This window comes from Odontesthes bonariensis, chromosome 15 (genome assembly GCF_027942865.1).
Source record: "Odontesthes bonariensis isolate fOdoBon6 chromosome 15, fOdoBon6.hap1, whole genome shotgun sequence".
In the NCBI taxonomy this organism is placed as follows: domain Eukaryota; kingdom Metazoa; phylum Chordata; class Actinopteri; order Atheriniformes; family Atherinopsidae; genus Odontesthes; species Odontesthes bonariensis.
The window spans coordinates 5,933,693-6,066,036 of NC_134520.1; the positions used below are offsets into that span (position 1 = coordinate 5,933,693).

Genomic DNA, 132,344 nt, shown 5'->3' on the forward strand with positions numbered 1-132,344 from the left:
CTCCCCCTCCTTCCCCCTGTGCGCGTACCCTGCTCCGTGAACGAATTACGCGTCCAGAAGCTTGGCAGGAAGCTAAACTAGAGCTAGCTTGGCTAGCACCTAGCATTATTAAACGTATAGTTAGCATAAACTAAATACTAAATACTAAATACGGCAACGATCGATGCTTGCTGTCAGAACAGCGCTCGTGCACCTCCGTGCTCGTGCACGTTCATGTACTCTAGAGGCGTGCCTTCGGGGGGAAAGTGAAGAAAAGGGTTGGGACTTTTTACCGGTGTATTTTCAAAATGCAGCTTCGCTGGACTCAAAATCCAGGATCTCCTACCCTACCTTTAAACGGCTTGATTTGGGATGTAATCATGTAAAATCTGGCAATACAGCACCTTCTCCCATGATTGTACAGAGCTGTGGGTCTGTTGATTTAATCTATTTAGCCTAATCAACAGTAGATTTGTGTATATATACAAATGTAAACCTCATCTCAGTCTAAATACGGGGCACTTTTAGTGATGATTAGAGCTACAGCTACAGTCATAGCTGTGTAAAAATAGCTGAATGAATGCATTTACCTTCTCTGATGTTATTAGAGACATACTTGAATAGTATAACAAATATAACTCATTTTAAACTGAATAATGATTGCTTTTTTCAAACTGTCTACGCACCTGAACAGAGAGCTTCTTGTCCTCATTTGGCAGGATTCTGTATGTGTAGACACAGTTCTGGTATCTGTGGTTAGGAATAAAATGCAAATGTCTATATCTGGGAAATTACATGTACAGCAGGAGAGGTAGAAATACATGTTAGCAAGGGCTTTCAACATGTTGAATATGCAACCAAAACAGTCTTTGTGGCATTTGAAAAGAAGATTATTTACTTAAAAAGTGTGCAAAGGAGTGGCATAGAGGGCAAAGAGTGGTGCTTTGTGGCAGGACAGAATGGAAATAAAGGGGAACTAGTTTTGGGTTGCAGTGTGCAAAAAAAAAAGTGATATGAAACAGTGAAAGTCAGAAGGGGAGTTTTAACTTTTAATTCATGTTACTTTAATGATGCGCACCAAAAGACATAGGCTCAAACAACCATATATTATTTACTTAGTTAGGATCAACAGTTCATGAACAAGGACAACAAGGTCCCAGAATCATAATCATCTTTATGAAAACGTTAAAATCAACTGCCTGCTACATACACCATATAAATATATATACATATTTGAATATAATTAACTTACAAAACACAGAGTGCATACGCTCCTTGTATGGACTCACTGTCCCGGATAAGGAAGCTTCCATCTCTTGCTGCCTTGGAGAGTAAATTCTCAGCTGTGGATCGAGTTATATTGCCATGGTACCAAGGCTGATAACTTGACATCCTGTTTCTCACCCAAGTGTCCAAATTGAAGTATGTTGCATCTGCCTTAAAAAAAAAACTTACTCCGACACACCAACGTAGACCTGGTTTTTCTATTTTTTGGCTGTTTTCATCTTCTCATGTTGCGTACTTGAAGTTCTTTCTTTCACTTGATCATCCTCTGCCTTCTTAAACTGTAAAAGGAAGCTGCTACTAGCTCTACTCTGAACTTCCTCATTTGAGCAGTTACAGAGAGGAGGGCCCTGGTGCCTCCACTCTGCCTGCTGTATCACAGATCCCCAGAGCTGTAAAATGGAAATGCAGACTTTGGCTTGCACAGGAGCAGTCTTCATCGCATTTTTCTTATGATTAACAAACACATATAGTTCTGTAGATTGTGTACACTTATTTGTTAATGTGCACTGTTCAGAAAGTAGTGTTGTCATGTATAAAAAAATGAACTAAAAGAAGTGTAAATGGGAAGTAAGAGTAAACGAAAAACTGGAAAAAGGTACTTAGTTGTTGCATTGAACGAGTTTAAGCTCACAATACAAGAAGCTTCATTTGGTTTTCAGTTGCATTTTTTAACTCTCAAATTATCTTTGGCCTTTGACTGACAATAAAACAAGCACACATATTTATCCAGAGGCTCTTGCCTGAGTCTAAAAGCCAAGCTTTTAATGATTTGAATCAGGAGAGCTTGCAGGTTCTGTGGAGTACATACATTCAGGAAATACAAGTTTAGAGTGGTTTGCCGTGTTCATGTGATGGACAGGAAGTCTTGCAAATAAGAGGAGGAAAATAAGCCGCTCACAAACCACAATGTTGGTCACATGATATGAAAACAGAACTACATGGTGACGAGTCACTGCACCCTTGGAGGTTTCTTCCCCTGTACTTGAAATAACTTTGACGCTTTCACGGAGAGGACGTCAACACCGACGTCAATCAAACTTTTGCTTTCTGGACCAAATAACTGAAATGCTGAGTTGATGTTTCCCTTTACCAACAGTAAAAAGCAGATGTATTTATATGGAACTTGTATGTAATATACTTTTAAAATTGCTGAAGAACATTCAAGAGACATCTTATTTATCTGTTTCTCCATGACTCAATCTTGCCCATTTTTTTTCAAATTAAACGTCATGAATAAAAAGTTGTAGGTTTGCCATACAGTAGTCCAGAACAAATAACATAGAGGAGTTGTTAGGAAGCTGGATGAAGATGTATACAGGCAAAATTAATGTGATGCTGATGTTTTGCAGCATTTAAAAAAAAATGAAATCCTGGTTTAATGGATCATTCTCTACTTTCTGCATGTAAACACTTGACAGTGAACAATACTCCGAGGTTTTTGACACCTACCTAGCAACCTATCATTTGCAGTCAATACTTGATTAACATATTATTAGCACTTTTTTATGACTAGTCGATGCATTTTTTTGTGATTGTGGACAAAACCGAAAGTCTATAGTTTTAGTTTTTGACCAAAGTACTGGACAAAATGTTTGACTTGACAGTTCAGAATATGTAAAAGCAAGCAAACAAACAAAACAAAAAAAAATCTCCAAAGTTCTTGTAGTTTTCATAAGGATCAAATTTCTCTATTATTTAGTTCCAGATACTTCAGTCTGGATTAAAGAGTCATGTTGCCAGCAATGCTAAATACACCTTAAACCTAAATAAAAGCAACACACATGACAATAACCAATACAGATTTATTTAATTTGGCTTACAATGCAAAACATCAACAGGAAATATAGGCTACATTAAAAGTTCAGTATGTACATATTTGATTGGTAAGTCTGTCACATCGACTCGACCTCCACCTCTCTCCAATCTCCAATCTCCCTATATGCAGTGAATGGAAGGAAGATTATGCATGTATATATAATTCTATTACCAGAAATGGCATTTGGAACTAGTAGACTAGAGCTTGTAGAAAAAAGAAAGAAAAAAAAACTTCCAAGAGATCTATAGCTCAAGGTGAGTGCCATTTAAAAAGCATTTGTTTCTTACATGAAATGACAAGTCATTTCATGCATTTTGACCACAGTTCATGATGGGTTCAAAAGCTAAATTTACTCCTTTTTGATCAGCTTCTGGCTGTCCATTTGAAGAGAAAAAAAAGTAGCATAGTTACCATGAATTAACCGACCAAGCTAGCTAGATAGCACTATCGTTAGCTATTAAATTAGCATTGCCCCAACTTCTCCAACTATGGTCACATTGGGCTCAAAAAACCCATGATAGCCTGGGTCGCATTCCAAATTTCATATTGCTTCATACCAATGGTCCACAAACAAACAGGTGATGACATGATGGCTACATCTATCTCTTTATTAGTCTATGATATAAAGCTTTTGAAAGAGCAACAAGTTATTATGTTTCTAATCTAAATCAAAACAGAAGTTGTTCCACTGGCAGCTGGGATTGGCTTCTGCTCCCCCGTGACCCTGAATATGATAAAAAATAAAAGAGCTGGTATTGGACACTTAAATTAAGCTTTGGTTCCTTGGAACCATATGGAACAACGAATACCTCTGATAGAAACAACCCATGCAAAATGGTGATGACAATGAAACTCCAGTAATAGAAACATGATCAATATATATATTCACAACAGTTAACAGTTGTTTGTTGATTCTACTTTTAAGCATGCTCAAGGAATATGCAATTTAAAAAACACTAAGTGTGGTGTTTTATAGTCCTGACACCCTCTGCCAATCACAGAAATTATATACGTCCATGAGGGTTCATTGAATGGGTTGTACGGTGGATACCAGAATTGGGCTTTGATTTCATTCTTTGATTTTTCATCCTGCATCTTCAGTTGGCAAAGGCAATAGTCCAGGAAAAGTCAAATCAAAGTTGGATTTGCTTCAAAAGTATTTAAATGACTCAAATCTTTTTAACATCCCTTTTCCTCAGAACTCAGACTTAGCACTCAGGGAGCTCTCGTGTGTTCCCTTTAACTCTCCACTGGTGGCTGCAGACATCCCTGCCTTATCTTTACAAAGCAGTCGCCTTAGAGTGCTGCGGAATTTCTCTGCCCCAAATAGGTAGACCAGCGGATCCATGGCACCATTCAGGCATGTGAGGGATGAGGTGAGGCGGTTGGCCATGCTCAGGGCTCTGCGTGTCTGACAGGAAACGTCAGGATGGTTGTAGCCTAGAATGAAGGTGGCCCTGCTCATATGATAAGGAAGAAAACAGACCACGTAAATGAGCATGACCACACCAATGGTGCGCAGAGCCCTCAGCTTAAGGGCTGGCTCTAACCTAGAGCCCCGATGCAGGCTGTGGATGATGAGTAGGTAACAGGACAAGGTGGCAAGGAAAGGTGGTGTGAAGGCCACAGCCAGAGAGATTAATGCATTGCGTGAGGCCTTCTCTCGGTACAGCTGCAAACACACTGTTGTGTTGTCCACTTGCGCAGTCTGATGGGTGACAAGCAGTGGAGCCATGGAGACAGTAACCAGGACCCATAAAGAGAAGCTGATGATGTGAGCATAGCGACCATGACGAACCTTCAGTGACCTCACAGCATGAACCACAGCCAGGTAGCGATCTGCCGCCACACAGGCCAGGAAGTACAGGCTGGCATACATGTTGACATAAAACAAAAAGCCCACCACCCTGCAAGAAACTTCACCCAGGGGCCAGTGGCCTCCTGTGAAGTGGTAGGTAGCTCTGAGTGGGAGGATGATCACGTATGATAGGTCTGCCACAGCCAGATGAATTAGGAAGACATTGGCAGGAGAGGACACTCCACGTTGACGAGAAAAGATCCAGAGAGCCAAACTGTTGCCACTCAGTGCCAGAACAAAAACCACAATGTAGAACCATCCAAATAGCTGGTTCTCAATTGTGGTCTCTACTGCAGCACAGCTCTCTGATGACTGGTTTGACAGCAGAGACAGTTCCACTGTAGTGGACTCCATTTTTGTACCTGAGGAAACAGACAAATTGCATTTATATTAAAAGCGAAACTTAACTTTAGCTAGACATTTTTCTTTCTTATAAATAAGGTATCATTCACACTTTTGCTGTACACATAAGATCAGATATTTACATAAATTGTAGGCTACAGAACAATCAACAGTCAAGAACTTTTGAATGCAAGAAAAGAGAAAAAAAGAATGTTAATTGTTAGTATTCTGAAAGCAAACTACCTCAGTGACAGGAAACCTTGAGAACGAAACCCTGTCAATATACACTGAATAGACAACAGGCAGGAAGAGCTTTTGTCACTGTGCCAGTCTCACAAGGTAACAATGAATGTCAGTGTCTCTGGTTAATGTGCCAATGCCCTCAGAGAACATAAGTGCTTCATTATAGAAGCACAATATTGGAGTGCTTCTATAAAGTCCAGAGAGTCAGAGCAACTCAGGTTTGCAACAACTGACTTATCTGGGATGGCAAACTCATGATTGTACAGTATTACACTCATTTTGAACCACTACAGGTAAACTTGTGTATTTGAAGTAATGCTGTGCCACTATATTCAGTGTAACATTGTAGCGTAAAACTAAACATGAAATGTTGTAGAATTACCTTCTACATAAGCAGAAGTTTAAAAAAATTTCTATCACTTTTATCTCTGTATGTAACTTTAAATCCCTGCCTGTTGGCTTAGCCAGAAAACAAATGCACCTGACAACACCGTTAAAGCTTGCTAATCAGAATTTTATCCAATACAATCCAACTTTATTTGTAAAGCTCTTTAAAAACAACACAGTGTGCCCAAAGTGCTTTACACAGATATAAATACAAAGTGAAACATTAAAACCATAAAACAATATAAAAAAGTCTTGTTGGCCTAATTTATATAGCCTACCCAGACTTGCTGCCCAGAAAGTCAATAAGAAGGTTAGGTAAGTATATCTGAAGTTTTCACTGTATAATGTATTATCAAGGTAGCAATAACTTTAAATGTGTATAATTAAGCCATATAGTTTGTTAACTTATTCGTTTGTTGAACTTCCTGGCATAGAGTGTGAAAAAACTTTCGGAATCAAAATGACAGACTGGGAGTCCTGAAATCCAAAATGCAAAGCAGAACGAATAAGAAGCTAAACTTGATTTGGCATGGGGCAGAAAAGTCCACAAGGAATAACAACAACAACAATATAGCAAAGAACTATAAAGAAATCTAATTGTATATATACTGAAGTAGCTGACAAACCCAATGCAGGTGAATAGCAATGAGTTACAACCCAAGGACAGGAAGTAAAGAAAAAGCAAGAGTTTCTAAGATGCTAACAGTGGTGACGGTGGACACCTCGTGACTGGATTGTAATGGGCAGACTCAGGGACAGTGTTAACAAAGTACATTAACATTGTACATTGTAATAGGTCCTAAATTTAATTGCAAATTTCTGTTTCATCACACTTCTTCAAAGATGGTTAAAGGTTAAGTTGGGGATGAAATGGACATATTTCAATATTCTCTCTAGGATTTTACATTGTTTTCAACTATTCAGCCACACCTATAAAATGACCACCAACTTGGTTGTACAAATTTGGCAAACTCTAACTGTCCACTCCTTTTTGCCTCTATCTGTTTGCTCTTTTTTCTGTTGCTTTCACAAGATATCTAACATGCATCACTGGGGTGTGACGAACAAAGTCTGACTTTTATTAAGCCAAGGCAAAGATTGTGGTGGATCCAGCACCATGTGCAACTAATGAATCTGTAATCCCACAGGTCAGATTTTTCCAGCTGAGGCGATATTCTAAAATGCATCATGTAAATAGCTCAGCAAACAGGGAAATACAATTAAATAACACAGCAAAAACAACGAGGGTTGTCTTTGTCAGACTGGGATTAATCTCTTTTTCACCAGCTTGCTTTTGGTCCACGAGGAGCCAACCAGATGTAGCAGCAAGGCTCTTTTGAGTAAACGATGTGAGACCCACAATCAAAGGTTATTCTCAGTCAAGGTTCAGACTCTAAGCTTTCATTCTCCCAAAAGAAAAGGTCTGCAGCCCCAGCAGGGATAACAAACCAGTAGCGGAACAGCTGAATGGAAAAGCCGTCTTACATCTTTCTGAGGACTAATCCTAAAGAGAGACAATCCTGAAATTTGCCTTCATCACAGTGATCTGGTTATGCAGATCTCTGCAGGCGAAGAGAAGACCGAGCCTTCTGGCGTTGGTCCTTTTCAAAACTGAGACAGCTGCAATGTTTGGAATCCACTATAGCTAACTGGAATAAATTAATGTGAAATTGTGAAACTGGATTAAATGACAATCAACCGCCAAACATTAGAAGCTGATAGACTGCCATTACTTTAAAAAAAATAAGTAAAAATACTCAGCTTTTAAGGGGTTTACCAAAATGGCTAAAAATGTGACATTAAAAAGGAATTTATTTGACAAATACTACAATCGTAAGCCGGATCATTATAAGCGGTCATTTATTCTATCCCGTTCTAGTTTACACACACATTAATCACTTTTTTTGGGTGGTAAAGCTATCACACAATAAATAGATACAAAGAAAACTTACCAGAAATCCTGTGAGGAAAAGTTTTGCTGCTTGCAAGCAAAGTGGATAACAGTCAGTACAGGGGCAGGGAGCTGTGTGTGGACCAAAGTGGAGACAGGGAGTTTATCTGCAGCTCTGTGGAAGAACTGGTGCTCTGACACAAAGAATGCTTTCCTCTAACCCCTCTTCTCTCCGTCAAGATGTCCTCAGGAATGAGACTGAAGCTCTTTTTGTCTCAACAAATTTGATAACAGAAAGGGAGTCCCGATGGGAGCCTTTCGTTTGAACCCTGACCCCACCCTTTCTTTCTCCATCCCCTTTTCCTCAGAGAGCCACTTGTGTGCTCCACAATAGTTTGAGTCAGAATAAGTAGTGCGTATTCGCAGCGGGAAGAAGAATGGAATGCCTCAGTCGCAATGAGTTGTCGGGTATGACTCCATGGAAACCAGGCTTGGTGGTGCACCAAGTGCCTTCAACATGAACACCCACCCTCCCGCTGATAGATAGAAGATGGACTGTGTTGTTAATTGTGAAGTTTATGACTGAAGTCTCAGAGATGATCTTTTTGTAGATGGTCTGTTAAATTCTAAAGAGGGCCCCATGCCCTATAGGACTGTTAGAAAAAACAAGTGCGAAAAGGGGGGATGCTTGGTGAAAACAGAGGCCCTTGTTGCTCTCTTGCCTCCTGGGGGCATCTTGAATTGGAATGCTCAAAATAATCAGTCACATAACCATCAGACAGATGTGGAGAAAGGACCCTCTGGCTGAGGGGGATAATATTTCTTTCATATGTGGTCTCACAGCTGTGTTTCAGACACATAATCCCTTTTTCTTCTATGTACCATCGATATGCTAATGGTATTCTATAGACTTGAATGAAGCCACTATCTGCTTGGGAGTGTGGAGAGGCTTTGACATCACTACCCTGTTAATCTACTGCCAACTACTAATTGGGATGGGTCCCCCACCTTTGTTTGGCCTGTCCACTTTGTCTGCTGCGTGTCTGGTAACCCTGCAGCAAAAACATTTCCTTGTGTACGTGTTGTGTTTATGATTATAAATATTATTCTTGCTGCTGAAAAGATTTTGCTCCATTTGGCTGTTAGATACCAGAAACTCTCACACACAATGACAAACCTGCATGAGTTTACTTTGAGTCCAAGTAGGCAAAGGTTTTTAATTAATCATTTTACTAATGATTCATGTAAAAACAAAAAAACAAAACCAAACAAACAAACAAAAAACAGAGAATGCTAAGTTAGCATGCCTTAATGGCAAATGTTCTATTTTGGAGTAGTACAGAATCTTATAGGCAATCAACCTTACGAACACACTTTCATTGGGAAAATGTTTTTTATTTGACAATTTTTGCAGAGAAAAATACAATTCTCATCAATAAATGTTTCATTAAATATTCTCACATGGGGACAAAAAAAATTACTCTAGCACTAAACAAATTTTTAGTTTTTGAAATCTATTAGTAGTACAGAGCAACGTTTCAATGAGAAGGCTCTAGTTTTGTGTGTGTAGTACATGAGCACAAGGGGTGGTGCAATTCACCCTGTGCAGCTGGTTTCATACCATTCCAGTCATCAATAGTTGGAGGCAGTGGGCCCCAAATAAGCTTAACAAAGTTCCAACAAAGGCAGTGAAAGAGACTGAAAGCTAGCAAACAGACAAGTAAACAATGTTTGGTTTAGAATTTAAAGATAAAAAAGAAAAAGTTATTATGAGTTAGTTATTATGAGAAGGTACATTCAGCATTCATGACTCTTTTGTATTGGTTGATCAAATGATCATTTAGGCTCTCTAAACTATAAACAAATGTAATCCAACCCACATGTGCACAAGCAGTTTTACTAAAGCAAATACTTTAAGATTAATGATCTTTTAAGTCTTACAGTGGGTGCTGCTTAAAGCCCTACAAACTATTTAATGCTCATAACAGTTGCATGTTTAGATATTTTTTTCAACAATGATAATCCCATTGTGACTAAAATGGCCTGTATGTAACTCTAGTATTTGAAACACAAGAACATCGTTCCCTCCCTTCTCTTCTTCTACAGGTGTGAGGAAGCCAGTTCTGCTGCTTCACTGAGTCAGGCAGACCCTCAGTCAACACCACTGAAGTGTATTTTTTCAAGCAGGAAAAGAAAGCCCTAAGCTTTATTTATCAATCAGGAGGTCCCTGTTATTAATGACAGTTCTGTCTCAGTAGATTAAAAACACTCGTTAGGAAACTTGTGCTGCATTTACAGTGTTGCTGTTGTCAGATGGAGAAACTAATCTAAAATCCGCCTGTCCCCTCTAACGTCTTGTTTCGTCCACTGTGCCTGTGTCTGCTGTGCAGTACTCTGCACGTTGTCCATGTGGTAAAAAAGACCCCCGGAATTCCTCCGTAATCAGGATTCCACATGTTGCATAGGAATAGAACACATAACAAAGGTTTGGCAGAGCAGACACAGTGCAGAGTGGAACCCTATAGTCTGAGTACAGCAAAAAACAGAGGGTAGCAAAACAGCAGTAGAGACTCTTAACTGAAGTAAAACAAATTTGCGCAGATATGAGCCTTTGACTTTGCTACCTAAGCACAAAGCTAATAATGTGTTGCTAACTGCTAATGTCAGATGAATCTTGCTCCCCTTCACCATCCTGAAAAGTACGCCTAATTCTGCAAGATGACAAGATTGGTTCTAGGGAATTTTTATCTATGAAACTGCCTGACAGTGTGATTATGGGACGGTCACCGGTACACTGTACTTCCTCTGTGGGTATGCTCACCCATGGGATCGACTTATTAATTAATTTAAAAACAAAACAAAGGGATATGTTTTACATTTTGTCACCTTAGGGAAGTGTTGGTTCTGCAAAGGAAGAAGCACTTGTGAGCAGAAGTAATTGTTCATTTAAAAAAAAAAACCTAACTCCATTAAACATTTTTAGGGTTTAAACAAATTTGCAAATAAACAATTTTTTTCACTTGTGATTACTTGCTACTTGCTTGGTCACTTGGATATGTGCTGATAGAACCTTTTTTTAAATAAAAAAACTGAGAAATCGACCACCGTTTACTTTCATGCAATAAATCAATGTCATTTTTACCACACGGCACAGATAAATTTGACTGTTCCTTCAAAAACAGCAAACTTATCCTGCGTTCATAAGCACAAGCTGCGTTGCTCTTGTACCACTGACTTCACATGTCGAAGCGCTGGTTCCTGGATTGCACTGCCTTCTGCTCTCTCAGGTACATGTTGACATATGAGGTTATAAGATCATCCATCTTGTAACCCTTTTGAAATAATACAAAATGTTCAGAAAAGGAAACTGAAAGATTCCACTACTGTTATCAGAGAGTTTAACACTTGTCTAGTGACAGCTTACCAGTGACGTTTCACACAGGAATTTGTTCCCCTTGACCAAGCTTCCAACAGTCATGTGAAAGTAGGTGCTTCCACTGCACCAATTAGCAATGCGGTTGAATGGGTGATTGGCCAGAACCTCCTTATAAAAGGTAAAAAAAAAAAGAAAAGAAAAGTTAATTCTGTAAGGTTAAGAGTGAGATTTTGATCTAAAGAAATATCAAATATTGCCAATTAACATTTTAAAAGACTGAAACCTTAGTTTTTGGGTGAATGATTGTAAGTCCTTGCTTGCTGACGGCTATTTGCACGATATCTGGAAAGTTTCTCTCTGATGTTTGCTGAAAACAAAATTGGAGAAGCAAATGACAAAACAGTTCTCCGCTGCAGTTGTGACTATTTGCTTTTTCTGCTAAAAGTGCACCATGGTGACAGAGGCTGCGAGAGTCTAAGAGAGGATGAGAGCGTGAAATCAAAAATGCCGGTCATGAAAACTGATCAAAGATGGTGAGATTGATCACCGATGGTGCTGCACTCACTGCAGCGCTTACCTTCACTTCAAAGAAAGCACAGCCAAATGTCGGCCAACGGCAAACCACCTTCAGAAATGCCACCTTTGCTTCATCAACAGTCATACCACCATGTTTGTTGTAAGTGGCGACAATATTCTGAAAATATAAAAACACATATGTGTATATATGTATACATGTGTATATATATATGTTGGAATTTCCCCTCGGGGATTAATAAAGTATAATTGATTGATTGATTGATTGATAAAAACCGTACCATACAACACTTTCATTTTTAAAAAGTCTGCACCGCTTTTAATAAGGTCAATTATTTTTGTCCACCGCCCACCCAAAACCTTCAGGGTATGTTCTCACTGCACTGGGAGGGTCTATAATGGTGCCATTGTTCATACAGTACAGGCAATTCAAAGGATGATTCTATATGATTTTTTTTTTTCAAACCCTAAAGAAATTCATTTGAAATATAAAAATAAATCCAACATTTAATGTGATACATCTTATTCTTCTGTGCCACAGAGCCCCATTGTGGTCCACTGCAATGAATGACAAATTCCTTTACAAAAATAAACACACACAGGGGTTCATTTAAAGTCACTTCACTACTTAATAGTATTAATCTGCAACCAAACAGCAGTAACTACAGTATTTTCAAGCTATTGAATATTATGGTGTACTTGTTTTATTTTCAACATACCCTTTCAGTACTTTGCCTTTGTTTTTTTTCCCATAAATAACGACACAGTGTAGTATGTCATGTGTTGTTCACAGATTGGTTGTATTTATCTCATTTTAACTGCACAGATATTTTCTGCTCTGATATTTTGGTATCGACACGGAAAACCACTAGCAGTTTAAGTGAATTATATTATTGAAAATGGTAGCAGAGAGGTCTGATGCAGGAAAGTTTTGGGCCCTGGATAATTCAGATGTCACCTTTACAGGAATCCAACTGAATATTGTTCTCCACAAAGTACCTCCTTCCCCTTTCTATCTGAACTCTCAGATCCCCTATCTGATCAGGCAAATATGGGATGCAGCGGAACAAGCCGATTCATAGATGCTCCATCCCAAAAAGAATCTAGCGCCAAGTCCAAGGCACATGACACTGCAGGAAACCCCCCACAGATCAGAGCTGTACATCATATGGAAGCATCTTACAATATTAGACTGATGTTTTCTAGATGGGTTGACATACAATTTGTAAAACATTTATGTTCCTTTCACATTCCCTTCGGCCAAAGCTGCACTCTGAGTTTTGTGCTAACTGGCAAACCATATCATGGTAAAATGTTAAACTAAGATGGTGAACTTTGTGCATGATAACCATAAAACATCCCCATTTAAAGATTGCCATTGGTTTAGCATGCAGACATTAGCCCTTTAGTCAAAGAACTATGTAGTTCGAGCCTTACTGAGAGGCTTACAATAAGATTGAATATTAAGAGGGGATGAGGATGGCAAAAAGTATAAATACTTGCATTGTTGATTTGGGTATTTCTGTGAGATTTATTGAAAATAAGAAAAAAGCTCTTGTACCTTTTTCCAGTCATTTTCAGACATGGCTTTCAGTGAGTCAGCAGGCACCAGCTCCTTCAGCGTCTTAGGAATTGTGACAAATTGGGTTTTGTCACTGCCCACCTTTACCCTGAAGAGTAGAGCTGCAATGTTCACCATGTCCTCTTTAGAACAAACGTGATAGCCTCTCAGATACTTGGGCAACTCCTACAAGATATAATTAGGTTTGTTACTTGAAGCATTTTCAACAGATTGAAGTGTCACCATTAAACCAAATGATTGTCTTTGTAAGTTGTTCCCTGGTTGTTAAATAACTTTTTTGTTTGTGTGTCTGTTGTTGTCTGTTGGTAGGTCCTGGTCACCAACTTTTTCATCTGTAGCATTTCCACTGAACACAATGGGTACCATTGATACTATCTCATCTGTGTGCCAGGTAGGATTATGTGAATGGAGATGGAAAAACAAAAACCAGTTAGGCTGGAAAATGTGAGCTGCTTATTTAAATGTACCTGAGGGAAATGGAAGATAAGATCAGCCTCTGTGTCTCTGCCAGGGATCACATTGAACCACAACTTCCTCATGAAGAACACAAGGTAGGCAATGTTGACTGGCCCACCTGCAGGATACGCACAGACAGAGGATGTTACAGGGAAATATAGTAAAACCACCATAAGTCCCACTTTCTCTACAATCAAATGATGTGCCGTTACCATCTTTGATCCGCTTGACTTTCTTCGTCCAGTCAGTGATTTGTCTCAGACTGTCAAAGAAGTAGTCAGTCTCATTTAAACTGAGAACCTGAAATTACATAGGTAAAATTAGACAAAAAAAATTTTTTGGTCATAAAAGGGTGGACGGTATTATTGGAGACAAAATTGAATAAAAATAAATAGATTCAAAATAACTTATTAAAAGATTGGAAAAGCGAACCTTGTCATGTGTTTTGACAAAAAGGCTGAAGCCGTCTGCTGAAAGCAACTGCAGCTTTTTGGAAACGGTCTGGATAAGATCCCTGATCCTGGTGTTGGTTGCCACCTCAAATACCTGGAGAGAGATGAGAGGAATTATTGGTTTAACAAAAAGAATACTGGTCCTATGCAATGCACATAGTCCTACCTGTACCGTGTTTTTTTCACCCCCTGGAACTTTAAAAAATAAAAGAGGCTCATGTTCGTACCTCATCTGAGTCATTGGGGAAGTGAATTTTGTGGAAGATCTTGGTGCTGTTTTGTTGGATGGCGTCTACCTCCACTTGGTGTGGTGGGAGCTTCCTGGGGTCCATCCTAGACCAGACCAGCAAATGCTTAGCAACATGCTATTTACATTATGCCTAATTTTAACTGATGATTTAACTGGCCAGAATTGCAAATGCACACTTCCACAGATGTTGGGTGTCCCATTAAGACACGTATTATGCCTGCCCACAGTCCCTTCTGCATTTCCAACCATGTGAAAAAAGAATGTACATCCTATTTCCATTCTAAGGTTTTACATATCAGGGCATCATGAAAACATTCATCTGCTTTTTTTTATTTAACAAAAACTAAGTCAAAATGCAAAAATTACTGCCAAAGCAGTAAGTAAAAAAACTAATTACAGCCCATGATTCCATAATTTGTAGAACCACTTTCAGTAGCAATAATTTGAAGTAATCATTTTCGATATGAAGTGACAAATGTTTCACATCTTTGTGGAGGAATTTTGTCCCACTCTTCTTTACAATGTTGCCTCAACTTATCCTGTCACAGCACCTAAATCAGGTTGAGGTCTGGACTTTGGCTGGACCATTGCAACACCTTGATTCTTTTCTTTTTCAGACATTCTGTTGTAGATTTGCTGCTGTGTTTGGGATCATTGTCCTGTTGAAGACCCAGTTTCAGCCAAGCTCTGGCTGTCAGACAGATGGCCTCACATTTGACTCTAGAATACTTTGGTATACAGAGGACTTCAAGGTGTCCAGGTCCTGTGGCTCCAAACAAGCCCAAACCATCAGCCCTCCAGCACCGTGCTTGATAGTTGGTATGAGGTATATGTGCTGATGTGCCGTGTTTGTCTTTTTTACCAAATGTGCTGCTGTGCATTATGACGAAACATCTCCACTTTGGTCTCATCTGTCCAAGACACATTGTTCCAGAAGTCTTGTGGTTTTTTTTTCTTGCTATGAACTTTAACATTTAACATGCTAACTTAGGCCTGTAGAGTCTGAGCTGTAACTGTAGGGTTTTTCAGTTTTTTTTTAGCTTTGTACAGTCTGACTTTGGGGGACAACTTGCTGGTACATCCACTCCTGGGAAGATTTGGAACTATTTTCCACTTGTGAATAATCTTTTTATTTTCAGAATGATGAACTCCAAATAATTTAGAAATGGCCTTATAATCCTTCCCAGATTGATGGGCAGCAACAATTGCTTCTCTAAGATCATTGCTGATGTATTTTATCCTTGACATTGTGTAAACACAAACCCTACCGCTCCAAACCATCAAACTGACAAACCTGCCTTTATAGAGGCGCTGACATGTGCTGATGATCACTTAAGTGCATTTAGGTAGCAGCACCTGGCTGCTACTTAGCCTCTCTATTGCATAGAAGCAGTATAAGTGTACATAGTAGTATTATGTCCCGACTAGTTAAATCTTAAAATTGGATGAGTGCTTAGTACTTTATCTCAGTGAAAAGATTCTTCACCTACAGGATGTGGACTTTTCTGAAGATAGTTTATAAAATTAATTGTTAGATGTCTGCTATTTTTGCTTATTACTGAAATACTTCAATAAGAGAAAAGTCTCTTGGAGCCCGTTGTCATTACTTAAGGCAAATCCAATGCATTTATAGAAGTCATGCAAATACTAGGTGTTGTGGTCAGCCCACTGTGAAGCAGATGCAAACTTTTGTATGAAGAGCTCTGCTGTTACTGTGTTCATTGCTGCAAGCAAGTTCAGCCTCACACTGCACAACTGGCCCTCAAAGAGAAATAGAAAAAGAAGTTCTTTATCTTTCAGAGATAAAATATGAGACACTGCAGCATGACATTTCCTCTTCTCACCACAGCATAGTGTCATGTTGTGTGATGGTGTCTGTTAACGAGTGAGGAGTTATGCAACGGTTGCTTGCATTTCTACTGGCCGCATTAGCTGCTCTTTAAATCGTCTGGCCCTCGAAGTTGTCAACACCCACACACACATTTATGTCTTGCATCCAACTTTTTTCTGCGTTGGTGATGTGTAATACAGCACAGCATGGCGGGTGAACCTGAGAGAGCTCTGCAGCCGCTTCAGGCAGTCGGAGGCGAGGGTTTCTCTGCGACGCGACTCCAGAAAGCGCTGAGCGTGCCTCAGAAGAGACTGGCCGGGAGGAAAGAGTCCACAGCAGAGCCACATCAGCTGCCAGCCCTGCTCAATGCTGAACCTGGGACAAAACAATGCACGTTCAAGAATGTGAGATCATTTGTTTTCTAACTACTCTTGAATCAAAACATAGAATAGTTGTTTTTCAGCACTACCCCTGCAAAGAGCTTAAATGTAAAAATTTTGTTCAGGTTAAAGAAATAAAATTTAAATCCATTTTGGTTAAGAGGCTTGAATTACCAATATGTTGACATTTAAAACAGCCAGCACCATACAGATGTTTGGATGCATATACAAAGATAAATAAAGCAGCCTGAGGCAGCAGCTTACAATAAGAAGAATACCAGGTCTACCTGTTGTTGTTGCTGGTCATCTGCTTCATGATCTGGCAATAGATCTCATCCCTGAGTGCCTCATTTTCAGTGGCGGCGCCAAAGATCAGGTCGGTAAGCTCGAGAGCACTCTGCATCTGCCTGGTGGGGTAATCTCCCATATACTTCAGGATAGGTACACAGTGGTCAAAGAGAAATAATGATAAGTGTTCTGCTTTTAAAAACTCTAAAAAAGAAAAGCGGATGTTTCTCAAAGAAAATGTGGCTACAGAGGGCTGAAGTTACTGATGATGTACGTAAATAGGAACTTCTGTCTCACTTTGGAGATGCATCTGTAATGCAACCGTAATCCCAGATTACTGTGTGTGTGTCCAGCCAGAACATCAGAAGCAATCTTCTTTTAAATGAATCGTGAATAAACAGGTTTGTAACACCAGAGGGCTTGTAAAGCCGATGAGAAATCGGACTTCCTGTTGCCATTTTATTTGGATTTTTCAAGTCAGGTGTTGGAATTTAGATTTCCCATTAGTTATCAAATACAATATCAATAGGCACATAAAAGTGCAACAACAGATCCTGTGTTTACCAAAAATAACTGTAAACACCGGTGAAATGTGGTTCATATCAGCATTATTTCTTAATGTAAGCTTCTAAAAACAAAACGGAGGAATTGAGCTTGTATCCATTGGGAGGAATTAGGATGTCACTTGACGATATCGTAACTATTTGCAATATGATGCTTCACCAACTAGGGGCAGTTCAACGCATTACTCATGATGACATTGTGCCTAAAATAGGGAGTACCAACTGTCCATGGCTTAACTGCAGACAAAGGAAATATGAGTATTTGAGAATAAAACTCCCTGCCAAGTATTTTTCTATCAGTTTGGTGTGTGGTAGTGGGAGCTCTCAGGGTAGGTTTTGTATGTTCTCTTAGTCATCAAGTGCTTCGAGAGTTATTGAGTGTAATTTGCATCCAAATTTATGTTTGCATGGTAGGACATATCTGCATCACCCCACAGAATAGAGAGGTGGAATGGAGTCGAGTGGCTCACTCCATGTTTTTTTTCTCAAATATTTCTGTTAGATAAAGACCATCTTACTTTGGGATCACACCAGCCACAACCCAAAAAAACTGCTTTTACAACTGGAACTGATAACTTATATGTGGACTTACAAATACATTACAATAGCGAAAAAAAAGTGTGGTACAGGATCAAAAAGATGAAAGGGGGAATGGCTTCGTAGCTCCCCTACATCTGGAACACTTCACTCAGCATACTTCACTGTAAACCTACCTATATCAAACCACACCTATTTTCTAACACCACCATCTTTGTGATCTCGACTACATCCCGTTCAGTTTCATGACAATATCTTGAATGTTTGTGAGTACTGTACTTTTTCCAGCAGGAGGCTCAAGGAACATATTGGGTCATGATGACACATTCCCCTCCACAAACACACACAAACAAAAGGTACAGAGAGTATTGCAGCAGGTCACCAGAAGAAACCCAAAGATGTGCTGTCAAAAAAACACACATAAACATAAAATTTCTATTTCAAGTGTGCATAGGATATCAGTGAAGGCCTGACAGGCTTTGTGGCTGAGCTCTGGATTGCCCACCAGCTTCTTGAGGAGAGGCTGTCTGATTGGCTCTCTAGTGTGGGCCCACAGCCTCTCAGGAGCAGCATTCCGAGACATCACCTGCTGGTTCACATCCTTAGTCGGCTGCCTGTAGGATCAAGGAATATTGCTGCTGTCAGAAATCCTCCACAGACCACTCCCTGCTGACCAGCTGGTAATAAAAAGCATGCAGGTTGTAGTCAAATGGAACCGATGTCTCACCTGAAATACTCGAGAGAGAACTCTTTGAGCGTGGCAGGAGCCAGCCTCTCCATTGTACCTGTTTCTTTCTGGTTTGCCTGTATGAAGTTCTTCCTCTGGTTTGGCGACAGTTTGAGGAGGCTCTGAAAAGAAGAAAAAATGTTTCATTCTTAACAGAACTAGGAGACAATAACTCATCTGAGAAAGATGTGTGATCAACAACTCCGTACCATGACCTCATTGGTGGGTTTGCTGAGTGTTGGCAGTATTAAGATGGCCTCAGTGGGGACTGCTCCTATTTTTCTGCTGCTGTCATTTTGACCCTTTAACCATCCACGCTGCTGAGAGAACTCATTGTCTTTGATAAGTATAATGAGATCTCCTTTCTTGAAGCTGAGGAGTGTCGGGTCATCTGGAGAGGAGCACAAGACGTATAAATAAAGTCATAAATAATAATAAGTTAGTTTGGAATATGGAATTAATTTCAAATGGATAACTCAGCATGTGAATTGAGGGGTCCGACCTTGACTGCTGACATCCCTCAGTGCCACAGCATACTGAGAACGCTCTGACAGTCCACTGAGGAACATTGTAACCAGCTCGCTCAAGTCCTCAGCTGTCGATCCACTCAGGGTGAAGTCTCCTTTCAGTGTCAGTAGACAAACGGTCTGGCCAGATGCTTTACCATCCCTGAGTGACACAATATGGCTTTTAAAGGTTCAATCATTTTCCAAAAAAACTTTCTTCTTACACTCCAATTCTAGTGGAAGCATCAGAAGTATCTTTACCTGACGAGGTTGACTCCAGTGACTTCTGGAAAGGAGAGTTCCAACAGTCTCTTCTCTCTTTCATCCAGGAATGTGATTCCAGTCCAGTTTACGGCCACTATGAACTTGTTCTTTGGCAGTGAGGGACCTAAAAAACACAGCCATGGAGGAAACAAGCCCAATAAATTCTGGCACATGGCAAACATAATGGGAATAATCAGACATTCTGTAGTCCTGTTCAGCATAGAAAGGTTGCATATCAGCTGCTGTCAATAGTCAGTCAACAAACCAAGAGATTGATAAATTGTGTCAGCATCTTGTTGCGTTATTATTCGTTGACCACAAAGATGCAAAACTGAGCAAGTAAACTGTCTCTGAAGACTGTTACTCCTTGGTCAGGGTGGAGTCCAGTTGCCATGCATTGCACCCTTACAAACCCGCAGCCTAGCTATAATTGGCACAGAGAAAGCCCTTTGCCTTGAAAAAAAACCTTGTACTCTGATGCCAAAATTCTCCTCTATTGTTTTATACTAAAAACCACAGTGATACACAGTCATATTGTTGGGCCTGTCCCAATTTCTCCTCTCGGCCCTACCCCAAATCAGCTTTTGGCCCTTTTTTCCATTTAGGGATCAAGTGTGACGGTCATGTAGCTGTCCAAATGCCCCCCTACTCCTGTTGAGGAGCAATATGACAGCTACAGCTTGATCTGCATAAGAAAAGGGGCACATGCACCCTGCAAAACAGAGGGGTAGAGCCAACAGCCAGGGCCAAGTGAAGGAACTGGGATTGAGCCTCGAGTTCTATTTGATCAAGCCTCTGATCCTCAGCAAATCAATCTGAGTGTTGTTTCAACTGAAATGACAAAACTCAACAAAATGTGACTACTTTAACAAAAAGTACAGTGACACTAATTTCGAACAGTTTATTGATTTTCTTATTCTCAAATGAGAACATTTTCAGATTTAAATTAAATGATTCCAGATTCCCTGCTGTGTAGTCTCAGACCTCACTGTAAACAGAAATCTGTTGGTCAGTTTGTGCTGTCCATTAAAACCCCTTATGTAGGTTTGTTACATGCAACTGTTTTGTTTTATGTTTTATGTAATCATTTTCCCATATGTCCTTTAGGACACCAAATCATCTGGCTATGATATAAATTGACAAGCAACAAAAAAACAAAAGAATTCTGCAACCAGACACCTACCTGACAGTTTGGCAACCTCAAAGAACCGGGAGAAGAACATGGGCCATTTTTCTCTGGCATAGTTGACTAACTCTGTCTTCACTGAGTCAACTTTTTGTCTTGAACTCAGAAAGGGGCCCTTGAGTGGTTTACAGAAAAGACAAAGAGTTAATTTGATTTTCTCAAAGCCTTATTCAAGCTTTTCTTGACGCTTTCCATGATATATGACTGACCTGAGCATGAGCAGTGCTGACCATTTGAACCCATTTGGCTTCTGACTTTGCTTCCAGTAAAGTGTTGGTGATGCATTCCTGCACAGCTTCTCTCACATTTTGTGGACTGGTGTCCGAGCCATGAAGGACGTACAAATGTTTTGCAGCAAGCTGAACGATGTCATCCTCCTTTGAAACGTGGAACATGTGGAAAACAACAGTCAACTATGAGGCTAGAATGTTGTAGTTTGTTGCTTATAATTAACACGAGCCCACCTTCTGAGTCTGGTACTCTCCAAACTTCAGACCATGGATGATTTGTCTGTAGATTAGGTCTGTGCTGATCTGGTCCTCTTTGCAGTCATGCCAGGGGGTGAAGACCTCCTTGCGGAGGAAGAGACGCCACGGAGCGTGCTGCTCCTGGCTTCCCTTCCTCTTCACTTCCTGCTCACACTGGGAGATGGCATCCATCACATGCTCCCGGCCGCTACCCAGAGCCCACACCTTCAACAAAGACCAACAATTTAAGATGTTAGCCTCTTATGTTAGCCTAATATATATATTAACAAGCCCAAAGGCACAAGCTCATCTCAAGCTTAAAAGTGGGGCATACATTTGGAGTCTTTTGGAAAAAGGAATGTTGTTCTCTCTATCAATTTGTCTAATTTAGTTTTTTCTTTTAGAAATTGAATGAGACAGTTTCACAAAGAGTTACAAAGAAACTGCGAGACACATTTATCATATGATTACCACTTTGTACCTTTTCATACATGGCTACATAGAGAGAAAAGCCAAAGGTGTCTTTGAGTTTGACTTTGTTTGAGACGAGTTGGCAGATCTCTTTGGATGTAGATGCAGAGTCGACAGGAAGGTTAATGGAGCGACCATCCATCAGTGCCAGAGACACCATCATAGGCTTTTTGGTCTTGGTTGCCTATCACAATGCAGAGAAATGAGAAAAAAATAAATAAATAAAAAAAGTTTAGGTTAACTTATCCAGATTCTAATGCAGAATAGTGAAATAATTAGTTAATCGTTCATTGAATAATGCTCAAAAAGTCACTCTGAGCTTTGATCACCAAATGCTAATCAGTTCAGCAACAAAAAATTTCCAAAACATTCTTTTTAGGGGCTATTGAGTGCAGATAGTCAAGTGAAAAACTAAGTATCCCCCATGATTCAATAGCTTGGACAACCATCTTAAGCAGCAATAATTTGATCAGTCCCTCAAATTGTTGTGGAGGACTTTTGGTCAATTCTTCTTTACAATGTTGCTTCAGCTCAATGTTGCTTCACCCAGGTTGTCTGGACTTTGACTGGATCATTATCATAGCTTGAATCATTTTTTTCCTTTTTTAAGTAATTCTGATGTAGATGTTCTGCTGTGTTTGGGATCATTGGGCCTCATGCAAGAACATTTTTTGTTTTTGTTTGTAAGTTTGTATTTTTATTCTAAATTTCTCTCACTTTTTTCGTACAAAGGTCTCATATGAACACGCCACGTCAGATTCAACAAACGCTCTTAACTTTGGAAAAAGTGTGTAAACGACCTGCGTAAATGATGAATGCCACCCGTGCGTATTTAAGTGCATGTGCACCAGGATAGTAAATTTGCATACTCCACGCCCAAAATAATACCATATAAGGCTGTGCTTTCTCTCCTGTGCCAGGGAGTGTTGAGTGTTGAGTCATGAGAATGGCATCAAGGTGCAAAAACGGGTTCTGAGATTGAAGTTCTGCTTTCAGGTCCAAAAAGGAAAATCTGTCATTTTTGGCTGTGTCAGCAGTGGAATTACGGGATTTGTTAAAGCGAAGAAATGGGAAGCAATTACGAGTGCTGTTAATTCCTTGTCACCTGTAGTTCGTAATGTCACAGAAATAAAGAAGAAATGGTTTGAATTGAAAATGGCTTAAAAATGCGCTCGATGACTGCAACTAAAGCCATGCAGTCAGTTGTTGCCTCATCATGATGGCACTTTGATGGGACAGTGCATGAGGGGGGTCTTCTGGCACCACACCTTCTGGTCTGCCTGGGCTGGTTCAGTTAGTGGGAGACCCTCGTTCATGGAAATATTGAGCAAAACGCAGCATGCCAGAATAATCTGGCATGCCTTAACTGGGCTATAGAGCAGTTTGTCTCCGCAAGGATATCTACACGGTCTCTTCCAAGAGCCTGAGGCATCCAAAAGTAGCAAGTCAGCTGCTGGTTATACTTCCCATTGACCTTGTTATATACAGTCAAATTAACCTTCAATTAGTGTATAATTTAAGTCCAACAGAATAATGTCAGCATAATTCTGGGGTATATTGTATATACTTATTTATGTTTGCTTCAAAGTAATTTAATATACAATCCATTAGTCAAGCAAACTTGATTCGAATAACAGCGGACTATTTTACGAAACTCCTACGACAGGTCTGGATCACTCGTAAATTCTGTTCGTACCTGAAAGAAAACGTAAAATAGGAAAAAATTGGTGAATGCGCAAATTCTCTTAAATCACTCGTACGCACGACTTAAGAACAAATCTGTTCGTACGAACGGTTGTTGCATGAGGCCCATTGACTCCAGGTCCTGTGGCTGCAGAACAAGCTCAAATCATCTGTGATTGGTCAAGCTGTGTTTGGTTTTATCCAAACGTGCTGCTGTTTATATAACCAAACTTTTTTACTTTGGTGTCTTCTGTCCAAAGGACATTGTTCCAGAAATCTTGTGGTTTCCTTTATATATAAATAATTGCTACACAGTGTAATATGTCATGTACTGTAGTTCATCTGATTCACTTAATTTTGGTAACCAGGTTATCTTTCATAATGTCCTGATACGGAAAACCTTAAAATTAAAAGGTCTACTTTATTTTTCACATGACTGAAGATGAATTCTGAATCGACTGCAGATAATTTCATGTCACTGTCATACTTGTAGCTCCAGCCAGGCGGGAGGCTCCCCCCTTTCTCCGTTTATGACGGTGCGCCGTAGCCTTTCACCACAGTATGATGCGTAGCCTCCCGGAGCCGAACGGATGAAACTTTGGAGGTACTGCAAAGATGAAAAATAATAGGGGATCAATGAAACCTCACAGCACACAGTTTATGACACTGAGGTTGACATTTGACTTACCCTTATAAAGCGCTCACTGGGAGAGAAAATGCCCAAACACAGTGACAGCAGGATCCAACCGCGGAGGCAGCTGTTGTGATTGTTGTTATCCTGAAGCTGCTTGCAGATTTGACAGTAAATCTCATCCCTGTGTAGATAACGCTGTATTAGCCAGGAAACTTACAGCAGAAATACATTATTTCAAAATGAAACATTATCAACCTGAGGTCACGTCTGATAATGCCATATGACACAATGATGTGGAGTTTTTCAAGGGATGTCAGGGGCCTGTCCAAGGTGGGCCCTTCTTCAATCATGACATCACTGTCCTCCCTCAAAGTCTGCAGAGTGGTGGGCTTGGACACTTCAGTTAGATCATCTGACTGTAAGAAAAAATATGAAATGCCCATCAGTGTGTGGACAGCAACATCAAGTTGAAATATTGTTAAGAATTCCACCTCACCTCCTCCATGATGATGGAGGGCTTCCTGAGGCTTGAAGTGGATTTTGGCGGTCCATTTTCTTGAACAGTGGGTGCTTTTTTGTTCCTTGACATCATGTCAGTGAACGTTGATCCCTTCCTTGCTCGAGGGTTAGCTTCTGGTACAGTGTACACCCTCGGGTTCTGAGCTGTCTCGCTGGGCATGGCAGAAGCCTTTCTGTTCTTTGTTAAAAGGTCTGTGAAAACAGAGGTCTTTCGCTTTTGTGTTGAGTCCTCGGGCACGTTGGCAGGCTGGGGTTCTTTTTTATTCCTTAGCATCCTCTTAAACAAGAAGACATTTAAAGATGCAGGATGGATTTATATTAATTTTTAAAAAACGAGTTAAAATTCTAAATTTGTCACCATCCTGTGAGGATACATACCTGATCAAGGCCCACCATGTTGCTTAGACGTCTGTCTTTTCTGGATATCAAGTCCTGTGCCAGAAATCGTTCCTGTCCGCGGTTTCCTGGAACTCTCGTTTGTTTCTTTGGCTCAGGGAGATCTCCCATGAATCTCAGAATGATCCACCACACTGTTAGCGAAGCCTGTTGAAAACACAACAGAAAAGTCCCAGTGATGAAAAGGGGAGAAAAAAACTGTTGGAATAACTGTAGAATCTACGGTGATCTAAGAGAAGCACCAGAGCATCTCCCTCATCTTCACAGAAGAGCAGTGGCTGTCGGAGCCTCTCACGGGTGTGGGAGGGGGTGGCTGCACCTTGGAAGTACATTGAGGCAAATTTGGAGAAGGTGTACTCATCCAGGTCGTCGTAGTCTTCTTCAGGAAGATCTTCCACCATGGGATAGTCATCAATGTCTATCTCCTCAATAATGGTCCGTTTACCCTCAATATTCTACAAACATATACAGATGGTTTTAATTATACTAACACACTTTTATCCAATAATCCTACAAAACATGCCAAACTATTACCAAACCTCAAATCCCACTGGTGCCTGCCCTTCCTGCCCTCCAATAATAGTGGGAAGGAAGCCAAAAACGTCGTCCACCATCTCCACGTCACTTCTGGATTCAAACTGTGCTTTGTCCTCCATCTCTCTCTTTTTCCTCAACACTTCTTCCAGGTGTTTCTGTTTCTCCAAAAGGGCTTGCCGCTCTTCCTCTCTCTCTTTAGCAGAGAGGTATATCTGAAAGAACACAACACACCAAGAAGAAGAATTAATAAGAAGAATCATCAGTATTAACCATGCAATGAATGACTAAAATAATACAAAATGTATATTTTTATAACATTTATAACTGGCATCAGAGCAGTTTAGGGTTCTACGTCCGGCTCACAAGCATCCTGGCAGGGGTTACAAACAGTGGACTACCACTGCAGTGCCTGCTTCTGTTGCAAGGAATTTATTTGAAAAATACCTGATTATCAAAGAAAGAAATTATTTTATTTTATGTAGTCACTTATCAAAACATGTTTTATACTGATATAATGTACATGACTTAGCTTCCGTAGCCCACATCACTGCTTAGTGTAAGTGTGGCCGGCTTCTTTTACCTCAGTCCTTACAAATTTTTCCGACCATCTTTCCTTAACCTCATGTTTTCCAACAAGATCAAGGAAAAGACAATTAGATGTAATTTCTTTTACTATTCGACTGTAAGGATGGCTAAATGCCAAACTCGAGGCTTCAAAGCAGCAGTTCACAAATAAATAGAGGTCATGGAGTCGATGTCAGCTGGTTATGTACAGTCTTAGGTCCACATATCTGTTCTTACAGGGAAAAAAAGACATCCCTTCAAAAAAATAACGTGGTGTAAAACTGATCTAAGTATCTTTATCCATGAACCACAAGCGATTGCTGCGTTCCATTTGCTTTGGAATTTGGAACTTTAACCTGGGAACGATGTCACACCCATGCTGGCCCCGTTCCAGTTGGAAGTTAGAAAACCAGTGGACTTTGCTCGTTGTTGTGCTCACTGACCAGCCACTATTAGCAATGAAAATTGATAACAACCCATTAAACAGCATTTTTGAACATACAAATACTGTATCACCACTTTTTTCATACAGCTATACAGCTACCTTTTTTTATGCAGGGGTGGCCATGTTGGATTTTGAGGTCAGGGTTAGTGAGGATCCTCAAACTTTTTAAGACAGCTGAGTTTTCGTACTGGCAGCGTGGAAATTGTTATTTCAAATGTTCAAATGGAACGTACCATTCAACTGGCTGACTGCAATAGATGAGGCTAACGCAGTGTGTAAGCTCCTGAAAGGTACATGTTTTCACTGAATGTGCATGAAAACTAATTAGCAACCAAGAATAGACATCTGTCCTTTAAAGTAATGGGTAAACAACTTAAATAGTTAGACAAAAGAAAATTTAAACCATTTAGCATAAAGTAATGACTGACAACTGAGATGATAGTGTAAAATTGATACACAAATACATGAAATAAGAGGCTAAACGTAATGGTTAAGCAGTTATAATAGGGTAAACAGTTCAAATACTAAGCTGAAATTAAGTGATCAATGAGTCAAACAGCTATGTTAATGAACTCTGATAAAACAGTAAAATAGTTATATTTTACTGTTTTATATTTATATGTTTGTTTTATATTTGTTTTATATTTTAGTAATAGTTGGCGAAGAGCAATTAAAAAAATAAGATGATTTAAAAGTAACTTGTTGGAAGTTAAACAGTTGATTCGTAAACAGGTGAAGAAGCTAAATTAGCTAAAAAAAAAAAAAAATCAGGCAATTGGAAAATAGCAAAGCTTCCTTCATGTTCTTCAGGCTGAACTTACATCTCTCCTCTTCTTTTTGAGAGCTTTTCTTGCCAGCATGCCTCTGGTTTGTGCCTGCAGCAGGATCACCGCGTCCCTCTTGCGCTTCCATTCCTTCCTGGCCAGGTATCCTCGGATTTGGGTCTGCAGCACGAGAGCGGCCTCCCGCTTCCTCTTATACTGGAGTTGGAGTATACGAGAGCGAGCCTGTGCCTGCAGCCTTGCAAAGCCAAGCTGTACCTGAAAGGAGAACATGACTGAAGGTTTAATGCAAGCCAGGCCTACATTGCCATAAGAGTAAATACTGATGTGTTGAAAAAGTGGCTCACCACTTTGTACAGCTTTCTGCCTTTGTATCCTCTCCAGCATTTCTGAATGACGAGCACGGCTGCCTTTTTTCTCAGGAATTCTCTCCTTTAGAAGGCACGAATCATACAGAGATAAAGCAGCAACTCACATGAAAACACAAAAGCTAAATGTCGGCTGCATTTTGTTTCATACCTGTATTTGTAGCCCCGAAGGACTTTCTGGATCAAAAGGGCTTTTGTGTTTAGCTCCTTCATTCGCTCCAGTTCGAGCATTGTGTCATGGAAGTCCTGTGAGAAGACAGCAGCAATTATCATTTTCTTATTTAGCCTTTCACACATCCCTCACCCACTCTACATAAGAATGAAAGGCAGCACCTTGAGGAATATCTTTGTTTTGCCAGTTTTCCAGTCCCCTTTTCCTGTAAGCACACTTTCACAAATGCTCTCACAGCATTTCTGTTTGCTTTCCTGTTAAAAAAAAAGAAAAAAAGAAAGTACTCATCATATGAGCTCAGAGTTTAGAAGGCTTAGAAAAGCTGAAAATTACTATTTTATCCAACTCACTGCTTTGGGATCACAGACGGAAGTCTTCAGGAGGACGCGATAGCGTTCGAGGAACTCGCTGAAAGTGTAGCGTACGGGATACCCGGCTTTCCGGATCTTGATGGTCTCCATCATGCCAGAGTAACGGAGCTGGCGCATACACAGCTCCCTGTCAAACAGCTGACAAAAAGAGGTGCGAAACATGATTACTACCAGCAAACTGTTTTGTGTTTGGGTGCAGATGTGTTTTTATTCTGGCTGAGTGAGCGGAGCTTCTCTCCTCACCATGGGCTTCTTGAAGTCATTGGGTTTGATGCAGCGAATGAAATAAGGCTGACATGATGTCAGAGTTTTCATCAGGGAATCCAGGGACTGACGGAACTGGCCTGTCAGGGTTGGCACACGCTTCTTGCTGTCAGCTGCTTGCTGTCAGACAAAAACGGAGGTCATATTTGTATTTTATTCTATACTCCAAGAATATGTGCATTTACAACATAATTATAGCTGAAACTCCAGGTCTTTTGAATCGTCACTTACCCGGAGGGAGTTCTTTGGCGTGGTGATGATCATCTTAGGGTTGACACTGTTCCTGATGATAGTGGAGCTGGGGGTCAGGTCGTTGTGAAAGATCTGTCTGAGGAGTTTGTTGCTGGAGGTCTCCACCAGCTGAATCAGGTCCAAGCTGAGGGCGTCTCGATTTTTTTCAAGGAAACCTAAAACAAAGCAGAAACAATAAGAGAACTGCAAACAATGTCCAAAAAAATGATTTGTTGTTTTTCAAATTCTTATCCGTACCTTTTGAGTCATAGTTGACCACTCCAGCAAAATGCCGGATTCCAAATTGCGTCTCATGGCTGTTCTTTGGGGGGATGTAGATGTTTCCTTTGGCATGAACCTGATTCATCTTCTGGAGCATGGTGGCGTCTGTTCCCTGAAAATAAATAGAACTACGTATTTAAAACCTGCTTTCCTTTGTCATAACGAAAAGCTTAAAGCCAGGTATAAAGAGGACAGAGACCTGGGGGAAGCTGCTTTCCTCATCAATAAGTGCCAGCATATTCAGAGGTTTGCTTGCCAAAACATCCAGGGTGCACTGGTTATCTTGGTAATCAATGTGCGTCCAAACAATATTCTCACGGGTGTACTCGTCCTGCTCCAGCTTGAAAACGTGTTTGACGAAAAACTGCTGCAGCTGCTCGTTGGCATAGTTGATGCACAGCTGCTCAAAGCTGTAGAAGGTGAAGGACAGATGGATTTTAGCCTAAAAACAGCAGCAAAAAAGTTCCAAAGTAATGAGAAGTGTTGAAAACGTCAACCTGTTTTTGGTGAAGTTCTCAAAGCCAAAGATGTCAAGAAGGCCTATCGACTGTCGGGGCTCTTTCTCCTCCTCAGGCGACTTGTAAACGGCAGCGTTAATTTTTCCCACCACCCAGATGAAAAGTCTTCCATAGATAGCCTGGACAAATCATACAGAAAACAGTAATGTCATTCTTCTCACCTTAACATATTTCTCAAGATGCCGTATTGCTTTTGAAAATACAGTATTCGTGACAGAAACATACAGTCGTGAAAAATGAATGTATACTCTCATCTTTAAGGTTTTACTTATCAGGACATGATATGAAATCGTCTGTTCTCTACCAGGTATGACAATTTAGTAAATAAAACTTCATAAGAATAACAACACATGACATGTGGCTGCACTTTCGACCAACCACACATTCTTCCACACCTCTCGGGCACATGTCCTACCACATTCAAAGAAGCTCCGGTTATACCGCTGCTCAAGAAACTTTCCCTCCCTCCAACTCATGTGGAAAACTATCGGCCGGTCTCTCTCCTCCCGTTTCTGTCTAAAACCATTGAAAGGGCGATCTTTTAGCAGGTCACTGATTACCTCTCACAAAACAACCTCCTCATCTGTCACACCTTTCCTCACTTTACTCTCTTTATGCATATGTGACATTATTGTGGTCATTAACTCGTGTTTCCCTGTTCCAACAGATATCCTTTGAATGGTGTTACAGTGCCCCCCCCCTTCTGTCTTCTCAAACCCCAGCTGGTCGAGGCGGATGGCCACCCTTCCTGAGTCTGGTTCTGCCAGAGGTTTCTTCCTGTTAAAAGGGAGTCGTTTCTCTTTAAAGTCGCCTCAGGCACGCTCAGGACGGGAGATTGGACCGAAAAAGAAAAAGTTTTCAGTGCAATCTGTTGGTTTCCTTAGCTAGGAAATTGTTTTTGAATTGGCTCTATATGAACGAATTGGATTATTTTATGAATAATTATGATTACAATGAATTGAATTCCAATTGGCTTGAATTGGACTTTATTATCTAAGTGCCTTGAGATGACATTTGTTGTATTTGGCGCTATATAAATAAAAATGAATTGAATTGAATTGAATTGAATTGAATTGATCCAATCCAATCTGGGTTTAAAAGTGGACACTCCACTGAAACGGCTCTGTTGGCTGTGACAGAAGCCTTAAAAGAAGCCAGAGTGACAGCTAAGTCCTCAGTTCTTATCCTGCTCGACTTATTAGCTGCATTTGACACTGTCAACCACGGCATCCTTTTGTCCCTCTCAAGCATGGGCATCACAGGGAAAGCACACTCCTGGTTTGAATCATACCTCACTGGTCAATCATTCAAAGTATCCTGGCTTGGTCACACTTCTGCAGCGCACCACCTCGCCACAGTGGTCCCCAAAGGTTCAGTACTGGGACCTCTTCTCTTTGCCATATACACCACCTCACTGGGCCAGATCATCCGATCACATGGCTTCTCATACCAATGTTATGCTGACGATACCCAGCTCCATCTGTCATTCCCACCTGACGACCACGCGCGGTCTCAGCACAAATCTCAGATTGTCTCTCTGACATATCGAAATGGATGAAAGCCCATCAACTCCAACTAAACCTCTCTAAAACTGAACTGCTTGTCTTCCCAGCCAAACCAACCATACACCACAGCATCTGCATCCAAACTGAATCCCTATCTCTTGCTCCATCAAAGGTAGCTAGAAACTTGGAATGTCATGATTGATGACCAACTAACATTTAAAGATCATGTTCAAGTAAATGCAGAGTTTTTTTGTGAAAAACCAAGTCCACCCTAACTGCCTTCATAGGAATTTAGAGGGTAAGTAGCTAGGTGCCGCTAATCAAATGCCCTTGATGAGTTGATCATCATCATCATCGCCTCTATAAAAGAAGACCTTTTAGGCAATTTGATAGTTTGGAGCATTCAGGTGTGTGTTAACACAATGCCAAGGATGAAAGACATCAGCCATGATTTTAGAAAGGAAATTGTCACTGCCCATCAATCTGGTAAGGGGTTATGAGGCCATTTCCAAACAACTTAGAGTCCATCATCCTACAGTGAGAAAAGTTCAAAACATTAATAACAGCTGCCAATCCCTCCAAGAGTGGACATCCCAGCAAGTTCACCTCAAAGCCATATGAAACTATGAAAAAACCCAAGAGCTGCATCTCAGACTCTACAGGCCTCAGTTAGCATGTTAAACGTTAAAGTTCATGACAGAACAATTAGAAAAAGACTGAACAGGTATGGACTGTTTGGAAGGGTTGCGGGAGAAAGCCTTTTCTCTTTAAAAAGAACATGGAAGCATTTAGGTTTGCAATGTTTCTTCTGAACAAACCACAAGACTTCTTGAACAATATTCTTTGGACAGATTAGACCAAAGTGGAGATGTTTGGTCATAATGCACAGCAGCATGTTTGCAGAAAACCAAACACAGCATATCAGCACAGACATCTCATAACAACTATCAAGCACGGTGGTGGAGGGCTAATGATTTGGGCTGGTTTTTTTTTTTCATCCTCGGGACCTGGACAACTTACAGTTATTGAGTTGACCATGAACTCCATTATATACGGTACTAAAGTACTCGAGAGTCAAATTCAATTCAATTCAATTCAATTCAATTCAATTCATTATTATTTATATAGCGCCAAATACAACAAATGTCATCTCAAGGCACTTAGATAATAAAGTCCAATTCAAGCCAATTGGAATTCAATTCATTGTAATCATAATTATTCATAAAATAATCCAATTCATTCATATAGAGCCAATTCAAAAATAATTTCCTAGCTGAGGAAACCAACAGATTGCACCGAAGACACTGGTGTGTTCGGTGTGAGGTCATCTGTCTGACAGCTAAAGCTTGGCTGAAATGAGGTCACATAACAGGACAATGATTCTAAACTTAGCCACAGATCTAAAACGGAATGATCAAAAAAGAAAAGAATAAAGGTGTCAAAATAATAAATTAATGCCCACACAATGAACTGCAGCAACATTATAAAGAGTAGGTGGAAATTCCTCCACAACAATGTGATAACCTCATACAGCAAACAGTTACTTCAAGTTATTGTTGCAAAAGGTGGTTCTGCAAGCTGTTGAATCATAGGGTGTAGTTAGTTTTTCAAACACTTCTGCTTCTGCATTTTGGCTTAGCGTTTGTTAAATAAATAATGACACAGTGTAATATCTCAGTTTGTTGTTCATCTGAGTTTGTACTTACCCATTACTAAGCCTGGTAAAAATCAATCTTTCTCATATAACTAGCAAAGCAGCACGCCGTGCAGAATATGTGTCCTATCAGCAAATTAACTTAATAATGTCTTACAAAGTTACTTCATGAACTACATACATATGCTGATTTTAAATAATGTTGCAGATAAACAATTTAATTTCACTGTTTAGGTTTCTGATATATACAGAGCACTGCAGCCTCACTGGACATTATGTTGAGGCACTTCTGTTTTAAATCTGTTAAAATGGACAGCAGCTCTGTTTTTTGTATAGTGTGCGCGCCAAGTGAGACCTTACTTTCACAAAGGCATCCCTGCCATCCACGGCTTGAGCAGAGGTCAGATGTTTGGTTACAGTCTCTCTGGTGGTGGTGACAGAGCGCTGACTCAGACTTTTCCCCAGCCCCTTGGGATCCGCCTGAGATAAAAAAAAAAGGAAGAACGCAATCAGACGTGGTCATCTCAGCACATTGTTTCTACTTGCAGAGAACAACCACACCTGCCTCCAAAAGCTGGCTGGCCATGTTGAAATGAGATGATTTGAGGATTTCGCAGCCTTCCAGGTTATTTACTATGATGCCTGAAATAAAGCGGAAAATAACAGCCGGTTGTTAAAAAGACGCAATAGATGTAGCATTTAAGAATGTTCCAAGATAACTGTCCTTACTTTCAAAGTCCACATTGCCCAGGTGAAGCATGGCAGCGAGAAGTTTCGAGATTTCCCAGGAGTCCGTCTCTGTGAACATGAGGATCTTCAGAGCTGAGCGAAAGTGAGCGTACTCCTTCACATCATCACGTCCTTCACAGCTGGTGCAGTTACCCTGGTAACATGGTTAAAAGGTAAATACGAACCTGTAATCTTTCATCTGTGATTCACACTCAAAAAACAAAGACAGATGTATTGAAATATATCAGTACCATGGTCAGATACTTGTACTCAGCAGCCGTCCCAAGGGAAAGAATCTCTTTCTGCTCTGGTGTCATGCCCATCAACATATAATAAAAGATGTGGTAGTTTCTCTCCTCAGGCGCCTGTTTATGGGAGTAAGTATTTTTACTACATGGATATCTGACTTGTACCTCATTCCGATAACTGGAAACAGTTAGCTGACTAATTTCCCCACCTGACGACAAACTCTGGACTTCTCCAGCAGGTACTGCTCAACACGGGCCCCTTCAATGGCCCCGCCCTTCGTGAAGTTGATGTCAATGTACTTTCCAAATCGACTGGAGTTATCATTGCGAATGGTTTTGGCGTTACCAAAGGCTGGGAGAGAAAGTGAAACCCATTTCAGGAAAATGGGGATAGATCTGATAAGGAAAGCTTCGTGTGGCTGGTACATTTTTACCTTCCAAGATGGGGTTTGCTTCAAGAATCTGCTGCTCGATCCAGGAGTGCTGGCCGCTCACCGCAGCCAGAAACTGCAGCATCAGCTTGGTGCTCTCAGTTTTTCCTGCTCCAGACTCTCCGCTGATGGAAACAAACTTTAAGCAAGTGTCCAAGAGATTTATTTATTCATGTCTTTTGTGGCACTGCCATGGTTCACTTAGACACTTTTCAATGAAAGCTTTTTTTAAGAATTCACTTCTGTTCCTGCTTTACGCACCTGTGTACTGACTCAGTATATATACCCACCCCATGGGTTTCAGTTCTTTTACACATTGCCAGTAAGTATTCAGTTCCATGCCTCTCTTTTGGTCTTTTGTTTTTTTTGTATTTTGCCCTCTTTGGCAGTTCCTTGTTGGAGTTTGACCCACTGATCATGTATGATCACTGCTATGATCAACCCTGCCTTTTGGACTTGTAGTCTGAGTGTGTCCTTTTATCTGCATCTGACTCATGCCCTGGTGTTGGCCCATGACAGTCGATGTTGCCACAACATGCTTTTTATTCTTTAAGAAAACTGGTTTGAAACCAAGAAAAAAAAAATCATTTTTCAAAGATGAATGCCCATCTATCTTTGTCTCCAAGTATCTTGACATTGGTTTAGAGGGTAATCGATAATTTCAAATGTTCACACAGCCAGAAGAATAAAATTGTTAATGTTTAAACTGAAAAGTATTTCTTTAATGTTTTTTTTGAGTGAATCACAAGAGCCTGTGATTATTATTGTTGTTATTATTATTATTAGTAGTAGTAGTAGCAGTAGTAGTAGTATTGTCGTCATAATTATGATCATTATTATGATTAATGCTATCATTAGTATTAATATGACCAATACTACCGGTGCTAGTACACTTATTACTAGTATTTCTATTTATTGTTTCTAATTATTAGCATTAATTATGGTAGTATTATTCTAAATGTTGTTTTTTTTTAATATATACCTAGTTGCAGACTCACACAAGACACCATCAACTGAAATCTTTCTTTCCTTGATACCCTTATGTTTACTGACATTGTTTGTTATAGTAACTTGGCTTCCACAGCCTGTCTTAAGGTGTCACATTTTGTATATTTTTATATTATCATGTGATACCTTTTTGGTAAATTTACAAAAAAAAAAGAGATAACAACTGACTATGGTGATTTAGTTTAGTGTAGATTATTTGCCCATATGACACATTGCTATGACAGAAAAGCAAACTAAACCCTGCTACTTGATTATTTGAGCTTGGTTTGTTTTAATCTTGATTCAAACAACATAATATTCTTCTTCTTGCATTTATATATTTATACTTTTCTGTTTCAGTTCCAAAACAAAGGGGCTGATGTTGAGAAATACTCTGACATGACATCACCCTCATGTTTGTAGTGTCGATACAAAGAAAAAGATAGTCTGGCCAGTGTTTCCCACACATAGACTAATTCGTGGCGGTGCGCCACAGATTCAACACCGGCCGCCACATATTGCGTTTCGTTATTATTATTTTTTTTAACGCTATTTAAAAAAATACTCGTATTCGTTAAGCTGCATTTCCTTTCCCTTCTCTCCCTCCGTCTCTCTCTGTCCCTCGCGTCTCTCTCGCATAGCCTACACACACACACACAGCCCCTCCCCTCCGTGCTTCCCTGGAAGCTTCCTAGCTTCATATTAGCTCTATATTAGCTAATCTAGATTAGCTCTATAGCTCTGGCTCAACCGAAAGAAGACTGCTGGCGAAATTCACGAAAGGTTGGTATCACGTGCACCTTTATAAAATCACACATTAAAAAGTCCTATAAAAATATTTTATATTTTGAATACGATATTGTCCCGTCCCGACCCATAGCAAACACGCAATTACGCCTTCTTTATAAAGTTAACTAGTCGCAAGTTTATCGTAAAAAAAAAAATAATAATAATGTAGTTGGGTTGTCGAGGTCAAAACACTAGCAGCTGTGAATCAAATAAAGTAGTTTTTTTAAACTCTTACACTGAATGTTTGCTGCTTCAATCCAGATGAGTATTGAAAAATATTTTCCGCGATTGAAAAAGAGACGTGCGTGTTGAGGATGAAGACCAGCCTGAACCGGAGGTATCAGTCTGAAACAGCTGAACAGTCCGACCAGTGTAATTAGCTATGTTATTCATTTGTTTACAATGAAGATGTGAAAATCTGCAGATAAGCCGCACCTGTGTCACCCACCGTGACACAGGTGTCACACATCCTTACGTCCCCCATAATTTTCCTTGATGGAGAAATTATCCAGGTTCTTAACTCCCAATGTGACATAATGTCACATTACAGATCTCTGACAGTGGGGGGTGGTATTCTGGAAAAAAATTCTGAAATGGGTTCTATGTGGTCTGTTTAGTCTGTGTTATAACCCCCTTAATTTTCATTTAAGTAGAAATGGGTCTGGGTTCTTATGGGTTAATACAATAAAGTTCTGTGTGACCAATTATTAACGAAGGAATTATTTTGAAGAATTTTTATTTTTTACCCCCCCCCCCGGCCCACCACCACACATTGCCTTCACATCTGTGGGAAACACTGCTGGCTTTATCCAACGGAAACCTGATGCACCTATTTTGCTGACTAACTGACATGTTAAAAATTGTTTTTTAACTTTTGGGTAGAGCTGGGATGCCTTCTTTCCTGTTTCTAGTTCCTAAACTAAACTAAATGTAACCAAAAGGCTGTATTTTTATTATCTACAGTGAAGGTTATAACCTTATTATTAGACTCTCCAAATATGTTAAACATAAGAAATGTCAGACCATGTCTTTGACTTTTGGTGGCAATGTTTTTCACCAGGTCATCCTATTGTCACACTTGTCACTTATAACCAGGACATTCCACTAAAGGACTTAAGCTTTCCTTTGTACAGATATAAGTTTGAATTAAGTAATAGATCATTCGACAAAGTGTAATAAAAGCATTCAGAATGAGCCTCAGTCTTCCGTTGTTAGTCAAAAGGCACACCTGATGACACAGCACTGGTTCTTTCTGTTGCGCCGCATGTTGAAAAAGCAGGCATCCGCGATGGCGAAGACATGAGGCGGCAATTCACCCAGCCGGCGATCTGTGTACATGTGCACTTGCTCGGTGGTGTAGATGGGCAGCAGCTGGTAGGGGTTCACTGCGACCAGAATGGAGCCTGTGTATGTCTTTAAACAGAGTGAAATGTTATTCATCACACAGCAGCACACTTGATGAGCCTGTTTGTGTGTTCATGAGCATAAACAAGTTATTAAGGAGGAAGCTCAGCCCAGAGCCAAATAACCCCTTTTAGCCACGGCAGCAGTGCTCTGTGGGTGTAAACATTTTACTGATTAGTCACAGTCAATGAAAAGCTGTGCTAAATACTGACGTTGATCATATGATCGATAAGTGTAAGATAGTGTCTGTAAAGTTAGCCTGCAGCATTTAGCAGTTTCCAAAACAGAGAAATATATTGTTGTTTTTTTTTACTTTGTTATATATTTATTTTGAATTTGAGCCAGCAACAAAAAATAAATCCCAGATGTTAAAGTTAGTTTTCTTTTAAAACTAGAAAATATTTTCCCGTTTCAGCTGCAGTCTCTGATATGCAGAACTTTTAATCCTTTAACCCTTTTTAATCAAATTATGCACCACAGACACCCCGCAAATTCTTTTCAGTTTCATATTCAGCAAAGGTATTCTTTGTTTAAACAGTTATTCAGCTGTCCACAGAGTGGTGAACCTTTCTTTATCTTTACGTCTCACCCTTTCTGGCACGCTCTCCAAAGTGTTTCTCATTAATGTATTTACACACATCCATATGGAGCTTCTTTTTAAATGCAGCATCTTTTTCATCTATCATACACACAACTGCATACTGACAAACTCATCAGGGGCAATTTGACATTCATTGTTTTCCTTAAGGACGCTTTGACAAGTAGAAGTGCCGGTCTTGTGCTGACCCTGTTCCGACATCTTTGAAACAAGTTGCTGACTTCAAATAGACATTGGGCATCTTACTTTAAAAAGAAAACAATAATTTAAGTTTCCACATCTGATGTGATGTTCTCGTACTATTTTCAATCCGACACAGTGTCAAAATGAACCGTAAATCCCTGCTTTCTGTTTTTATTTACCATTGATTTTTCATAAAAATGAGCCTGATTCATAACTGAACACACATTGGGACACTGGGACATTGTCTTTAAATAGAAGCTCATTCGTCTCTATGGAAACAAACAGCTCTGTGATAAACCATGGGGCAAAGTCTAGCGATGAAGGCTGCTCACAGTGAAGAGGCATGGACGAGTAAGCAGTTCTACAGCAGGTTACAGAAATCATAAAAACTAGGTGGTTCCGCAGTGAATCGGTAGAAAAAGAAACTTACATAGATGAGGCCGCCTTTGTGTCGCACCAGAAGGTTCCGGAGCAGCCCAGCCTCATTGAGGTCACCGAGCCTGATCATGTCATCCACACCTTTCACAGAGGTGGGGTGCATGGGCCGAACACTACCCTCCATCTTCTTGCTGATCTTGTGCTCCTGTATGTTATCAAAGAGCGGCCATTATACAGAAGGGCAAAGTTAATTTTCAAGGGTGTTACAGAGGTAAATGGTTTTGGGTGCTGTACCTTTCCTTCATCATCTATCAGCTTTATCTGCCCGGTGTCCGTAACCTTAACTTCTGCCCCAATCGGCACCCCGGCGCCAGCGTCCAGCCATACAATATCCCCCTGGTTAAGGAAGCCAAGTCGTAAATAAAGCCCAATAGTTCTAGAGATGGCTGAACATTATGACTGAAAATGTTTCATAATATAAAAAGATAACCCATTCTTACCTTACTTAAATGCAGCATGGCAAAAATGTGGCGCAAGTCTGAAAAGAAGATATGGGTAAATTATTCTTATTTGGATTAATCAATTAGATTTAACACAAAACTGCTGCCAAACAAATGTAGGCTTGACCAGGCCAGGCCAGTACAGTACAGTACAGTGTCTCTACAGATACATATCTGACATACTGTGTGCAAAGAAAAACTAAAAGCAGTCTTACACTAAAATGGTATTTCTTTGAAAAACACTATATATCAAGGCAGCTTTTAGAAACAAATGCCACTTTAAACATTATTCTTATTTTAGGACTCCTTTGATATACTGCAGCATTACTGTGTCGTTATATGCTAAAATTTCACTTTACTTGAGAAATCTTTGGTATTATCACAAATTTTGAGATACTGCGTCATGTCAGCTCTTACCTGAGAACTCGCGTTTCTTTGTTGGAAGCTCCGGTTACTGTCGATTGAATTTTCCTTGAATGAGTGTGAAGCAGGAAGGTTCCCGAGCATTGTCTCATTTTATGGCACTTTGACTTTGCTCCTACAAAGGTAGATCCACCCAGTGTCCCCAACAACAAGGTTCATATTTACTTATATCGTCACAGAGGATTAAATAAATTGTTTTCAAACACTGTTACCACTGTAGATATCCTACTGAAAATAATATTATGTAATAAATAAAAAGGAGTCGGGTAACTTGAAATGCAGCTTTACATTGGTTGAAACACTAAAACAGTAGGGCTTTTTATTGTTGCCCTAACAATATTAACAACCAAATGTTTTGTAACTTTCCTACTGAATAAAGCTGAACACCAGGTAATTTGTTCTGAAACAGCCTTTTATAAAAAATTGTTAGGTGTCCTTAGAAGGAGAAAGCCAGTTACCCCAACGCTAGGTAACTTACTTTTCCTGATCCATAAACACGGTTGTCATGGGTAAACTACTGCCAACGTGTTGCTCTGCACTTCAAGGCAATTATGTTGTAAACAGTAGATAGTAATAAAGAGGAACTTGGCTCACTGGAGATGGCAGAATATGGATAAAACAGCAGTCATACAAGTCACACTGTATGATTGATGATGGGTCAGACTGAGCCACATCAAGCCAGTGACCTAAAAAAGGCAGAAATCCAATACAGTAAGTAGTTATTTCTGGAGTGTGCCTTCATTTTTCCACATTTAATACAGTGAAAGTCTTGTTTCCAACGATGATCAACAAAAACATTGGTTATCTGATCTATGCCCTCAGGTGTGGCCAGTTTATTCAGTTTGGTCACCACTCAAATGTGGTTTGGTTAAGACCTTTTCACACACACATTTCATGTGATAAAGAGAGGCAGCATGGTGGAGCTGATACGCTGCTGTTGTGCCTCGAGGCGGCAAGGGAGATAATATCAGAGGAGAAAAGGACTGTGTGTAAGAGCAAGTTGGCATTGCAGAACATACCAAACAGTAAAAAGAATTGAAAAAACAATCAGCTGTTTTGAGAAAAAGGGGGAGAAAAAAGGGGGAAAATAACCGCATATTTTGTAGTCTTTAAGCCTCTTTACTATAGTTACACAGACAAAAACAATATACAATGGCTAGATGTTTCAGGCACACTTCATCTTCTGTCATCGTAATTGTTACACTCTGCTGCATGAAGCGGCACATCACACACAGCACAAATCGTTTCATAGAGTACAAAAACTTGGAAAGAACCAGGTCAATGGAAAACCAAAAGCACATTTACAGCAATTTACATTAATCCAATCTGCCACTGTGAACACATGAGAACAGTTGACCCATTTCTTTTGCGGACTGCACCTTCTGTCAAAGCCAAATCACAGCAGTGTCGGAACATCTATCATTTAATGGATTAGAGATGGCATTCAATAAAAAGTTGACTTGGCATTCTCACTTTCAAATCTAAGGATCTTTTAAGAGCAATTTTTTCCCTACATTAAATCAATTCAGCATGCTACATTCAGATTCTCTTGTTTATCTTACCACCACTGAAGCACTTTGATTTTGAGGTTATGCCTAAACTTGTGGCTGATAATAGGCAGCCGTGTACCCAAACCAGATAAAAAGAAAATCAAACTAAAAATTGCTTAAGATAAAAATATAGATTTTTTTTTGTATTTTAACATGTGGACTAGCTTACACATGTCTATCCAATTCATGTACACTTGACAAAACGAAGGCACAGACTGATGAAAAGAGCACAACTGAGATTAGTTTGTACACAGTTTGTGAAAGGACTGATTTCGTCCACACATCACCTCTTGGGTCATTCAGAACTCAAAATTTTCTCTCTTACAGTACATGCCAAGTGTTGAATACACTGTACTTGCATTTAGTGCCAAACCTCACCGATACACAATGTGCCACCTTCTAACTGTCTTAAAAGAAGAGGCAGAAACTAAGTCAGTAAAAATGGCCTCAGGTGACTTTGAAAGAAAGAAAAAACAAAAAAAAAAGCATGGCCATCCAGTTCGCCACACTAATACAACCTAGAACGCCTCACGCTCAATATGTGCACTTTGTCTTTAATGAGAACCTGTTTCTGAAGGAGTTTTCTGCTCATTGACGCCTCCCTGTCTCTTCTCTCTGTCCGCTCTCAGGCAGACAGGGAGGGTGCATGCGATTGTATGCAGCAAATCATAGCACCAATATTCAAAGTAGCTCTTTCACCCCTTCAGAGAGGTTGCCGTGGGTGGTTGTTCGACAGATGGGAAACTCATGCTTATGCCCGTTCTTTACGCTTCAGTTTGGAGGACTTCTTGACGGTGCCGTTCTTGTTGAGCAGCTTCAGCACTTTCTCTTTGTGGTCGAGCACTTTCATCATGGTGTCTCTGGCCTCAGTCACTTGGTCCATCACCAGCTTACAGCGCTGCATGTTACCCTAAGAACAAATGAGCAAATTACTACTGTGGCTGGTAAACATCAACACAGCAAAAATTTATCTGAAAAGGGACAAAACAGATTGACATAAACAGAAACTAAAGGTTATACCAGACGGTATTAGCAAAATCCTAGCAAAACAATCAAGGACAATCAGAATCAGAATCAGAAAAGGTTTTATTGCCAAGTAATTTGTACATCACGAGGAATTTGGCCTGGTCTGTTTGGTGCCATAAGAACAAAACAAAAAATATAATAATAATAATAGAATAAAGTAATAAATGTAAAAAAAATTAAAGTGCCTACAGCTTTCAATAATTTCTGTAGCGATCCAAGCTACACAACAAAGAATAAGCACAAGGGTTAGCATACATATTTTAGTGAAAACAATGACATTTAAGTGTATTTTAATATAGTCAAATTCCTAAAAGCTGCTTTTATTCATATAAAATTCTGTTTCTTTTGTCAGACGCCCCAGACATTGTGATTGAACAGCGACCCAATACGACCAAGTGTAAACTAGCCGCCAATTCCAACATTTCCAGACTGTCGCTTTGCTCTAATAAATTATTTTATAACCACAGTGTCACCCGAGAAATATCTCCATTCAAGTATTTTTCTGATGGCGATGTCTGTGCAGTGAGTTCAACTACATTTACATGTACAATGATCACCCAAAAAGAAAGTTAGAAGCAATTGAACGTCTCAAAGGTTTTTCTCACAGGCTACAACATCAGACATACTTCAGTCAATAACTCAGTGTCCCTCCCCTGTGCATGTATACTGGAGCAAAGGAGAGCATTCCATGTAACTGGTCGAGCTGTGGTTTTAGCTTGTGAATGTAAAGATACTGAGTATTACACTGACGTGGGTATTTATTATTTTAAGGTACAGGTCAACATTCAACACACCTACTATTTCTAAATGAAAGGTTAGGCATGTCCAAACAGTAATTCCTGTTTTATTTCAAAGCTTGATCAGCTACAGTTTTGGGGTGATGTGACGATGTTACAGAACTTCAACTTTAAAGTACAAAGCTGTATTACTTAAATCTTAAGGAAATGCAAACAATACTATATTACAAAACTCAAACAAGCAATGCATGATAAAAAGTGAAAATAAAGTGCTGTAAATGGGCATTTTAAATGGTCAATAAAAGCGTGTTTGGCTGGTCTCATAGTGAAAGGATCATAAACATGCCATCTCTTTAAAATGAACTCAAATAGACACAGTCACCAGATGACCAAGGCCTGAGAGACCTGATAAGAACTACCCATCTGCAGGATGTCAATCATGAAATAACAAATCAACATTCGGCACGAGTTAGAAATACAGATTAGTCATTAGCCAGGTGAAGGGCTGAATTTTAAGTCCGGTCGCCTGAAGATTTCATTTAGAATCTTTTACAAATTCTTTTATGGCTTCAAACAGTAGAAAATAACAGCTGATTGTGTAAGCTGTAAACAGTTATTGAGCTTAGATCACTGCTGTGGTACTTTTATCGCCAAGTGTAAATAAAACCTAGTTATTGCTCCCGTACCGTTTACCAAAAACAGTAACATCATTGTGTAACAAAGTGAAATATCATAGAGATAACACACCTGCCTTAATATTCTGAAGGTTTTTTCAACTATTGTTTGTCACTTCCTCATTCGTTTCTACAGCAAATGTAACAAGGAAGGCAGCAACTGCAACGGGTGACCAAATAACTCCCACTCTAGAGCACATGCTCAGCTCTCTGCTATCACAATTGAGTCGATGATAAAAACAACTTTAGTAGAAAAATGAAGGGGGTTCATTTTACTGCACGACCAGCCTTTTAAATAACAAGGTTTAGTTCAGTTTCAGAGCTGGTTTAGCTGATAATTAACCACATCCAATGGTTAGCTTCTGTTTTAATTAACAAGAGTAGATTTAGAAGAATTTTGACACACATGACATCAGCATCAATTTGTGTATTTCCACAAACGATTGTCCAAATGTCTGAAGCCTGGATCTTAAGCGCCCATCCGCAGTGGTAACAGTACCTGTATGAGCTCGTTGATTCGGTGAAGATCATCGTCTGCGCCTGCTCTCTTCTTTGGAATGAGGCCCTCTTGGAGAGTGGAGAGGCGGCTGTACACATCATGCTCCAAGCTTGACTACGGAACAAGTAACAAACACAAACTAAGCTTATAAAAAAAATAAAAATCAGTCAAGATAGGACATTATTTCATCTCTATGCAGGATCACAAGTGATTAAAAATGGAACACATTGATGATTTAAAAAAATATTTTTTTATAATCAAGTGAGTGAATTGTCAAGACAAAAATCAACCTGCAGCATTTAAATTCGTTTTGACTTATTATATTTCAATTTTTACTCGTCAGCTGCAAGAAAAGTTGATAAACCTTTTAAAATAATCACTCAAAATATGGTTTATCTATGACACAACTATAGACTACAATCACCTCTGGAACTCACTTCCACAACTCATCAGAAACTCAAAGTCATTACAGAATTTTTTTTTTTTTAACGTGTTAAGCGTCTTTGAGTGTCCAAAGAAGCATTTCTCATAACTTTCTTGACCACCTTGAGTAATCACCCACAGTACGAGCTAGGAAAAAAAAACAACACCGTTGAGCCAACATCTCCAAAAGCTAGTTCAATTCAATTCAGTTCACAAGCTGACACAATTTCTTGAGGTCTAAATAAAATGTCAGTAACCACAGCAGCTGCTTTTTCTTCCAATTATTTCCACCCGTATTAAAGTAGACAATTTTTACGGCGTGGAGTGACACACTGGACTCCAATCCACTCATGTCTTCCTCAGGATTTGCATCTTTTAGGATCTCTTATAAAACTTAAAAACCCCTAGAACACTAATTTATTACACGAGAGAGAACGCAGTAAAAACCCAGAGAGCTCAGACAACACTCCAAAATACAACTTTATTCCCAAATACTTACTCACTATAACTTTAACTTACTATATTTCCAATACATTTCCTAGTCTGCAGTTTGACCATGTACAGCTGGCAGGTTACTGGAAGTCCCCCAGTCTGATCGCGAGTCATGTATTAAAAAGCATAAGTTGTTAAACCAGAAATCGTACAACACAACAGCCACTGGCTGGTTAATAACACTCTTGATAGCACGCGCAATTCCTCCATTACACATCGGCTCCATAAGCTGTGAACATTCCTGTCGCTCCCTCCATCTGTGTTTTTTTTTGTAATAACTGCTAACATTAACAACAGTTGCCTATATGGCCTATTGAGAATGAGGAGTTGTCGTCATAGTACAGAGCCCCGCCCCTATCCGCCATGTTGGCAGGATGCTAGCGAGAAAACGCCATTCTCTCCGTTCGTTTACAGTGTACTCGTGTGTTTTTAAACCAGTAAGTTTAAACAGTGCGGAATTACTTTTGATTGCTTTGCGCTTGTAATAAGCTTGTCCCTGTAAGGTCCCTTTTCTTTCGCCTTACCTTTCTGCATTGCTTTGCTTTCTTTCTTTTTTTATTGTATTCGTCTCTGTCCTGCCGAAATGACAAATGCGGGAAGATATCTGGAATATATAGGCGCGCCTCCATTAAGTTCTGATGGCGTTGCCCCTGGCAACCAATAGCGTCTCCTGCCAACATGGCCGACCGGAGTCACGTGACTCCTCATTCTCAATATGGCATATCGTAACATAATTTAAGCCGCTCAAGCACATGATATGTTCCCTTTAAAGAGACAAGACTGTAATTGCTTTTGTCAAGATTAAATAGAAACACAAAACTAACCAAGGCTACAAAAGCATGTCTGAAGACCTGGGTTTCTGATCAGTCTCCAATAAAACTGAAGAGCACTGTTCAATAACGACTTCCAAGAATTACAGATGAACAGAAAGAGCTTTGTTGAGAGGAGTGGCCTAAAAACCCTTTTCAATGAGCAGCTTCATGAAACGCTCGATGGAGGCTGTTGCAGGTTGTAGTATAAACTACCAAACTCAAGAGTTGATTGATGACGAGATGTTTTCCATTCAACCACAAAAGCAACTAATAACAATGTTGTGTTATCAGTCCAGTCAGATTGTCTGTGGATAATTACTACTTTGATAAAGATTCCACACTTTGAGTCATGAGTTCTGAAAAAAAACAGTTCCCATAGAGATGGTGGCCATCTTTGGCATCGACAAAACTAATACCATTTCCATAACAAAAATAAATAATATACACTACCATTCAAAAGTTTTGGGTCACTTACAAATTTCCTTATTTTTCAAAGAAAAGCACCGTTTTTTTTTCTATGAAGATAACATTAAATTAATCAGAAATACACTCTCTACATTGTTAATGTGGTAAATGACTATTCTAGGTGGAAACGTTTGTTTTTTAATGAAATATCTACATAGGTGTATAGAGGCCCATTTACAGCAACTATCACTCCAGGCTTCTAATGGTACATTGTGTTTGCTAATCTCCTTAGAAGACTAATGGATCATTAGAAAATCCTTGAAAACCCTTGTGCAATTATGTTAGCACAGTTGAAAACTGTTTTGCTGGTGAGAGAAGCTATAAAACTGGCCTTCCTTTGAACTAGTTGAGTATCCGGAGCATCACATTTGTGGGTTCGATTATACTCTCAAAATGGCCAGAAAAAGAGAACTTTCATGTGAAACTCGCCAGTCTATTCTTGTTCTTAGAAATGAAGGCTATTCCATACAAGAAATTGCGAAGAAACTGAAAATTTCCTACAACGGTGTGTACTACTCCCTTCAGAGAACAGCACAAACGGGCTCTAACCAGAGTAGAAAGAGAAGTGAGAGGCCCTGGTGCACAACTCAGCAAGAAGACAGGTATATCAGAGTCTTTAGTTTGAGAAACAGACGCCTCACAGGTCCTCAACTGGCAGCATTGGTCCCCGCAAAACGCCAGTGTCAATGTCTACAGTGAAGAGGTGACTACAGGATGCTGGCAGAGTGGCAAAGAAAAAGCCATATCTGAGACTGGCCAATAAAAAGAAAAGATTGATACGGGCAAAAGAACACAGACACTGGACAGGGGAAGATTGGAAAAAAGTGTTATGGACTGACGTATCAAAGTTTGAGGTGTTTGGATCACACAGAAGAACATTTGTGAGACGCAGAACAGGTGAAAAGATGCTGGAATAGTGTCTGACGCCATCTGTAGAGCATGGTGGAGGTAATGTGATGGTCTGGGGCTGCTTTGGTGCTGGTAAAGTGGAAGATTTGTACAAGGCAAAATGGATTTTAATAAGGAAGGCTATCACTCCATTCTGCAACGCCATGCCATACCCTGTGGACAGCGCTTGATTGGAGCCAATTTCTTCTTACAACAGGACAATGACCCAAAGCACATCTCCAAATTATGCAAGTATTTAGGGAAGCAGGCAGCTGGTATGCTGTCTGTAATGGAGTGGCCAGCGCAGTCACCAGATCTCAACCCCATTGAGCAGCTTGACTGTATAGTACGCAAGAAGTAACAATCAAGCCAATCCAACTTGTGGGGGGTGCTTCAGGAAGCATGAGGTGAAACTTCTACAGATTACCTCAACAAATTAACAGCTAGATTGCCAAAGGTCTGCAATGCTGTAATCGCTGCAAATGGAGCATTCTTTGACGAAAGCAAAGTTTGAAGAACAAAATTAATATTTCAAATAAAAATCATTATTTCTAACCTTGTCAATGTCTTGACTATATTTTCTATTCAATAAAAGTGTGAGTTTTCATGGAAAACACAAAATTGTCTGGGTGACCCCAAAATTTTAACGGTAGTGTAAATAAGAAAGATATTTCTTGAACTAATTTGATCAGGTCTGTGACCAGCCAGCACTCACCAACTGTCTGAGTTGTGCAGCGCACAAGTGAATTTTCCAGCCTTGTGCTCTGCACGCCACGCCTCTCTGATTGGCCATATCCTGTAAGGTGCCCTTCTTCTCCTCTGAGAGAGAAACAGAATTTGTATTTGAAAGTGACCCTTGTTTTATAAATTACATGCATTTGCCTGAACAGAATAAGAGTCTCACCTTTTACCCGAATGTCGCTGTACCTCTGGAAGTGGTGATAAGCAGCCTTCCAAGGGTTGCGATAGTGACGCAGGAGGGTAACGGGTGGGCGGGGCCGGACCGGCACATATCGCACTCCTTCTTCATCTTCAAGACAAAAGAAAGTTTTAAAAAAAAAAGTCATACAGCTGACAAAACATGTCACTGTGTGACTGCAGCAATGGATGGAAAAACCTACCAACATATTCCCTTGGTGGAGATTCCCGTCTTTCTGCCCTGCCAGTGATGGGCCTTCCCGGGGTCTTCTCCTCATCTGTGCTGTTGGTTTCAACCATTTCACTCTCCTCATTTGAGATAACATGCTGCTGTTTGCGAGGCTTCTTCCTCGGGGATGCCCCAGGGATCAGATCTCCCGTCGCAGAGGCGTTTAGTGTGGAAGCCTGGGTGGTGAGGGCCGGTGCTGATGACAGACTTGCATTGGAATCTGTGGGAATGCATGCACTGTTTATTCATGATTCATCAATTTGTCCACATCAGGTCACTGAGAACACACTGACAACCATGATCCCCACCTGGCTGGGAGGTGTCCATTGTCTCAATCTCCTGCTTGATTTTCAAATCTGAGCAGGTGGAACTAGCAGCACATGCTGCAGTGCTACTGGCTGCAGGCTGAGTGGGGGAAGCAACAGCGTTGGCCATTGAAGCAGGAACAGGAGGGGTCACAGCCATGGCTGCAGGCAGGGATGAGAGAACAGTGGAGGGCTGGGAGGGAGGCACAGGGCCTGGTGTGGCGAGCATGGTGGGGATGGCTTGGGCCAGGTGTTGATGGTTTGAAGCCACAGCCTGCTGCTCTCCTCCCTGAGCAGGCAATGCTTCTACTGTAGCCATGACTGGAGGGGCCACTGCCATGTGCACTTCAGCCTTGGGTTTTACACTGAGAAAGGAAATAAAAGTTTCAGCTTCCAGATTAAATCAGAACAGGATGCGAGAATGGCTGTGACACAAGCTCACCCTGCTGGCCTGGGAGATCCAGCTCCTCTTACACCACTCTCAATTCTGCCGGTGCTGGATTCACTGGGTTGGGCAGTGATCAGGTTCTTACGAACACACCTGCAATTCAAAGACAATTTGGATAATTTATATAGAAACTCTTAACTGTTTGTTTTCATTAGCATCTGCACTACTGTTGTTGGAAATAGGAACTTGTTCGACCTGAACAGCTGCTGTTAGAATTCAAGCTTGGCAGTTTATGTTGACAAACATTTTCTATTCCTCCTGCGTTTTGGCCATACTGTGCAATTAATTTCCCCAGGTCAGCATAATCATATAGTAATCTTTTAATTACAGCTTACATCTCATTAGCAAGCTGCTTTTCAGCAATTCTGCAAATAGTAGTCATTAAATTAAAATGCATGTGTTGTTAAGAAAATTAGCTAAGTTAGTCTGCTACAGGCAGACCTAATGGGAAGATGACAGAGTTTAACAAGAAGGAAGTGGTACACTGCTTTGTGTGTCAAACTCACGCTTCATTAGCAGGCTTCTTGCGGAGGATGCTGGGTCGAGGCGAGGAAACCAGCGTTGGAGCCCCTCCTACTCCTCCCTGGGTGTGGGCCTGCACCATGGTGGCTACTGGCTGCGTCGTGCTGAATGTGCTGCTAATGGGGCTCGCTACAAATCCATCAGCCAACACAACTCCTGAATTGAACAAAACACGCATTGTCAACCCAAACGCAGATACATATGACCAACAACGTGCTGTCTTCCGTGGTTCTGTAATTACCAGGTTTTGCTTCAGACTGCGTTTGTTGCTGCTGCTGCTGAGTGACTATTGGTGTCTGTTGTATTCCTTGTGTGGCGATTGGCGCAGATGTATGCAGGCCCTGAACTCCTATCTGTGCAGGCTGTATGCCCTGCGCAGCAATCGGGGGCGTCTGGATCCCCTGGGTGCTGATTTGAGCAGAAGGAAGACCAATCCGATCCACAGCCATCAGCTGCATGTGGTTTAGGTGGACGGTAGTAGCCACGCCCACTCCAGCCTGAGCGGGCAGTGCTGAACTCGGAGCTTGAGGGGTCACTTAGAAAAGAAAAGTAAAGTTTAAAATAAAATCTTAATTCTATTAGCTTCAAAAATATTTGCCAAAATGACAATTTGTCACACCATTCACTACAATGATTGGCAGCCATAAATGGCTTGACAGTGCTTACCTGGATACTGACGGATGGTGGAGACAGAGCTGCTGATGGGGGTGTAAGTGTGGGTCAGAGGGTATGATGACGAATATGCCGGCAAAAAATACTGGAACTGAACTGGTACAGAAGGCCTTAAAGGGATTGAAGATTAATACGAGGTCAGCATCTGAATAAAGTAGGATCATTACTATAATTTGTTGTAAATTCTATACTGGAAATTGATGCTTTTCTGAAAAAAATGTTCTCTGAATCATAAGAAACGCATCATAACCCACATACTCTCAGTAGGCCACAACCGCAGGATGGACCACCATTAAATTTTCATGTGGACAATAAATCTGGATTATTTCTAACAAATTTGGCAATTCTCTGATTTTTCAAATAGTCCAATCATGAGGTCACACTTCTAAGTCATCAAATCACCTTAAATTCAGATGGCGAAACCTAAAATAACTGACACAAAGGGTTAACTGAGGCATCTCCAAGTGCAACTTAGCAGGCAACCCGTATTTTACAACTCATATGATTTTCACTAAATATTTTTAAGATAATGAAATAAAAAGTTATAGTGAATTCAAATGTGAAGAAAAGCTCATTTTAAACTGACTTAGATTATAGAATTCTTCAAAAATGAGAAAATATAATCATATGTATTTTATTGAATAACATAAAACCAGCTAAACGAATCAAACTAATTTTTTGGTCTCACCTGTTATCATTTCTGGCTTCCATGGTGACGGGGTTAGGAGAGGACCTGTGGCCTGGGATGGGGATGAGGTTGGCTCTCTCTCCTGGGTATTCAGGCTGAACGCGGGATGAAGAGTGGGCGATAGGCTGAGGGACCACTTTAGCTGCAAATAACAACATGCAATGGTTACAAGAAATGGTGTCCTATGCAGAATGGTAAAGATTAAGGTCTAGCTCCAGTTTTGAGAGTGAGAAAAAACAAAGGGCCAACTTACCAACAGGGATAGCAGAGGTGGTCACTGCCGTGGCATGAGAAGAGTGTGACGCCATTGCCATGGTGACAATAGTGCTACTGGTCATTTGGGTATGTGGCACAGTGCCTAAACATAAGTGGGGAAAACAAACAGAGCTATTACTGCAAAATGCCCAACCTGTGTTGAAGTTTTTGGATGCTGAAATTGTGTGACCTGAGGCAGAATTAATAAACAAAAAGCCAATACCTATTGTGGTGGTTGATGGCACAGTGTTTGTGGCAACAATCGGTGCCACAGTTGCTGCAACTACTGGTGTCACAGTACTAAAGATAGGCTTCTGTTTGGAACAAGAACAGATGGATTGTTTAGTCATCTATCAAACTACTAACTAATATTTTCACATAACAAAGCAGTAACCTGTGCCATGGTGTGCGGAGGCTGTGGCTTTTGAGCTCCAATTGCAGGGTGTGATGGCAGAGTGATCCGTGTGGCAGTGTCACGGGATGCCTGAGGCCTCTGAATGCTGACAGTCGCAGGTGGGGGGTGAATAGTCAGCGCTGGACGCCTAAAAGAGTCAAAACGCAAATGACTGAAGTTGCAGCAAAATGTATACAGAATAAGAGTTCAGAACACAATCTCCTTTTCCTTAGAGAAGTGTTTGGTCCAAAAGTATCTCTTCTCAACTTTTAAAGAAGTCACACAGATAAAATAGCTTGATGCTGACATTGGCCACTTACCCATGCGCAACCTCAGAGTGAGTGACTGTTGGACTGATAACTGGAGACTGAGTTCTACTTGCAGAAATAGGGGCCACCACAGTTGGAAGCACAGCTGTTGAGGTTGTTACAGCAGGGCGGGACTGTGGACAGAAGAGTATAACAATATGAGAAAATAAAAAGCTTCAACATTTACAGTTCTTTAACATTTAAGTACAATGAAGCACCTGAATAGTCTGGTGGATGATGTGCTGCACTGTGGGCTGGCCAGGACCTGCACTTGCTCCGGTGGCTGGCCGCAAGACTGTTTTGGAGCTGGACATAACAGCTGCTGCAGCAGCCCCTGCAACACATAGAATATACTGATCTAGCGAAATGCTCTGCAACGAGCGAGGTGGACACAGAACACTGTTTTAAGGACAAGCAAATCAATAGCGGCACACTCATTTTATAACAGTATTCATACCTCGAGGTAAATGTGATGTGAAGGTCTGGGGAGGTACTGCAGGGGCCCCAAGTTGCCCCCTAATGATCTGAATGTTGGCTGGCATCAGGTGGTGCAAGTTGCTGGAGTGACCCTGAGACAACATGTTAGCAGTAGGTCTTTTATGACCAGTCAAAAGAAGACAACATACATTAAGAGGTGATGTACAGTGCACTCACCTGCTGCCCACTGATGGTTGCTACGGGGATAGAGGGAGTGGTGGCTATACTACTCTCAATCGTGACAGTAATGTGGCTTGGAACCTTGGAAGGTATGGGTATATGAGCCTGGTTGGAAGCTGGTGCTGGAGCAATTAGACGACTTGGCATTGGTGACTTTAGGACAGCCTGAAAAACAGAAAACAAAACAACCACAGATTTTAAAAAAAGAAAGAAAAGAAAAAACGTGAAAAGGCCTCCTCGTGCCTTTAAAGGGATAATCCGGAGTAAAATGCACTTTAGATCAATTTACAGGATGATTGGGAGTACATACGTTGAGTTGACATCAAAATCATGTCATTCGGATGTGTTTTGAGAATTTCGATTTGACCGTTTTTAGCCAAAAGTCGTTAGCCTGGAAGTGAGAGGGGCATATCATTTCGCCGCTACAAAACGCTATTTTTATACCTCTTCTACAGCTCCAAACAGCATAACACTTACGTGGTAGTGAGTAGAGGGTCCCTAAAGCCAAACCGAAGTGTCCCGAGGTCTTCATGTGGTCGGATAGAGAGTCCAGAATGAATTTAATCAAGCCAGTACCTGCTCTTCTCTGCTGCTCAATCAGAGCCTCTTCCGTCAACAGGAGGCTACGTCACGTGAGTCCGTAGGAGTTGATTGCCGAGTGTGGAGTAACACGCTCTGGAAATTCACAATTTCGTTGCCGTTTTTTTTACCAACATAGTCCAGTATTTCTTTCGAAAGTGAAATGAAGTTGTATGCAACAGCAAAGCCTAGCTTACTAACAGGTTGAAATTTTGAAATGTCACGTGACGTGATGTCTCGCGTGAGGTAGCCTCCTGTTGACGGAAGAGGCTCTGATTGAGCAGCAGAGAAGAGCAGGTACTGGCTTAATTAAATTCATTCTGGACTATCCGACCACATGAAGACCTCGGAACACTTCGGTTTGGCTTTTGGGACCCTCTCCTCACTACCACGTAAGTGTTATGTTGTTTGGAGCTGTAGAAGAGGTATAAAAATAGCGTTTTGTAGCGGCGAAATGATATGCCCCTCTCACTTCCAGGCTAACGACTTTTGGCTAAAAACGGTCAAATCGAAATTCTCAAAACACATCAGAATGACATGATTTTGATGTCAACTCAACGTATGTACTCCCAATCATCCCGTAAATTGATCTAAAGTGCATTTTACTCCGGATTATCCCTTTAAGTCATAATAAGCCTGAGGTAGTGCTCACATCACATTAGGCTTGAGGGCTAAAAGCATGCAAACAAAACTTTTTAAAACAATTTTAAAGGTACAGGTTATTAGTGCAAATTATTTGTTCTAGCGCATCACAATAACTGGATCAGCTGGAGATTCTAAAATTACCAAACATATATATATATATATATATATATATATATAAATATAAAATCACACATAGAGCTTCTAGAAAATATGAAAAGAGAAGCATTTAGGGATTTTCACCTTCATCTGCCCCTCGGTGAGGACTGCAGGCTGACCCTGTGGGAGGTGGACAGACGTGGCAGGTACAGTCACCTGTGTGCCAGGCTGTATGGACACAGTTTGGGGAGCAGCTTGTGCCTGCCCATGCGTCTGTACTTGGGGGTAAGGTCTGACTACCATGGTCTCCTGTTTCTCATCCCTGAATGCCAAGGTTCCCCCACCCCCCGTAGGCAGATGATCCTGTTGACCATGGTCAGCTTCACGATTGCTGTCTCCATCTGCACCAGCTGACGGAAAGGAAGTTAGATTACACATGATCTTGTTCCTCTTACATCGAGTATCCTGTGAGCAACTGGAATGACAGAAGGTTACCTGAAGCGTTTGATGGCTGGTTGACAGGTACCAGGTTTGCTGCAGCAGGGATCTGAGGTGCTCCCCCGCTAGAAGCAGCCAAACCGTGACGGGGGAATTGCTGTGAGCTCATTTTTAACTGTTTCGGACCTAAAATTGTGTTAAAACATGTACATTAATTCCAGGGATTGACAAAACAACAAATCTCCAGTGAGGCTAAATTAAACAAAAGATAGTACTTGTATTAAACATGTAAAGCCCACCAAAATGACTCTCAGCTGACTGCATGGGGACACAACATGCTTAACGCAGAGCTGCGGAATAAGATCGTTACCGGCAAAGAAAGAAACAAGGGGCCAGTCGCAAATCAAATTGTGTTGATGAAAATAAATATTTACATATATATAGTTGCACTGACATAGGGGGGAGAGACTACGTTTTATGCACCTCTTTAAGACGTAATACAGTGAATATTTTACAAAACTCCTCGACAGTACTGTATCAAAGCTTGTGAAACATTAAGTTAACTTGCAAGTACAGAAACCGCTTTATGGCTCCCCACATCAAAACTAGCACACCCGATCTCAGTCCTGGCAAATAATGTTCACAGTGGTCACTAGTTTTTGTTCCGTAGCCTCAAATCTAAAAGGCTACCTTGTTGGCTAGCTGTCTTTGCTAGCAGCAAGCTAATGTTACAGTCGCTAACCTGAAGCCGCCTGCTTTTCATTTTGTAGTCTCAACTTTCTAAAGAGCACAACTGCCCAGAATTCGTACGACTAAACAAACATGTTTCTGGATATCTTCAGTTATTACCGTATCTCTAAAAAAAACTAGTCAATGGTCGCTCTGTGGATTACAATTTTTTCCATTCGTCTTTTCTTTTTTCCAACATGTAAGCCGGAAGAAAGCTCAGAAAAAACCGGAGCCATTGCTTATTTCCGCCAATCAGAGAAGGCACAGCCAGACTGATGACCAATCACAGCTTTGGAAATGCTCTGGCCAACCCAGAGTTGTTGCTGAACCAACCCCGAGCCGTTGGCTCTGAACCAGCATAGACCTGCACCAGGGGAGGGGAGAAGCTCGATGGACCGCTGCGAATTGCAAACAGCACGATCACATGGTCAACTGAGAGGCAGTACTCGAAAAAACCACCTACTATTGGCTCATTTATTACCAGCTGACCACTGCGTAGTTTTTACGTTACATTCTTACAAAAATGATCAATAGCGTGGAAGAAGCCAAACTTTATTAGCCTGGCTGACGCGTCCACATCTCAAGAGGCTGCCTTTGCAGTGTTGAATGAAATCGCGCGCAAAGCAGCATGGGAATTCCCAGGCTAAAACTTTATAGCATTTTATAATACATTTAAACAGTACATCCTTTCAATCAAGAACTCAAAGAAACCCAAATCCATAGAACTATCGAAACATGTTCCTCATTGAAGATAATTGATGAACCCTAACCCCCCCTGGCAGCTCAAAGCATACTCTCTCTTCTTCTTCTTTCCTCTCTTTCTACTTTCTTATTGCCTATATATTGATATAAGCACTTGTATATTGAGAATTCACGTTTTGTATTGCAATGTAGATTGTTGTTGTTGTAACGTGGTTTTCAATAAAGAAAAAAAAAGATCAATAGCGTTAGAATACTCTCATTCTTTACAACAAAGTATGAAAAAGCTTTATTTTCAATTGATATAAAAAATATTGTATAAAAATAATAGTTACAGATAAACACTTTCATAACAGTGCTTTCCTATTTAGTGTTATTTTGTTTGAGATGGTTTCCTCTACACTGAAATAGTATTTTATGTTTGTTATCTTTGACTGAATTATAGTGTTGAAGCAACATCATTGCCTTACAGTATGTGTAGACTGGTTAAAGATTCATCTCTGGCCTCTATATAGGGGTTATGTGGTAGTTAAAGGAAGTTCAAGGAAAATTTATTCAAGAGAATACCACGTTTAAGAAAATCTTCACAATGTGTTAAGTTATAAAACCTTCTAAAAGTCCTTTAAAGGTAGGGTAGGAGATCCTGGATTTTGAGTCCAGCGAAGCTGCATTTTGAAAATACACAGGTCAAAAGTCCCAACCCTTTTCTTCAGATTCCCCCCGAAGCCACGCCTCTAGAGTACATGAATGCGCAATGCTTGTTCACGAGCACGAAGGTGCACGAGCGCTGTTCTGACAGCAAGCATCGATCGTTGCCGTATTTAGTATTTAGTATATGCTAACTATATGTTTAATAATGCTAGGTGCTAGCCAAGCTGGCTCTAGTTTAGCTTCCTGCCAAGCTTCTGGGCACGCGTATTTCGTTCACGAAGAAGGGTACGCGCACAGGGGGAAGGAGGGGGAGGGAGGAGCAGATTGCAGTTTGATAGACGCATCAGAATCCAATCATCGTTAACGGTCCGTTCAGTATGATTGGATACTGTTTTTCCTGGATTGTTCATTCTAGAGGCCACTAAAACTTTTCATTTTTGTGTCAAAACTTTTAATTAATTGGTTGCAATGGGGGTGTGAAGAGGATTTCAAGCAATATGTAAAAAAATGCTCCAGAAAAAGAACCCCTACCCCACCTTTAATGCAATTTTAGGCCTTTACTACACCCTGTGTAGTTTACAGAGTCATCCTAATCAACACTGTAGATCTGTCTAAAATAGATTACTGAACTTGTTTAATGGCATTTGTATTTGTATAAATTTAATGACTCCTTTTGCTACTGATCAAAACACTATAGTGAATAGTGAAAATGATCAGGTGACCATTGCCTTGCAGGTCCCTCAAGAGGCTGTGACTTTCCTGAAAATAGAATTACCTTAAATGTTGCAACTGTGTTCCAATCTGAACCTTTAGTGCGTTCTCCTCCAGGAAAATATGATCTGCCCTCCTCTGGTTGACTTGCCCTGATCTCAATCAATCCAAATTTTATTGCCCTAACCCTAACCCTAACCAATCCAACTCCTCTTGCCTAAATCACTGACCAATAGGAAGAATCACCTCTATGAATAATAAGCTTTCCCTGGGCACTCTGGCAAAATGCAGTTTTGCAAAAGGACTTTCTAGTGCACCAGTGACTACGATTCCTACACTAAAACACTAGAGGGCATAAGCCAACCATAAAAATGTCTTGGAACCAAATGATTTTTGTCTACAGGTCAAGTAAGAGCAGAATGATGGCTCATGCTGTGGCCTGTATTCTGTATTCCTCTGTACAAGCAAGCAACAGATCTCTCACTTGTTTGTACAGAAGGATATCTAAGCGGTAGGGCTGAGCAATGTTGAAGAGGATCTCATCAGTGGAGGTTGATGCGCTGATGCAAATGCATCATGTCACTATATAATCAATATCACAAGATCATACTTTGTTATCATGTGAAAATCTGTCATTATGGACGGTATGGTTTAAGATTAATACGCCTCCTAAAGCCACTTAGCTCTTGAATTGTCACCTGTATAACCGGCTTTATGTTCAGAGGTACCATTGTGTGTGCTCAACTTTATAGCTGTAAAAAACACCTCAGAAGTACTTTCCGTAAGTAACATGTAAATCTCAGAGAGGAAATATCCATTGGCTTTTGAAACAATAAGTGGACATGGTGTCTAGTTTCGAGCAGATATGATTTCTGTTAACTTCCCTAAGAGACACTGCCTTTAAGTTACAATCACAATATTAATCTTTGTCATTTTAACTTGTGGCCCAAGTGATGAAAATTCATTCAAGTCCTTCAAGCTAAATGTCACTTAAATATTAAAACAAATCTTTTTTTCAGTCTATTGATAAGTGTATTACATCATTTATATGGGCACGTAAAATTCCCAAAATACAGAAAACATTTCTTCAAAAACATCGCTCTGATGGAGGCTTGGGATTGCCAAATTTGCAAATATATTATTGGGCGGCTAATGGCCAGAAAATACTATACTGGTATCAGTCATCAGATTATGTCTGGTGTGAAGCTGAAAATAATTCATGCCTTTCAACATCGCTCCCAGCATTAATAACCTCCAGAGTACCACTATCCATTTCATCATATTTTTCAAATCCTGTAGTGACTCATACTTTACGTATTTGGCATCAATTTAGAAAATATATGGGTCTATCTCAGTTTTCCATACAGGCGCCCATTTGCCATAATCAGGCATTTATTCCAGCTAACATAGATGCAACCTTCTTGAGATGGAAAAGACAAGGCCTTGTCAGGTTTAAAGATTTTTATAAGGAAGGGGTTTTTGCAAGTTTCAATGACCTTTGTGTAATATTTAATCTTAACAATTCAGACTATTTTAGGTATTTACAAATTCGCCACTTTATTTCTACTGATACACCAAACTTTCCAAATGAACCAGAGTCTACTGTTTTGGATGATATGTTTGCACTTTATCCTGATCTAAAGGGCCTCATTTCTAGAATTCACTCTATAATCACCTCACAAGGGGAGAATATTCATGATAAGTTGAAAGTTAAGTGGGATAATGAAATGGGAGAGGCAATTCCAGATAGTATATGGGAGGAGGCTGTGCGTAGGGTGAATGGGACTACATCCTGTGCACGTTTAGCCTTAATCCAGTTTAAAATCTTACACAGGTTGCATTACTCTAAAGCTAGACTGGCAAAGATATTTGACAACGTGGATGAAAATTGTAGTAGATGCCATAGTGCCCCTGGAACTTTAACACATATGTTTTGGTCATGTCCATCCTTGAACTCATTTTGGTTTGGAGTCTATAAAACAATATCTGAAGTAATAGGAATAGAATGTCAGCCTAATATGTATACCTCAATTTTCGGAACCATGCCACTTGATAGTATAAGTATCTCTAGGTTCTAAGATATAATAGCATTTTCAACGTTGATAGCTAGAAGACAAATTCTTTTACACTGGAAATCTTCCTGCCCACCAAAATTATCTGTATGGATGTCTGATCTAATGTTGTATCTAAAATTAGAAAAGATAAAATACACATTAAGAGGGTCCAATGACCGTTTTTATGATATTTGGAACACATTAATAAAATATTTTGAAAAGCTCAAGACACTTCCTGAGAGCCCCTAAGAGTAAAGCATCTTCTGATGGCCAAGACCTACAGATATCAAACATATAAATCGTGTAAGCCTTTTTTTTTCTTTTTTGTATGGTAGGAATGTGTGTACATATATGCATATACATTGTTATTGTTGTTTTGTTACTCTCTGATGGTTTTCTTTTTATTTGTCATGATAATTATTATTTTTTGTTTCCACTTTTCTGGTGTAAGATGCATATGTGTATATTAATGACTCAGTAACGGGTGTAATTTGAAATGTATAAAAGAACAAAAATCTGTATCTTAAGCCAAGAATGTAACTCTGTTTTGTGTTTAATAAAAAGAGATTTAAAAAAATAAATATTAAAACAATTATTGGATAAATTTTTATGTAAAATTTAGTGCAGATATGTATGTCATGAAAATTAATCCCATTCCATTTTTTGATAACTTGCATTTCTCCAGAGCAAAGGGTTTAATGAAAAAGCTTGAATTTGATTTGCTTTTACCTTCACTGACAAAGAATCGTTTGGTTGAAAGGAAATTTAAAAAAAATAGCCATGGTCAACTGTGAAAAGATGATGAAATGTGTATTCATGGGGTTTTTGAGGATTGTGATTTAGCATTCACAGCTCGGGATTAGCAGGAAAAGAATGAAGAATCCACTGTGGATCAAACCTAGGACTTTCACACAATTAGCTTAACTTGTACCCAAGGCACACAGGCTTTTTTTTTTTATCCATGGGCCTGTCACAGCAATAAATCGTTGTAATGAAGAAAAATAACTGCCCTAAGAGCAGTCGAGGTGAACGTCAAAGTACTTGCACATGCGCATTATGGCAGTAAGCAGTTTCTTAAGTTTATATCACTGCATACCAAGGCTCTCTTTCATGTCTTGCCTTTGATGCACACGACCTGCATATATTTCCATATTCATGTAAATTAGACTATAAACACACCACATGCTTTGGTCTACACATATGAGACAAATTCTGTAACACATGCCTATGAGTGCAATATAACTTCAGAGAAATATTATTTTATATATAAATATAATATTTTTTAGCTGTTAACCAAAAAGTTCATCTCTAAAACAAAATATTTCTAGATTGTACAATGTGCTATTTCATGCTAAAAATGAAAGGACACTGAGTATTAAAGAAAAGTGGGAAAAGGAGGCAGCATTGAGGCTTTCTGAGGAAGTATGGGGTGAAATTTGTAGTTTTTAATATTCCTCAACAAACTGTATGGACTGAAGAGAACACTATTAGAAGAATGTTAGAAGATATTTTAAATCTCCGTATCAAGAAAAAAACAAGAACACAAACTCAAAGACTTGAGAGACAATGTGCCTCTCTGGAGGCAAACCATTTTCCTGTATTTTAGGGCTGCCCCAAATTGAACCAGTACTGAAGTGGCATTCACAACACAATGCTGTGTTGTGTTCAAAACTCAAAAAACCCTGAACTTTGAAAATTTGTATCTGGGTCATGTTGTGCGCTTGAAAGTAAAGGGGGACATAAAGCTGCTTTAGGCCCTTCTTGCCGCAAGTAAAAAAAAAGCCATTACTAGGAAGTGGTTAAATCCAATACCACCTGCAATGGAGGATAGGCAGGGGATCATTCTGGAAATAACAGACCTGCCTTATTCTTTAAGTTTGTAAAAGTAAAATTTTACAAAATTTGGGGAAAATGGATTTGATTTATAAACCCAACCCGAGCAGACTATATGACCCTTCTGAAGCCTAATGCCACCTTCTTCTTCTTCTTGATGGAAATAATGTAAGCTCTGTCGGTTCAAATTTACAAAGTTCGAATTTTAATGTGAGACAAATGAGGGTGTTTGTGTGTAAATGTTCTAAATCTGTATATTCAGCGGAGCATATTAGGACATGTTTACAGAGAAGGGAATATGGAGGATTAGACTCCTATTTGTAGACCCATATCCATAAACATTGGGGGAGGGGACTATGGAAAATACCAATTGTGTATTTCTGTTTTGATGGGTTTTTATGAAAATGCCTTTTCCAAATTTAAAAAAGAGGAAGAAGAAGAGAAAATGTTATCCCAGATGTTTTAGTGCATGTCATTCAGATTTCGACAATAAAATTAAAGCTGAAATCCCAGTTCCAGCTCAGAGGGCTCTTTCAGTTCTCTCTAGATGAACTGGAAAGACTTTCGCAATGCCAGCCTGTGATATCAATTAGCACCAACATAAGGTCAAAATCTTTATTTGTCTAACATAGTTTTGGTATTACAAAAAACCTGAGAAATTATTCAGATTCTCATAAGCTACAGTGGTAGTACTGTGTAGCAAATCTTAGCATGCTAACACACTACACATGACAAACACATAATTGACCTTCGCTTTGACTTCTTTTTTAGCTTGTTAGCATGCTAATTAAAGCCTCACAGAAACGCTAGCATGACTGCTTAGTGTTTATTGTTGAGTCTTCTTTTTTAAGTCTTGTTTTTAAAATAACAGTTGAAAACATTTTCTGTTATTCCATCACAAAAATATTTAAGGTCTAGAATGTGACGGATATTGTCACCTCTTCTGGTTATCCCATTTATGTATGCTGCTTTGTATTCTGCTTTTATCTTAATTAGTAAATTATTAGAAATCATCATCAAGTTAAAATAAAATAAGAAAAAACGAAAAATTCTGCTCTTATATCTGTGAAATAGATATGGTATCTTAATATAATTAATCTTTCTTTTGAATTACTTTTCTGATCTTTTGAATTTCCCTCACTGGGGGATGAATAAAGTATTTTTCTATTTCTATTTTTATTTTTCTATTTCTATTTCAGCAGCTCAATGACCACTGTTCAATCCGCAATCCATCAGTACTCCTTAAGCAACTCACCAGTCACATACACCTGGGCCATAAAGGGTTATAAAAGCCATTCCTGCATGCTAAGGCATGCCTACTAAACTTCCCAGCCTTGCTCACTCACTCACTGACATACACCTGCTGGTATGTTGCTTTAACTTGGGGATTGTGAAAAGCTCATGACAATCATTCTTTAGATATTATTGCTGATTAGTTGAGAAAATAATGTGGGTTGCTTTGAGAAGCAGAAGCCAAGGAATTTGTTTTTCACCGAGAAGTGATGATCGTGGGAAATGCTAATACATTTATCAAGATTGGGTATTAAAAAAAGAGCCGAAATCAAACATTGATCTTTTTAATTTCAATTATTCGCACTTTGCCTAAATGATTTCTTCCCTTTTGCTAATTTGACAATTATTCATAGACACTGTAGATGTCCGTTTTAAGATTCTGACCTTCCCCACTAACTCAGGTGCCGCTGTCTTCATGTAGCTCGGAGATTGTCCTTCTCTGCACGTATTATGGTGTTGCTCCAGACACCCATCATTATTGACTCATCTCTTCTTTCTTCTCAGAAAGTGAATCAGTCTGTCAGGGCTAGTTGATTCACTGGAAACCACAAGAAGACCAGACTGTAACCAGCCAAACAGCCATTCAAGCTTAATGTACAGTATGTTTCATAATAGACACTGTCTTATGCATGGCCTGATTAAAGTCTAGACAAAATATTTGTTATTTGGCCCTTTCTGACCTCCTTCACACATGCCAATTTAATCATCTCCCCACACACCCAGAAAGCAACCAGCGGTGTGGAGATTCAAACATTGATTGACAGTTAAATGCAACAATTTTAATGAAAATGATAAAGAATATGAGTCTAGGTTTACAAGTTTCTTCGTTTATTATGACAAGGAAGTCAACTTCTTCAGACAAGAAATAGCTCTGTGAACTTTGGCTTCACAGAATAATTATGGAGTTATTTTTTCCTGTCATTTTTGTACACAAATAAATCAATATTTAAGAAATCCATTCTTAGATCAACAGTGACAGTTTTTCAGATTTAGTTTGTGTTAAAGACTTTGCAGACAGAGAAGCATGCTGTAACATATTAACTCAAGAAAGCAAATTCCTCTGAAATCCCTCTGAAATCCCTCTGAAACCAAATAATGGAAGGTGGAGACAGTGATTATTGTAACTGAGTGGTGCAACCTTCTAAAGATTCTATGATTAATTATATCAAGACGCCAAATGATGTGAAAAGAGCTTGCGAGAAGAAGATTGTGTGAATGAAAAAGGCATTTGTAGAGAGAAATAAATATCTTCAAGGTTTCACGCAATACAAATAATCATATTTTAAGTAAACCACACTGTAGCAGTTTTGATGTGTTTGATATTTCATATCCTTCTGTGTGAGCTTGTTGTTTTACCATTCTGTTTTCAATAAAGGTTCAAATTAAGTTCTGGATTTATTTTTCAGTTGCAGTTAAGCTTTATTTATTCACCCACTTTTGAATAATATCATCACATAAAAGCTCCATCAAACAAGTAATTCCGGCTGAAATGTAAAACTCAGCTAGCGCCCTCACTGGACACAGGAGTCAGCTCCTGCCTGTCACAGATGTCCTTTTAAAGTCTCAATTTTTTGGCTTGCTTGTGTAAAGAACAAGTTATGATTTCCTTGAATGAAATAGGTCCAAGAATGTGAACACCCAGTTTTAATTTTTTAGCTCACATGTAGTTTGATTCGCTGTGAAGACAACTTATGCAGTCAAAAATTTTGGGCCAGACACAATTTTGTGTTTTGGCCTGTATAGAAGGCAAATGAACATCCATCCATCTACTGTACCCACTTTATCCTGCTTAGTGTTGCATGGGGCCCCAGCTGACAGTGGGTGAGTGGTGGGGTACACCTGAGACAGGTGGACAGTCCATCACTTGACCAACACAGAGACGTCACATATGAGGTCTCAAATTCAAAACTACTGCAAACTTAGAATTACTAATGAACTTAATATGCATTTCTCTTGACTTTGGTAGGAAAATAGATTACATGGAGAGAAAACCATGCACAGGCACAGGAAAACTGTGAAAACTCCACACAGAAAAGCTGAAGCCATCGGAAAGACTTGAACCAGGAAGCATCTTGGTTTGAAACAAATGTGCTGCACCACTTTCCCACAATGTTGAACTATTCTTTTAAATTGTTAATAATAATTTAAATTGTAAACTTAATAATTAACGGTTCTAACTTGATGACATTTACTACCAACCATATTATCTCATAAGAAAAGGGTGAGAGGTGGGTGTGTTAGAGGTGAGGCAGAGAAGCAAAACAGGTGTGGTGCTCTTCCAGCTGCTAAACCACTGTCTACGCCTAAAGCAAAACACCTTCATACCTTTTGCCTTACTAGCCACACAATGTCACAATTGAATCAGATCTGGAGTTTAGTGCAAATAGCCTTTTATGTATGCTTTGAATCTTCTAAGTAACAGCCCTAAAATTAGAAGACTTTGCCCTGATTTATGTGGAAAAGTTAGGGGGTGGGGGAACATTCCATGACTGCTGTAGACAGGAAGTTTTGGGATCTCCATGGAAATTAAGGCAAAACACAGAGCACAGTTATTTTTCCAAGCATTTTACACAGGCTTTTAGTATAAATTATGATTAAAATGAGTCATATGATTTGTTACTGTCTCCTGTATATATGCCAGACACATTGATTGCATCTCACATTATGATCCAAATAGTGCACTACTTTCATTTAATTTCTTACTTAACTGTATGTGTATGGAATATGGAATTGTGGAGAAAATGCAAAAATCAAAACAAAGCAAAATGTTTTATTTCACATCATTAGTTAACTGACCATAAATCCTTGATTCACATGACTGATGTGGTAAAGTCAGAACCCTCACACTTGACAGGGGTCAAAAGTGATCAAAACATAATGATGATAAATGCATTAGAGCTGACAGGAGTCACAGTAATTTAAGCAAATGTCCAGATGTGTGTGGAATGCAAGCACGTTTATTGAATTTTTCTTCAACTTGGCTGGATGACGACGAGTTTCGGACCCTTGAGATTCCTTCAGGAATGAACCCCTTATTGTGCAGCAGTTCAAACTTGGCAGTGTCTGGAGTCACGTAACCTTTTCCCTTCAGGGACCCACACAGTTAGGTGGGGGCTTTTGTCTTACATGTACTGACTTCAGAGGCAGGAGGAAATATCTGAAATGTGATCTGTGTGAACACAGATGGGACCAAAATAATGGTATATCACAGACACCATGGTGTCATATGTGTCCCAGCTGAAAATGGTATTCAACAGATACAGATTTATTACTGCTGCTTTTCTCAGCTTAGAAAAGTGGCACTTGGCTAAAAGAAAAGGCAGCCAAAGGAAAATGTGTGGTATCTGTGGAATGTCATTCCAAGCTCACTAGGGTAACAAGGAAGGGAAAAATATTTACTTAAAAAGCCAAAGATTACATATGGAGTTTTGCATGTCAAAGCAGCTTGGAAATACATAAGAATGCACATACCAAGAAGAAACTCTGACTTCCAAATAGACAATAAGATCATACTGTATTAGTGCAGTCCTCATGGGCTGAAGGTAAACATCATAAAGATACTCAGATTAAGAGAAAACACAAGACTTTTTTGGGGCATGCACTTGATATACACGCCTTAAAGGTATCCACCTCTGGATTCTTCTGAAACAGACACAATACGATCTATTGGACATGAATAGATCACCTGTCAACCAAGCATAGCAAAGAAAGACTGGGCTGGATCAGAACTGAGAACTGGGGCGCATGTAGCTCAGGAGTAAGAGAGGTCATCTGCCAAGTGAAAAGTCAGTGGTTTGATTCCCAGCTTCCCTTGACCACATTCACTGGTGTGTGATTGTATGTGATCGAGAAAAAGCACCGAGTTGCCTGTAACACTGTATAGACAGCTGTAAAAGTGTGTGCGTGAGTGTGTGTGCATGGGTGAATGTGACTTTAGTGTAAAAGCCCTTTGAGTCGTCAACACGACTAGAAAGAGCAAAAAATAACAGAATACCAGCACTCAATGGAGGTGAGGTCCCCCTTTATACTCAAATACTCTGCATCAGTGAGTGCTGGTATTCTTTTTTTGTATATATTATTCCTTCCACAGTGATGTGTGGTGAGAAAACAAAGAGTCAGCATCAGTCACATCAGCTAACAAGATTTGTCTGGGTTGTTTGGAAATAGATGAATCATTTAATAGAAAAAACTGATACAGTTGTGGGCTCTGTAACGTTTAGCAGATCATTTTAAAGTGATATCATACAAAAAATATGCTACTGGTTAGCAAATTGTCTCTTAAATTGTCCTTAGGAGTGAGTGTGAGCGTGTATGGTTGTTTGTCTCGTTTGTCTCTGTGTGGCCCTGTGATGGACAGGCGGCCTGTCCAGGGTGTACCCTGCCTCTGGCCCATTGACCGCTGGGATAGGCTCCAGGCCCCTGCGATCCGACCGACGGATTCAGCGGTATAGAAAATGGATGGATGGATGGTTAGCAAATCCCACATCGGAAATGGTCTGGACAAATTTTTATGGGATGTAATTCTTCGACTGCTAAATTCTTCCCTATGTTTGCTTGCCACTGCAATTTTCCTGGAGGACGTAGTGTGGCAATCCCACATAACCAACACCTGTCTGCAATAAAAATGAAACAAGTTTAAGAGTGAAAGTGAACCAACGATATAAAACCAAACAAGAAGCTGAAGGATTATAAAACAGGGCAAGGAAATAAAACTCATCACTGTAAGAAACTAATTTTGCATTTCCTCACTAAAAGCTATTGACTTCCCTTCAATTTGTAAAATGTCTGTTACAATGGCCATGGTCTATTGTGCATTTTGTAACCCAAATGATAAACACCCATGTCATTGTTGAATTATATTTCAAAAGACTGAATCATCTAGAGTGTGGAGTGTTTGTGTAAATTCAAACCTGGGATTTTACTTAACAATAATGGTTTGTGGAGTGCAAACCAAATTCAATGGGTCATTGATCCTCCACCATGAATTCAAGTACACCACAACATCCTCATTTAGAAATTTCTGACAGAAATCCAAATTTTATAATTACTGATAGATTGTGAATAAACTATACCTTTTAAAATGAAAAATAAAGCATTCCAACATAGGCTATATTTAAACAAAGGCAGAATATTAGCGGACACAGTATTGTAGCTGGTGTTATTAGTAACTTGTAGCAGCTAATTTGAGCTAACGTTAGCAAAGTCTAGGGGGACTGTGTAGCTAATGTTACTCAGTCAGCTAAGTTGTTTGTTTCTTTTGTGGCTTTTTGGTCATTTCTCTTCTCGCTTTAAAATCTCTTTGAGTTCTAACACTCAACATTCACTGAAAAGTGTATTGAATGAATTTATGAGTGTGAAGTTTTGGTCAATTTTTTAACTTTAACTGACAAGTTTCAGTGATCCCTGCAAGTGGTTGTCAAAGTTTACGTCAAAGAATGTAGTTTTTGTATTCCATTTTCAATTAATATATAAACCTACCTCAGTAAGAGTGCAGAAAATTAAAACAGAAAACTTTTTGCCCGACATATATTAAGAATTTTAATGCATTATTGTGACATTACAAGGCATACAATGCTTCCTTTATAAAAGTTCACAGCAACATCAAATTAGGTCAACCAGCTGAAGCAAGGCACCTTAACAGAGCCTCTTGTATTTGTCATCAGTTATAACTTAAACATAGAGTACATCTTTGGCACCAGAAACAAAACAATTACTCATTTATAAAATAAATGAAAAATAAACAAACAAAATATATTAACTTCTCTCACTTCAAATAGCCATTCATTTCAACAACATTCCAAATTAAACGAATGACAGTAACTCAAACTAAAATGTGGCATTGACCAGCAGATGCCCTTTGATAGGAAATATGATGAACAAGCTTGAAGGGGAAAACCAGTTAAATGTGAGCTTTCACATGCTATATCACTTCAGACAAAACTTCTATTGATACATGTTTTTAACATAACAAAACATTAGTGATAAAACTGAATGATAACTGGATGATAGAGCATGAGCTTCCTTGGAAATCCACTCATGTCAAATTGTAGTGGCAAAGCAGAGCAGAGCAAATTCCAGTTAAATACAAAGCACATTCCTTGAAAACAGTAGTCTACATTCAGCAGTGTTCAGTAATCCTACATTAAGCAGGGTGAAATAAATAGAAATTTCCATGTTAAGTATATAGTCTACTCAGCAATGTGAGATGCTTGAGCAATGGAGAAAACACAGCTGAATATAAGAAAACAAATAGTCCAGCAAATGCAGGCCAATTATAGTTTATAATTTCTATGCTTATGGTAGAACCAGCTACCATGGCTCAGAAGAAATAACCAGTCCAAGAAAAGGAATCATGTGGAGAATGCGGGCCATTTTAACAAGGCCGAGGGGTCAGACTTTAGATAGCCTTTTTCTTTAACTGGAGCACTGGAGGAATGTGAAAAGATTAGCTCCAGTGTGTCATCGGAGGGGAGTGAAATGTTGGGCAGTCGCCATTTGGGGCCCCCGAACATTAACCCGGGATCTGGAAAATTGGACCCCAGTGAAACGCTGTCAATCCTCGCAGGCTTTTTTGAGACAGAAATGAGCAGGCGTTCTGCAAGCTCCACATTCAAGGGAAGTTTCCAAATCCTCAACTGAGTCGTGAGCAAGGGGCCTCAAATGTATTTTAAAGAGAGGAACAACTGTTAATCTAAGTTTGAGCTGTCTTGTGAAACAGAACAATCCTCAAATATGGCATTAAAACACAGAGCATGCTTATTCTGACTATCATTATAAATATTCCCATTACTTTTAAAGGGTATGGTTTAGGGATGCTACAGTATATTCAAGATAAACCAAACAAAAAGCAGACTAATCATGTTGGTATACCCAAAAAAAGTGAGTCATTTGTGTATAATTTAAAAAGTGGACCACACTAACATGAGTCACCCCTCAAACAGAAAAAGTCACATCACTACATGAGCAGCTTTTACAAGTCCAAATACAATTCATGACTAATAAGAAATAACATGCACCATCAGCAGCCCAGTTCCTGTCATATTGTAAAATACTGTCCAGGTACCTTGAAGAATTCCCACTGTCCATTTATGAAATGTGCAGAAAAAGTTGAAGGATAGCTCAGATCTTCAAATCAAACCAAGCCACACACTCGACTCTATGCGTTGTTTTAAGCCAGACGTTGTTAGAGGTCTTTAACATCAGCAAAGGTTTCTTTCAGTGGTGGTTGTCCCAAATCAGCCATCTGAGCTACAGTGAGAGCTCAAATGAGGATTTCAAATGCCTCTGAATCTGAACTGTCGATACTCTTGAGCATCTTGAGCGTTGCCTTTGGCTCCTCCGAGGCATCTACAAGTGAAGATTGAATGAGCAAATTAGAAGAATAATGCTTATATGGTAAATCAGATACCACTACAATGCTGACTGTTTAGAGATGACCTTGGTTTAATTTTATCATCAAGACTCAAAATATAAATACCAATCTTCAGTCTGCCCTGGGTCTAGTTACATTTTAAATAGTAATGACAGGATAGTCTTAAAATGAGCAGCACAGTAGGTCGAGTAATAGTGATGTGTAATAACTCAAAAAACCCACCAGTGGAAGCCATGGAGATCACTTCATTTGGCTTAAGTTTGCCAGGCTCTGCCGTGACCCCGCACTCCTGTAGGGCCTCATCACTTTGGGTGCCTGAGGCTCGGTTTGGGCCCTTGGCCACGACAAAGGATGGCTGTTTCAGCACTGCAGCACCTGTCTGGTCATCTGAGAGGCTCTTTCCTACAAATGCAGACAAAGACAGGACACTGTTTAATTACCCGCTTTACATCCACAATTACACACCACAGAACATCTGCTCTGCCTTGTTCTTCCCATGACTATTCTGGATCAGGCTATTCTGGAATGAGAGATTATATGCATTCCAGTTTAAAAACAAGTTGTCTATTTGAGTAACACGAAACGGTTGTCTCCCACTCCCTACTTTTTTTTTTTTTTTTTTTTAGGATGCATACATTCTCTCTGGCATTGAGTGCTATGCCAGTTGTTGCTTGATAGCATGTCATATTGAAGATTCAAGTTTCCTCTGTGAGGTTTGAATAGTAAGAAATTAAAGCTCACCTTTACACTCTGTGCTGTTGGTCACAGTGTTGATGGTGGGGACGGATCTGGCCGGACGAAGCCCCTGTTTCTCCAGCTTGCTTTGTTCCCATTTGGAGCGCTGTTGGAGGACTTTGATCACAGCATCCTTTTCCATAAGGTGAGCATGGAGTACTCGAATTCTGAACAAATGAAGTACGCCATGAATCCAAAATCCTCCAAACAGCAGTCATACATGGGCATCAAAGGGTAACAAAGACATACACGGAGGAGTACCTGTTCTCCATCTCCTGATGTTTCTGACTCGACAAAGGCAGGTCTTCATTGAAACTGCTGTTTGGTGAATGTCGGGGTGAATGGTTGATAATGGTTGTATCTCTGGAAGTAAACCAGACTGCTGTTAATGGACTGAATCCCTAAACTTCACCAGATTAACAATCGGTTGATTTCATCTTTGATACAGTGGCATCATCTCATCATACCTCTCTGTTGCAGCAGTGGCGGCAGCATCCATAGCAAACTGCCTCATGGTGCTCTCTTCCAGGTACTTTTGCTCCCACTTGGTGATGTCTGCCTCGAGGGCCAGAATACGCTCCTCTTTTTCCCTCAGTTGCTGCTGTAATGTGGACGAACTAAGTTCCGAAGCTGTGAGATCAGCTGTCTGGTTCTGAGAGGAAAGACACAACAGAGTAATAAACTACGAGGTAATCAATTGTTTCACATGTTTTTCAAGCATATTCAGTCATGGGTAAAACCTGCAGTGTTCATTTTTCAGATTTCTTTTTCCACTGGCATGGACAGTAATGTATGAACAATGCTTTAACTAGGCCCTTTGACCAGTGCCATATGAGTGGCTCCACTCCAGTTGAATGGATAAATATAAGGTCCTTCTTATTTGCACTTCTGCTGTGTGAAAGTGGCCCTGTTTGCTGTACTATTTTGAATCAATTCGATATAAATCTGCACACAGTAGTCAACTAGTTGAACGTAAGCACCAAAAGTAACTATGTGGTGTTATCTTTTTAGCTTTTCACCTGTAGGACAAAAACTTTAAGACTGTTTGACCTGATTCCAGTTCTTAAGCTAAGCTAAACTACAATTTCTCAATTGCAGATTCAAGTTTAGCATAAAGAAATAAGAGCCACATCTTCAACAGGCATATTCCTCAAACTCTTCCTTCAAGCTGCAGATTTAATAGCCATTTTCTAACCTGTTGCGCCCTGAGGCTTTTCAGTTCCTGCTCAAGCCGAGTACGCAGCCGCAGCTCCAGCACCTCCCTCTTCTCACACGCTGCCTGTAGCTGAGCCAGTGCGCTCTGCAGCCTCTCTACTTTCTTTACGTAGGCTCTTTTTCTCCGCAGCTCTTCCTCCAGCTGCCGGTTGCGGTTCTGCGCTGAGGCCAGGGCCTGCTCCAACAGCTCTCGCCTCCGCTGGCATTCCTCCCCAGACACACGCAGATGCTGAATCTGCCTCTCCTGGCGTTCACGCTCCCACTGCTGCTCTTCATCTGAGAAACGGAAGGGTTAAAAACAAAAACAGCAGGTTATTGGAAGAGTTATGAGTGAAATAATAATGAGTGAAATAATCCTTGAAGGGGGGTGGGGGTTGGTGTTGAAGGGTTGTTGAAGGGGGTTGAAGGAATGTTTTGACAATTCAGTTGTCATTGCTGGGGTCAGTTGAGTGACGAAACAATCACTCATGGAGTTGCATTTTCTTTGGAACGTTACCCAACAAGAAACATTAATACCTGTACCTGTCAAAGCATGTTTCAGCAATAAAAGATATGAAACCACAATTTCAGCTTGTGTTCTAAACCTAAAAGTGACATTACAATAAGACATTTGTCCTTTATTAATGGAACCATGGTCCACACTTTAATGAGCACTTTTTAGACAGGAAAGCCAGTTTATATGGCTCTCCTGTGCCACTTTAAAAAAGGGGGGGGTGATTACACAACACAAGTGCATGCCTGTGGATGGAATGCAGACTTCCTCTTATCCACTTACGCACACAAGCATAGCTTTGTACTGGCAAAAGCTCTGGAATGCTTCTAAGGACGTCAAGTAAACAAGCAGCTCAAAATATAGCTCAAGTGGTTCTCGTCACAAAAAAAAAAAAAAAAGAGAGAAAGAGAAAAGAAAAACTCCACTGTTTATGATATTGGTATTTGTGGGTTTGCCTCTGTTGTGGCAAGATCACTGAAATATATGAATAATTTGATGACTCCAGACAATCACAGGCCTGCTTTAAAGCAATACAATGTAATTTCTCAAAAAGCCCATTATGGAGCTCCCCCTACAGGCTTGGAGGTAATGTACGGTTACACTGTCGTAAATACAACACCCTTTCGCTTTCACGTTTCACGTTTGTTGACGAACCGGCGAGGAGTCAAAAGGTGCAAGCTATGTCAACCGAGAAGGTAAGAGTAATTAAATGTACCTGGGAGCGTGAGAGGGGTCTATTTGTTTTTGCGGTAGGTGTGCCAGAAAGCAAGTCGAAGTACTTCCGCTCAGCTCCCGGGCCGGTCCAGCAAAGTTACATAGCGCAGTTTTTCCAACTCAGACCCCCGAAGGGCATAGGAGATAGGCCAATCGTAATATTAAAACTCATTCTAGCCGCACAATTTTTTTCTACCTTATTTTAAGGTAGAAATGTTACATAGTATTGCTTTAACTGCAATTGTTATTCCACCTGATTCTTAACATCTAATGAAATGAAACATTTAACTCATCAATAATCAATCTGGTAAAGAGCCTAATCCTGCACAGAAATAAAAAGAATGTAATTTTCACAACCAGTCAACTGTAATTAAGCCAAGGTGTAAAGAAATATCCAAACCAGGAGATGGAGCTTGCTGAGTTAGGTCAGGATACCCTGGAGCCCCAGACTTATTAGTTCCCCTTGAGGAGGAAAGTCAGCAGAGATGCAAGATAGAGCTACGGATGGAGGGGCATGAAATAACCCCAAAAAATTCCTGGAATCCAGGTCACATTTACTGCAGCAAGGAAAAACGGCTGGCGTCTACATTAACATTAGAGAGCCCTTTCTGTGCTGACATGTCTCGTATCACATCACTGTAGGAGGAAACCAATCCCTGCTCAACTATGTTCCTGCTATTGTTAAGTACTTCACAGGGAAGTCTGACTTAACAAATCAGCGTTATTCTGTCATGGATTATGGTGTGAGAAATGGTTCTGTTAGAAAAGGTTAATGCAGAAATTTTACTCACTTTGCTCCAGGAGTTTAACAAAGACATGCTGCCTCTGGTCTGTACACTCAGCTTCTTTGGCTGTTCTGTGTTTATTAGCTGTGTCAAGTTGTTCTGTACAGAAGGAAGCAAAAGTAACATATTGGTTATACACACTTATAAAGTTACATTAAAAAGCAGATGGTTTTGCCTTAGCAATTACGTGGACAAATACCTCTCAGGTCTCTGTTAAAGTCAAGCATCCTCTTAATTTCTGCCTCCAGTTTGTTCCTCATTGTTTTCTCCAGAGTTTCCCGCTTGGCAGAGCCTTTCATCAGGATCTCATAAGCCTCAGATATTCTTTGAATCTCAAGCTCCAACTGGGAAGAAAATGTGAGAAGAAGATCAGTCTCTGCGAGAGAATTCCCTATTCGCTGTCTGGATTGTTGTTAATGCAGCAATGCTATTTGGTGAGGTTAATTCTGCAGCTACCATGCAGCTACCATCTACAAAGATCAGATCAGAAATCCTAACTAAACACTTGAGGGTCCCTGGTTTCAAGGCATTTATTTCCTTAAGAATCAATGTGACACAGATTTTGAGATGGGAACCGTAGGCATTCAAGGCTCTGAAATAGTGAGAAAACTCTGAACCCTTCCTCAGTGAAGTGAGCTACCCACACATAAGTGCATATATGAAATTTAGTGCCAGACAACTTATCAACTTGCCATGGCAAGAGACTACTGTCTTTCCATCCACTGAGTCCACCTCTCACCTTCTGTAGCCTGGCGGCCTTCTCAGTGTACACCTCCAACTCCTTCCTGAGACGCTCATTCTCTCGTATCAACATGTCATTGCTGTTAGAGGCTGTGGTGATGCCGTTGTGAGCCGCCTGAGACTGAGCAGACGCATACCTGTTGAGGGCAGACATGAGTAATTCATTACTATGACGGCTGAAAATCACAAGAAAAAAATAATAAAGAAAGCTTTGTATTGGGTCAGAATAAGTCATTCTTCCACAATGGGACGTGGTTATGAACATTACCTGTGATGCTCTGAGTAGAAGGGAGGAGGAGGGTCTCTGTGGTAATGCACATGCTCCTGCGAGTGGCTGAGCATGTATTCAGGAACTCTGGCGTAGAGAGGATAGTCCGGGGGTGGTCCACGCTGGTCTACCCAGTGGTGGGTTCTTTGTCTGTCAGGTGCCACGGCATTTGAAACATTATTATTATACAGCTGTGGATAGCTGTGTGAAGAGCTCATGGCCAGGCTGTTTCTGTGTCCATTTCTCCCCAGAGAGAGCTGCATGAGCCTCTCACTCAGAGAGCGAGCATGCTCTCTCTTCAAATCCCACTGTGCCTCACTTTGGCTTGTCATTATATCCATGCCGAGGCCGTCCTGCTCTGCTTGTTCCTTCTGAGAGATCAGGTACTGTGAGTGGGCTTTGGCCTCCTCGTAAGTTGGCAGCTCCTCCCCGTGGAGCTGGTACAGATGGCACACAGGGCTCTCAGAGTGCAGGCTGTCCCCCTGGTGCTCCTGGCCTTGAGGCTCCTGCCGCGTAGACATCTGCATGTACTGGGTTTCCTCAAGAGTGAGGCTCTCCAGAGAGGAGCGGGGGCTGCCTGTACACCCACCACTGCTCCCTCCACGCAGGGCCTGCTGCTGGATAGCCAGAAGAGTGCGAGTGTCTGTCAGGTTTCCGTAACGCAGCTGCTCTTGGATGAGACGGTGCAGGACCGTTCCAGAGGAGTCTTCGGAGGTTCTCATTTCACTCAGAGGGAATTAAGTGTAAAATAAAAACAAAACAAACCTTGATGTGGTGGTGTGGGAACGTCACAAATTACAAGTCTGCAAAGAAAACAAGATTGTTTATCAATCAAACACATTTGTGTTAAATTTAATCTGATAAAGCTCAGAGCTGCTGACAAATTCCTCACTATTACAGTTTATCACCTCTTACTATTATCACTATTGCACAACACTTTTTGCGGTAAGTGTTTGAGCTGTTGCTGGAAATACCCTTGAAATGATTTCACTACAGATGCAGTTTTATTGCCCACACACTTATGTGTAACCTTTTCCAGTCAGAAAGGTGTAACACTCAACAGACGCGCACGTGCACTTGCTCAACAATAAACACACGTTCCACAAGTTTAACATGAATCACAACATATTGCCCAAAATATGCTGGAAATAAAAATTACAATCTTGAAGCAATCCGAGAATATATTAGTTAAATTTAATCAAAATGGGGATAAAAAAATGTATCAGTGGAAATCAAGATTTATGCCAGTTGAAATACCCATTTACAATAACCAAATACAAGCGTAGCACAAGCGCTCCACCAGGCTTCAACTTTAAAACATAAGTCAATAACTCACACATGCATTTAAACTGCGCCATACGGGAAGCCAATGGCACCTCGGGTCATATGGCATCCACATTACAAACCGTCCGGAATGTTATCTCGTACATATTACAATTAAAAACTTACCACTTTCAAGTGTCATTACACGGCGAGGCGTGTAGCGCGATCTCCTTTAAATATTCCGCGTTTATTAGAAAAATATCAGCTCGTTTCTAGAGCTTGTTTCCTCCATGAACATGTGCGCGCGCGCCGACGGGCAGCAGCAACAAAACTGAGCGGAGCAGAGCAGCGAGCCGCTAATAAATAACTGAGAGGCGATTGTTCGCTGAGGCTGGAATGAGTGGAATGTAAAGGCTCCGAGTCCCTGTGGGATCAAAAGCAGGAGCATAGGGGAGGAGGCGGAGGAGGAGGAAGAGCAGGGGAGAGGGCAAGAGGGGGCGGGGTTAAACCCCTAAAATTGGTTTCACAGCAGCAGCACTACCGCAGCTGGCTGCTTGTGTCATGTAAAAGAGCTGTTTTTGTTATTGTGTCGTTTTAGGAATTTGAAGTCGTCGAAGTTTCTTCGGTTCATACAGTTTTATAGAGAGGCAAAACAGGGTTGTTTTTGTGAGACTGCAGAGGATTAAAAAAAAAAAAGATCATAAAGTGCAGTAAAACTTTACGACCTCAGTGCTATAAAATCTTTACAGAAATATTTCAAGAATGAGGTATGCGTTAGACTTGTAGGGTTTGTGTGTACAACAAAAAAAACCCCCACAGAGTTCACGTTCAAACGTGAGCGTTTGTAAAACAAAATTTAAGTTTGACACGATCTAAAGTTCTTATCATAAAATATGGTAGTTTCTGTTTATTCTCAATCTTAGATGCAGAGTTTTTAGTCAATACAATGTCAATAAATCATGATAAATTCTCATTATCGTTTTCCAGGTTATGTAGCCTGTTTTTTTTTTTTACAAAAATGTTAAAAACTCCTTTATAGAGTTTATGCAGCACATCTTAACGTATGAGAAGTTCTGTGCTATGCCTGCTTGATAAATTGATAACTGATGGTTATATTAGATGGATCAATAAGGAAATACAATTGTCAAAAATGATAAAAATGTAATGTATTGAGAGCTGGATTTTGCGTCATGATAGAAACAATAAACAAACTTAAAAACATATTCCATTATAACCACCACACTAAGGTATTGATGAAAAAAAGCATCATACAGTTGAGAGATGGACCTTTCTTTAACAGTCTTTTGTTTGTCTGGCCATGGTAAATGTTTAAGCTGTGGCCCGTGCCATATAATTGCAGAGTGTGTGTCTGTGTGTGTGGACACGGTGGGAGAGGGGGTGGGTGCGAGGCATGTTGCCTGCCAGCTGTCCGTGGACTCAAATCCCAGTCCCCTCCTTTAATAAGAGCTCTAAGAGATGCATTGTTCTCCCCAAAAAAGCAGACATGACGGGGCAGCCCTGCCATCTGCTGTTCTCCCCTCCACCACTAACATCAGTGCTTCATTCACAACCACAACCATACATGTAGATGTAGACACTGGGATCAGCTGGTGGTGGGGGTTGGGTCTTGGTATTGAGTGAACCCTTTTTCTTTGCATGAAAATCATCATCCCAATGTGGTGGCTTAACGTTGTGGGGGATGAACAAGTCTCCACTTGTTAATGTAGTGCAGTCTGTAAAAACAGTAGGCTACTTTATCTCAAACATTCACAGGTGAATGTGTTGATTTGCATGGCAGTTAAAGTCCAACAGTTGCTTAAGAATGCTGAACAACTGATAACAATCAATTCAGTTTTACCATGTTATCATTAAACTGGGTTGTCAAGATAAGGAAAGGTTTATAACACCACTGTGTTGTTGCTGTTTTATCATATAGTTTCATATCAGCATCACATCAGCGGAATATAATTTTAAACCCCATAACTAGAAAAGTTAACTGTTCCAGAACAGCATGACTTGTATATTCTATTAATCTTTTCTTTGTTTGTTTGCTGCTCTTCCAACTTTTTACTGCTGGCAACAAGATTGGTCAGTGGGGAAAATGAAAACCATTTCCTTTGTACTTGTGTCTGTTAAATAATGTTTCAAACTAATCAACAAATAATTGATTAAAGTTTCTGTTTCTGTTTTCTAGAAATGTGGCTTGTAAGTTAGAGCCCAGAGGTTTGGTTAGCCTAGCTTAACACAAAGCGGAAACATGGAAAAATGGCTAGCATGGCTCTGGGCCGAGGTTAAAAATTTTTTATGGCAGTGCTTTCCTTTTGAACTTGGAAGTTGGAATTTTTGAGCTTCCAGTAGGAACAACCAACTGGAATTACCTCTGAAGTCAAATTTCCGACTTGGAGGAATCTCTCCAGTCCCGACCTTGAAATCGAACATGGCTGTCCCTGTTTATTAGCATTTCTGTCAGTTTGCGTCTCAGTCACACACAGTATCTTGTGTACCTCTTTCAGTAAATATATTGCTATGGTGTTTATAAGTGCAAAATACAGTGTCATGCATTGTTGTCAACTTCTGATCACGACAAGCAGCAAATCACACAACTTTCTGATTTGAACTTGAACTTGAATATGGTCAGCTCTGGTGTGGCATCATTCCATGCTCTAAGTTTCAATTACCAAGGCAGATGGAACGCAAGGACAATTCAAGGTTCCAAAATCCCTTAGTATGGACTTCAGATGAAAACATACAAATGGTTTTATGTATATAACATTAATAGTGTGCTTCAGTTTGCTATATAGACACATCCCACATACCTTAAACAAGGGTAGCCTATGTGTAACAAAACTTTGACAAGCTCCTCACACAAAGGGTGACACTACGACCGCAATAAGAGGAACTTTTTGCTTGTCATTAAAGGCATGCATTCTTTATCTATCAGGAAAAAAAGTAGTTAACTAGAATAGGACTGATGGGGGGATATAGTAATCTACACTGGTGCAAGAGATTTGGCTTTTAACTGTACTTTGTCTATAAAACCTTTTTTTATTACAAAGAGACTGGGCTATAATTACCTGTGTGCTCTCAAACAGCAAGCGTGTTGTAATCACTCAGAGGAGTGATTACAACGTTGATGTCTAGAGTAACGTGTTCCCTTGTGGTCAGTGGCGGTCTGACACTGATTTACGCCCCGGGCGAAACCCGGTGCTGTTGTCCCTGCTAGATTTGATGTAGTCTACAATCAAAATAGTCATTCTCACCGCACTGTGAAACTTCAAAGAGATCAAATCAACAACATTCATCACACACCAGTGCTGCTTTATTATTCAGTATTCTTTGATTAACCTTGTGTAGCAATTCTGTTGAATCACCATCCCAAGCCAGCAGCGCAGTGCAACACTAATTTTGATTACAATGTGGGAAAGTGCTTTAAGACGACATTTTTACATGCCTGAGGAAATCTTCACGGAAAATTAGTTACATCATATCAGATGAATCAAATTAGTTAATCAAATTAGTTTTATTACATTATACACCTGAATTATGTAATCATAATGTTAGGTTAATGGAAAACTCCATTACTGATACCACACAGCACTAGTTTTGTTGCTCTTGTCACTAAAAAGCACACTCATTGTGAACCAGTGCTAAACTTGCTGGCACAAGTCATCATTATTTTTCATGTGTACACCCAACCTCAACATGACCAAGTTTAGAGTCAAACACCTGAATGAGTGACTGTGTTATTCCATTCTCTGGAAATTACATTACTTAAATGTATCCCACAGATAATAAACATTTTGATCATTTACTGCTGTCCTGCTCAAACATATTTTAGTATGCAGACAGTGGTGACTCAGGCCACACCACATGTTTATATGTCATATATAAATACAAATATATTTACACATATTTATAAAGTACATGTATTTTATCTATGGACAGTGTGAAGCTTGCTCATGCTACCTTTTCAGCTCCACAGAAACTTATGTGTATGACTTTATATTTAGCACATGAGAGGGGCAGCAGTATTTTTTTACAGCCATTTACAGAAATGTTTAATTGATTTACCCACAAAATTTTTCTTTTTTTAAAAGAGAAATCAACCTCCTAATCTACTACAGATAATCTAGATACGTTTAGAAACAGACTGTTGTGTTTTACTGTAAGAGAACAACAAATGTTATAGTTTTCACAGCTGTCAACAGGGACAGTGGTGTGTTTTTGACAGTGGGTTGCTACGATGCATTTTTTGTCCCAAAAAAATTCTCTTGATAATAACTGCAGTGTGATCGAAACTTGAAGGAAAATGCTAAAAGACTGACATTTAGGACCCGCCATTTGAACCTGTTAATGGCCCAGCCTGGCCTGACTGGGTTAACACAATAAAGACTGAACAGGGAGCACCATCCTTGTTACGTGAGGTGGGAGAGACTAGGCGCTCCAGCAGCTCCTTTTGTTTTCCTGCAAAGGAGGAAATGGCCGCATTCCTCACATTACCATGTGCATGGGCTCTGGCTGAGCCTCCCGTCTGTTGTTTTACTGAGGATGTCAGGAGGCCAGCCATCACCAACTGACATTTTCTTTTAATGGGGGGGTTTCTCCAATGAATGAACTACTGTAACATAAAACCTCTTCTTTAGTAGACAATAGCTATAAGCGATTTGTGAGTCTAAAAAAAGTTACCTGAATTTTCAGAGGAGCTTTGAATTAACTTCCAATGTGTGGAGACTCAAGACTAAATACGCAGATCAAAATATTCTCTTTAGATGAACTATATCAGTTCTAGGTGATTTCTAAAAATCAGAAATCAGAGACATCTTGTCATCATTTGCTTTCTCACAGTATTAAAGTGCTCAGCAATCACCAGTTTCCATTATTGGGGGCCACGAGACAACGGGAGGTGGAAAAACTTTTTTCGAAAGTCTCACTTGCTGAAGGTCTAGGAAAAAGGGTCCCTTGCACCTGGTGACACAAGAAATTCCTCATATCATCATAAAAGTAAACATGTGACACTAAACAAGTGAGGAACTCTAAACAGGGCTACGCTTGTGGATGATGCTGTTTACAGATAAAGCAAAGACACATTTTCATGATTGCTCCATGGACTCTTTTATGTTCTATTTTTTTTTTCTAACTTCATTAAATTCTAGAATCAGTGAATTGCTCTCAGCACTACAAGTTTGACTCTCATTTCACCTACTACATCAATGAAAAAGAAAGCTCTCTTGAAATATTAGTATATTGCTAAAAAAGTGTTTTATTGCATAAAACAGTTTTTTCGTATTAAAGTGTTTCTTCACTTTCAACCCTCCACTGTAAGCAAATATGACTCCATTCATGTGCTGCACTTCCTGCTGCACTTCCTTACATCTGTCTTTAGGTATACGAGCAGATGAGAGCAGATATAGTGGCATATAAAATGTTGAATCTGTTAGCAGTTAAAACTTCTCTTGTGCCAAATCTGTGACTAATTTGGGTTTTTAGTTTGGCTTAAATTGTAATCAAATCAATTTAATTAAAATCTTTTAATCATAATTTCATGGGTGGTTAGTTCCTTAGCTCTGATTTGACCCTCAGACAGGAGATCTGCCACAAAAAAAGTTAAAAACTGTTAGAAAATAAACTGTTAAGCTTTTCCTGATGTGAGAGCATGTTGAAGGATTGGTTTATTTTAGGTTAGACAACAACTAGTTAGGTTTAGGGCAAGATGAAACTTGTCAGGGGATCTTTATCTATAATTACAGTAATAAACAGTGACAGTTATGGATGGTTGTGGTTAAACATCACATTTATTATTTATTGCAGTTATAAGGTACATAATCACAGAGAAACTAATATAATGAAATTAATGAAATTAATGAATGAAATAATGAAAATAGACAAGAAATTAATTTCCCTTGAATTTGAGAGTTGGTCTCAATTAATTTATCAAACAGGAACAGAGAAAGAATTTCCGAATGAACTAATGGCTGCTCATGAAACTATGCACAATGGTACCTAGGCCTAGCCTAGCAAGCCAGACCCGTACAGCAAAAAGCTGTACAGGGGTCTAGTGACGCTGGATAGCAGTGTGGGCGGGATAAACGGTTGTCTGTTAAAGGTGGGGTATGAGATCTTGGAAAAACGGTTCCTGCAAGCTATATTTTTGAAAATACACAACCTTACCTCTCCCTTCAGCCCACCCCTCGAAACCACGCCTTCAAAACACATGAACGAGTCATGAGTCTGTGAACGCGCAGGGGGGAGGGGGGCTGACGGTTGATTGGCATGTCAGAATCCAATAGAAGTAACTCTCATCATTACTTCTATTGGTCAGACATTTCTTCTTGCTACACCCTCTACAATGGACTAAAATATTATTTTTTTTCCAAACATTCTATTTTAGTGGGTGCAATGGGGTCGTGAGGAGGTTTTCAGACAATATGATAAAAAATGCTCCAGAAAACATCTCATACCCCACCTTTAAGTTGCCTCTGCACTCAACGCCACGCAATAGGATGGCGCAACAACCAATCAGAGCGTCGTCCCACCAACGGAGCAAGCTGGTAAATTAAACTTTTACCGAATCCGGTGAGCAAAACTCCGAAAACGTCCTTTTTTTTCAAGAAAAACTTAAGTGCAGTTATCTGTTCGTCTTGCAAAGAAAAATGTATATTTAAATCTTCTAGAGTCGCTGCCAAAGCCAACTCGAAAGACTGTTCGCTGGGCGCAGCCATTGTTTACCTCTCTCTGGAACTACACACTGAAACGTAGCACCTCTGTCGTCACTAGGTAGCCCGGCCTCCGACCCCGCTCCTCACGATTTGATTGGCCTGATTAAGTTTCGATTTTCAGCCTTGCAAAACGACCACAAGTGACTAGACTAGCCCGGGAGCAAATTCAATTTGCGGTCGCTAGGGGCGTCTAGATTTCTAGGCTAACCTAGGCCCAGATAAGGTGAACATAAGGGCTTAACTTCTTATGCAAGTAGCAATTTTGTTTTACAAACCTGGTAACTGTACAGAATACTGGATCATCTCCAATTGATTTAAAATCCACAACTGAGCAGCGCAAAAAATTGTCAAGATAATCTGCAATCCTCTTTAATGTCTGTTTACCCATTCATGGTCCGTGCATGCACAGAAAGTACATATATACCCCAACCACAGAGAAATCCAATGATATATTATTGTATATTACATATATAACATTCCTGTTGATCAAACCATCATAAGTTTTACACCACACCATATAAATGTTTCTTTTGACAATTTACTTCACTGAAAAAGAAAGTAGAATAAAGCCCAATTTCATCATGAGCTCCTTCATATTCAACTTCGTCAGTGTATAACTACATCACTTTACATCATTCTTTGCTCCCAACACAAATACAACAGCCACTTCATTACACGGGCACTTGAGTGCAACTAAATACTCTTTTAGAGAATTTGATGTTTTTTAAGAACTTTTTATGCCTAAGGTGACTGCTGCAGGTTGCTTAACAATAAAGTCTTCCTACCCAGATAGCATGCGGATGTGGGCCACTTGAGGCAACGATCCGGCACTGTAGGCATTCTTCTGGCCCGGACAAAACAGATGTGAGCCTAAAGTGGCCCATGTAGTAAATGCTATATTTGGGCCAAATATAACAAAACGGATACGGCCCAGCTTTGGCTGATATATGGCAAGTTAGCAACAACTAATCCGGATGTGAGCCTAAAGTGGCCCACAAATGAAGAAACATACTTGGCCCACCTTTGTTGAAACAAATTTGGGCCAGTTTTGGCTGAAATATGGCAAATAAGCAAAGAGTAATCCGGATGTGAGCCAAAAGTGGCCCACATATAATTGGCCCACCTTTGTTGAAACTATGGGTAAAAGTACAAATTGATGTAAAACTGATTGTAAAGACAACCCATGGAGTTGTTTGATATGGGATGGTAATTGTGAGTATTTTCAACACATTTGCATTTGAATTAATTGAAGTCAACCTGCTTGAAACTTTAATGACTCAAAAAAAACTCAACAGAAAATGTCGAGTCACGTTACACATTTCTTTACTTTTGAGAATCATCAAAACCCATCTTCATTAAAGGTACTGGGCTGTCACACTCAAATGTCACATCCTGCTTTATATTTAACATACGAAACAGTAGAATGACAGACACTGTCATGTAACAAGTACTAGAGGTAATTTGCTGACCATCAGCAGCCACTCTCAGCAGGAAGTTAGTTACAAAACCAAATAAAGGCCAAGCTAGTAACAGCTTTATAGCCAAGAGGAAACATCAAGTGAAGAAGGTCAATTTTGAGTTTACCAGAGTCTGTTTTGTTTGAAGAGAACTCTTCCCCCACTCCTTGAGTCCCATCCCAGATAGCAAAACTCTTTTGGCCCGTATCCGGCCCACACCTGACATGTTCATCCGGCCCACATACGGCATGGAATGATGGCACTTGGGCGGTCCGCTCACGTTTGCCAGAAGTGGGCCACAACCAAGCCATCACAATGCCAGATGTCAGCCAAAATAAACCAGCACTCAACCGGATGTGGGCCACTGTACACTTCAATTCTGGCCAGAACTGGTTTACACACTATAACCTTGACTAACCTGCACATTTGGGGAGTCACAACCATAATAAAATGGTATGTCAAATATGAAAACACAGAATGGTCTCAATTTGTGGCTACATGCCATTATGGTAACCCCAGATACCGTTTGAATGGTGGCATGCAGTGGGACTCATCTTGGGGTCCAAGATGAGGAAACTGAAGAAATGACCAAACACGAGAAATGGGTGTGATTTTTATTTTATTTTAAAACATAATGGCAAAAAAAAAAAGGAAAAAGAGTTGGCGACCTACAAAAATCCAAATCCGTCTTCCGTCCCTTTAAGAAATACACAAAAGAACAAATTTAGTATATTCAGTATATGGTGGCAGTGAAGTGCAAAACACAGAACCTCATCAGGATAAACAAAAAAGGCTGAGTGAAATGATATAAAGTTATTATAATATTGTGTTGATGCCTTACAAAACTTCAAAACCTAGTCTGTTTTTAATTACAATTAATCTGAAGCTAAACCCAATATCTGCTTGCTCAACCTCATTCTGTTCAGACAATGAAAGTTGGGTAACAGACAATGTGAACTGGAGTAAAGCGGCTTCAAACACTCAGACAAACTTCACATTTAAGTTACAGTAATAACTCATGTTTATGTTAAAGGTGATTTTTTTGCTTTTGATATTTTGGAAGATATTGAAATTAAACTCAGGAGCTGCACACACCCCGCACACATGCTGGCAGCTTCATCTTGATTTCTGCTGTTGACCAGCATCACATATTGCAAAATAGGTATCGTAGCCGACTTACGTGCGTGCTGTGAGGAACGCCTTCTCTCCTCCCACCATCCCGGTCTCCGGCTAGATGAAGCCACCTTTTTATGTAGGCCTCCACCTCCTGGTCAGTGGCAGTGGCCGTTAGTTGGTTGTTTCTGACCGTTCCTAAAAATTGAGAAAACAGTAAAGTTTTTGATAGATTACACACAATGGTGAGAAATGCATGGCATGCTATATCCTGCCCATAGCTGGGCAGCAATGATGAATGTAGTTTGAAAACAGTTTAGCCATGCCCATGACCAGCCCATTACTAACATTGGAGGAAAACTGCCCTTCACCTGATGAACTGATTGATTAATCAACAATCAATGCCATTATATTGCAACAGAATAGAATATTGTCTGCTACCACACTGATGCATAATCATCCACATATTGATAAAGCGATTATGATTAATTTCAGCACCCCTAGCAACTACTCAGAATCATGAAAGAAAAGGAAAACCCTAACCCAGTCATAAAACGCATCACAATGAAATATAACACAATTAACACTTACCAGTAATGACATCTTTTATTTGGAGGCTGTGGAAAGCCGTTTTTCCATTTACGCCCCGCCAGTTGAGCTGCTTGGCCAGCAGTATCTCATGATTCTCCAGACCGCATCTTTAATGTGAACCCCACCGATGACACTCAAAGTAGTAATCTCAGGGGGGAAAAAAAGAGAAAAAAAGGCAGTATTAGTACCACAGTTTTAGAGAAAATGTTTAGACTAAATAATCAATTTCAGTAAGTGAAATCAGTGTACTGTGGTTTCTTTATTTTTCACCCGAGGTGTCCCAACTGAGCTTCATTTTTGCTGCGCATGAGGAGTTTTGTTACCCACAGATGTACAAACCATACACCCCTTACTTTAGAACAGTCCTCAACATCTCTGTACAGTTACAGTTCAATCGGATTGTTTTTTGATAAGGTTTCGATATTGCTTAATCATAACCGAACAGAAAAAAAGTTCCCGTACACGTCGTGCATCAATAACATAGCATGCTAAGCTAACACAACGAAAGTCCTCGGTCGCAAAAACAAAAGAAAGCAAACCCTCCAGTCCCAGCGGTCTGGGAACAACTTCAGACTCATACTAATGAACATAGAACAAGCAGTGTTTCTTTTTGAAAAATGGCATCAACCTCATTCGTCGTGGCTGTATTTTGGTCGCAGCATCAAGCTTACAGCACTACGGTCGTTTTGAAAAGTAATTACATTTCAACTATAGCCAATTTCAGCCAACCCTATCTGAAGAGGTACAATGCTACTTGTAGACACAGCAGGTTTGTATAGTAGAACTACCAGGATTTTTCTGCCTACCTAGAAGTACCAGAGAGGGGTCATTTGACCCGGCGGCTTTTACCGAATACACTAATCACTCATTTTGTTATGGTAATGAGGCTGTTAGGGGCCGTGTGTGGGGTGAGGGGTGAGGGGGTCACACCTTACAGTGGTAACAGCCAAGACAAACAGGGACAGACAGCTTCTTCCCAAGGGCTGTCAGCCTCCAAAATCACCACAGGTAAATAGCAACTTGCATGAAGATATCAGCAGCAAAGACAGATAGCACAGTTTGGCGGACAGTGTGTTACAGTTTTTCTCCATTGGTTTGGCTCATTTCTTGAAACTGAGATGTCATTCTCAAAACATGGACAAATCCCAAAACTAATTTGCAGTTCCTCACAACAGAATGGCATTTATCATTGCTTTCATCAAATTTCAAATGCTTTTGTACATGTCTCAATCATTTAGTACATCCTTGCAAATGGCTATGTACAAGTATCCTACAGTTAACACAATCAGCTTACATTTAGTACAATTTTCAAATGAATGTACCTTGCTGATCTATCCCAATTGGTTATCTATCGCAATTGTTAGATGGATAAATACCAGTGCATGTGGACTACTGCTTCATTTCCCTCAAGAATTTTGTGGTGAAAGAAGCTCCTCTCCAAGGAACGAAGATGCAGAGATACAGTACTCAACCCACATTTCCACAACAAAAGGAGTGTCCGCAGGGGGTCCAAAGGGTCAAATGACCCTCTTGTGGGTCTTTTAGGTAAAAAGGTCAATTGACCCCTCCGTGGTAGTTCTAGTGTTAAGAGAAACAAAGCTAACACATCTCATACATAAAATTAAATAAGCTGAGCCGAACTTACCTTCAACTTTTCTGTGGATCCCAGTAGGCTGAATGCGGCCAGTTTCTTCTGCAAGGTAGCTGGGTCACGATGAAGTGCTGCCTCAGCCAATCAGAGTGGCGTTGACCGATTCAAATGTTAACGGTTGTGTTCCAAACACCCCCGCAAATTTGGAACAAATCACACCAAGGGGGCGTGGTAGTGAAAAAAAAACAACAGTCTAACTTCTCTTCAGGTAAAACTTGCAGTTTTTTTTGTGGAATAAGAGTGGGTTTGCCCAGCTCACAGTAAACCCACTTTTACCCATAGTTTCAACAAAGGTGGGCCAAGTTTATATGTGGGCCACTTTAGGCTCACAACCGGATTACTCTTTTCTTACTTGCCATATTTCGGCCAAAACTGGCCATGTTTCAACAAAGGTGGGCCAAGTGTGTTTCTTTATATGTGGGCCACTTTAGGCTTACTTAGATTACTTGATGCTCACTTGCCGTATTTCGGTCAAAACTGGCCCAAATATGTTTCAACAAAGGTGGGCCAAGTGTGTTTCTTCATTTGTGGGCCACTTTAGGCTCACACCCGGATTAGTCGTTGCTAACTTGCCATATATCAGCCAAAGCTGGGCCGTATCCGTTTTGTAATATTTGGCCCAAATGTAGCATTGACTACATGGGCCACTTTAGGCTCACATCTGTTTTGTCCGGGCCAGAAGAATGCCTACAGTGCCGGATCGTTGCCTCAAGTGGCCCACATCTAGCCTGGCGACGCCATCCTACGTACTTCCGCCCAAAGATTTTGGCTCCGCACATAGTCTGGCCAAATCCCCCTACCTCGGTTCGCTCAGTGTTTTGCCAATCAGCAAACAGTTGCGAGTGGTGACGCAGAACTCACGCGCAGAGTCCATTGTAGTCCATATAATTGTAGTTCAACCGCAGCGGAAATAAACATGGCGACGGAAGAACGCTAGAAGCTATCCATGAAGTTGTCTCAACTCTGGAGATCATTACACAATTAAAACGAGAGCAAGAGGAATGCCTCGTCAATTTTGTTAGTGGCAAGGATGTCGTAGCTCTCCTTCCAACTGGCTTTGGGAAAAGTTTGATTTATCAAATGGTACCGGTATAATGAAAGCGGATGTGGGAAGCGTGATTCGCGAGCTAGAGCCTCGCGAGAGTAAGCATGAACCTCGGCGCATAACCAACGTCATTTCTAAACATTATGATTGGTTAAGGGAACTCCGTTACTCCAATGAATTTAAGTTGCTGGGTAAGGTCCCGCCCTCCATGGAAACGGATTCCTCTTGGGTTTTCCCAGACTGTTTGACAGAGTCAACAGTCGGCTTTCGCCCAGGCTAGCCCACATCCGCATGCTATCTGGGATTGTAATCTACAGTCGAAATTATGCTGTTGAAATCTTTATATATCAAGTGGTACCTGTTTTAAGTTGTAGTAAAAATGCTCTCATTAGCTAGTTTGTGTCAGTTCAATCAAAAACGAAAAATGTCTAAAAATAATTTGTTACCAGCTGCTCAGAGTTCAATAAAATGCACTTTGTAACAAAGCTGATCACAAGGGCTGGAGTAGCTTAACTTGTCACGTCATAATGTCTGACTTTCTAGACATGAGTGTACTCATTCGAATAAGTAGTATTTAAAGTCATCAACGAGTAATCATCAACCCACTTCTAAATCTCTTTTCATTTGCATAACATTCAATACTGTGTTGAAAGTCAATTTTAGTAGGCTAATACTAATTGCTTTCATTTGATGAGTTGGTTAGGTTCACACATAAAATCTGTGGCACATATTATGTATGAATGCTTGCTCCCTGATGTCAACAAGGCAAAGAACATGCAAATACTGATTGACTTAGTATAAAAAAATACAATTGTTTACAATAAGGGATGTTTACCCTTTGTTGGAAAGGCTGCTTAAAAGAATCAACCAGAAATCAAGAATACACCCACTTCTACAGGCATCACTACATCAGAGCACATTTATGTTCTGTTTGTGACTGCAGACATGGAATGAGGTGTGGAAGAACGTAGCAGTTTACCAGCAACACTGATTCCTCAAAGTCATCTTGCTGAGTTTAAGCACAGACTGATGCAGCGCTGTTGCTACTGATTGCTCTGTGTAAACAACAAATGGGAATAAGGCTGGCTTAACAAGGTTCTCTTTTTTGCACCGATATGACTTGACTGTTGTGTAAAAAGGGCTAATAAGCAGTTCTGTCTCAAAAGACATCTCTGCAATCAATGAATGCAAGAGCCCATTGATTCCAAGATGGCAAAGAACTTATAGAAGGAGATTGCTGCAACAGCTGGAAATGATGAAAAGTTCTGCAGTAAAATGTAAAAAAAACCTCAACTATCACTTTGAACCTGCTATGAATGTTTATGTGAATGTGTTGGTTGTAAAGTCAGCATAGGCAATAACCAATACAGTAATGACCAAAGCTATTCATATGTAAGACAGATCAATTGGTTTGCTCGCAAGCTTCAGTGCATATAATTCTGCTAAGATGAAATATGTTTACTACCAGTGAGTTGTTGTGTTTCTATTCAAAAGGAAATACGAATCAATAGCAGTCTACATTTACTGCAAATACTAGGACTGGTTCATAGAGATAATTCTCATGTTGATAAAAGTTGATAAATGCTACATAGCATAGAAATAATTGTTCAGTTGTGTTAATATAATAATGTAAATGTGTGGTGTAAACATGATAGTGTGTTGTGAAATAACACATTGATTTGCATAATCTTCAAATAGCTTTTAATGCCATCTTTTCTGTGAGAGCTCATAGAAAAATGTAGCCAAATTATCTTTACAGCCACCTTCAAACACATGTTAGGATGATCTCTTTCCAACCTCTGCACATGACACCATGGTAGTAAGTTGCTAATTCACAGCCACACAATCAAAAGGTTGTGGGTCAAAACACTAACTTTCAAGCATGGCAACAGCAATATCAAACACAGCAAGATCTTTAAGATTATTTTAGGGAATTGATCATACCCACATAAGCTGAAGTCCAACAACACTCCTTGCTGTCACTGTTGCTGAAACCTTGAGAAGACGTTGAGCTCAATTTAGCCATTTCGGGGAAACAAGCCATGTGTGTTTGGCTCACAACATGGAAGTTGTGTCAACAGATAACTTAAGCATTCTTTGGAATGCTTTTCTGTTAGAATGCTGTCAAATATTTACCAAGAAATAATACATCTGAAAAGTTTAGGTGACAAAAAGTGTCTCAACAACTAAGCTCTTCTGATAGGGCATTTAACGATTCACATTTGGGTGGTGCATCAAACTGCTGATAGTGAGCCACCTTTATAATAACAGAGGTGAGTTTGTAAAAAGTCTAATGATTCATGACCTGTAAAATCTGAGGCTGCAATTTAATGGAACATCACAGGGCCTCAGGCTAAGAGGCAGATGTTTTGGGGAAACAAAGCACAGCACAGACCATCTTCTGCCCTCTAGCTCAGAGGCAGATGCACCTGTCAGCCCCCACCATATGGACTCCGGCAACAAGAATGCAGTGTATACGAAACAGACTGCAGACTGAGCGTACAGTCAACAACCCCAAAATACAAAGACCTCAAATGTGCTGTCTTCATTCCATTCAGCATAAAACAAAACAGCCACCTGCTTTCCTCACAGAGAAAACCTATTCAAATCCAATCTTCCTTTTTTCTGGTTCAAATTTTTGAGAGCAGGTGGAAGGGCCATTTAAAACCTTATCAGCTGCTTATCTTACTGCTGACTTTTTAATGGGCCAGCTGTTGCTACCCATCTCACGATTTTAATTCATGCAATGTATTGGTAAATACAAAATAACAGTAACAACAGTGACTCTCACACTACACACATACTTGTTTGCGCTTGCGTATGTATACTCTGACCTGCCCCGTCCCCATTCACATGAGCTCAGCGCAGTCGGTTTGGAAGCAGATGGCTGAGTAAAGCCATGGCTTCCAGGTCAGATAAAGATGCCTCCTAGGGGGATGTTAAGTGGAGAGTCCTCAACCTGCCCATCTGCCAATGAGCAGAGATGGATGACTCTGTGCTGGGAGCCGAGACACAGCCCTGTGTCAGACAGAGAGCAGGTGGTGGAACCTATTGACACAAACCAAGCAGCTCACAGTCCTGACACTGGAAGAGGGCAAGGGTGAAACACAGGAGTTTGAATTTTACAACTGGGAAAGATGTTTTAATCATAATAATTATGACAACAACACAAAACGAAAAAAAAGGAGGAAAATCACAAATTTTTCAAGGTGTTGATAATGATGCTACAAGCTGATATTGAAGAATTTTTTATTTTTGCTTCTAGATATAACCAGTTTGCATTTGATTAATTCTCTTTTATATAGCTGTGACAAATTATAACAACCCTCAATCAATATAATCATGAATATATATCGTATTTGGATTATTGTGAAAAATGCTAATTTGGCTGTTGTTATTTTCTGTTTTTTTCCATTGTCTAACGTAGTATCACAAAACTAATAATGACTTCTTTTTTTTTAAATACTTTTTTTTTTTTTAACTGAGCTGAAGTTTCAAGCTAGCTGAACTGATACCAAATGGTGACGAGAACACTGCAGACCAGTGATTGGATAGCAAAGGATTCTTTGGAGAATATGAGTCAGGACTTGATAAATAGCACAGATTTCAAAAAGAAAAGTGAAGCTACCAGCAAAAGCTTTTAAAAATTTTTTTATAAGGACTTAACGTTCAACATCAACAGAAATTCATAATCCATGCTGTGGTCAGTTTAGGAGGTACAAACTTTTCTCAGTCTGTTTGCAGTAAAATTAGTGAAATATCCAGCCGACATCATGGTGGTACCACCTGTAGTGGGCGAAAAAAGCCCATTACCAGTACAAGCAATCCTTTTTTTTTTAATAAACACAGATATATTAGAATTTCCCCCACGGGGGATGAATAAAGTATTTTCTATTCTATACAAATATAACTAATTTAGTTTCTGCGTACTGAGCATGTTTGCTATAAACCAATGTGTGTTATTACATATTAACAAATTAAATCTGAAACATTTTCTCTGACATGAAAGCTAGTGATAATACAATGATAATTACACATGTACATGTATAATAAGAAAAATACATTTATGCTTAAAAAAAACTGAGTATGAGAGGAGGTTATTTTTTTGTATCTGCTATTATTTACTGTTATAAAAGACTCTATTTGTTTACTTTTGGATCAAATGCTGTCTCTTTACCAGAAATGGAGTAATGCAACATTTCTACAAATAACTGAAAAGCTGCTGAGTTTTTTCACTGCTGAGTATTTGGTTCATGTTGGGATTTATTTATTTATCATTGAATCTAAGTGTGAAGGCAAAGGTTATTGTATGAGAGCTGACACAGTTTCCTCTGTCTGCCCCCACCTCTGTCCCAAATGTCTGACTTTGTGTTTCTGGCAATTTGCTCCCATTGTGCAGCACTTCCTGATAGGAGGCACTCTGGAAGACTGGGCTCAGTCAACTGCAAAGGAATGTGACATTCCTTTCTAAAATTACGGATGTTTCTTTGGATTTCTGGGGCCAATTTCTGTCATTTACCCATGCTGTCTGGGGAGAGTGTTTCCGGACAGACATCCAAGTGAACACAAGAGCAAATGCCCTATATTTGATCAACAATAGACTTCTGGATGCCAAAACAGTATTATTTTACAATAGTAACCCAAACCTGTATATAGTGCACATTTGACAACATTAAACACCTTTGAGTTAAACTGATCAGCCATCAATAAGACTAAAATTAGAGGTGTTGCATTGCTGTTTGTCCCATTTGGAAGTGAATTTGAACAGACGATTGATTCTTTAAATCTGAATAATGACCTCTAATTAGGGGTGGCCATTCGATTAAATTTTCTTAATCGATCGTCTGGAGAATTAACGATCAATTAATCATTAAAAAAATGATTAATTAAAATACATCATTTAACTTTTATATAAACTAAAATGCAATGAAAATACAAAATACAGCATGTTTTTCCTCGATGAGATCTTTATTACGAGACGAACAACTCTTGTGGCAGTTAAACTGACGTTCAATGGTTAAACTTGTAGATGTGCGCTGCGGTGCTCTGGAGCATGCAGCTGCGAGCCGGTGCTCTTAAATATAATTGACCCTCGTTTGTTCCAAAATAATAATAATACTAAATAAAATCATGTTCAACAATAACTTAACCAAAAACATAATAATACTTAGCAGTGATGCGCGGGCTGACCCGAAGCCAGCGGGCGCCTGCAGGCATCCGCGGTCACCCGCAGTTGCGGGTCATAAAAAAATATTTTTTAATGATATTCGGGTTGCAATCGGTCGGGTCGTTTTGTCGTTTGAGATAAACATTAAAAAATAATGTGGTAAACGTTTGTAATTCAAACAGTAGACACAATGTTCTATTAAATAAATACACTTTATTGGCTGAATAACTTCCGCAGAGATGACGTACGTGGTCAGAAGTACAGTAGGTATGGACACGGCAAGAGAGAAGGTCAAGTTGGGACAGTGGAAGCTCCGCAAACACACACGCAGAAAAAGTAAGGTTTGGGACTCATTCGCCGAGATCATCAAAGATGATGAGCAAAGTGCAGGCTTTGTCATGTGCACCTCCTGTGAAGCAATGTATGCATTTGATAGCCACAAAACTGGAACGACCAACATGGCCCGTCACAAGTGTGGCACCGGGAAGCCATCGCAGCCAAAGAGTAAACAGACCATAGATGTCTTTATGCGACCTGATCATATATTTTTGGTTGTCTAAAATGAGACACATGTTCACAGACATACGTTAATAAAGACATATATTGTGGATGTGATGTGAGAGCTTTTATTATTCATCCATGTGACAAAGTTGCCTATAGCCAATTGTTGTGGGAAGGCTACCTCTATTGTATTCTTTTAGATGCTGAGCGCTAAGTTAACTTTTGAATGCTGAAGCGGGGCAAGTTTGTCAACATAAACTTACAAGCAATGCCATCTTACAATTTTAACACCTTAAAAATGAATGCAGGTAGGCTATATGAGGTCCGTTGTGCGTTGCCAATGACGCTAGGATGTTCATTAAGACCATTGGCTACTTTTTTTAAAAGCAGGTCGGGAAGCGGGTCGGGTCAACATTTTTTCATAAATATTTCTTGCGGTCTGAGTTAACGGGCGGGTTAAAGGAAAAAGCGATCGGTTGCGGGATGTTTTTTCGTCGACCCGCGCGCATCACTGATACTTAGGTCTGACAGGTTTTGTGAAAAAATGTAACTCAAAAACTATTCGAATGCCACCGAGTCTAAAAAGAGGGTGAGAGAGAGATAGCCTACCTAACAATTAATTAGGCTACTTAACAAAGCCTCATAAAAATAACTAGTAGGCCTAACTCACATACAACTTCAGCACCAGTCTACTGATTTTTTTTTTTTTTAAATAAACCCCCCCCCCCATGGAGGACCTTTTTTTTTTTCCTTCTTTTTTCTTCTTTATCCTTTTCTTTTTCTTTTCTTTTTTTTCCCTTTTTTTATTTTTTATTATACAATATGTTACAGTTACATTTTATACACCACCCCTTTTACCGTGAAAACAATAAATGCTATTGTACCGGCCACCATGCCCCATAGGGTGCGATCGGGGGCTACTCCCCACCCCCACTAGGTAATGGAACCAATCAAAGGAGCCCAGAGAGAATGATCTAATTTGGAGGAAGAGGCTGTCTCAAGACTGATATGATCCAACAAAAGGTCTCTATATTGGTTAATGCAAAGAATTTTTTTATTTTTCCAATTTAAAAGTATAGTTTTCTTTGCAATACATAAGGCAGTGCAAATCATGTGAATTGACTTTGTCTCAAAGGTCATGTCATCTATATGGGCTAGTAAGCAAACTGATGGAGAGGGTGGTATTTTACATTTCAGACACTTTGACAAGTCTTCACATATCAGGTGCCAGAACCTCTGGACAGGTGGACAGAACCAAATTGCATGGATGTAATTATCAGGTATATTGCCTGTACATTGCGAGCAAGTGCTAGATGATGCAAAACCCATCCTGAACATCCGTTGACCTGTACAGTGTACTCTGTGAAGAATTTTATATTGTATCAATTGTAAATTAGGATTTTTAAGCATTTTAAAAGTTCTTAAACATATCTGGGACCAAAGGTTTTGGTCAAAGTTGACTGACAGATCCGTCTCACATTTCACAATGGGAAGGGATATTGATTCGTCTATGTTAGACAATGCCCTGTAGATTTTTGACAGTAATTTGGGAGGTTGAAGATTAAGGAACTCTAATACCCTTGATGGTATTTCCAACCTAGTTTTATTAAACTTAAATTTATGTTTTATTATAGATTTAATTTGTTGATATTCCAAAAATGTTGTCTTGTCCATCCCATATTGTATTATTAATCTGTTAAATGGAATGAAGTCTATCTCCTCATATATGTGTTCCAGGTATTTGATTCCTTTACACCCCCAACCCGGAAAGTTTATCATATTATTATGTTGTAGGATGTCAGGGTTGTTCCAGATGGGTGTACGTTTGCATGGGATTAGTGAAGACTGTATCATTTTAAGAAACTCCCACCATGCTGTCAGAGAGGAGCTCACATTGATGCTCTTGAAGCATATATGGCGTTTTATGTTTGAACTAATGAATGGAAGATCCGAAATCATTATATTGTTGCATAGTGTCTGTTCTACGTCTAACCAGGATTCATCAAGAGGGTTATGTTTTATCCATTTTGAGATGTATTGTAACCTATTGGCCAAGAAGTAATGATAGAAGTTAGGCAGCTCTAGTCCTCCTTTATCTTTGGTCTTCTGTAATGTTTTTAAGCTGATACGTGGGGGTTTATCCTTCCAAAGAAATTTAGAGATAAAGGAGTCTAGGGATCTAAACCAATCAGATGATGGTTTATTTGGAATCATTGAGAATAAATAATTAATTCTAGGCAAAACCATCATTTTAATTGAAGCTACCCTTCCCATAAGAGATATGGGTAGAGATTTCCATCTTGCAAGATCATCCCCAACTTTCTTTAAAAGTGGGATGTGATTTATTTTCGTTAAATCTGCCAGTCTAGGAGAAATATTGATACCCAAATATGTAATATTCCCTGACTGCAGTTGTGTAGTAAGGGAATTGTTAAAAGAGCAATTTATTGGAAGAGCTGTAGATTTTAGCCAATTTATAGAATAATCTGAAACCCTTGAGAAGGAGTTTATCAACTCAATAACCTGAGAGAGGGAGGTTTGTGAATGCTGGAGAAAAAGTAACACATCATCTACATAAAGACTGATTTTATGTTCTATGTTCTTGCATTTTATACCCTTAATACCAGTAGTTTGCCTGATCGCTGCAGCTAGAGGTTCTATGAAAATAGCAAATAGTGAGGGGAAAAGTGGGCATCCTTGCCTGGTGCCCCTCTGAAGATAAAAGCTAGAGGATGTTTGGTTATTTGTCCTGATGCATGCTGTTGGGGAACTATATAGAATTTTTAGCCAATTTATAAAACGGTTTCCAAAACCAAATTTATGCAAAGTTGCAAATAAAAATCTCCAGTTTACTCTGTCAAAAGCTTTTTCAGCATCTAGAGACAGAATTGCAGTTTCAATGTTTTTACTGTAAGAATAATCTATTAAATTAAATAATCTGCGTGAATTTGTGGATGAATGCCTTCCTTTTATAAAACCAGTTTGGTCCGGATGTATTATGAGAGGAGTTACCTTCTCTAATCTTTTTGAGAGGGCTTTACAAATTATTTTGAAATCAACATTGATAAGAGAAATGGGACGATAACTGGTAGGAAATACCGGGTCCTTGCCTGGTTTTAATAAGAGACTAATGTTAGCAGAATTCATATTTTTGGGAAGTCTGCCATTTTCCTCAGTTTCTTGCAGCATTCTGTGAAAGGCTGGTGCCAGGATATTCCAGAATTCTTTATAAAACTCTGCTGGAAATCCATCTGGGCCTGGAGCCTTGTTATTGGGCATGCTTTGGAGGGCTTCCTGGAGTTCAGCTGATTGCAGTGGTAAATCCAGCCCCATTGCTTGACTACCTGATAAGTTAGGAAGTGATACTTTATCCAGAAATTCATTAATATCCGTATCTGACGGGTTTATCTGAGGTGAGTATAAAGCTTTGTAAAAAAATCTCTGAAAATGCTGTTTATACTTTCAGGATCATAAACTGTCTTCCCAGTTGGATCTATAACACTAAATATAGTTGTTTTTTCCTTATTTATTTTGAGCTGGTTAGCTAGAAAGCTACCCGATTTGTTACCATACTCAAAGTTGTCAATTCGAAGTCTTTGTATTAAGAATTTAGTTTTTTTATTGATAATTTCATTTAATTCTAGTTTTGCTTTACGTATTTTGTCTAGCCTTTCCCCGTCTTGAGGGGCTTCTAACAATTTAATGACTTCTTCTAATTCCTGAATACGTTTATTTTCTTTTTTCTTTTTATGTGATGAGAATGAAATAATTTTACCTCTCATCACTGCTTTCCCTGCTTCCCAGAGAACAGAAGCTGGTGTCCCAGGCAAGTCATTATACTCCAAATAAGAAGCCCACTCTTCTTTAAAATATTTGACAAAGTCTTCATCCCTAAGCAATGATGTATTAAATCTCCAGTTTATGCTTTTGGGGATTTCTTTCTTGTTTACTAAAGTTAAAGAGACAGGAGCATGATCACTGACAACTATAGGGTGTATCTCAGTGTCTGAAATGTTAACCAACAACGAGCTGCTAACTAAAAAATAATCCAGACGAGAGTAAGAGTGATGAACATGTGAGAAGAAAGTGTACTCTTTACGGTTCGGGTGAAGAGATCGCCATGCATCGCAAAGTCCATAATCACTCATGTACTGTTTGACTATATTTATTGATTGCCAACTGCGCTGAGTTCCTGCTGTACTAAGCCTGTCAATTTCTTCATTTAGACCAAAGTTGAGGTCACCTCCAAGTAAAAATGAGCAATCAGAGTGATCAGAAAGTGCAGAAAAAAAATCATGAAAGAAAGAGGTGTCATCAACATTTGGGCCATATATGCTGACAATACCTAATTTGTGGTCATGTATAGCAAGTTTTAGTATTATATATCTACCCTCTGGGTCTGTGACTGTGTCTAGTATTGTATAATTAATATTTTTGTGTATTAATATTGCTACTCCCCTTTGTCTTGAGTTATAGCAGGCAGAAAACACATTAGGAAACTCAGGTGATTTAAGATCATCCACAGTTGTGGCAGATTTATGAATTTCTTGTAATAAGACAACATCTGCCTGTAGTCTTTTAAGCTGGTTGAAGATTCCAATTCTTTTCTGTTGTGTACTGGTTCCATTGACATTCCATGTGACAAACCTTATAGTGCCCATAGTTGTACGTGTGCGGCTAAAATTAAACAGCGCATGTCACCATAGAGACAGGAAAACCCAAATAAAATCGAAGTTAATGCTTGGGGTTGCCAAGATAAAAGTTCAGATGCAATGTTATAGGAAATGGAAAGATATAAGAAAATTAGGAAGATGCTGGGTGTGAGAAAAGATGAAAGATTTAATGTTATCTTATGAAATATTTGTGTGTGTGGTTTTGTGAGCTTGTGCATAAATGTTTGTTGAATGATGAAAAAGAAAAATGAGTGAAAGAATGATGAGGTAACATACTCATGGAAAGGAAAAGAAAGAAAGAAAAAAAAAAAAAAAACACAGCCATGACCCTGCCCACCTGCTGCAGTGAAAACATCCTACCGAGCTGTGCTTTCCAATTAATTACATTTACCGGTGCATTTACTTCTTATCTGACCAATTACATATTTAAGACTAACATCAAGATTGTTCCTAATAAAGCCATGGAGTGACCTCCCGATCCCTGTACAGCTGACCGTTAACATAAAGTTTATCTACAGCCACCGTAGCTCTGACGCCTTCTGTGATGTACTTCTTCCTAATTGGGAATAATACTCGCCTCCGATCGAGAATCTCCCTTGGGAATTGATCATTAACGCTGTAATTTGTTCCACGCAGCTCTCTGCCCTGACTCCTGACCTGTTCTTTTTTCTTATAGTGCTCAAATTTAGCTACAATTGGCCGAGGCCGTTTGTTATTGGGCTTCTTACCACCGAGCCGGTGAACACGATGGAAAGTTATGTTTTTTACCGCCTCACTTGGAAGTTTCAGCTGATGTTGGAGGAATTCACGAACCGAGGCTTCGGCATCCTCCTCTGCTCGCTCTGGGATCCCGAAGAAGACGAGATTGTCCCGCATGCCCCGAGCTTGGATATCCAGGATGGTCTCCCTCATTTTCCTGTTTTCACCGGACAGCTGCGTCATCCCCTCGGTAAGCTGTTTAACGTCATCCCTCCCTCAGCGTTCGGTTCTCGGTAGCGAGCGACACCACCTGTTCTTGGCTGAACTCCAGAGACTCCCTCAGTTTTTGGAATTCCTGGTGGAGGACCTCCACCAAGGCAAGCCGGGCATCTAGGCTGGTTAGCTTCTTGTCGATGGAGTCCAGGACCTCGGTGAAGCTTTTCTCTGGAGATATAGTGGATGTGCTTGTTGAGCACTCTGAACGAGTGCGTTTGGAAGTTGGTGTGGTCATGACGGCTTTTTTTTGTGGTTTACCCATCACAATGTTGTCAAAACACTCGTCCACGTAACTCTCCAGGCTGTCCAAGGTTTCCTCGTCCAGTTTGTTTTATTGAAAGATAATAGGCAGAGGTTAATATTCAGAACCTAACTTTCTATTTTGGTTTTAATATATTGGCTTGTTTTGCCTGAGTTGGACCTGTTTGTTTGTTTTACCAGTATGCAGCCATATTACTTATGCAATACGCACAGCTCTCGTGAGATCTCAGCAGCTCATCTCACATCTCACTGCCAGAAATGCCATTCTGTTCTGAGACACCGCCTGATTTTTGTTGATAAAGATAAGCATGTTAACATGATCTGGGGTCAGACGTGACCGCAGCCTGGTGGTCAGTCCAGCCGCTCTGAGGGGACTGATGTTGCCTTGATGCATATTCAATTCAATTCAATTCATTTTTATTTATATAGCGCCAAATACAACAAATGTCATCTCAAGGCACTTAGATAGTAAGTCCAATTCAAGCCAATTGGAATTCAATTAATTAATAATAATCATAATTCATAAAATAATCCAATTCGTTCATATAGAGCCAATTCAAAACAATTTCCTAGCTAAGAAAACCAACAGATTGCACTGAAAACTTTTTGTTTTTCAGTCCAATCTCCCGGCCTGAGCGTACCTGAGGCGACTGTGGAGAGAAACGACTCCCTTTTAACAGGAAGAAACCTCTGGCAGAACCAGACTCAGGAAGGGTGGCCATCCGCCTCGACCAGCTGGGGTTTGAGAAGACAGAAAGGGGGGGAGGGGGGGAGGGCCGCAGCGGCGGCGGCACTGTAACACCATTCAAAGGATATCTGTTGGAACAGGGAAACACGAGTTAATGACCACAATAATATCACATATACATAAAGAGAGTAAAGTGAGGAAAGGTGTGACAGATGAGGCCCTCCAGCAGTCTAGGCCTATAGCAGCTTAACTATGGGATGTTTCAGGATTACCTGAGCCATCCCTATTCAAGGTAAACACAAGAAACTTGTGCTAACGAAAAAATAAATAATAAAAGAAAGGACCAGACTCAGTGAGTAATTCCCTATACTCCCTATATAGATCTGCTCCTCACACCACAACAACCATCTTTTTACAGCCACAAGCTACCTCAGCCTCTCACCAACTGCACACCAGTCACAGCGGGGTGGGGATGCAAACCCTGGTTCGGGTAGGGGGAGAAATAAAAGAGGTAAGATAAGCGGGAATGGGATTCAAACCCTGGTTCGGGTAGGGGGTAATGAAAGTATAGAGGGTGCCAGAGGTGGAGGCAGAACAAGACACACTAGCAGACACACTATCAGATTCAACAGACCTAACTATAAGCTTTATAAAAAAGGAAAGTTTTAAGCCTGGTCTTAAAAGTGGAAAGGGTGTCTGCTTCCCGGACATTTACTGGCAGCTTATTCCACAATAGAGGGGCCTGATAACTGAAGGCTCTGCCTCCCATTCTACTTTTAGAAACTCTGGGAACCTCAAGTAAACCTGCAGTTTGGGAACGAAGTGCTCTGTTAGGAAAATATCTTACAATGAGATCTTTAAGATATGATGGAGCTCGGTCATTAAGAGCTTTATATGTAAGGAGAAGAATCTTAAATTCTATTCTGAATTTAACAGGGAGCCAATGAAGAGAAGCTAAAACTGGAGAAATATGATCTCTCCTGTTAGTTCTCGTCAAAACTCTGGCTGCAGCATTTTGGATCAACTGAAGGCTTTTCAGAGAATATGTGGGACAGCCCAATAATAAAGAATTACAGTAGTCCAATCTTGAAGTAACAAATGCATGAATTAGTTTTTCTGCATCACTCTGAGACAAGATGTTCCTGATTTTAACAATATTACGAAGGTGAAAGAAGGCAGTCCTAGAAACCTGTTTTATATGCGAGTCAAATGATAAGTTCTGGTCAAAAATAACTCCAAGGTTCCTCACTGTAGAACTAGAAGCCAAGGAAATACCATCTAGAGTAACTATATAGCTAGACAATTTCTCCCTGAAACGCTCAGGTCCAAAGATAACGACTTCAGTTTTGTCTGAATTTAGCAGCAGACAGTTCTGAGTCATCCAGGTCTTTATGTCTTTAAGACATGCTTGTAGTCTGACCAACCTATTGGGTTCATCTGGTTTTATAGATAAGTACAGCTGAGTATCATCAGCATAGCAATGGAAATTTATGCCATGCTGTCTAATAATGTTACCTAATGGAAGCATGTATAAAGTAAAAAGAATCGGTCCAAGCACAGAACCCTGGGGAACTCCATGACTTACTCTGGTGTGTGAGGAAGATTCTTCATTTACAAGAACAAACTGAAATCTATCAGATAAATATGATTTAAACCAGCCTAATGCAGTTCCTTTAATCCCAATAACATGTTCAAGTCTGTGTAATAAGATACTGTGATCGACCGTATCAAATGCAGCACTGAGATCCAACAGGACAAGCACAGACACAAGTCCGCTATCAGAGGCTAAGAGGAGATCATTGGTAACTTTCAGCAGTGCAGTTTCTGTGCTATGATGCACTCTGAATCCTGACTGAAACTCTTCAAACAGATTATTTCTGTGTAAATGATCACAAAGCTGAGCTGCAACTATTTTTTCAAGAACTTTAGACATAAAAGGGAGATTGGATATAGGTCTATAATGAGCCAACACTTCTGAATCAAGAGTAGGTTTTTTAAGTAAAGGTTTAATTACAGCAACCTTAAAAGTCTGAGGTACATATCCTGTCAACAAAGACAGATTGATCAAATCCAATATGGAAGTGTCAATTAATGGGAAAACCTCCTTGAACAGTCTGGTTGGGATTGGGTCTAAAACACAAGTTGATGGTTTAGAAGAGACTATTGCTGTTGTTAGATCAGAGAGATCAACTGGGCAGAAGCCGTCTAAATACAAATCAGGTTCTAAAGATACTTCTAAAGCTGCTGTACTTGATGATACATCACTAATAATAGTGGGAAGGAGCCAAGGGCGAAGCGAACTGAGCGACCAGAGCGAATTCCAGCGATTAAACTCAAGCTAATATTATGGTAATGAGCTATGACACGGTTCGGCGAAAACCAATGACAATAGACCTTTTTCACATTTCCGCATTTTTTGACCGGAAAGTAACTTCCGGTTTCTATTGACAATGGCGGAAAGTAGAAAAAAAAGTTTTTGTAGTGTACCGGGCTGTTCTTCCTCTGCCCAAAAACAACCGTACCTCTCGTTTCATTCTTTCCCGGTCGACGGCGATATTAGAGGAAGGTGGATTCAGGCGATTCGGCGGGAGGAGGGGCCGAATTTCGTTATTAAGGAGGGGAGCACGTATGTCTGTAGCCTGCACTTCACGTCGGTATGCAACCGGCATTCCGACATCCCGTCACTCAGACATGACGCCACTGCGACATCCCGCCATACCGACAGTTTGGTACCACCATTCCGACACTTTGATACCACCATTCCAAATCGGCCCTGGCAATTTTCCCACTTTGATACCACCATTCCGACACTTTGATACCACCATTCCAAATCGGCCCTGGCAATTTTCCCCGGGACCAGCCCCCCCCCTCAGTATTAATTAGTATCTCCAATCTAATTAAATAAAAATAAAAAACGAGCACAGACCGCTCAGTCAATGGCATGTACCCATAGAAAAAATACACACACATCACACAACCTGACTATCGACTGCTAACAACCATGATCAGTAATCTACACAAACCCAGACACATAATGGCTCGGCGGCCAGCAATCGGATAAACCAATGAAGTGAATCAATCCTGTGAAATAATGAAAACAAGTGAATGAAACCTGCACTCACCCATTATGAAGTTAACTCTGCCAGCCCCTCCATAACCTGCTCAGCCAACTCCTTGACGTCGGGTATGGTTGGTAACGTTACGGCGGCTAGCATTAGCAACGAGGCTGCTAGGCTTGCTAAATCGGTAAGCATTAGGCTACTGAAGAAAGCTAGTCTTTTTAGCTACGTTATATTATCATCTTTCTTCTCGGCTATAACCTTTGTTTACGGCCACTGGCCCCAACCTGACGCCCTAGCTGCCAAATCACCGGAAGTTTTCACCGGAAGTACTCGCGCACACACAAAAGCTCTCTCCAGACATATCTTTCTTTCATTCCGCCCAGATGAAATTTAATGCCACTCTTCGAAAATCGGCGAAATTTAAGACATTTTATCTGCCGGTGAACCCAAGTGTCCATTATCCTGAAAAAGATCTAGCCTACCAGCTGTTGTGAGGCTTCACTTTGACAGCATTCTCAGTGGTTTAAGGTAAAATAAATTGAGGCAATTGTCACAAAAACAAATAGCATCCGTTTTACACTGCCAAATGAAATATTGGCTACACAACGAGCCCCTCGTCAGCCCTCATCATCAGTAAATTTCTGAGTGGGTGCGATCAGTCTTGCTTGACTTGCGTGTTGGAATGTCTCTCTCTCGGGCATTTGTAGCTGGTGCAGCCCTATTATTGCATGGCGAGCTGTCCACGCGTGTGGTGCTGAAATCGCGTGTCGGAATGGTGGTATGTTGAAAAGAAAAAATCATACCGCCATTCCGACAAAAGAAAAAATGAAATTCGGAATGACGGGACGTTTCATTTCTTAAAAAAATGTCACCATTCCGACAATTGAACGTCAATGTCAGAATGTCGGTATGTCGGAATGGCAGCATGTAACCCTTCACGTCAGAGGATTACATCTCGGGCTGCAGTGTTAGCCGCTTAATACCCGGGGCTGTTCCCAGTCTTTTCCCTTGGACAAAACTTCACATCTCATCCGAAAAGAGAGTCTGTCTATGAAAGGTCCAACAAGAGGTTGTCTGTGCTGTCTGTGACGGGCCAGAATAACGAAACAGCGACAAAGGTGGCGAAACTCGACCACGATTATGCGACGCCGCCCCCACCAGGTAATCATCTCCATAAAACAAAATACCAAAATGTTTACTTTTCTTTTCCTATCTGTTACATGATGTTAAGTGAGGGGAATAATGGCACTACTTTTTTCAGTAACGAGTAATCAAAAAAGTTACTGTTTCCCCCTTGTAACGTTACTGTTACCGTTACTGTTATAAAATGCGGCATTACTCGCCATCATTTGACTGGAGACCAAGTAATTTGACATATTAAAGTATTTTATTTAAAAAAGTAACCCAATAAAAATCAATCAAAGATGATGAAAGCTAAAAGTTCATATTTAATAACAATCATCATCATAGACTATTAGATGACATTACTGCTACTGAATACCGGAAGTCAGTTTACCCGTCATCTACGTATTTCCGGTTAGTTTGAAAAAGGTCTATCCACAGATTGTAGGGGTCCGACAATCAGCGGGGTTCGCGGAAACAGACGTGTAAACTTTGGTTCCTAGTTCCTACGTCCTTTAAACAAGACTACTGAAAAATTAATCACCGCTACAATAGTGTAGTAACCCCACACATACCTTTCTCACTGCAATTAAGTTTTATTTTGGATTTATTTTGGATTTTATTTAGAATTTATTTTATTTTTCACAGCTGCCTCTGCTATTCCTGCTCTTCTCAGGTGTACCTAATGTAGTTTTACATAATTTGTAACGTGATGTATATCTTGTATAACAAATTGTAAATAACAACACGTTTATTCGTGTCCCTGCCCTCTCTTTCCTCCTTTGTTCGGTTTCGCAGAACATTCTAAATGTGACGTCACGAGCGAACAAAGCTACCAAAGCGAATTCTCAAGCGAAGCTTCTCCAGCTACCTCCACTACCAGGCAGCGTAGGTTGCCCTTGGTGTACACGCAGCATAACCCTTTGTAGTTGATGTCCTCCCAGTTAAGCAAAAACCACTTGAAGCTGGGGGGTATTCCTAGAAGCTGGCTTAGCGGAAAGCCTGGCTTATTTCGCTACTTCTGGCTAAATTTAGCGAGAGTTCCGTTCCATAAAGGTGGCTCATTTGAACCCCCGCTGTAGCCTGGGAATTCCCATGCTGCTTTGCGCTCGATTTCATTCTCACTGCAAAGTCAGCCTGGAAACCACCGCCCTTTGCCAGAGTTTGGGAACCAATCACAGAACGGGGGGGGCAGCAAGACGATGACGACGTCTATGCGCTACACCGAAGCTTGTAGAGTGTTAATCCAACATGACAGCGGACACAACGTTACCGTTCAATGCAGCCTTAGAAAGTGTTTCGGAGTAGATTCACCCTAGGGTCATTTGAACCGTGACATCCAGCCAAGTAGCCCACCCGAAGTTTTTCCGATATTGGCTGAACATCAGCTGAGTTACTGAGTTATCCCGAATAGCTTCGTACAAGGGTTAATGGATCCTGGCAGTATCTCCAAAATTACCACACTAGAATCACATGTCATGACACCAAACTTCTACAGTAGTACAAATATGGTCTGTACTCACAAAACGATGCATTTGGAAGTTTGTACATAGTCCAGGAGTTTATTATTATCATCAACACAAGCCTGATAGCTTTTCTGCGTCGACGTCACTTCTGGGAGCTGGGAGCTTCAAAGTAAGATGAGGGTTGATCTACTACTGTAGACAACAAAGCAAGGCTGCTCAATTTCTCCATTATTAAAATAAATTCACAACTCTACAACATAAAAATTCATGTAGAATATAGCATATAGGCCTACTTTGTTGTCAATTTAAGTAGCTTAGAGCGCAAGTTTACTTTTATTTTCCATTTTTTTCTTCTTCCTCGTCGAATTTCTGTCGTCATCTGGTATAAGTGATACAATTGGCTATGAATCGCGCGCAAAGCAGCATGGGAAGAACCTGACGTCATTTGATAGACATTCGTAGCGCCCAATAAACGGCTCTAGGCATTCGTAAACCACGCCTCAAATACGAGAAAATGCACACCTAGTTCCCAGACCACCATCTCATCGAGATTGTGGACGCGTCAGCCAGGCTACCCCCGCTGAGTAACCATGGTAATTTATGCTGCTGAACTAGCCTGGTCTCGGGCAGGCTAAAGTTGAAGCTTAGCTTAGCTGCAACTCAAAATATGTCCGACCGGCTGAAACAGACTCCCGAAAGAAATGTTCACCTAGAATTCTGCGCTCCCGCAACTCATGTCTTGTCTAAAAAACGAAACAAAAACTGTGGTTATCATATCACCACTTTCACTGTCTCGAAAAATCAATCAGTCGGTGCCAGTGCAACTAAAGAAACGCAACTATACACACGTATTGAACATGAAATTAAATGAGAGAGAACATGGTATTCATTAAAACTAATTAATACCTAACAAACATCCGATTTACACCCACGTAGGACCATTCAGAAAAATAGGGGACAGGTAATAATGTTAATGATACAAATTATTGAAAGCTCCTTTCAAAACAGTCAAGGACACTGTACAAACAAGATATTAGATAAAACGCAGGAATTAAAACATCTTACCATATTAAAAATACACAGAACGGAGCAATGAATGGAGGTAAGCAAAGTTAAACAGATGGGTTTTGAGTTAAGACTTGAACAGAGGGAGAGTGTCAGTATTGCGAATGTGGGGGGGGGGGGGGGGGGGGGGGGCTGCTGCTGCTCCACATTTACAGTAGCTGATAATGTAAAACAACCTACTGGCTGAAGTATTTGCATTAAGTTCATCATCTCCCTCAGGCTTCCCTAATGTTATCGGTGCACTACACTGTACCCATGTACGCATCCAAGGCAAGGCAATTTGTAGATCACAATTCGTACACAAGGCAATTCAAAGTGCTTTACAGCTACATAAAATCACAAGAAGGCAATAAAATCATTCCAAAAAACAAAAAAAATCATTAATTAATTAATTTAAAAGTGAACAGTGCAGATAAAATACTTTCAGGTGTCATATGCACAGCTAAATAGAACTGTTTTCAGTCTGGATTTAAACATTGTCACATTGTCCCTGCTGGACCCGTGGAGGCTCACTATGTAAACCGAAAATTTTTCCATATCCTAAATGTACAGGTACACTTGGGGATAATTGTCCATAGACTCTGAACTGGATTTCTCATTTTGAAAAATACCACATCAATCCCCTTTTTGAGTAATGCTGAGCAATGTTACATTTATGCCCTGTGAAACCTCATCATTGACTCCTATCCTCCGTGCATACAGATGATCTGTGATGGAGGTCATTTCATTTCCAACATTGAGGCTAAATGGCCGGGATCAGTTCATGATTCTAGGATCTTCCGAGCATCCTCACTGGCACAGAGGTTTGCATAAGGCGCAAGAATTTTACTTACCCGAAGGAGTGTACTTTTGAAGTAAGGTGTAGCATAGGCAGAATTTTGGTAATGTAATGAGAGGTCAGGTGTAGAGGTCATCTTAAGGAATTTAAAGTGCTCGTCATACTTTATTATAGATAGCCATATAAGGCACATATTGCATCAAATTGCCAAGTCTTAACACATGTATATCCATCCAACATTTCTCTTATTCTGCAGGAGAGTTCAATGGTGTCCTGCTTGGGGACAGAGGCTATGCATGCTGGCCGTACCTCCTCACGCCATATCCTGATCCAGGAACAAGGGCATGCACATGCACATGCTAAAACAAGGGCACGGATAGAAATGACCTTTTGCCAAATTAAATACAGGTTCATTGCTTAAACTTCTCAGGCACCATGGCTGACTTCTGACAGAGCCATCTTAAATTAATAGTATACTTCATATTTTATACATTTTGTCTTGTGGACAACTTTTCAGGCTCAAGAATATAAACCCAGCAGAGCTCTTAGATCCAAGGACTCAGGTCAGCTGGTCCAGTCCAGAGTCCAGACTAAACACGGAGAAGCAGCATTTAGCTGTTATGCTGCAAACAAGTGGAACAAACTGCCAGTGGAGATTAAACTTTCACCAAATGGAGACATTTTTAAATCCAGCTTAAAAACATTTCTCTTCTCATGTGTCTATGCATGAAATATCTTTGAACTTATCTTGACTGTTGCTTGTTTTTAAATTCATTTCAATGATTTTATTTGTTTCTCTTTATATTATTTTTTGTCACTCCCTGCTGCAATGCTTTTATTTTATGTAAAGCACTTTGAATTGTTTGTACATGAAATGTGCTATATAAATAAATTTGATTTGATTTGATCTAGTGCCTGAAAGGACGCAGTTTCTCCTGACACAATGAGGGACCTATACAGGGACGCATATTTCCTTTGATCCTTATTGTTGTGACCTTTGAGTTAGAACTTCCTTTCATAATTTAGCATTGACACAGTAGCAGTTTAAAGCTATGGTAGGTAATCCTAGAGAGCTAGCAAGAGAGCTAGCAAGATTCGAAAGTGTCCCCTCCTCTAAGCTCCACCCCCCCCTCCCCATTCCGTCAGTGCTTCATCCAAAGCCGGTAGAACCGCATGCGCACACGGAGCAGGGAGCCGACAGAGGGGGGCGTAGGCAGAAAGCAGAGGCATCTGATTGGTTTTTGTAGGCGCTCCAATCCGAGATCAGCGGGACGCTGATCTCGGATTGGTCAGCTTTTTCTCAGTCCTGCAGCTGCCACAGAGGTCTGATTATTTTCGTCCCTTTTTCTAAATACATCTTGTATAGATTTCTCTCAGGACAGACGGACCATTTCACCCAGTATTACAAAATGTGTTTCTGAACAGGATTACCAACCATGCCTTTAAGTCAGAGCAAGTGTAAGAAGGCTAAATGGACAGAGATGATTTATAACTTTCCACACGTTTAGGTCATGGCACCCCACTGTGAATATAAATGTAAAAAACACATTTCTAACACGTTGCATGAACCGTACAATAATGACAAGTTTGAGTTCAAGTTGTGTTGAATTGTTTAATTATTATTACATGTTTCTCAAGCTGTGGAGAGAAAACACAATTAAATACAGTTCACAACACGAAATTCTCCTTTATCTGAATTTATACTAACATCCATCTCCAGTTTCATAATCTCTAGCTTGATCTTTTTTATTTTCAGTTTCTTCCATATCTAGTTTGGTCCTCTATTTATTGGACAAACACATTTCTTCAAAGGCTACTTACCACTCTGAAATATGTTCCTGTACTTTACCTTCACCTGCTGCCAGGTACGCTTTTGGCTGTTAAGATTGCTCCTGTTGAGATGTAACAGTGAAAAAAAAATATTTGGGTCACACACACAGGATAATATAGTCACAAAGTATGATAATGCGTGTCGATTATTGGGTTATTAATAAAGTGAGCACTGAGCAGGGCCAGTATATGTGTGCTGTACATCTCATACAGAGACAATTCAGCATGCTTTATGTAAACAAATTATAACACAAAGATAACAATTGACAATGGTATGAAACTTTCATAACTTACGCATTTCTGTCTGCAGTTGTTAGCCATGCCGTTTCTTCGCTTTATTGATCGCAGCTGTATTACCATTTCTGGTGATGACACTTTTAAAATCCTCATACAGCTCCATAAGCATTATTTGTTCAGCTGCCGAAAAAATAACAGCGCTATTGCTCTCCTTTTCACAGAGATCTCCGTTTTTCCACCATCCACTCGTCAGGGCTTCTTACGTTCCTTGTGCACTCGCACTAAGCTAGGCTATGTAAGCCTCGCTTGGATTAGCCTCACCGAGATGCAGCTCAAATATCTTCGAGGAACGACTTGAAGCTTAAGCTTAAGCTTAAGATGGCGCTAGTTCAAGCGACGCTTACCGGCTATAGCCTGGCTTTCTTTAGCTACTTTCTAGGAATACCCCCCTGGTGGTGGTAATAGCCAGTTTTTTGTTTTTTTTTGGTTGAATCATTCCTGGATGTATGACAGAAAACAGGTGGAACGGTAGGTAACGCTTTTCTCCATTTGTTCATGGGCACATTTCTTCTTGTTCAATCCTCATTTCCACTCAGTATCACAAATAAAGTGTAGCTATGATACAAATAAAATAAAGGAAATAAAATACTTTTAACTACTTATACTTTGATCGTATAGTGGATTTTCTTTTTTATATTCTGTAAAGTCTGTGAATACAATAAAAATTTAATGCGCAATGTATGAATTGTAAGTATAAATAAAAGTGTGAATGTGTATTAAATATAAATGAAATAATGAATCTTAAAATAAAATGCAAGTTACACATTTCTATCAGCTATTACCCTTTTACATTTTTATATTCAACATATCATTAACTGTCGTGGGATAAACATGAAATAACTTAAGCATGACATGACGACACACCTCTGCTGTCTCATTCTCACACACATACCTGGATGTATGACAGAGGGAACGGTAGGTAACCCTTTTATTCATGGGCACATTTCTACGAAAGAAAACAGCATCGTGTTAAGCTAACACAGCTAGCTCCGTGCTAACAGAACAACCAAAACACCATTGAAGTTGTGGAGAGCATGAAAAAAATCAACATAAACACACAGCAAATCAATACACACTATAATATTAACTTCAACATGACTCCAACAACCGTAAACAAAGTTTTTGCCCACAAAACTCGGGACACGTTACCTTCTTCTTTAATCCTCAATTCCACTGAGGATTTCCCCTCTTTCCATACGGTTTTCAGCCATAAACGCAATAGACAGCAGAGGGCGCTTATCCCACATTTAGCTGGATTTATCCACATTATTTTAACTATGTTACACATAGGTACCTCCGCGCGACTCACACTACGCAACACAACCAACATTTTATCGATTAAAAAAAAAATAACGTGAACGATGAAATTCTTAACGATCAATTATCAATTCGTTAATTAAACATGTCCATCCCTACCTCTCATCACATGTTATAGGCTTATGAACCACCAGGCATTTTTGGAAGTCTGGTTTGATTTAAATAGTGTTCAGGGCCTTAAAGTATGAATTGTATTTTTTTTCCCCACCAAACAACAACAACATCTTAAAGCTTCCAGTAGTTTTCTGTGGATTCATCACAACAAGCGACCCCCTTTTACATTACAATTCTTAAAAAGTTGGGAAATTTTATAATATAAGCAAAAATGGAATCCAATAATTTGTCTATCTCATTAACCAATATTTCATTCACAATAGAAGATAGAAAAGCTCAAATGTTGAAAGTGAGACATTTTACATCATCTTAATTTTGAGTGCAGCAACATATCTCATAAATGGGTCGGAGGCAACAAAAGGCTGGAAAATAAGTTGTACCAAAAAGAGACATCTGGAGGGTCATGTTGCAACTAAATAGCATAATTGGCAACAGGTCAGGAACATGTTTGGGTATAAAAAAGAGCACCTTATAGAGGTAGAGTCTCTCAGAAGTAAAGACAGCAATCTGCTAAAAACGCATATAGGTTTTAGAGATAACTTTCCTCTCCCAAAGGTCCAGCAACTGGTCTCGTCAGTTCCCATTTACAGACCATTGTTAAGAGAAGAGAGGATGCTACATAGGGGTAAACATGGCCCTGTTCAAACTTTTTTGAGTTGTGTTACTGCCCTCAAATTCAAGATTAACTAGTATTTTTCATGAATAGTATGATGTCTCTGTAGCTGCCACTGATAGGCCTGTGTGGGAGCATGTGATCTATGGTATTTTAATAACAATTATGAAGTCAAAAGTTCTGCTTGGTTTTTGTTTCCTTTTTGTGTATGTTTATTTTGCTGTGTGAGTGGATGTGATTACATTTTGTTCTTGGGTTGTTTTTCGTTCACTTTATTCTTCTGTTGTATTCTTGGGCCGTGTATGTCATGTGACCTTAATGACCTTATATGACCTGGAAGCATTGGGGTCAGGTGGAGACTTTCAGAAATGGCTTGATGTGCACTGCGTTGCAACGCTCCAGAGAAATCTACCGCTGGTACAAGGCGTAAACGGTAATGGCTTTGAATTTATATTATATTGTATTTTCTTTACAGATTTTTTGTATGTCTTTTGCTTAATGTTAATGCGTGGTATGTGTTTGTTTATTGCTTGCCAGTTTTCACGGTGTTCATGACGAACAAAGAAAAATAAAGAAAACCAGTCGTGACATCAGTTCGAAGCGTGGACCAGGTTTATTAAGACCAGCAGTAGCTACAGTGAAAACGTGGCCTTCTGACCAAGGATTGCTGTGTTCCTGTGGTGATCGTCGGCGAAACCTTGCGTGTCACTTCTTCGCCCTCCTTCCTGGGTGACCGGGTTTCGGTGGACTACGGGACAATCTTCGCGTCTTCAGTGCTGGACAATTGGGACAATTCATTTTCGTGTCTTCAGCTCGCGGATCCGCACATCGTGTTGGACAATTGAGGACTTTCTACCCGCTTTGTTCCTGCCATGGGCTACAGCTACTCGTCGGACTCTGCCGTATCACAGGTCGTATATTACGTTCTTAAGAGATGCTACCTTGGTTGATGTGAAGAAAGAGGCAAGAGACACTTTTCTCGTCATATTTACCTTGCCAATGCCTTTGTTTACAATTTGTAAGGGGGATTTGAATTTTATCCTTGTTATCTCAAATGTCATGATTGTGTGAAGAGCGTTTTAATGGAAAATATGGGTTTATGAGCATTTGTGCTGCCATTTAAGCACCGTTGCATTGTAATTTATATCAACTTTTTAAATATTACAAAATGTCTAATCAAAACGAAGCAGAGGCAGGTGATGGTATGTCAAAAGAAACTGAAGTAGTGTTTGTGGAGCCAACAAAGTGTAATATTTGTGGTCTAAACAAAGAGGTTATTGAAGCTGAAGGTGAAAATGCAGAGAATGCTATTAGACATTTTTCATGTACGTCATGCACAGAAAAGTCAGAGGTCAAAATGAAAGAGCCTAGTGCTGCCGTTGCTCAGACAAACGGAACTAGAAAGTCTTCCCGTGACAGACGTTTCACGCCAAAAATGCAAGAACTAAAAGAACAAGAACAATCCCAGAAAGAAAAAAGATTTCAGTCTGCCTATGAAAAATGGAAAGTCAAAGTCAGAGAAGTAAGATCGGAGTTGAAGACTCTGTGCACTGAGCCAACCGTATTTCAGATGATGGATGAATTGGAGAAACTAGAGAGTGATCTGAGAGACTTGTATGATGGCATACGGCATACAATGGCACCAAGTCAAGAAATTAGGAGGAAAATTGATGCATGCATAGCCGCTACAGCAGACCTGTTGAAGTTAATGGGGGTGCGCTTAACTGAAGAGGACATGGACTTTGATGCTGAGGCAGAGAAAGCAAGGTTGCGTTTGCTGCTTGACAATGAATATGCACGATCAATATATGGATCCACCGTTTCTAAAGTCACAAACCATAGCCTGCGCTCTGGCCAAGCCTCTGAAACTGGAGGTATTGCCGCTAAAAGAGTAGAGGTCACCGCACAGCTAGCAGCGAAGAAAGCTGAACTGGATTTGGAGGCTGACAGAGGCAAAGCGTCAGCAATTAAAAAAGCTAGAGCGTCACAGAGACATTGAGGTCATGGAAGCAAAACTCAGAGCATACAAAGAGGAGGAATTAAGAGATCAAAGCAGGCAAGGTAGCCTAGCATATGATATGATCAATCCAAACCCACTTCCCCCTAGTGTTGCTTCCCTGACAGGACAAGCTGCAAGGACTGAAGTAAGTCTAGTGCAGGTGCTGCAAGAGTCAATGGCCTTAACTCGACTCCCTGTTCCAGAACCTTCTGTATTCTCTGGGAATCCACTGCAGTTTATAGAGTGGAGTACAAGCTTCAAGGCCCTAATAGAAGGACGATGTTTCAATGCAGCAGACAAGTTATTCTATTTGCAGAAGTACATTAGCGGTGAAGCAAAGTCAGTTTTGGAGGGTAGCTTCTATAGGAAAGATGAGCAGGCCTATCAACAAGCCTGGAAGAAGCTGAATGAGAGATATGGTCACTCCTTTGTGGTACACCGTGCCTTCAGGGAAAAACTCAACAGATGGGCAAGGATTGGTGCAAGGGAGTATATAAAGTTAAGAGAATTCAGTGACTTTTTACAATCCTGCAGCGACGCTATGCCTCACGTTAAGGGCCTTCAGGTTCTGAACGACTGCGAAGAGAACCAGAAGATGTTGGCTAAACTCCCTGATTGGGTGGCAAGTCAGTGGAATCGTTATGTCACAGAACAACTAGACAAAGGCAACGACTATCCTGGCTTTAGTGAGTTTACTGCATTCATTGCAAAAGAGGCACGTATAGCATGTAATCCAGTATCGTCACTGCATGCAATTAAGAATACAGAGGAGAGGACGGTTAGAGAAACAAAACAGTCACGAGCGAATACTTTTGCAACAAATGTGAGATCCACAGAAGCAGCTTGTTCCTCAGCCAAGTCCAATGATGATAATGACACTGAAGATTCTAATGAACTCCTGACAACAGTGGCGTCTAGCTTTAGATCAGTAAAATGTGCATTTTGTGGAGAAAATCATGCTACCTACAAATATGAGAAATTAATGTTAAGATCAACAGAGCAGAAAAGGAAATTTGTGCTGGATAATAAGTTGTGCTTTGCATGCCTGAAAAAGGGGCATACCTCCAGAGATTGCAGGAATAGAGCAACATGTGCACTATGTAAGAAACGCCACCCTACACCATTGCATGAAGATCGTCCTGCAGCAAATGAGTTTTCACAAGCAGTTCTGCCAGCTGAAGAGAACACAGTCTCACTGTCATGCTCTGTTAGTGGAGAAGCGGGCAGCAGTACATCAATGATTGTTCCAGTCTGGCTCTCATCACCCAATACAGAGTCGGAGATTCTCGTGTATGCCCTATTGGACACTCAGAGCAGTCATACATTTGTCGACCGGGAAGTGTGTGAAAAGCTGCAGATAGAAATGGAACCAGTAAGGCTAAAGCTCTCCACAATGATGGGAGTAGACTCGGTGGTACAAAGCCAACGTGTTAGTGGACTCAAAGTTAGAGGCTTTCAGATTGTTACATCAACTTACCTCCCACTTACACGAGGGATTTCATCCCTCTGGAACGAGCACACATTCCCACTCCTGAGACGGCCAAGAGGTGGAAACATCTTGCCCCAATAGCGGACAAAATGCATGCCCAGATGGAATGTGAAGTTGGGCTTCTTATAGGCTATGATTGCTCTAGAGCCCTGGCACCACGGCAAGTTGTTACAGGCGGTGATTATGAGCCATATGCCATCAAGACAGACTTGGGATGGAGCATTGTAGGAAGCGTGCTGCAGAATACTAATCCTGAGTGTGTGACCGGATTTTGCCATCGCATATCGGTCAGAGAAATGCATCCAGTGACTCCAGCTTCTGTCATAAAAGCACTTGAACTTGACTTTGCTGATACTCGAATGGGAGAGAAGAGTATATCACAGGAGGATGTTCAGTTTCTTCAGCTCTTAAGCAAAGGCGTCAACCAAAATGAATGCGGTCACATTGAGATGCCCTTACCTTTCAAAACACGCCCTCATCTTCCAGACAACAAGAAACTTGCATTAGTTCGACTGAAACACCTGAAACGAAAGTTGCAGAGAGATTCTAAATTCAAGCATGATTATGTCAGATTTATGGAAGGAGTCTTTGGAGATGGCGATGCAGAGAAGGTAGAAGAGCAAGCAAAAACAGGCAATCTGTGGTATATACCACACCCAGGCATATATCACCCCAAAAAAACAGATAAAATCAGGGTTGTTTTTGACTGCTCTGCTAAGTATGCAGGCACAGCCTTGAATGATCATCTGTTGACCGGGCCTGATCTCACAAACGGGCTTACTGGGGTGCTCTGCCGTTTCCGTAAACACCCAATTGCCATCATGTGTGACGTGGAAAAAATGTTCCACAGGTTTCATGTCCGTAGAGAAGATCGGGACTATCTGCGATTCCTGTGGTGGGAGAATGGCGATACAGATGCAGAACCCACAGAATATCGCATGAAGGTCCACCTTTTCGGAGCATCATCTTCTCCAGGGTGTGCTAATTATGCTATGAAGCAGCTTGCCAGCATGAATGAAAAAGACTACCCATTGGCTGCCAGTTTCATTAGGAATCATTTTTATGTAGATGATGGACTCATAAGCCTGGAGTCTGTTGATGAGGCAATAAAGTTGGTCAAGCTGTATGTGCTAAAGGAAAATTGCATCTCCACAAATTCCTTTCTAATAACAGAAATGTTCTGGAGACAATTAGTGTGACTGACCGTGCTGCTGAGGTGAAGAATGTCAATCTTAACCATGATCATCTTCCTGTGCAAAATGTGCTAGGGGTGAAGTGGGATGTAGAAAAAGACGTCTTCTCCTTCTCAGTCACCCTTGGGGAGAAAGCTGCTACACGCCGTGGAATCCTCTCAGTTGTGTCCTCCATTTATGATCCTTTAGGCTTCCTGGCCCCCTTTGTCCTTTTGGGGAAGAGGGTGCTGCAGGAAATGTGTCGGAAGGGCATTAGCTGGGATGAACCACTGCCAAGTGAATTAGAGCCAAGGTGAGAGAGTTGGCTGAAGGATTTACCGAACTTGTACAAAATACAAATCTCAAGATGCTTCATACCTGAAGGCTTTGGAAAGATTTTGAGAACTGAATTACACCATTTTTCTGACGCCAGTAGCCAAGGCTATGGTCAGTGTTCATATGTCAGGTGTAGCGTTATCGGGCATTTGCATCAAATATAAGGATTTATAAGACGTTTTCACTGTCTCAAATAAACCTTTAAAACCTCGAATTTAGGGCACCACCTACCGTTATCTTAACTTTAAGTTACAGTCAGGTAGGAAAACTGTTAAAATCTTACGATCCTGGTATGTTAAATTAATAATCAGTTAATAATCAATTAATAATCAGTTAATAATCAATTAATAATCAGTCTCATATCTCGCTACTTTCGTGAAAGTTCTCGTTTGGTTGGACAGACATTACGTAAAGAAAGCATACGACACAATCTGTGATTATAACATATATATAGATAGATGAACTATTTATTAAAATGATATGACCAAAACATGAACCTTTAAAACAAACAGGAGATGCATTGAATATGGGTGATTATATAAAACACTTAGTGAATGGAAAATAAAATATGGGGAATGGGGAGATACTGGATGTATTCAAATAGTTCAGGTTGGCTGACTATTTGACGCTAAATACTGACATTTCGGATTAATTTATCATTCTGTGAAAGCCTCGAGACATCCATCAAACCCACTTTAAGGTGAAAACGGGTCGGTCTTACTGTGCTGAAGTTCTGCTTAGTCAGCTCGGAACACGGCAGCGGCCACGCGGGGTCCGAGGGGGTTTCTCTTCCGCTCTCTGGGCCTTCCTGGTTGTGGTGGCTGACTTTAGCGGACTTCTCAGTTGCTTCTTTTCACCGGGAAACGGGAACGATGGTGCCGAGGGCTGTGGTTAGATGATCGAATCTTCCGAGTGTCAGTTGGTCCGTTGCTTCTCTGATGAAGTGAACTTAAGTTCACAGAAGATTAATAAAAGGTTGCTTGGAGTTGGCTTTCTGGGTAGGAAAACTTCATTCTGTTCTTATCTTTGTTCGGGTCTTTCTTTCTCGTCTCCGGGGTCTCACTGGGTTCTGGAGAGCTTCCTTCCGGTCGTCCTCTGCATCGCTCATCCTCTGTCTTTCCGCTCTCTCCTGAGATTATGGGAAAACTCCCAAACTCTGGTGAGCTCTTCTCTCCTTCTCAAATCATCTCCAAATCTCTCTGAGCGACTGTTCTCTGTTCTGTTCTGAAACTCTGGGTTGAAACTCTTCTGGAACAAGAGGCAAGAAGACAAGAAACAAGAAACGAGAAGCGTGTGTTTTTCGCGGGCTCCGGGTTTTGACTCTCGGAGGCGGGGCGTGACGTAAGCTTACACTACTCTTTCAGCCAATGATATGCCTGAACTGTGGTGAATGTCTGCTTGGGTGTCTGTGTAAGGTGATCTGTTTTGCGTGGGGATTTCTGGATGAGACAAAGAAACTCTTATTTCTCCATTACTCCGTCTCATAGAACATTTGTCTCGGTGATTCTGAAAACACTACATCTTGTTAAGATATGCAGATTAAAGATATAACATAGACTTGCAATATAAAGACATCAAAATAACACACAACGTAATTGATGATTAGGACTTTCAAAATTCAGATGAATATCTATGAAATCGTGACATATGAATAGTGAACCACACAATGTTAATTTTCTGTGTTAACAATGGGGATACCAAACAAATACCAAATAGACACCGAAGGGACATCGTTAAAAGTTAATAGTTGCATATATCTTGTCCATTTTACTGAGTCCTCTGGGATTTAAATGTTCAACTAATCAACACTGCAGACCACTAGGGGGCAATGTGGTTCCATCAGGCAGGTTGGGCATTTTCCACCAAAATCAGTTCTTTGTCAATATTTAAGCCAGAATCGTACAAATTGTCTCTATATGCGTCTTGTGATCAAGCTGGAAACCTGAAAGAAATTGTATACGGTTATCAAACACATTTAATATAGTTTTAAGGTTCGACTAAAAGTGAGTCTTAGTGAAGTCTTCTCAGTTCGTGTGTAGCCATCTGGTCGGTCTCTGGTGGAAAAAGGGTGTTAAAATGTCAACTTTGATTCATGGTGAAGATAAGATAGTAAGTCTCCCACATTTCCAACAGAGAGATCCTTTGTTCATTCGAGTTTTCCAATTTTTATGGCAAGTGTCTGTTGCTTATTTTTCACTCCCAAAAGCTCTTAAGGGTGTTGTAAATTAGGCAGTTTTCTGTTCTCTGGATCTGTTTTTTATCCACATACGTAAACATCCCCCACAGGAATGTTGGTTTTGTCAAAGTTTGAAAAACTCTTAATCCACACGGCACTGTGACTGCTACACAGGCTAGTGAATGATGAAAATGTCCATTGTGCCTTCATTATGGGGAAAGCAAGGGTCGCCCCTACCAAAGTTGTCACCATACCTCGACTAGAGTTGATCGCAGCAGTCATTTCTGCAGCAATGAGCAACATGCTGAAGGAAGAACTTGACCTCAAAGTTGACAGAGAATACTTTTGGACTGACTCACAAGTAGTCCTAGGGTATATCAATAATGAGGCTAGAAGGTTTCATGTCTTCGTTGCAAATCGAGTACAGAGAATCCGTGAGACCACAGACCCAAAACAGTGGCACTACATAAGCACAGAGGAGAACCCTGCTGACCATGCCTCTTGGGGGGGCGCGGCTCTGCTGCTGACCCTGAGTTTCACCTGTTGTTTTTGTGTTCGGAATTTGTGATTTTTGTGGATTTTACGTGAATGAATGGACATTGCACTTTGCACAAAATGAAGATGAGTTCTGGATTAATTCAGTGGCTGGCGCTGGCCGTTTGCCTCCTCAATGTTTGGGCGTTTGAAGACTCTCACGGTAGGAATGTCGGCGTCCTGACCTACACTCGTGAGTTCCTACTTTCTCTGAAATCCTCAGCAACGCAAGAGGATCTGTACGGGGATATTTTTAATACACACCCTGAACTCAAACGAACAAAAACAAGGCCCAAAGCCAAAATTAAAAAGAGGGGTTCTAGAGGAGGTGTACGGGAGAGAGTAAGGAGACGCGGATCCAAACACCCTCTGCCCACAATGACTGTCTAACGTCCGATCAATCAGCAACAAAATTGACGAATTGATAGCGAAACTTCAGCACGACAGAGACTATAGACAAAGTAACTTAATCTGGCTTAAAAAGGACAGGCCAGATCCAATACTGCCTGGTTACACTCTGATAAGGGCAGATAGAGATGCGCACAAATCAAACAAATCTATTGGAGGTGGCCTATGCATGTACTTTGATGAAAGATGGGCTACACAGTATACTGTACGGGAGACAGTCTGTACACGCGATTACGAAATCCTGGTGGTTTCATTTCGGCCTTTTTATTTACCCAGAGAGTTTGGCCAGATTACCATTATTTTAACTTATGTGCCCGGACCGGACTTCGAAGGGGTGGCGTCCAAGCTTGCGGACAGCTATAACAATGCAATGGCTCGGTCAACGGAACAGCCAGTGTTTATCCTAGGGGACTTAAATTTGTGTGATTTGTCGAGTCATCTGCCCACGCTCCACCAATACGTGGACTGCCCCACACGCGCAACGCGCATCCTGGATAAATGTTTTGGTAACATACAAGACGCGTATAAATCCATCGGAAGACCTGGACTAGGAAAATCGGACCACAACGTTGTGCACCTGCTGCCACGGTACAGAGCGAAACTGAAGCGCGACAAGCCAGTAACGAGAAATATTCAAGTATGGACTGATGAAAGTAAGGAGGAGCTGAGAGACTGTCTGGACGAAACGGACTGGCAGATCTTTTTTAATTCCTGTGACGACCCACATGAACTGACCGAAACTATCACCTCATATTTAATTTTCTGCGAGAGCACCGTCATTCCGACAAAGACTGTACGGATCTACGCCAATAATAAATCATGGATTACGAGAGACTTAAAAGCATGTATAATAGAGAAAAAACAAGCCTTTGTCCAGGGCAATGTGGAACTTGAGAGGGAAAAAAGGTGTGAACTGAGAAGCAAATTGCAGAAGGCTAGGTTGGACTACAAAAATAAAGTGGAAAAGCAATTCTGTTCTGGCAATGCAAAAACTGCATGGGAAGGTCTAAATCAAATGATGGGGAGGGAAACAAAACAAGGAGGTGGCCCATCCCCTACCCTGTCTTTTGCAAATGACTTGAATACCTTCTACAGTAGATTTGATAATATGGACTTCAGCACTGAGCGGGAGGAGGTCTGTAAATCTGTGCCGGAATACAACTCAATTAATCTGACTGTGAGAAAGGGGGCTTCTCTACCCCCAGCTCACGTCAGGACTGGCCCTCTCCAATAAAGATTAAAAGAAGACTGAAACTAGGCAACTGAAAATATCGTGATACGGGTGCGGATTTATTTCCAGTGCAGAAGTGCATACAAAATATGAAAACAAAAACTGAATAAACGCAAAAGAAAACCGGCCTCAATCAGGCAACTCAAATAAACTATAACAAAAGACTTTCTAAATACAAACTTCTTAGCACTTACTTCTTTTACACAGCCTCACAGCAAGCATGTGCATTCACCTCACCCTCTCTCTCTAGAATGAGACAGGCCTGCCCTTTTGAAGGGCTCACAGACTGCAGCTCACTGATGATTGGTTCAGTAATCAACCAATAGAAAAATAAAGTCACAAAAAGCATTAAAACACCCATTTAACTCCCCATACAAAATATCACAATACTCCCAAACCTACATTAAAATACTAGAATAGACACAGACAAAATTGACATTCCTAAATGTTTGCAATAAAGAGATACAATATTATTTCGTTAAAACATTCCACTTCCGGGTGCCGAAAGCTCTCTCCACTGCCAGATCAGTGTATAAGAACTTTGGTTCCGAGAGGCTCTGGTTTCCTCCCGGACCTGATGGTTGACGCACCAATGCGAGGTGAGCGAAATGTTTGAATGTCTCGTGGGGGTTATTGTAATGCGTGTGGATTATGGAGCCAAGACAACGGGTACCGCGCTGCTTGCTAACAGGGTGAGTAAATGAATGTTCAAACAAAGTGTACATGTAATTGCGTGTGGGTGTCATCTCGCGCTAGCCGCGGTAAAACAATGAATGAATGTTTGTAAGGCTAACAGGTGTCTCGGCTGTGTGCGCCTGCGTGCGCCTGTGTGTCTGTGTGCTACTGCGCAAATGAGAGGGTCTTGTGAGTGTCGGAGGTGTCTGTGAGTGTAGACGAGTGTAGGTAAAGTCTGTAGTGGCGTTTCTGTGGAAAATGTGATTACCATCCATCGTCATTTTTCACATTTCCTCCCCCTTCTGTTGGCTCGCCACCCAGGTGGCGAGACAGGAAGTCCGCTACAGGGTTTTGTGACCCTGCCCTGTATTTCACTGTGAACCTGAAGGGCTGCAAGGAGAGAAACCAACGTGTAATGCGTGCATTAGAGTCTTTCATTCTCCCCAGCCACTGCAACGCTCTGTGGTCAGTCTCAAGTACAAAGTCTCTGCCCAACAGGTAGTACTTGAATGTCTCTAGCGCCCATTTCACGGCAAGGCACTCGAGCTCCACCACCGAGTACCTTGTTTCTCGGGGGAAAAGCTTTCGGCTAATATAAGCCACCGGCTTCTGCTGCTCTGCCTCCCCCTGGAGAAGGACTGCCCCCAGCCCAACCCCAGAGGCATCCGTTTGCACCGTAAAGCTCTGTTCAAAGTCTGGGCTCTGTAGCACAGGCTCACAAAGCAGAGCCCCTTTCAGATCCTGGAAGGCCTGCTCCTGCACCTCCCCCCACTCCACCTTTGCCGACCCCGACTTGCGAGTCAGGTCAGTGAGGGGTGCAGCCCGGGTGGCGAAGTTCGGAATGAACCTCCGATACCACCCAGCAAGGCCCAGGAAAGAGCGGACGTCCTTCTTGGTCCGTGGTCGCTGGCAGTCCCGGACCGCCTCGAGCTTGTCCTTCTGTGGCTTGATCACACCATTGCCAATGATGTGGCCCAGGTAACGAACCTCCTGCTGAGCCAGGGAACATTTCTTTGGGTGGACAGTCAGGCCCGCCTCGCTGATGCGCCGGAACACCTCGGCCAGGTGTTGGAGGTGCTCCTCCCAGGTGTCGCTCCATACCACGACGTCGTCAAGGTAAGCTGCGGCGAAGCCCCCCATGCCCTCCAGGACATGGTCCATGAGTCTTTGGAAGGTCGCCGGTGCCCCCTGCAGGCCAAAGGGCATGGTTGTGAATTGGTACAGGCTTTGAGGGGTACGGAAGGCGGTGTACTGTTTCGCCCCCTCGGCCATCGGCACCTGCCAATAACCCCTGCAGAGGTCAAGGGTCGTGATGAACGACGCCCTCCCAAGCCCCTCGATCAAGTCGTCCAGTCTGGGCATTGGGTAGGCGTCAAATGTGGACTGCGAGTTCAAGTGTCTAAAATCAATACAAAAGCGGATGCTGCCGTCCTTCTTTAGGACCAGCACCACCGGGCTGCTCCAGCTGCTGCTGGACCGCTCAATGACCCCCAGCTGCTTCATGACCTCCAGCTCCTCCCGCAGAGCGGGAAGCAATCGCTCTGGGATGCGGTACATCCTCTGCCGCACTGGATTCGAGTCTTTAAGCTGGAGGTCATGCTCCACCAACGAAGTGCGCCCAGGCTGTTCGGAAAACAGGCCAGGCGGGATGATGGCCTGCAACTCCTCTGCTTGCTGAGCTGTCAGGTGGGAGACATCGGGGTCAGTTGGTGCGGCTGCTGCAGGGAAGAACTGCTCCTGCGGCTCCACATCACCTTCCACGTCCTGCACCAGGAGCTGCAGGCTGGGCGGCGCCTCCCGCTCATGCCACTCCTTAAGCAGGTTAATGTGAAAGACCTGCCTGGTCTTCCGTCGTCCCGGCATCTCCACCTCATAGGTCACCGGCCCTCGCTGACGCGTCACGGTGTAGGGACCTTGCCAGCGGGCCAGCAACTTGTTCTCCGTCGTTGGCAACAGCAAGAGAACCTGCTGCCCGGGTGCGAAGCTCCTTTGCCTCGCCCTCTGGTCGTACCACTGCGACTGGGTCTGCTGGGCCTTGGTCATGTTCTCCTCCACCAAGCTGGCCATCCTCCCCATCTTCTCCTGGATCCGCAGGATGTAGGAGAGCACACTGTCTGGCTCCTGGGGTTTTGGTGTCACCCAGGCATCACGGAGTAGATCCAACGGGCCCCGGACCTGGCGCCCGTACAGCAACTCAAATGGGGAGAAACCAGTGGAAGCCTGTGGTACCTCCCTATAGGCGAAAAGGAGGTATGGCAACCACTGGTCCCAGTCTTTGCCGTTCTCCACCACAAACTTTCTCAGCATCGACTTCAGGGTTTGGTTGTACCGTTCCACCAGCCCATCAGTCTGGGGGTGGTAGGGAGTGGTCCGTATCCCCTTTATCCCCAGCAAACTATACACTTGTCTAAGTGTCTTGGACAGGAATGCGGTGCCTTGGTCTGTCAGTATTTCATGTGGTATGCCTACTCGTGATATCAGTTGTAACAGTGCTCTTGCAACTGACCCTGCAGTTATCTTCCGAAGGGGGAATGCCTCCGGATAACGTGTGGCATAGTCACACATGACTAGAATGAACCTGTGCCCTGACCTGGTTCTTTCCAATGGTCCTACAATGTCCATCCCTATCCTCTGAAATGGAACGCCTATGATGGGAAGTGGTTGTAGAGGGGAGGGTCTAGCCTTGTGTTTGCTAGTGAGTTGACAGGTAGCACATGTGCGACAGTATTTTTGAACATCAGTGTAGAGCCCTGGCCAGTGAAAGCGTTGTGCAATTCTTTCAAGGGTCTTAACAGTACCCAAATGCCCCGCCCAGGGTATATCATGGCCAAGACTGAGCACTCTCCCTCTCAGACATTTCGGCACTACCACCTGCTCTATACTGCCATTTTCAGGTTGGTGGTACAATAAGTCATCTCTCACAAAGTAGTATTCACCAGTTAGCGCCTTAGCCACACCGGTTTGCACACCATCAATTTCTGTCACTTTAGCAAATGCATCCTTCAAAGAGTCATCATTCTTCTGCAGATCATTAAGATTATGGGGAGGCTTCCACACATCACTTTCATCAACAGGTTTTGGCAACTGGCCGACAACCTTATCTGCTGTGCCCTGCCGTTTAGCACGTCTTCGTTGCCTACGTGTCTTAGGCATTCTAGTAACAGGGGGATCAATGTCACATTGGCTATAGGGCAACATCTCACACACTTCCTTCTGTGCCTCCTCCTGTGCATCCTCCTCAGCAAACTGCTTAGCCATGGCCCTTGTGACTACCATGCTAACAGGCACTGATGACAGTACCAGCTCAGGCAAAATGAGGACATCTTGACCCAGCACTACAGGATACCGTAATCCTTGTACAATGCCTGCCCTCAGAAGAAAAGCTTGCCCCTGAACCTCAAGAAAAATATCTCCCACAGGGTACACATGCTCGTCTCCATTCACACAACACACTCTAAGCTGCTCTGTCCTCAATACAGCTGACTTATCGATCAGGTGTGGCTGGACAAGGGTGTGTGTGCTGCCAGTGTCAAGCAGGGCAAATGTTGGCTTCTCATTTACAGTTACCGGGATCGTTTGCACTTTGGATAACACATCATCAGCTCTAGGGACATTACAAAAACTGGACCCCTGAGCTTTCCTGCTCGGGCAGTCTCTGGCAATGTGGTTAGGTTTACCACAGTTATGGCATGTGAAGGGCGGCCTATGAGTGGTAGCTGTGGGTGCCGGGTGTCTAGGCGGTGGTGTGTAGGGGCGTGTAGGAGGCCTAGGTGATGGGGTGTAAGGGGAAGTGTAGGTGTGGTGCGGTGGCCTGACCTGACCTAACCCCCTAGGACCAACTCCCCCACCAGGAACCCCAGACTTACCACTGCCGGCTGGTCGGTTGTAGTTCTGGCTCCGGAACACCTTCGGACCCGATCGAGCTGCCAGGAACGCCTCCACCAGTTCAGCTGCCTGCTGGCCTGTGGTTGGGTTGTGCTCCTTAACCCAGACCCGGATTTCAGGAGCTAGGGTGCGCAGGTACTGCTCAAGCACGAGGATTTCTCCAATATCCTCCACAGTCTTGCCTGCCGGTCTCACCCACTTCTTGTATAGGTCCATCAGGCGGTTGTACAGTTCCCGAGGGTTCTCCTCTGCTCGCACATCTGGATCCCGGAACCGCTGCCGGTACGTCTCGCCGTTGATTTCATACTTGGTGAGTATTGCTGCCTTCACTTTGTCGTAGTCCATGGTCTCATTCATGTCCATCGCGACATACGCCGCTCGGGCCCGACCCGTCAGGTATGGGACCAGGTAGATGGCCCAGTCTGCCCTTGGCCACCGGTAGGCCAAGGCCAGTCTCTCAAACGTTGTCAGATATTGTTCAATATCATCTCCTTCTTCCAGCTTTGGCACTGATGCCCTCGTCCAGGCAACAGGATTCAGTGCGGCTGGGCCGATTACAGGGTGTGGTACTGCTTGCTGTGCTGGAGGCTGTGATGGTGCTGGAGCTGCTGGCGCTGCTGCTACGGCTGCTGGAACTGCTGGTACCGGGAAACCTGGCGGTGGCGCTACTGGGTTGTGTTGAGGTCTCAGCTGTAGTAGACCCCCGTCATCATCATCTGGCTGCTGATGCTGCTCCTCTCTTGCATTTCGTCGATCTCTCTCCAGCTCGTCGTGTACAGTGTTGAGCTGAATCTGGACGTTGCGCCATCTCATTTCCTGCTTGTTCGCCTCACGTTGTTGGTCCAGTTTGGACTTCTGTAGCAGACCGTACAGCGCGCTCATGTCCATTGTCTGCGGAACACCATCTTCTCCGCCCATGGCTCCTCCGTTCGTCTCACCAGCCTCACGCTCCTCCACCTCTTCGGCTCTCACCTCCTCCCCGGCATCTTGGAGAAGACGCCGATACGCCATGCCCCGTTTAGGCTGAACCCGTCTGCCTGTCGTCTTCTTCCCAATCTTCCGAGGCGCCACTGTCACCACTTCTGAACACCACTTGTGAGAAAGGGGGCTTCTCTACCCCCAGCTCACGTCAGGACTGGCCCTCTCCAATAAAGATTAAAAGAAGACTGAAACTAGGCAACTGAAAATATCGTGATACGGGTGCGGATTTATTTCCAGTGCAGAAGTGCATACAAAATATGAAAACAAAAACTGAATAAACGCAAAAGAAAACCGGCCTCAATCAGGCAACTCAAATAAACTATAACAAAAGACTTTCTAAATACAAACTTCTTAGCACTTACTTCTTTTACACAGCCTCACAGCAAGCATGTGCATTCACCTCACCCTCTCTCTCTAGATGAGACAGGCCTGCCCTTTTGAAGGGCTCACAGACTGCAGCTCACTGATGATTGGTTCAGTAATCAACCAATAGAAAAATAAAGTCACAAAAAGCATTAAAACACCCATTTAACTCCCCATACAAAATATCACAATACTCCCAAACCTACATTAAAATACTAGAATAGACACAGACAAAATTGACATTCCTAAATGTTTGCAATAAAGAGATACAATATTATTTCGTTAAAACATTCCACTTCCGGGTGCCGAAAGCTCTCTCCACTGCCAGATCAGTGTATAAGAACTTTGGTTCCGAGAGGCTCTGGTTTCCTCCCGGACCTGATGGTTGACGCACCAATGCGAGGTGAGCGAAATGTTTGAATGTCTCGTGGGGGTTATTGTAATGCGTGTGGATTATGGAGCCAAGACAACGGGTACCGCGCTGCTTGCTAACAGGGTGAGTAAATGAATGTTCAAACAAAGTGTACATGTAATTGCGTGTGGGTGTCATCTCGCGCTAGCCGCGGTAAAACAATGAATGAATGTTTGTAAGGCTAACAGGTGTCTCGGCTGTGTGCGCCTGCGTGCGCCTGTGTGTCTGTGTGCTACTGCGCAAATGAGAGGGTCTTGTGAGTGTCGGAGGTGTCTGTGAGTGTAGACGAGTGTAGGTAAAGTCTGTAGTGGCGTTTCTGTGGAAAATGTGATTACCATCCGTCGTCATTTTTCACACTGACTGAATATGAAATCCTCTCAAGCCTGACCCGTATTAAGCCCAATAAGGCCCCGGGCCCTGATGGTTTGAGTGGTAAAGTCCTCAAGTTCTGCTCTTACCAGCTAAAGGGTGTGCTGACCAACTTGTTTCAGATACTGCTACAGACATTCACAGTTCCCAAGACATGGAAGCAGTCAAATATTGTGCCAGTTCCAAAAAAACCTGGCGCAACTGAAATGAATGACTTTAGACCCATTGCTCTCACTTCCATTCTATGCAAATGCATGGAGAGAGTAGTGAGTAAACATGTAATGTCCAGTGTGTCCAACACCTTAGACCAACTACAATTTGCATACAAATGTCAAAGGGGTACAGATGATGCAACTACAACACTTCTCAATGTCTTAACCAAACATTTACAGGTTTCCTCTCATTATGCTAGAGTCCTGTTTATAGATTTTACATCTGCTTTTAATTCTATGCAAATTCATGTACTGCTGCAAAGACTTCTTGATTTAGGGGTTAATGGAGGAGTTATTCATTGGGTTAGGGATTTTCTTTCCGACCGCCCTCAACAGGTTATCTTGGGGAATATTAAGTCAGAGCCCACTGTGTTAAACACTGGAGCACCGCAGGGTACCATTTTATCTCCCTTATTGTTCTCTATATATACAAATGAATTCAAAATTCAAGAACAACATTTTAGATTACTTAAATATGCTGATGACATGGCCCTGGTTGGTTTAATGCAGAAAGATAATGTAGAAAGAGAACATGCCTTTGCCTGCCACACATCATCTCTTCAGCAATGGTGCCAAAATAGTTTTTTAGAAATGAATGTAAGTAAGACTAAAGAACTTACCTTTCAAAATGATAAGGACCTTTTACCAATAACCATAAAGGGACAGACAGTGGAAGTTGTGAATGTTTTTAAATATCTTGGCACTCTTCTAGACAGCAACCTTAGTTTTAAAGAAAATACAGATTTTATTTATAAAAAGTGTTCACAACGACTGTATCTCCTACGTAGGCTCAGAAACTTTGGCGTGAACGAGGACATCCTGCAAACAGTGTATAAAAACCTTGTAGAAAGTGTTCTATCATTTAATATGATAATGTGGTATGGGAACCTGAACATGCAGCGAAAAAATAAATTACAGAGAATAGTGAATATGGCCACAAAGATCATAGGACAGCAGCAAAAGCATTTAAGTGTGATGTATGATGAACAGATTTTGAACAAAACCAGGAAAATCATAAATGACCCCTCCCATCCTCTCCACAGTGAATTCGAACTCCTACCCTCTGGGAAGCGTTTTAGGGTCCCCAATGCTAATAAAAACATTTTTAAGAACTCCTTTGTCCCTAAAGGAATAAGGGCGATAAATAACATAGGAATTCACACTTAATCCACCCCCCAGTCCTTTATTGGTGTAATTATTTATTTATTTATTAGTGTATTCCCTATATTTACTACTCATCAGCTATTTTATTCTTTTAAATACTCTACTGAGTGCTAATGTACTTTCATATTAACTTAGTATTTTAAATTTGTATTTTATAACTTCTGTTCTCCTCTTTTGCTTTGTACAAATGCAGTGCTTGAATGCTTGTGTATTGTGAAATTATTGTCTTAAATGTTTATATGTCTATGGTGAAACTGAAGACAAATTTCCACCTTGTGGACAATAAAGTATTCGTATTCGTATTCGTAGAGGCCTTAAGGTAGAAGAACTGATCAACTCCAACTGGTTTACAGGACCCAGATTTCTCTGGGGAAGAGAGATAGTTGCCAGTCAAAAGAAGCCAGAATTGTTGGTGGGAGACCCTGAGGTCAAAGCTGTCCAAGTCTTGAACACTAATCATTGCAAAAGAATCTGATTTCTTGCAATGTCTGTCAGTTTTCTCAAAATGGCCTCTGGCTGTAAATGTTGTGCCTCGAATCCAAAGATTGGCAAAGAGGGTAAAGATGTCAGCGCCCTTGAGTGTGGAGGAAAGAAGGAAGGCTACAATGACTCTCATCCAGTTTGCACAGCGAGCAGCCTTTAGAGAGGAGATGCGAACGCTCACCCAGGACTGTGGGAAGGTCGCTTGCAGCAACCAACTGTACCAACTGGACCCATTTCTTCAAGATGGTGTAATGAGGGTGGGAGGAAGACTAAGGAGAGCGATGGCACCATTTGAAGTAAGGCATCCAGTAATCCTTCCCAAGGAGAGTAATGTTACGCGGCTTGTTCTTGCACACCACCACGAGAGATTACAGCATCAGGGTAGAGGACAGACCCTCAATGAACTTCGAGCCAACGGCTATTGGATTGTTGGTGGTAGCAAGGCAGTAGCTCAGTACATAAGCAAATGTGTCCAATGTAGAAGAGCTCGTAGGCCGCTAGAGCAGCAACGAATGGCAGACCTCCCTACTGACCGCACAGATCCTTCCCCACCCTTTACCTATTGTGGTATGGACTGCTTTGGTCCTTTTTATACCAAGCAAGGGCGCAAGGTGCAAAAACGATATGGCCTTCTCTTTACCTGTCTCTGCTCCAGAGCGATTCATATAGAAATGTTGGAGGATATGACCACTGATGCTTTCATTAACGCTTTACGATGTTTTATAGCCATCCGGGGAGCTGTTAGACATCTTCGATCAGACCAAGGAACCAACTTTCTTGGAGCAAAGATAGAGCTGGAGAAAGCACTAAAAGAAGTCAGCAAGGAAAGAGTGGCTGCTTACCTGGCAACCAAGCAGTGCGATTTTTGTTTGAATGCACCAAGTGCAAGTCATGCTGGTGGCAGCTGGGAACAACAGATCAGGACAGTGAGGAGTGTGATGAGCTCAGTTCTTGCACAATGTGCTGGGCGACTAAATGATGCCTCTCTGCGAACATTCTTTTACGAAGCAATGTCAATAGTTAACAACCGCCCACTTACAGTGGATGGCCTAAGTGATCCCACTAGCTTAGAGCCACTCACTCCAAACCATCTGCTTACCATGAAGTCCTCTATCCCACTTCCCCCACCCGGCAGATTTGATAAGGAAGATCTCACAAAAAAGCGATGGAGGCAGGTTCAGTATCTGTGTGAGCAGTTTTGGTGCAGGTGGAAGAAGGAGTACCTTGCCAGCATCTCTCTAAGGCAACGGTGGCATTATCCTAGGAGGAATGTGCAGGTTGGGGACATTGTAATCGTAAAGGAAGATGAAGTCTCTCGCAATGAATGGAAGCTGGCCAGGGTCCTGGGGGTCTGCGAGAGTGATGATGGACTAGTACGTAAAGTTGTAATACAAATGGGGGAACGAAGGTTGGGGAAAAAAGGTGAGCGTGTTACCAAACCCTCCATTGTTGAGCGGCCAATACAAAAGTTGGTTGTCCTGGTAACCGAATGCTGAAATTCAGTGAGGTACTTAATGGTATATGCAAATCAAATTTATGATAGGGGTATTGGCCTTCTTACTGTATGAGTTTCAATGATGAATCTTTGCAATGGTTTTAACCTTTTCCTACAATATGGTGTGTGGATTTTAAATGAAGAATGCAATGATGGATTAAAGATTTCAATTATGTCCTGGGTTTAATGTACTGGGATGCTGGGAAATTACCATTCGTTGAATGTATTTTATGTGTGTAATAATTTAAGGTAATTTGGTGGGAGTGTAGCTGCCACTGATAGGCTTGTGTGGGAGCATGTGATCTATGGTATTTTAATAACAATTATGAAGTCAAAAGTTCTGCTTGGTTTTTGTTTCCTTTTTGTGTATGTTTATTTTGCTGTGTGAGTGGATGTGATTACATTTTGTTCTTGGGTTGTTTTTCGTTCACTTTATTCTTCTGTTGTATTCTTGGGCCGTGTATGTCATGTGACCTTAATGACCTTATATGACCTGGAAGTATTGGGGTCAGGTGGAGACTTTCAGAAATGGCTTGATGTGCACTGCGTTGCAACGTTCCAGAGAAATCTACCGCTGGTACAAGGCGTACACGGTAATGGCTTTGAATTTATATTATATTGTATTTTCTTTACAGATTTTTTGGTATGTCTTTTGCTTAATGTTAATGCGTGGTATGTGTTTGTTTATTGCTTGCCAGTTTTCACGGTGTTCATGACGAACAAAGAAAAATAAAGAAAACCAGTTGTGACATCAGTTCGAAGCGTGGACCAGGTTTATTGAGACCAGCAGTAGCTACAGTCTCCTTTTGAGAATTTTATATATTTTCAGTGTTTACTGAAACAGATATGGATATATATGATTTGCAAATGATTGCATTCTGTTTTTATTTGCATTTTATAACTTTTTTTTTTAA

General features: G+C 40.9%; 5 protein-coding genes and 1 long non-coding RNA gene across 9 annotated transcripts in view; all 6 read right to left on the reverse strand.

Moving 5' to 3' along the window:
- inpp5d (inositol polyphosphate-5-phosphatase D) overlaps window positions 1-1,584 on the reverse strand; it is a 22,175-nt gene extending 20,591 nt beyond the window's left edge. Inside the window, exons 1-2 of the mRNA XM_075484839.1 lie at window positions 1,232-1,584; window positions 666-729 (exon numbers count right to left, since the gene is read on the reverse strand). Of these exons, the coding sequence (XP_075340954.1) occupies window positions 666-729; window positions 1,232-1,371 (204 nt within the window). The 5' untranslated portion in view covers window positions 1,372-1,584. The remainder of the gene's footprint in view (window positions 1-665; window positions 730-1,231) is intronic.
- Window positions 1,585-3,018: 1,434 nt separating this feature from the next.
- On the reverse strand, window positions 3,019-8,026 carry gpr17 (G protein-coupled receptor 17). Its single transcript, XM_075486218.1, has 2 exons — window positions 7,865-8,026; window positions 3,019-5,302 (listed from the first exon to the last, which is right to left on the reverse strand). Exon 2 carries the CDS (start codon window positions 5,292-5,294, stop codon window positions 4,278-4,280), a length of 1,017 nt encoding a protein of 338 aa, XP_075342333.1. The 5' UTR covers window positions 5,295-5,302; window positions 7,865-8,026; the 3' UTR covers window positions 3,019-4,277.
- A 1,241-nt stretch (window positions 8,027-9,267) lies between these two features.
- Window positions 9,268-38,863, reverse strand: myo7ba (myosin VIIBa). The gene is made up of 47 exons (XM_075484841.1): window positions 38,846-38,863; window positions 38,640-38,741; window positions 38,398-38,550; window positions 37,011-37,195; window positions 34,010-34,131; window positions 33,785-33,927; window positions 33,579-33,692; window positions 33,328-33,481; window positions 33,164-33,240; window positions 32,959-33,078; window positions 29,419-29,558; window positions 29,121-29,331; window positions 28,898-29,033; window positions 28,640-28,815; window positions 28,388-28,528; window positions 28,124-28,282; window positions 27,935-28,027; window positions 27,753-27,847; window positions 27,581-27,665; window positions 27,273-27,491; window positions 25,445-25,654; window positions 25,148-25,360; window positions 24,888-25,052; window positions 24,487-24,786; window positions 24,246-24,406; window positions 24,045-24,171; window positions 23,844-23,963; window positions 21,684-21,857; window positions 21,200-21,427; window positions 20,945-21,112; window positions 20,733-20,850; window positions 19,547-19,673; window positions 19,282-19,448; window positions 18,989-19,170; window positions 18,780-18,901; window positions 18,512-18,666; window positions 16,952-17,105; window positions 16,504-16,659; window positions 14,431-14,536; window positions 14,184-14,297; window positions 13,964-14,051; window positions 13,763-13,869; window positions 13,275-13,460; window positions 11,757-11,873; window positions 11,463-11,546; window positions 11,228-11,347; window positions 9,268-11,135 (listed from the first exon to the last, which is right to left on the reverse strand). Exons 1-47 carry the CDS (start codon window positions 38,861-38,863, stop codon window positions 11,040-11,042), a joined length of 6,708 nt encoding a protein of 2,235 aa, XP_075340956.1. The 3' UTR covers window positions 9,268-11,039.
- Window positions 38,864-39,683: 820 nt separating this feature from the next.
- Window positions 39,684-55,000, reverse strand: sap130a (Sin3A-associated protein a). Of its 4 annotated transcripts, none has more exons than XM_075484842.1 (21): window positions 54,679-54,831; window positions 54,046-54,174; window positions 53,695-53,960; window positions 52,228-52,395; window positions 52,031-52,142; window positions 51,792-51,907; window positions 51,586-51,707; window positions 51,266-51,413; window positions 51,095-51,185; window positions 50,870-50,974; window positions 50,617-50,758; window positions 49,923-50,038; window positions 49,498-49,791; window positions 49,241-49,412; window positions 48,729-48,827; window positions 48,290-48,651; window positions 47,956-48,201; window positions 47,739-47,864; window positions 47,550-47,653; window positions 43,755-43,868; window positions 39,684-41,728 (listed from the first exon to the last, which is right to left on the reverse strand). In XM_075484842.1, the coding sequence occupies exons 1-21, from the start codon at window positions 54,749-54,751 to the stop codon at window positions 41,570-41,572; spliced, it is 3,264 nt and encodes a 1,087-aa protein (XP_075340957.1). In that variant the 5' UTR covers window positions 54,752-54,831; the 3' UTR covers window positions 39,684-41,569. The 4 variants fall into 4 exon arrangements, with proteins under 4 accessions (XP_075340957.1, XP_075340959.1, XP_075340960.1 ...); XM_075484844.1 differs by lacking the exon at window positions 54,679-54,831 and adding an exon at window positions 54,838-55,000 and having other exon boundaries at window positions 39,685-41,728; XM_075484845.1 differs by having other exon boundaries at window positions 39,685-41,728; window positions 54,731-54,815.
- Window positions 55,001-67,470: 12,470 nt separating this feature from the next.
- Window positions 67,471-76,150, reverse strand: amotl2a (angiomotin like 2a). The gene is made up of 11 exons (XM_075484846.1): window positions 75,731-76,150; window positions 74,282-75,084; window positions 74,012-74,150; window positions 73,472-73,616; window positions 73,279-73,371; window positions 71,261-71,556; window positions 70,533-70,717; window positions 70,327-70,428; window positions 70,072-70,232; window positions 69,553-69,732; window positions 67,471-69,305 (listed from the first exon to the last, which is right to left on the reverse strand). The coding sequence occupies exons 2-11, from the start codon at window positions 75,001-75,003 to the stop codon at window positions 69,220-69,222; spliced, it is 2,109 nt and encodes a 702-aa protein (XP_075340961.1). The 5' UTR covers window positions 75,004-75,084; window positions 75,731-76,150; the 3' UTR covers window positions 67,471-69,219.
- An 8,169-nt stretch (window positions 76,151-84,319) lies between these two features.
- Window positions 84,320-86,064, reverse strand: LOC142400978 (uncharacterized). The gene is made up of 3 exons (XR_012773022.1): window positions 85,422-86,064; window positions 84,898-85,028; window positions 84,320-84,414 (listed from the first exon to the last, which is right to left on the reverse strand). It is a non-coding gene; the product is annotated as an uncharacterized LOC142400978 (long non-coding RNA).
- Window positions 86,065-132,344: the final 46,280 nt, after the last annotated feature.

Coding starts and splice junctions, on each gene's coding strand:
- sap130a (XM_075484842.1), bottom strand. CDS start 54,751: ATGAAAAGCAGGCGGCTTCAGGTTAGCGACTGTAACATTAGCTTGCTG. Junction 52,143..52,227: donor CAACCATCAGTGGGCAGCAG/GTGAGTGCACTG, acceptor ATGTTGTCTCAG/GGTCACTCCAGCAACTTGCA. Junction 47,654..47,738: donor CAGCGACATTCGGGTAAAAG/GTGAGACTCTTA, acceptor TTTCTCTCTCAG/AGGAGAAGAAGGGCACCTTA.
- myo7ba (XM_075484841.1), bottom strand. Junction 25,361..25,444: donor AGGCACCAGTGGGATTTGAG/GTTTGGTAATAG, acceptor ATATGTTTGTAG/AATATTGAGGGTAAACGGAC. Junction 11,136..11,227: donor TCCTGTGTGAAACGTCACTG/GTAAGCTGTCAC, acceptor TTATTTCAAAAG/GGTTACAAGATGGATGATCT.
- amotl2a (XM_075484846.1), bottom strand. CDS start 75,003: ATGAGAACCTCCGAAGACTCCTCTGGAACGGTCCTGCACCGTCTCATC. Junction 70,233..70,326: donor CATCAGGAGATGGAGAACAG/GTACTCCTCCGT, acceptor TCATTTGTTCAG/AATTCGAGTACTCCATGCTC. Junction 69,306..69,552: donor GATCTCCATGGCTTCCACTG/GTGGGTTTTTTG, acceptor CTTCACTTGTAG/ATGCCTCGGAGGAGCCAAAG.
- gpr17 (XM_075486218.1), bottom strand. CDS start 5,294: ATGGAGTCCACTACAGTGGAACTGTCTCTGCTGTCAAACCAGTCATCA.